At 40.6% G+C, this 121,480-nt stretch overlaps 6 protein-coding genes across 11 annotated transcripts; 1 reads left to right on the top strand and 5 right to left on the bottom strand.

Moving 5' to 3' along the window:
• Nucleotides 1-1,453: 1,453 nt before the first annotated feature.
• Nucleotides 1,454-4,702, bottom strand: guca1c (guanylate cyclase activator 1C). The gene is made up of 4 exons (XM_074640691.1): nt 3,873-4,702; nt 3,191-3,340; nt 2,518-2,605; nt 1,454-2,278 (listed from the first exon to the last, which is right to left on the bottom strand). The coding sequence occupies exons 1-4, from the start codon at nt 4,065-4,067 to the stop codon at nt 2,142-2,144; spliced, it is 570 nt and encodes a 189-aa protein (XP_074496792.1). The 5' UTR covers nt 4,068-4,702; the 3' UTR covers nt 1,454-2,141.
• Nucleotides 4,703-7,565: 2,863 nt separating this feature from the next.
• c15h3orf52 (chromosome 15 C3orf52 homolog) lies at nt 7,566-14,683 on the bottom strand. Of its 2 annotated transcripts, XM_074640396.1 has the most exons (7): nt 14,092-14,678; nt 13,420-13,497; nt 13,066-13,152; nt 12,613-12,745; nt 12,119-12,279; nt 11,307-11,377; nt 7,566-11,182 (listed from the first exon to the last, which is right to left on the bottom strand). In XM_074640396.1, the coding sequence occupies exons 1-7, from the start codon at nt 14,158-14,160 to the stop codon at nt 10,987-10,989; spliced, it is 795 nt and encodes a 264-aa protein (XP_074496497.1). In that variant the 5' UTR covers nt 14,161-14,678; the 3' UTR covers nt 7,566-10,986. The 2 variants fall into 2 exon arrangements, with proteins under 2 accessions (XP_074496497.1, XP_074496498.1); XM_074640397.1 differs by lacking the exon at nt 13,066-13,152 and having other exon boundaries at nt 14,092-14,683.
• A 1,099-nt stretch (nt 14,684-15,782) lies between these two features.
• LOC141770654 (capZ-interacting protein) lies at nt 15,783-31,997 on the bottom strand. 2 transcript variants are annotated; one of them, XM_074640398.1, is made up of 6 exons: nt 31,787-31,997; nt 19,496-19,579; nt 19,261-19,332; nt 18,769-18,837; nt 17,610-17,822; nt 15,783-16,946 (listed from the first exon to the last, which is right to left on the bottom strand). In XM_074640398.1, exons 1-6 carry the CDS (start codon nt 31,790-31,792, stop codon nt 16,614-16,616), a joined length of 777 nt encoding a protein of 258 aa, XP_074496499.1. In that variant the 5' UTR covers nt 31,793-31,997; the 3' UTR covers nt 15,783-16,613. The 2 variants fall into 2 exon arrangements, with proteins under 2 accessions (XP_074496499.1, XP_074496500.1); XM_074640399.1 differs by lacking the exon at nt 31,787-31,997 and adding an exon at nt 30,290-30,791.
• Nucleotides 31,998-35,380: 3,383 nt separating this feature from the next.
• mlnr (motilin receptor) lies at nt 35,381-42,258 on the bottom strand. The gene is made up of 3 exons (XM_074640393.1): nt 41,753-42,258; nt 40,347-41,187; nt 35,381-37,767 (listed from the first exon to the last, which is right to left on the bottom strand). Exons 2-3 carry the CDS (start codon nt 41,128-41,130, stop codon nt 37,460-37,462), a joined length of 1,092 nt encoding a protein of 363 aa, XP_074496494.1. The 5' UTR covers nt 41,131-41,187; nt 41,753-42,258; the 3' UTR covers nt 35,381-37,459.
• A 6,446-nt stretch (nt 42,259-48,704) lies between these two features.
• fndc3a (fibronectin type III domain containing 3A) lies at nt 48,705-106,842 on the bottom strand. 3 transcript variants are annotated; one of them, XM_074640389.1, is made up of 26 exons: nt 106,399-106,842; nt 101,485-101,628; nt 86,836-86,911; nt 71,945-72,021; nt 71,601-71,847; nt 71,004-71,303; nt 69,213-69,271; nt 67,805-67,971; nt 67,636-67,695; nt 67,407-67,545; nt 65,855-65,908; nt 65,633-65,757; nt 65,273-65,447; nt 64,659-64,745; nt 62,636-62,774; nt 61,929-61,997; nt 61,683-61,801; nt 60,453-60,558; nt 60,047-60,222; nt 59,772-59,885; nt 59,456-59,605; nt 57,312-57,658; nt 55,542-55,754; nt 55,077-55,243; nt 52,285-52,409; nt 48,705-51,234 (listed from the first exon to the last, which is right to left on the bottom strand). In XM_074640389.1, the coding sequence occupies exons 2-26, from the start codon at nt 101,593-101,595 to the stop codon at nt 50,911-50,913; spliced, it is 3,726 nt and encodes a 1,241-aa protein (XP_074496490.1). In that variant the 5' UTR covers nt 101,596-101,628; nt 106,399-106,842; the 3' UTR covers nt 48,705-50,910. The 3 variants fall into 3 exon arrangements, with proteins under 3 accessions (XP_074496490.1, XP_074496491.1, XP_074496492.1); XM_074640390.1 differs by lacking the exons at nt 101,485-101,628; nt 106,399-106,842 and adding an exon at nt 89,838-89,986; XM_074640391.1 differs by lacking the exons at nt 86,836-86,911; nt 101,485-101,628; nt 106,399-106,842 and adding an exon at nt 74,359-74,447.
• A 3,218-nt stretch (nt 106,843-110,060) lies between these two features.
• Nucleotides 110,061-121,123, top strand: rcbtb2 (regulator of chromosome condensation (RCC1) and BTB (POZ) domain containing protein 2). 2 transcript variants are annotated; one of them, XM_074640387.1, is made up of 13 exons: nt 110,061-110,259; nt 110,501-110,537; nt 111,697-111,831; nt 112,236-112,386; nt 113,212-113,378; nt 113,460-113,618; nt 114,391-114,498; nt 114,588-114,730; nt 115,035-115,225; nt 115,929-116,055; nt 119,014-119,153; nt 119,257-119,387; nt 119,500-121,123. In XM_074640387.1, the coding sequence occupies exons 3-13, from the start codon at nt 111,706-111,708 to the stop codon at nt 119,638-119,640; spliced, it is 1,584 nt and encodes a 527-aa protein (XP_074496488.1). In that variant the 5' UTR covers nt 110,061-110,259; nt 110,501-110,537; nt 111,697-111,705; the 3' UTR covers nt 119,641-121,123. The 2 variants fall into 2 exon arrangements, with proteins under 2 accessions (XP_074496488.1, XP_074496489.1); XM_074640388.1 differs by lacking the exon at nt 110,501-110,537 and having other exon boundaries at nt 110,121-110,259.
• The last annotated feature ends 357 nt before the right edge of the window (nt 121,124-121,480 follow it).

The following is a 121,480-nucleotide window of genomic DNA, read 5'->3' as shown; positions in this document are numbered from 1 at the left end:
AACCTTAGTGTTAAACCAAGGCTAGCTGTGTTTACATTTGCAGGTTATCTTGGCTTGAACTCCTGTTTCTTCTGTTGTCTGTTTGCACATTCTATAATACTGCAAAGGCAAAGAGAACTTGCATGATCAGCCAGAAGATGAAGCTTTATTATGGTCTTTCATAATCATAAAAATAAAGGAACGGTCCAGGTGGGCCTGGGTGCAAACATTTGTTTCTAGGTCTGGTTGCCCTCAAAATGAAATGATGGCAGATAATAAGGTTCTTTCATGTGTGAGAAGAGCTCTGGTATTTTCTGCACAAATGGAAATGAAAGCTCTGCAGACAGTCTGTCCCTTGGCAGACTAATTCAGAAGAGGAGCCAAGCACCACCCTGAACACAAAATACCAGTTTGCGTCACATAAAAAGGACAAAGATTATTGTTTAGAATATGATAGCTGCTCTTGGCATCAGGTAGGATTTGAAATATATTTACATGCAGTAACAAAGAGTAAGTTTGCATTTTGAAACAGTCTGGTTATTTTGGACACCATGTATGCATTGGCTTCCACTTTACATTTAAAATAAGTTTTTATATTAAAATAGAATTCAGATAATATTTGAGCTGATGGATTTAATAGACTCTATAGACAATAATTACAAAACTTGTATCCTTTCAACAATCAGGTCTGCTTATCAGAACAGAGTTTCTTGAAGCATGCTGTCCCTCTCTTTGGACCATAAATTGATATAGTAATAAAAGGGAACAACCCAGCAATAAAACCTCAATGAAGAAGGTCCTTGAAATATGAGAGTTTATCTCCCATTCCTGTATCTGTGTCCTACACATATATATAATAGAACACCAGGTTGGATCACTTGAGCTCTTGTGCTCACAAGATGACGTCCTTGAGCTCGTTCAGTGCTCAGGTGTCTAGACTGCCTTTATTAGTTATTGATTGACCCACAAATAATAATGCCTCTACATATGTGCATATATGCATACGTACTGTATATGTGATTTTATGGTTTTATGTACTCTTTTACATAACTTATAACGTTTCTCACTCCTAATTAATAATAATAATAATAAATTCAACTTACACAGTATAGCGCTTTTCAAGGACTCAAAGACGCTTTACACTATAATTGTTTAACACAGCCTCCACTATTTGCTACTGTATACAGTACTATGCATAATCATGTACTAAACATAGACAATGTTAAGGCACCCATGCAAGGAAAAATAGTCCAGTTTGTGCAATGTAATACACATTAAGAACATGTTGTATTACTTTTACTCCTGCATCTTAATCTGATGATGGAAGAATGATTTAGTAAACTGCCAGTGTGAAGATTATTTATAAAAAAAAAAGGTTTTTAACAAAAACATTGTATTGATTTTTAAGGCAACAATGTAACCTTAATTATTGCAAAATATAGTAAAGCATTATGTCAAATGTTTTTACATTCAGTCACTACATGGGTATTCAATTACCATCCAGTTTGTATAAAAGCAACAGTGTAGTTTACATGCCGATCTTACATGAGCAACAACACAATACAAAGAACAACATTTTGATTTAGATTTTAACCTATAGTGTTACAATTTTAACGCCCAAATGCTGTAATTATGTCATAGATGGCAACAGGAAGTGCTTTCTGTAATGAAGTTTTGTAAGAAATTCCCAAAGAGTTTGTCAGTTGTCTTCTTTTGCCTGACAGTTCTGTAAACCAAGAGTTCCATAATATTTCCAGCTCAGCTCTTAATAAAGTAAATCAAAGTGATTTCGTCACCTTGATTTGCATCTTAATTTGCACCATCTACTTGAATCATGCTGAATGCAGTTGGGCCTCCCTTCATTGAGACTCTCCAAACACATCTCCTGTTTTTAATACTTAACAAAACTGAAGGGTCACCGTTGAAGAAATGTGAGAGCACAAGCAGAGGGAAGACGACCAGTTCTCTGCCTCCCTCGGTCGACACACAGAGAGATCATATCTGCGTGGGACTTCTCAGTCAGTTCAATCTGTGCAGTTTGAGACGGGACTTGGCTCTTCACCAATCAAGCACATTCACTCTTTCCTCAACACTGCTGCATTCTTAAAATCCTCCAAAAATGATCCCAGTTCTCCACACAATCCAGTTTGTTGATCACCGATTCAGTTGATAGCTTTCTTCTTTTGACCATTAAGAATGATTTCCAGGACGTTGGTAAGATCCATCATCTTGGTGAGCATATCCATGATGTCGGGATGATCCCTGGCTCCACTGATGAACTCCTCTAGTGTCAGCTCACCTGAAGAAGAAAAGATGAAAACGGCATCAACACATTTCAAGCAGGTTTGTCAAAACAGGGATTATTATCTTAAAATTACAAATGACACATTAGGAAATTTCACGATGCTTCATATTCATGCAATATTTCACTGGACATGGTTACATTATTTCTAACCACGGACACTGTTGTTATTTTCAGGGCTAATAAATTATTCTATTATTACATTATTCCTGGATTAAAAATAAAATATCCCTTACCTTCTCCGTGGATATCAATCTTCTCATATATAAGAATTACAATGTCTTCTGGAGGCACGTCGTAATTTCTGGTGATATCTTGAATAGCCTGACGGAAGAGTTTACACAGTTCATTGTTAGTTAAATGGACACTTGCAAACACTGGGCCTTTCTCAAACAGCTGCTGAATGCAATAACTAACTGGGAGACCTAATAAGTGAGTATGTAAAACTAAATATATAAAGAAAAAGAAAAAGTATGAGTAAATGTATATTGTATCTGTTACACCTTTTACCGACACTAAAACAACTACTACTACCATGACATAAACTAGCAACCTGAACTGCATGGCATTCCACAGTGTATAGGCCATGATTTGACATGACTGGTGAAAAGTATTAGTACCTATAGATATTAATAGAAAGGTGATAAGGTCAAAAGTTGTCATGTAATCTGCAGGGTGATTACTGTACATTGTATTGTACGTTAGTGACTGAATTAGGTTATATAGGCATGGCCAAATTTAGACTTGCGTTCGGATAAGAAGCCCTCCAGGATTAGTTGTCACGTCTAGTTCATGGCCCATTTCTACCCTTTGTGAGTGAAGCGTCTGAGCTTTAGGACTCAGGAAACTTTGAGCTGCTCAGCTCCTTAGATCTATGAAACTGGAACATTCAAAGAAATTATACTGTACCTTGAATATAGTCTCAAGTTCCTCCTTGTCAATTTTCCCATTTCCATCTTGATCAAAGAGCTTGAAGTACCACTTTAGTTTCTGGTTGATTTCTCCTTTCAGTAATAAACTTATTGCTGCGATGTATTCCACAAAGTCTATATAGCCATCCTGCAAAAAGACACATAAAAGATACAGTTAGGGGAAAGACTTTGAATCCATTTGCTTGCAGAGCAACACCAAAAGGTATTAGTTCAATTAAGATCTTCAAAATAAAAAGGTGCATAATTTAGCGTTTTATTATTCTATGCAAGGGCTATGGGTGCAATGCAATTCTGAGGACACTAGATATTCACAGATACTGTAAATTGTGTTGTTCACATTCACAAGCTTTCATCCTAAGCTGTGTGAAAGACGTGAGGACTCAGAGTAGAGAAGAGGTTAACCTGAATTGATCCAGAGATATCTGCAATCTCTGAACACTCAAATGTTACACTCTTTGCACAAAAAATACATTTGAAATAATGCAGGGAGCCGCTTATCTTCCACTGCAAAGTTTGGTTCTACAATACTAGGACTGATTGATGTATTCAAAAAGGTGCATCAGGAATTCACCAAACTGTCTTGTCAGTTTGCCAATTGCACAATCCATTCTTTTTTTCCTCAACAGGGAAGAAGAACTCAGTTGCAGGTGTTTTCTTACCCCATCCATGTCAAAGGTGAAGAAGACTTGGTCCACATAGCTGCTGGCCTCCTCTGTCATACCGCTCATTTCAAGCATAGTCTTGAGCTCAAAGAGCGTTATGAGTCCTGAAGGAGATTCCTTCATGAATTTGGTGTACCAGTGGTGCATGTCCTCCTCCATGATATCATCCAGGGTGGCGTTGTTGGCACCCATTATTCCTCCAGAGTTGTGATTTGGGCCAGAATCCTGCGGAGAGCCAGTGGTGAGGTTGATGTTGAGTGGACAGTGTTGGTAGCCTACAGAGCACTGGCCGCACTGAGGTCTGGCTGATATCTCGTGCAACGACCACCTTAATCTTTAAATCTTGGCACAGCCAAAAGGACACATAACCCTTTAATAGGATAACTGCAGAAGTCTTCCTAGAACCTCAGGACACTGTGCAGACTGAAGTGGGCTTCGAGGGAGGGGAGCTAATAGAGACATACAGGGTTTAACTGAGGACTTCCCCCATGGATCTGGCCTTTAGAGAGGTGTTTTCATAACTACCATTATTATTATTATTACCATTATTGTGTATTCTCAGCTGCATAGTCACATGTCTTAATGCATACAGATAAAAAAAAAAATTATCTAAATTTGCCCACACAGCTACGCCCACTCTCTAAGGTTGTCACACAACTCTGGGAACCTCAGGGAATTAACCAAGGGAATTCCTCTTGGAACCAACTCATCCTCTTTACAAACAAGAACAGACACACATTAAGCATTAAGCCTCTTACATTAAATATTACATAAAAGCTATTAAAATGTATTATAAATATGGTCATACACAGTATGGGTTTGTTAAATAGAAGGAGAAACGTGTATACGTGTGCATTTTTTCCAAAAGCTAATTATTTAGAATTTTAAATTGTGTGCTTATGGGTTTCGGAGGCATCAAACAACAACATGAAAATATACAGGAGCGATAATGTTATAATTGCTTAATTTCTAATATTGATAACAGGTCAGGAGTGAAAAAGCTGCTGCTGCTGCTGCTCAGGCCAGACACTTATGGCTAACATCATTGTGGGATGCTGCAGGAGAGTACATAACACTGCACATACTGTACTGTCAGTTTGTGCTGGTTTGCAATAATTTCAACAATATGTCTGGGACACAAGGAAAATACACCAAAAAGTGTTTACTTTTCACTGAAGTGAAAGTCCAGTGAAAGTATAGTGTGGAGTCAGGTAAAATGGGCCTTTTTAATTGCATGAAATGTATTTATGGTTTTGGTACTATGGCACACCAAAGAATACTTAGTGTTAATCTACTGTTAAAATTCAAATGATTTCAGCTGATATTATTGTGTTGCATGCCCTCTTTTTATACTGGCCCATTTTACCTGAAAAGCTGGACCATTTTTCCTTGAACATTGTGTCGTAGCCCAAGAGGGAACTTGCTGATACTCTACAACTATCAAAATTCCAAAACAGTTATTATACTTTTTCAGATTTTTTTTTAACAAATACATATTTAAGAGACACATGCCAATTTATAAAAATATCTTTAGATCTCATGCATAACTTATGTGATGGTCTTACAAATCATTTACGGAACCTTTAGTTTTCCTGGTATGTTAACAAATTAGTTACAGTGTTAGCAAGAGCCAGGTCAGATGTACTGTACCCTGGATATATCTTATTATCTACTGTGAGACAGATGGACTGTGCGTTCAGTCAGACCTCTCAGGTCATCCGGTGGTGGTTTTCTAACTACCTAATAAGATCCAGAGCTGGTGTGTGTGTGTGTGTGTGTGTGTGTGTGTGTCTGTCTGTCTGTCTGTCTGTGGTTTGTGGGATGATTGTGTAGTTTGTCAAAGACTTTTGCAAGGTGGGTGTCAGCTTTGTTATTCTTCTTGTATTTTATTTATTATAATAGCCTATAATGTGTTCCTGTATATGCACTTTGATATAAAGCATTGAGTTTACCTGTTATGAAATGTTATATAAATAAAATTGACTGTCCTTGACTAACATTTTTGCAAAGAATTAAAAAATGTTCAACCCTTTCTGGCCTTAAATCTCACAACCGGGTGAAAATAAGTCAAACATCTTCTGTGTGATATCAACATGCAGGGAGTCGGGGGTTAATACGTTGTCTCTTTATCTCTCAGTGACAAGCAAAAAAAGGTATCATGCTTAAACAACTGTCTTTGTCACTGACTCTAACAACAGGATAAAGGTTATTAAAGAATTTCTTAAGATACAGTACATAATCATCAATCTAATGACATCAACTCGAGCCTTATGATGAAAATCAGTTTTATTTATTTTTATAGCATTTAAGAGTAGATTTGATCTGTTGAGTTTGAGTCAATAGAAATGCATAAAAACCTTGCACACACATCCAGAACGGATAAATACATGTTTAACCAGCACTGGTGACCCATGACTGACCTAGTGGCTCTGCATGACCAACCTCAGAGGATCATGAGTACGATAAAGGATAGAGAGTAGTGGTATTTAAGCCAACCAGGCTATCGAAGGTCAGGGGGCTTATTATAGTAAATCTGGCTTGAGACGATTAACAATTCTCAAAATAGGATTGAGGAGATGGACCACCAGTGGGTAGCTAGTATCTATAAGGTAACCAGGATCCATACTGCTGTACTGTGTCATGACATATGATCTCTCACTGCCGCCAACAGATAAAGAAAAGTGTTTACTTTAACAGAACAGAGATGGACACATGCAGAACTCCCCCCCCCCCCCCTCCAAATAGAAATGTGCAGGTTTGTTCTCGTTTATCAGAACATTTGCAATATTTGAGGGTTTCAAAGAGCAGGTGGTGTGATTTGGTTTTATGTACAGTAATAAGCTTTCGAAATCTCTTAGATCGCACTGCTGTTTAAACTTGATCTTTTGACCAGCATGTGACTGTCATGCAGCAGGGACATTTGAGAACTGCACGTGCAAATATATTTCCCCTTCAGGAAAAGGTGGCCCTGGGGGAAAACATGCTGAGTAATTCCTTCTGAATACAGTACTATTAAGAATTTATGTCATACACAATCATATTTTCAAGTGATTCTAATCGTGTCTTTTCAGAATAGCCAATATTAGGTCCTTTATAAAGCTCAGCTGGTTATGTGTGGGGTTAAACCTTTTTTATGTGCACCGCCATCTGTACTCCCACAGACAAGAACAGAAAAAACAAACAGTCTCTTAGGAGCAGAAACAATCTCACACAAGTCCAGTGCAGAACAAACATGCTGCCTACAGCAGTCAGGTTGTACCATACAGAACAGAAGGGAACAAAAGATGGATAGCTGAAGGTTGTGGGGTTTGTTGTTTGTTTTCTTATTAGTGTGTTAGTTTGGTTTTAATATGTATACATGGTTGTATGTAAGGGTATGTTTGTATTTGTAAATGTGTTTGTATGAGTATGTATGTATGAATAAATGTATAGTTTTTATTTCTTACGACATGCATAGATTTCTATTTTTAAATTCTGCTTCTATTCAGTTCATCTGTGAGCATGAATGCAAATAAACTCAAACTCAAAGATAATGTATTGCTATTAGGGCTGTCAATCGATAAAAATATTTAATCACAATTAATCACACATTTTGTATCTGTTCAAAATGTACCTTAAAGGGAGATTTGTCAAATATTCAATACTCTTATCAACATGGGAGTGGACAAATATGCTTTGAGAACTGCAAATGTATGTATATATTTATTGTTTGAAATTAATTAACAACACCAAACAATGACAAATATTGTCCAGAAACCCTCACAGGTACTGCATTTAGCATAAAAACATATGCTCAAATCATAACATGGCAATCTCAAGCCCAACAGGCAACAACAGCTGTCAGTGTATCAGTGGGCTGACTTGACTATGACTTGCCCCCAAACTGCATGTGATTATCATAAAGTGGGCATGTCTGTAAAGGGGAGACTCGTGGGTACCCATAGAACCCATTTTCATTCACATATCTGGAGGTCAGAGGTCAAGGGACTTCTTTGAAAATGGCCATTCTAGTTTTTCCTCGGCAAAATTTAACGTACGTTTAGTACCTTTCTCAACAAGTATGATATGGTTGGTTCCAATGGATTCCTTAGGTTTTCTAGTTTCATATGATACCAGTATCTTCACCCACTACAACCTAAACATTGCAAGTTGTGTTAATACTTTAAATAAATTAGTGGTGTTAAAACAAATTTGAAGTTAATGTGTTATTATCGCATTAACTTTGACAGCCCTAATTGCTATAAAACCCCAGAACTTATATTCAAGTAAATTCTTTGCCAATTTAATACTTGTTCACACCCAATCTATGTATTTTTATTATTGAGTCCATTGTAAAAAAAGGTAGATCAACTGACTCTGAAGTTATACTGTAACCGAATGAGTGCAGTGCGTATGAGCTTCACATTAACTGCACAATTTCAGCAGTAACAAATACTGAAATACTGTATCTGCAAAAATATTCTTTATTTGAGAAATTACAGGCCTTATACATATCTTACATGATTATTTTAATCAATCCATTACAATCAACTTTAATCAGATGAGTTCTTACCACAAAAATTAAGTGAAAAAAAAATTACATGGAAATTAGTGTCTTAATTGGCTCAAGCTTCATCTCTTTCCATGAAGTCTTGTACGGAGTGCAACCAGCTGAAGGGAGGACTAATTAATAACCATCTGGTGCATGCGAAGACTGTCTGTGACCAGATAACTTGGCACAAACATTAATGACAGCTGTAATCTTATTAGAGGACAGACATGTTGACATGATCACTGCCAGGAAACAGACTGCAATCTCACACACTGACACGGCTCTAGTTGTGTTACATGTGATGTGCCACCGGTGCTACTAAATGCAGCAACCTGCTACTAACGCAACTCGACAGGAAAATATCAGTGCAAATTATCAAGTGTTTGCTCCAAACAGAGACAGAGAAAGCCTTGGAGACAAAAAAAAAAAAAAACAACAACAAAGGGAACAGTTACTTGCATGTTTGACATGCACTCCCTCTACTGTTCAACCACAAAACAACATTAGAAATACAGCAGGTTAATTCTTTGTGTATAGAATAGAGTTTCATGTGGGAAGGCATACCCTTCACTTACAAAATGATCAAAACAGCAGACTCATTTTCATGTACAGTTCTCTACAGCTTATTTTCCTACAGTGTTTGTCGCATCATAGGCAAATGTTTTAAAAGAGCGTTCCACAGTTTTGGTTTGCAAATCATGTCTGGTGACGGAAAATAATGGCACAGATATGCAAATATAAACACTTATTCAGTCCCAGGTTTTGTACAAATGGTTATGAAATCACAGTGATAGTCAGGGAATGAATAGAATTAATTTATACCAGGTTGCTCTTACAATTAAGCTTGGTTAACCAAGGCACAGTAATACACAATATAATCTCAAATACAATGTGGAAAATTGTATTTCATACACTCAGCAAAGCCAGACATTCTTGAGTTAAACAACTCAGTTTGACGGTAGATGTCCATTTTACCTGAGACGTCAGCCCGGTCGCACGAAAAGGCGTGTGAATGACACGGTAATGCGCAAGGATAATGTGTGTAATAAGAACGCCTTTCTCGATTAAGGCGCGTCATTTGTACACCATGTAGCCTGTACTGACTGCAATGTAAATGCATCCGTGTAAATATGCTACGCTCAGAGATAGTGACGTAGAATAAAAAGTGAGAAAGACTGCTTATGACGGACGGGCGGGACTGGAGGTGGATGGGTCCAACAAATAAAGGACTTTCCAGACTGTTCGAGACCGGTGTTTTGTTTCGTAAGCTACATTAGTGACGTGTTTTCAGGGACGTTTGTGACGTGTTTTCCGTATTAATGTTATGTTCTTTCCGTACGTATTGTACTTAGTTTACGTACTTTTTTTAACGTCAACCATGACTTTTTTCCTTAAAGCTGCAGAGGGTAGAAATGGAGCAAATATAATTAAAAAAATATATTTTTATAAAACGGTCACTATATCCTGACAGTAGTGCATGAGACAGGTAATCTGAAAAAAAATCATGTGCTTCTGTGTCCTCCGGTGATCCTAATGGCATCTGCAAGATTTCACAGACCAGAGGAAAACAACCAATCAGAGCTGATCTGAGGTCTGCTGTCCAGCTTCCGTCTATGAGAGCCAGCTGTCAATCACTCGTGAACTCCGACCAAACGGTCAAACTGGGCAGCGCTGATCAAATATGAATCAATATTCTGTCACGTTAATGCCTATTTCTCTCCTCAAATGTTTTCAGAATCATCCTGCAGTGCACTGTTTAGCTGTAAAATGAGAAAGTTTGTGACCCGGTAGCCATGTTGATATCCCTTGAGGAAATACCCAGCCGGAGCACAGCCAATAGGAACGCTCTCTCTCTGAAATGACCTGTGATTGGTCAAAGGGCTCGATTTTTTAAAGCCTGAAAACAGCACCGCCCACCGTCCGGGTCGAACTTTCTCATCCGCTCCCTAGTTTGACCGAAGTTGGCAGGTGATTGACAGCTGCCTCCGTTGAATGAACAGCCAATAGGAACGCTGAGGTGCAGGAGTCTAGTTTTCTCTCAGAACACTTGAATTACAATATACTGAAAGGTTATTATGGAATTTTCGCCCAATGATGCTAAAAAATGTTTGTCTACTGAAGCTTTAACCTAACTCAGTGGTTTTGTTGCTCCCAGCTGGTACTACATTTTCATACACACGTGTAATATTCATGCCTCAGCGAGGCAAAACATGACACTGAGACACCATCCTCCGGTGGACAGGCAGGTCTATTACACGCTTTCGCATGCTATCGGGTTGGAGAGGTCATGCACTGTTGATTGATTTGAATTAAGAATAATCTTAAAAGCCTATTAAACAGAACACACAATGAGATCATCCATATGACCTACAGCCATAATGGGTTTGTGTGACTGTGGTCATGTAGGTTGCTGTGGTAAAGATGCATCATATGCAATATTTCTACAGACTCATGGGAGAATCACACGGAAGTCTGACACAAACAACTACCTTACTGTAGGGGGTTTAGTGTTTGCTGAGTGTCACACTTAAATGACACAGAAAGCAAGATACACCAGTTTTCCTGTCTGGTCTTGTTTTCCTAGTGTCTTAAAACCATGTTTAGGGAAACTCGATCGATGTACATCGGCCCTGACTCATCTTGCTCTTGGTCATATAGAAACTGTCTCAACACGTTGTACACCATCTCCCTGCTCACAGTTATGTTTCTCAGCTGATCCTGCTGCTCTTCTGGCATGAGAAATGTCAGCTGGTAGTCAGCGATGACTGAACCATTCCTGTGGGGAGAGTAAAACAGAAGTTCACACAGTTTCCCCTTCAAAATGTTTAAATGACAAAAGGCTAAATCCAGTTCATGTAGCCGAGGTGTAAACACTGTGTGTAAGTGTAATGTGTGATTACCTGAAAGCATAGATCTCCGCTTGGGAGAAGTATCGTCCAAGAGCAGGGGAGAGTCTGTAGAGGTCTGTGAGCTGGGTGGGGCAGGTTGACACATGCAGAAACAAACAGAGAGTTAGATGTTTTTGGCAGATACTAACCTACTTTCCCTTTAGAGGGCTTTTAGCAACAGCAGCCATGAACAGGTTTTGTTTTGTGAAGCTTGTGGCATTACTGTCTCAGTTTAGAAGGTGTTTTTCACTTGGAAGTGATGGATTTTACATCTATATAATATGCAGTTGTCATTGTTGCTGTATGCTGTAAAGCCCCCTGAGGCAAATTTGCAATTTGCAGGCAAAGTGGCGTTGGACACAAATACACCTTAATACACCGTTACATCTTTTCCAAATATTTTTTGTTGTATTGTCTTACATGTTATTTATCATATTCTTCTGTACGTTACTTGTTAATGTATGTTTTTAATGTAAAGCCCATTGATGTTACTTGTATCCTAATGAAATGTGCTATACACTGTATATACATTTACCTTACCTTGCCTTAATAACATAACTATTCACTTCTACTGTTACCATTAATTCACTGCCTTACAGTGCACAATGCCCCTGCATCTTTTCCCCAGTTATTATATAATAAGCCATTATACAGTATGCATCCTGTCAGTTCTCTATTCATGATGTTTATATAGGTGTGGTTGCTAGGAGACAACTGTTGAATTAGCAAAATAAGGGGGAAAAAACACTGTATACGAAAGCAATTCATACAATTTTTGACAGCATAGATCATTATTTGAAATACAGGTGATAATTGGTATAAACCTTTTCTTGAAGTTCAGCAGCAAGTGCTTGGCTTTCATTGGAGGAGAGGGTGGAAAGTTCCTCTGTGAAGACCAGGTTGGGCAGTTGGAAGCTCCCATTGAAATATTGAGGAACTTTAAACAACGAACGGTCAAAGTTCTCATCCACGTCCTCATGGATCACTGTTCAAAGAGAAAATTGGTCAAAACTGAAAAAGTAACTGCTGTATTGAAACGGTAACATTATGTTATCATTAGCTTTGCATTGTCCTCTGAAATAGTCTACAGGCTCATTGCACGAGTGTTGATGTTATGTTCTTGCATGAGCATTGCATGACAACTTACACTTTGACCTTCAGCTGGCCATGACCTTGTAACACTTGTGCTTTAAAGTATGATAAATTGCCTTGTTACAGATCAAATTGAATTAAATCTGTACCTGACTTTTTACTCTGTTTATGCACGTATTCTTTAATAAATGTAGCATCATCGAACATACTCATCATGAAACCTTACCTGAGCACACGGCCAGCGAAATTAGAGTCACAGCAATGATGAGGAGGAAGATGAAGATGATGATCATCCATAGTCTGACTTTCCAGAAGATGACCTCATTCAGCTCTCTCTTTACCCTGCACACGGCGCTACTCTAAAAGCATAATGAAATTGCTTTGTCAATAGTGCTACAGTCTGGGGGTTCTTGTTTGATACTATAAATAGATATTAGGTGGAGCATCACCTTAATGAGACATCATTTAAAAAAGAATATTAACAGAGCATAAAAACACTATCCAGTTATTTGTAGCTGCACTGACATGTTTGGTGTCCAAGGGATGGATGTGAAATAACTCAGTGAGTTATCACATGAAAACAGAAAAGATACACTTCCTTAATTCGAAGTGAAAAACCCCAGGAACAACAAATTTCTAACATTTTTTTTTGTTTTTTTGTTACTAAAAGTCTCCATACCTCTTGAGGAGTGTATGTATTTCCCCGATTCCTTTGAGCTTCTGCTGCATGGCCGGAGGGCACCGTGTCCCTATTACAACCAGTAGTCTGACAAAAACACAGCAGACATATGTCACGTTCCTCCCCTTACTATAAATGGAATAAGTCATCTAGGGACAGTGTTGAATTATTCACTTCCAGGAGTGCTGAAAATAAGTGACTAAATCGAGTTGTTGCCACAGAAACTAGAGCTCCCTTTTTTGTCTTTTACACAAAAATGGAAAATCCATGCCAAACAGAATATGTGAGTTATTGTAATATCTTGAACAGACTGTAAACCTGAACAAAGCAGCACAAGATTTGATGGAAGCTCACCCGTACAGAAAGCAACCCATCTCTCTCTGTTGCATCAGGGGTCCTGTAGGCCACACCACCTCCATTACCTGCTGTCACCTAGGAGCAGGAACATATTGGGGAATATTACTATGAAATGCTACAATGGTGGCTTGATGATATATTTTACATATAACAGATTCATTTCATCAGTTAGTTACCTAAGAAAAAAGTATATATAAATATACATGTATATATATATATATATATACATGTATATATATATATATATATATACATATATATACATATATATATACATATATATATATATATATATATATATATATATATATATATATATATATTAAAAAATATATATAGTCGGCATACTTTCACTTACTTTCATACTTTCACTTTCGGCACTATATTCACATTTTTATTAGTCTCGTATCTCAGTTATTACCCTGCACTATATTCAGTTTTAACAGTTTCTTCATCTCCCGTTATTTTTATATCTGGTATATATATGTTTTATACTCTGTATTACTTACTTGTGTCTTTTTACTAATATGTTATCATGATATGATATCACTATCATTAATGTTACTATCTATCATTTATACTATCTATCATATTTATATCTATATAGAGAGAGATATATATATATACACTATCTATCATGTATATATATATATAGCATTATGAACTCACCCGATCATTAGACGGATATGCTGCTTCATCGTTCCCATTCCTCTCGATGGGCTGCAGCTCAATGTCCATGCTGGTTTGCTGGTTTCCCAGGGCCAAATGGGAGTTCTGTTTGTAAGCCTGGCTGAAGTCCCAATCCGGAAGTGCCTACTATAACTTTTTAATAATGAAACCGCAGCGATCGCGGGGCCGTAAACGTCTCAGATGTGTTCAAAATACCAACAACTCCTCTAAAACAACAACAGGTCAAGAGTTCACATGGTTAGACAGCTGACAGCTCGTGGGAGATTCCTTTATTCGTTTCTTCTGTCTCTGCTCGTCCTCTCACAGCCAGCCAGGTGAGTAAACCTACGAGTCCTCCAAGTTTCGGTGCAGCTGACGTCTGAAGGCGTTGTCAAGTTACAGTAAATTAAGAAAGCGGGTGGGAGGAAACATTTACTGTCAATGTCATAACGACAGGACGTGACACTACTATTGTATTCCTGGGAATATATGTAATGACTGTTCTGCGATCAACCTGCGTCCTGTTGTGATTAAATATAACGGAGACTGCGTGTAAACACTTGTTCCTACTGCCTACTGAGTTATCTGAAGTATGCACACCACGTGATGCTGTGTTTTCCCAGGTAGCCTAAAGGTCTCCAGGATTTTACAACTGTTTGTTTAACCTAATGTGAGCCAATAGGTGATGATGCTAAATGCCTGCTGGGATGTTTTCTTGCTGTTTGTCAAATTCAAGATATTCTTCAGGCAAGATGCCTTTGATGATGTGAATTAATATTTTAATTATTTTATCATAACTTTACATTGCACCTGCACTCACGTGCTGCTACACTAACACTAACAGTTTTAAAAGGACTTAGAGTAAAAATAAAACATGAGCTTGTGGATAAAGAAATTAAAGTTCATTTTTGACATAAGATACACATTCAAGATAAATTGCACTTTTGGGGTAGAGTATAGCCTTCCAATTAGGCTACAGAGGACACATGTTTACCCATATTGCAATTTCTGCAATTCTAAATAGTCACCATTAGAAGTCGAAAACATTTACAAGGTTTTCATATTATGCTAATAATGCCCTCAGGAACAAGCACATTTTGTCCTAAAAGATCAGATCATATGTAGAAATATTAAAGTAATATAATTATATAAATACTGTGATTCCATTAAATTGAATGTTCTCTGGCTGTCCACAGTTTTCAGTTATTCCGATTAGACCTCTGTTCAGGTGGAAAATGGGCCGCAGCGCTACAGTGGGAAAATGATGTGACTTCATGTACTAATAAGAATTATCAAGGTGTAAGTCGTCCTACCTTAACAGGTGCAATAAAGCTGTTAACCAAGCTCAGTTTCAAACTGTCAGTTTGTTCACACAGACACAGCCCTGAGAAGAGGTCTAACCAGGGAAAGTCATTTAAATCACCTGTGTGGGTGTTCCTATGTGTGCAGGGTTTTTCAAATCTGCATTTCGGCAATGCTATCCCTTATCATCATCATTGGTAACCTCCAACTATAAGCCCAGTAGGCTATATTAAGCTTTGTCCTTGGCAAACGATTGTCTCAGGAGATGATACACAGCATGAAGTATTAACTGACAGGCATACCAGAATGAAGATAATCATCAATGTTGATCATTTTGACTCATGATTCTTTCGACCCTAAAATTTGATGAAATACATGCAATGTCAACATTTTTCTTACAGAAGAAGGAAGCCGTTTATTTTCTTAACATTTCTGTGCATAATTGCTGAGGGCCCGAGCCACTCCACAGTAGCACTGGAATATAGATACTGTGCAGAATACAAAATGAAAGACACGCAGAAAATTCGACTGACATACATCAAAAGAAATCTATATAAGCAAAGTACATGATTTCAACCTAAGGTGATAGGAATTCGGTATGATCATACCCATCAATGTCAGAACTTTTTATATATCTGCTAATATATATATATATGAAGTCTAGTAATATTTTGCCTTTTGTCAACCCAGCATTCAGTATTTCCAAAGTCCTTTACATGACAGATACTTCTGACATGGAAGTGCACTCTTAGCATTTTTTTCTTTGCAAATCAAAGACATTGTTATTTGTCATAAAAAAACAGGAGTCTGGTCGTGCAGACTTGACAGAATATGACACAAATTTCCTCTGGCTGATAATGGACACAGTATCAACTGTGATGCTTATTTCCATGTGCAGAGAACAGCTGCTTCTCGAATCTCTCCAGTGTTTATAGACCTGTTCTGTAGACGGCCAGGAGAGGGCGGCAGAGGGACTTAAAAAGAGCAGGTACCAAGAAATTAAAACGGATTAACTCTTTCTGAGGAGTATTTTAAGAGTTCTCTTAATCAAAGCATTGAATAACTTATTCAAATATATGTATGTTCATAAATATATGTATATATATTTTCTTAAAGTAAACATTCACAGTTCACACCATGTCAGTTCCTCCTTGGTGCTCCTCCCGAGGCATCTCCTCCTTCCCATTTGTCTGAACATTGCCCTCTATCTGCTTGGCAGGTCAAGGCTCTGATGAAGGCTGCTGTTCCCCCTCCAAAGCCTCCAAGTTCTGGGCTTGTTCTGCGTCCTGCTCCTCCTCTAGATCTCCCATGTCATGGGGGTCACTCTTTGCTACCCCGTCCTCTGTTTTTTCACAGTCCCTGTCCTTCTCTTCAGCATCTTTTAGAATTGCCGGCTGTCCATATTCAAAAACCGGGTCCATGTCCCCATTTTCTTTTGGGCTGTACAGTTCACATGGGGACAGAGTACTCCCGAAGGCTCCCGCCTCCTCTCCAGCTGACCTCCTGTGCTGTCTCGTGGGTGGGCGCCTTTTGATTGATAGCCGTGCACGAGTCTGAGTGGAAAAGATGAGTAAGAACCAGAAGAAATCCTGTTTTTAAACAAAATTTTAAAAAAATCAAGGCAACTTAGATCTATAAGACAGCTAAGCTAATCTATATTTAATATCAATTTATTTATATCATCAAATTATTTATGTTAACTGTCCAAGTATCAGCATATGCGTGAGAGCACTGGACAAACTGGTACCTATATGGACTCTAACTAGGCTAAGGGGATTACATCTACAATCCCCCTTGCAGAGCACTACAGGGGCATCTTGCTCCAGCTTATCCAAGGCCTGCTTAAATAGAAGATACAGAACACCCGCTGAGAAACACGTCAACGGGGACGGAGACCATGTGTCCGGTTGTGACGTCACAGCTCAGTCGGCGAATAGCATGAGGATCACTTCAGGGGCCTCAATATGACAGCAGCTCATGTTTGTCATTTAGTGACTGAGAGCTTGTGCAAACAAAAACCCATGCAAATATATCAAACATGAGGGTACTAACTACTCAAAAATGCTTACAAATGATCTCTAATCAGAAAAAAATGTAACTGGAATAAGATGATCTAGGGTGCTCTTCAACATGATACTTACAGTAATACCACAAACTAGTCTAACTGCATTATAAGGAGATGTAACAAATAGCTTAGCACGAGTCCGTATGTTTACCTTGTTGAAGCTCGGCAGCGGGGCGCCTTCAGGAGGGCTGTCGAAGCTGATGGGATCCTCCTCTTCACTGGACTGATGTGAGGGCCGCAGGGTGGGGCTCAGGGGGCTCTGCGGGCAGCAGGGTGTGTCGGGGGACGACGGCGCCGGCTGGAGCTTCACCTCAGGACTCTTGGGTGAAGGCAGCAGAGCAGTGGGTGACAGAGCAAGATTGGCCTACAGGGGAAAGGAAGATCCTGAAGCCTGGATACTATAATCTCCTTGGTACATTCTGTTCTAATGAAACTTAATTGTAAAACAAAGACCTTAATTAGTGGAATTAAATGTACTTAAACAGCACTTTTCAAAATGACCATACGACAAACCTAAAATGAGAGTAAAAGCTGATAATGAGCCATAAATTCAACATAAGAGTCATTCTATTAGGGGATATGATGAAATAAGTGAACGAAAGATTAACCAATGTCATGTTACTTTAAACATGGGTATATTATTAAAATATATATGCATTAAAAAGCAGGGATTATTCCTCCATAAAATGTGCAATTTTGTTTGAAAATGAGTATTATACAGGTGTGCACATAGGATATTGCTCTGCTTGCACTGGTCACGTTCTTACTTTGAAAACTCGCCTGCTAGAAGTATGGTCTGAAATAACCTTTTAAGTGTCACAAACAACACCTGTCATATCCAGTCTGAGAACTACAGTACATCAAATCTCGAGTTAGTCCCCAAACCTCTGTTCACGTATAGAGGAGAGAATCCTACCTGCACTGGGGAGAAGAGGAAGAGGGAGAAGCGGCAGCCCTTTTGTCCCATGGCTGCCCACCGTGTGAACTGCTAACTAATGGAACGTTGGTGGCGAGTTCGAGCCTCGCTGGAGGCTGGGTGTCCCATGATCCCATTAGCTCATTAATCTGAGCCGATTGTGGCATCAGGGACAAGCTCTTCCTCTTTTTCTCAGTGTGCAAACAGATCGTGCACCAGTGTCAACTGAACAGTGGGTGGCAGTACTGCTCCACATATCTCAATCTCCTGATTATACAATCTCCTGACTACTTCTGTCTGTGTACTACATCCTATAATAACACATCATGGGAGAGGCTAGCATTTGTTTGGTTTCCTATTCGCAAAATATTAAAATGTTGTAAGATGCATTTACCTGAAGTTTCTCAATGATGGAGGAGTTCTTCATCTTGATTTTAAAGGGATTCGGTGAGACGATAGTTTTCTGCAAGAGAACACAGTCAGAGCAGAGTGAATGAAAAGACAAATTCACAAAATCATCACAACATACAAGCACATGTCCCAATGAGTATTAAGCCTAAATAATATAGACTAAATAGTATTAAATAAACAAAACAACTTTTTGTTGTACATGCTTGTGATGTATACATGTTTGCACTGATCTGCTTTCATAATGCAAAGACAGGTTGAAAGACAGCAGCACTAACACTTCCCCAATGTTTAGGCAGAAGAAAGAATAGATAAATTGTCGATTTGGCAACAGTACACTGTCTACTGTGTTGAAATTGTGAGGTTGCAATGAAAATTTACAGTAAACAAATCTAAGTCTGTTTTCTTGAGACTTCCTTTGTATATCAAGGAGACAGATTTGAAGCACATGGGTCAGTAAAGGAAGAAAAATACTTACATCTGATTCTTCATTATCATCTTTTTGATTTTGTAACTTCAGGGAACACGGGGGTCTTCTTCGAAACGGCAACTACAAACAAAAAGGAGGAGGGATTCTGTAAGTATTCACCAACGACTGTATTTAAGTATGAAAATAAACAGAATATGGAGTGCTGTTCTTCTAGGGTAACTCAACACAGTTATTTGCACATTTTTGTATGGATAGTATACTATGTAAGATATAAATAAAGTACCTCGTCATTTGAGCTGGGCATTGGTAGAATGTGACCTTTGAACCTTCCAGCCAGCTCAGCCACAGATGGCTTGGATGGAGAATCCTATTGGAAAAGAAAGACATTCAATCAAACAACTGACAAATACTTCATGTTAACAGTCTTGACATTGTTTGTTACATTTTAAAATATTGCCTTGAGACAAAAGAAATGCCAGTTTTACTGAATGTTAAGATCCATGCATGGCATGCCTTTGCCCTGTTAGATGAGGCATTACAAACTGAATGATGTTATTCAAGGCAGTGACTTTCTGAGCAAATCCATCTTAAAAAACAACAATACAGTCTCATTAAGCATGGCATGTGCAGAGAGCCATTTTGCAGCTGAACAAGGAGATGTTCTAAGATAAGGACCGTGTTTCACTTCCCTCTCCTCAACAGGAAAATGTAGATGAGTTGAGAAACACAGCAGAAAGGATGAATATGCAAACAAAAAAAACATCTCCATCAGTGTGTTGAGTTGAATGCTGTCCTTGGAGGTATTCATCTCTTCTGCTAAAGAGTGTATTTTGTGGGTTTGGACACAGGAAGTGAGCCCCTCTCTCTCCACAGCTGTTTAACATCACGCCACAGCCTGTGACAGGAGGGACCTGTCCTTGCAGCCTCACACTCTTATCACTCCTTGGCCCCTTCACTTTCTGTCTCTCCCACTATTCCCAAGCTGATTGCTAAACTTCCCTCCTCCGCACTGCCCTTTCATGACCATTAACTCACTCCACATATCTGTGGCCTAAGTGATAAGTTGGCTGGCGGCTGTGATGTGCACGAACGTGAGCCTTGTAAACAACACTCCAGCATTACTCTGTCTTCCAGGCTCTAGTCGTTTTTGCGTTGGGTGTGAATGGGTCGAGACGTTTGTTTACAACACAGCGGGGCAGCCCGAGTCGTGCCGTGCCAGGACTGTGCAGATTGTCATCCATCACGTCGGCAATTAATGATTTGCATTGTACAGTCACTGCTTGTGGTGCTCCTCCCTTTCTCTTTCTGGCTTTGATGCTACGTGTCATTTCCATCCTACTTTTATTGACCACTAAAAAGCTCACGCCTCTCTTCACACAGCTGCCAATTCTGTCACATTTCCTGGGTGTGTCCACTCTCGGTTCCCTCCCTCTCTGCACAGTTTGAGCCCATGGAAACATGGAGATCCCAAGCTTCACAGATACACACATTCCACATTTTAATCACAAGCTTTATTTTCCTTTTCCCCCCCCTTGTTCTCAACATGACCTCACCACCTTGCTCCCTCCACCCAAAACGTATTACAGCATCAGCTCGCCCTGCAGTGCCTCTGTTAATGCTTCCCTCTGTGTCCTAATCCACGTCCCAACCCTTTTCCTGAGTTCCCTTTTCTCATCCGTGATAAATAGTAATCACCCGGGACCACCCAACCTCCACACCATTATTTTGTAACCTCTAATTGTTTAACTCTTTCCTGTCCTTCAAAAACAAATGCCTCCTTCAGAGCACAAACTCTCAGCACAACAGTGCACGCAAAGGAAGTGAGGCTTTGTCAGATTAAATCGCTGCTCAGGTGTTTTGGGCGTATGAAAAATCAAGGTTTCAGTTCTTCTGTAACTTTATTTAAATGATACACAGGAGGATGTCTACCAGCCCCCTCTACCAAACAATCAATCATTTCTTTGTTCTTTCCACTGAGTTAATTATATTCCTGACATGTGGTTTAGTTGTATTCAAAAAGTAAATTTGGAGAAAAAATATTTAATTTCAACGGTATGTTGAAGGTGACCTCTGCGCTTTTACTGTTAATTTTGGGAAAGGAATATGGTCATGTACAACGAAGATAATATTTTTCAGTTACTTGCATAAGTGACTTAAATAAAAGCTGAGAGCTGTATTAAGATTTAAAAGGCTTCAACCACATTAACTATTAAACAACTTTCTAGTTTTAGAGGAAGTCATTTCAGATCCATTAATATTCTTCCATGCGTCTTTTCAAAGCGAGCCCCTTATCTTTAATGAGCTTCTTCATGCAGAATGAAAATAACGTCAGACTCAATACAAATACCTCCCTGACTTAAAATACACTGACCATGCATACAGTATGTAAGTTGATAGATGTAGTTTTATTCATGTTTAAAGTACAAATGTTGTTGAAGTGTATTACAAGTATCAAAACTTCCAGTTTAGCATGTTGCAAGCTTTTTATCTGCTATCAAACAAGAACCTTTTACAGAGTCATTGTCCGCAGCCTTATGCAAGATATACAATAAATATAGTACACTAATCTGAACTAATTTAAAAGTCCCATATCATGCTCATTTTCAAATTCATATTTGTATTTTATGTTTCTACTAGAACATGTTTACATGCTGTAATGTTCAAAAAACACTTTATTTTCCTTGTACTGTCTGCCTGAATATGCCTGTATTTATCCTCTGTCTGAAACAACCGTTTCAGTGCATTTCAACGGAATTGCATTGCTAAGCAACAGCTTGGGTACCTGTTTACTTCCTGTCAGCTGATGTCATTCACATACACTGCAACTGGAAATAAACTGGGATACATTTAGAATGATTACATTTAAAACTGAGAAATGGTCTAAATATTGTAGATTTTTACAGAAATCCTGACGGCTTGTTTCAAAGGCACAGTTTCTGAATACGGGCCGTGTGTGTTTCCCCATGGATTGAGTGTTTTGATACTTTCACAGTATTTCTATAGCACGTAAACTAGCTTTATAATAAAAAAAAAACAAAACATGAAAATCTCACTTTTTACAATATGGTTCCTTTAATAATTTGTTTGTCTTTGCCTTTTAATTGAATATGTCAAAGCAAACATGTTTTCCTCTCAGTAAAACTGAACTGTTTTCACTAACCATTTCACTGAGATGACAAAAGAGACACATTATTTTAATGAGCCATACAAGGCCTTCGGTTGGTTAGCAGCATTGCGCATGTTTAACTCAGCTGGGACCCCAAGCTCTGTGGAAGACTGGGAAACTTTGGTTCACTGCAGGAGAGAGCAGGGCAAACTCTATTTCTGGGGCTCTAGGCCTGGGAAAAAGCCTCAGAGCTGTGTAGGCAGCCTGGATCACAGCTCTGCTCTGTAACCCCTCAGCTCCTAAGAGAGAGTGTTCCTGGATATGCGAGACCACATCTGAAACATACTGTAATCTAGCATACAGAGTGACTGAGCATGTCTAAACAAGGAAACGTTGAAAAAAAAGCTTCTTAAAGCAGCGCCTTACCCATGTGATTCAAGTTTTCCAAAAACGAGCCTGTGTTGACGCTAAAAAGAAACAAGCTATTTCTGAACTCTTACTTCCATGGAAACCTTTATATGTTCCTTGCTTTACATTTACACATACAGTACAGACTTCATACACTGTTATCCAAAACATTTTACTTTCCCAGCTTTCCCGTTATTTAAAAGCAATTTATGCTTGTTGTAACTGGCATTTAAAGGAACGGTGGTAGCCCAGAGGATAGTAAAGAGGTATAAATGAAATCATTTCATAGTTTGGATCCCCAGGCCCGTTGTGATAAATTCACTGACGATACTTCATTTGCAGTGCAGGACATAGACACTACTGTGTCGATGATATAACAAGTCTTTTCTTGGGTTGTTTTTCCTCCCCAGAAACCAGTTAGTTACCATGGACAGTCTGCAGCCCTGTGAACACTGTTACCCCTTGAGTATACATTAATACTGTTGAGGTACATTGGAGCAATGCAGTGAAGCTGCTAAGTGGCTGACTTTGGCGTCCCTGTAGTGGTGGTATCAAAAAGGACACTGTTGCAGACAGTAATTCATGCTTCCTCCCCACCAGTGTCACAAAAATAATGCTGCTTCATAAGGGTGTAAATCACAAGTTTCATCACAATATGATATTATATTGATTCTTTGGATAATGATACGATATTTGCTGATATCACAAAGTCCACCACGATACGATTTCGATTCGATTCATTTCTGGAGCCTGCGATCAATACTAGATGATATCATATGCCCATTTAACCCAATCAGTTACATTTATATCAACTCACAAAAAGCAACTAAAATATGTGTGCTCTACCAGACATTTAAAAGCCATCTATTCTTTTTATAATAAAAAGAGTAAAAAAAGAACAACCTCTTGTTGTTCACTATAAAGTGCCACATTTCTTATGTTTAATCACTGTTCGAATGTTTAGGAAGGAGGTGCGCTTGGACGGAAATGGTGACACAGACGTGCCCTGGGATATTCAAAATAAAGGCGTATCTTAAAGATGACGATATGCATCACCGTTTCCACTTTGCATCAACGATCAGCTACACCCCTACTGCTTCATATAAGACATTCTACAGAAAGTGTCTAAATACCTGACAAATCAAGGTATCGGTATCGTACCGTTTGTAACTTCTTACACTTACACTCTTATAAGTCATTGCAGGTCGGTGTCCCATGCGCGCTCGCGTGTGGCTATGCTGTTCCAACACAAACTACACGGAAGCACCAAAACCGCAAAGTTACATCTAGTGAAGCCCGTCTTGCAAAGCAGTGTCAACTCTTCCTGCTCCAGCCCCCCGACCGCAGCCAGAAGACACAGGGGAGACCGTAGCTCTGGTGTCCAGGGCCGGAGTCTCTGCTGTACTCTGCTCCTCTGCCTGCCTGCCTGCCTTCACTAACACACCGCGCTTGTTCTCACTCGCTCTCTCGCTCCACCTCTCACGTGCATGCGCGCACACATACACACTGCAGAAGAGTTAGTTTAGCTCTGAGAATATCTAGTGAATGTACAGTGGAAGTTTGTGCAGAAATAAATGCTGCAGCTCCTCCAGACCAACAGAGGTTTCCCGTGTTGTTTCCTGCTGCTGAGTGAAGTGACGGGGCTCCGCAGCGAGTAACGTTATCGTCTCCGACCACAACTCCGGTATCTCCCCTCCAGTTCCTTCTGACCACGGTCGGCATCGATTCAGGAGAGACATTCGTCAGGTCAGCTAACATTACTGTCAAGCAGCTGAAATATAGAGTGATATTGTGGTTTTAGCTGACGTGTGTCGCCTCACTGTTTTGACCGATGCTCGTTCATGTCTATGTAGAGCGAGCACAAGTGCGAGCAACAGGACACTGACTTTCATTGACTTAATGGCCACAAGTGTCGCTGTTAACAAGCAATTTCTGATTCTTACACAGAGTCCCTTTAACAACATTGATGCACTAATTTTGGAAACCAAAATACTAGGTTCTACTTATTAATCAGCAACACTGCCCACAACCTTATGCAACGATAAATATTAAATGAATAGATGCCTTGGAAGGGGAGGACAAATCTCTATCATCTTGTGGTATACTGTATATAACCATTCCACCAGGCCCTACTGAATAGTACAGTTTCAAGATGTAATCAGCTCTTTTGAGCCATCGTTTCTAGAAAAATAAAACCGTTGACCTCCAATATGGCTGCCGGTGCACATGACCACACCTGAAACCCCTCTATAGAAGACAGTGGACTTCAGTGTGAATGTTAAGCAGAGTGTTGCAGGGAAAAAAAGCGTGTGCATCCTCAGTGATCTGTGTTTGGATAAGTAAAGGTTAATCCCAACCAGCATCTTAATTTCCATGCTGTGGATGAAGACACGAGGTTTACTGTATGACCGGCAGATGTGGAAAGAGAACACAGAGACAAACAGATCACACAAAGCCTGCTATTATCTGTTCCCGTTATTCCTATTTCCAGAGGCAGGGGAGAAGAAGCACATGATATTAGTCTCAGCAAATCCTAATATATCTCAGCGGTGGTCAGAGAGCAACAGGCCATGTAATCTACCACGGAGCTGATAAAGACGATGTCGGGCTCAGGATCTTTAACTGTTCTCTAGGAACTCTCAATCCTCATAAGCTCTCGCTGGTGAGCCCCGCACACTGGGAATCTGTGAAAGTGAAGATAAATAAAGCTTGCCAAAGCACAGCTGTTGAGCAAGCGCTTGTTCAATAACATCACCAAGCGGTAGTGGCTTCGGTTTGAGTCTGCAGACTTTGTTTTCACAAGTTAGCGTGTTCTGCTAGGGAGAAAAACCACCATAGTGAGCAGCTCCCTTCTGCCTACACTTGTTAAGTGGTAAGAGAGCAGACAGGCACCTTCTCGCTCGTTGCCTTTCCAGGAAAACATGATGTGTTTTTGGACTGGACCTCATCTGAATATCTCACTTTTCCACTGCCCTCTGTGTTTGTGTGTTTTCCCGTGTGTGTGTGTGTGTGTGTGGAAGTACACTAGAAAGGCCCAGGATCAGAGGGATGAGGTAAACGGACACCCTCATCTACGAGATGTTGCTGGCCCGGCCTCAAAGGAAATGGGAGGTGCCGCAGACACAGACTAGGGTGGGGAAACAAATATGTAATAAAAAAATAAGCATCCAGAGAGAGGGAAAATAAATCCAGACGACCTGGAAACAGAAAGCTGCTGATATAGTTCGAATTCCACAGAAAGACCTCAAACATGTTTTTTTCTTAAATGTGACAAATGCAACAACACATGAGGCAAGACCCCAAGAGGCTTTTTATGCTATTTAACTGCAATTTGACTGGCAAAAGATGAAGATACGAGACCAGATGATAGAGCCAGGCCTGTTTCGTGGAATGCACCGTGATATTTCAATGTGATAACAGCCCGTTTAAGATAATCTGAATTGTGCAATGAGAAGGCAGGGAAATGGAGAGTGAATGATGAGTAAGAAAAGATATCAAAAAATGTAAACAGCTCACAGCAGACAGAACGTCCACCAAATGTTTGAACCTAAGCAAGAAAACATTGATACGAGCATCTGTTGGGGATTCTACATGGTGTTCTGGTATTCTCATCCACTCTGATCCAGCAATCACAAAGACAAAAACCATCTGGACAGTGGATCAGATAGTTGACGTGGAGGCGGAGTATAGCACAGACACGGGATGATTTCATTCAGTGAAGCCCTGCACATAGCTGATCTGGAGCCTGCCGTCTAGCTACCGTCTATGAGTCGGCTGTCAATCACTCGTGAACTCTGATCAAATGGTCAAACTAGGCAGCGCTGATCAAATATGAATCAATATTCTGTTACTGTAATGCCTATTTCTCGCCTCACATGTTTTCAGAATCATCTTGTAGTGTACTATTTAGCTGTAAAATGTAAAACAACATGTGAGTTTATAACATGTTCAAACTTGCAGTGTGCACCTGCCTTCTAAGCCTAGAAACCTAACCTAAAAATCTCAACATTTTGCAAAAAGAAAAATTGGGTTTGTACAAAGTACAAGCAGCTTGCAGCACTTATTGTGTTTGCACTCCTTTCTGCCAAAAAAGGGAATAAAGAGCATGGCTGGATGACAAATTTAGAAGAGGCTGGTTGAGGAGGTGCATGCCGTATGGGTTAACTGTTCTGCAGGGAGACTTGAAAGTAAGTTATAAAGTCATGATGATATTGTTTTTTTGGAGTTTCCACTTCCTCTGTCTGGCTCGCTGTTCTCAAAATCCGTCTGCACGTATCTCACGTTTGCAGTCTGACTAAATTCAACATGTTTGACAATCTGCAGATGTCTGAGACAGCGTAAGGCCTGACTCAGGCTGCCTCAGTCTACATGTATCCATCCATGACATAACTTCCTTAGAAGCCAACAGCATGTGTGTTTTTCTTGTACAGATCACAGTGTCCTCCCCACTATCTTGTCTAGTTCCCACCCAGGCTATCTCTCTGCCCCATGCTCTGCTCTAGACTCATGCCTGATATCATTACTCAGAGAAAAACACACAATTTATGTATAGTGTGAGGGTCTGCAATGGAAACAAATTGTAAACAATGTTTAAGATAATAACAACCACACTGCAATAAAAAGCAGTTAAAGAATTATGAGGCTTTACGAACCATTTGATTGGTCGTAAAGGTGCACGTATCCTCCGACGAGCCAAGCTCCCACACAACTAGAAGTCAACAAGGAGATGTAAAATACAGGCAATAAACCAGAGAGTAAAACTATCCCACATGACGACACAATATGACATTTTAGAACGAGATTTTAGATTAACTTTAGATGATCACACATTTACTGCAAACTATTGAAATGCTTCAGCAAGTCTGTGCACACTACAATCTCCAAAGACAGAGAACTGCTTATTGTTTTAAGCAGATATATCTTCTGAGTTTAAGAGCCAGCTGATAATGTTCCAGCTTGTATCATTATGTCATCAGCTTCAGGGTACACAGCGCGGCAGAAACAGATAAACAGTTTCCTTTACATTCAACATTTGTCCACCAAAACACATCGTGTGTGTCCTTCAGGCCTGACAAACATGTCAAATGCATTTCCTACAATATAAAATTGTTTGCATCGACCACAGGTCTTCTTCTACTTATTACTACTACTAACTGTCGATATGCAATAATGCCCCGCTGTGGTCAACAGAAATTAATATCACCAGAGTCTTTCTTGGTGCGAGTTTAAGTTACTTTTATGATGAGTGTAGCCTGTAACTCCCATGGAAACAAAGAGTTAATTTTGCCCAAAACACTGTAACTGTTATCACCTGGGAAACTAAATATGTTGTGAAACAATGAAAAGCAGTAATACAGCGGAAATATGAATATTCTGCAGAAACTGTGCACTTCCTGCTGTTTGCTTCTCTTTTCCAACTGATTTAGCAAATACAGTATTTTTGGCATTGTAAAGTACTGGTTTCAAAGGACGCTAGAGTTCAAATATGTGGACAGAAGGTAGAAAACAGCTAATGAGACAATATCAGAGAAAGTTGATGATGTGGTTTGCAAGATGTTATAAATAAACAGGAAGCATCAGTGTGATCGGAGCTTTAAATCACATGAGATGCTGCTGGTTTGTCCCATCAACACTATGTGCTCTTCATCCAGCAGAAGCGCTTTAATCACAGGACTTTATTGACTTGTATAAGCTAATAAAATCAGATTATTAATTTTACTCACACTCTGAACACAGGTCCAACCATAACTACACGGTGACTTTGTGAACGGGATAAAGTTTCGTAGGCTTTCCTTGATGCTGATGCTTTACATTCCACTGAGCTTCACGGTCAGTTAGGTGTCTGTTTTATGTTAAGGACAGAGTGGACCATTCATACTGCCCTGAAACACATACAGCCTCAGCAAACACCTCACACTGGATCTGTCACGATAATGTCCAGTTCTGACTGGCTCTGAACATAATACCAGCAGATACTTTTACCCTGTGGCATAATCACACAACGCTTTAAGACGCATCAGTACTCTTATTTATTACTGTGACACTGGACTATATACTGGTTCTAGTGGTACAGACTGTAGTATAAGCAGTAGGGAGAGAAGTATTGGTTCATAATAACAATAATAATAGTGTGACACTATATAAATGACATACTGTTGTAAAGCAACATGGGGAAAAACAGACTCATTAAGTCGTACCGTCTGGCTGGTACAGACTGAGTTCCTCTGTTATTGGTCTCTTAACTTTACTATGCATTACATAATAAATGTGCACACCATATGGTTGGCAAGGCAATTCCAAAATACTCACTCCTCTAGCTGTGGTGTTGTTTTTCCATCAAAGGAAAACCTCCACCCCCCCACCCCACAACCGACACACACATGCAGCACAAATCCTCAGGTGCATGCACACACGCACACACACACACACACAAATGCTACATTTCTAGTTTGTCCACTGGATAGCCTGTCGATGCAAAACAGGAAACAACATTTAAGAATTTCCATGCATCAATCTCTACTCAAGGCTTGCTTGAGGCAGCTATAAATCAATGTTTGCCCACAGCTCTTTCCTAAAGCCAGAAGACACAGACAAATTTAAACTAATAGGCAGTGTCATCAAAGCACAGCTGAAGCAGTTTAAATGACGGTGAGTGTGAGACTGACCTTACAGGCTAGTTTGCTTGTTTACAGGTCCTTTAGGCAAAATGCAGCATGAAACTAGAATTACCGCCTCGCGGGTGATTTGCTCCACCGACCGGTCAATTTGCATTTTACATCCACTTCTGTCCAAAATGTCATCACTTCATCGTTTGATCCTGTTAGACATTTCTGTGAAATTATCATAATTAGCATATGAATTCTTGAGCTAAAGGGACTGTTTGTTACTTCTTACACGTATAAATCGGGTCGGTGTCTTATGCAACGCTCGCGTGTGGCTACGCTGTTCCAACACAAACTACACAGAAGCACCATAACCGCAAAGTTCTATCTAGTGAAGCCCGTCTTGTGAAACAGTGTCAACTCTTCCTGCTCCAGCCCCCCCGACCGTGGCCAGGAGACACAGGGGAGACTGTAGCTTCGGTCAGCAAGCAATTTCTGATTCTTACATAGAGTCCCTTTGAAGTCAAAAGCTTGTTCTGTGAGGTCATAGTGACCTTGACCTTTGACCACCAAATTCGAAAACCCGTTCATCCTTGAGTCCAAGTGGATGTTTGTGCCAAATTTGAAGAAATTCCCTCCAGGCGTTCCTGAGATATCACATTCACAAGAATGGTACGTACATACAGATGGACGATAACACGAAAACATGATGCCTCCGGCCACAGCTTTCACCGGCACAGAGGCATAAAATAAACATCCTCCTATCAAACCTCAAACCGAGGCTGCAGCAGACGAAAAGCATCCCATTCCCAACAGCTAACATCTGGGAGAACTGATCCATTTTGCCCAAATTCTCAGCGAACAGGAATTGACTGAAATCAATTCAGTCACATCAATTTTATCGTCAATAGCAGCAAAATACTGCACAACACCTGAACCTGACTGGACTCAGTAGACTTACCACGGGTTTTACTTCACCGCCGCTGCCATGGAAGTGTCACATTTTACCTAAACCATCAACAGAAATCTGTTTCTGAATAACTTTGAGGTGAGAAATCGCCCATGAAATCACTGAGCAATGCTTCAACTTAAATAACAGCACCTTGGTTCGGTAGTTGTTCACCAAGATCAGATAGATAAGAAGCGGATCGTAAGCATTCAGTTTAAATTTACATTACAGCGCTGCTCATTGTCATCAACCCCAAATTACACCATTAGCTTGTAATGAGAACTGAGCTTGTGAGATTTGGGCTTGGTTCGTGAGGTTTCATCCAGAAAACGCTTGAGTCACCAAATTGAACCTGCTTCCTCTATCTCAGTGTTCAGCCTGCTCGTGCAGGTTCAGGTTTGTTATCTCTCTCAAAACAGCTTTAACTCACAGAAACTGTAACTATATCAGAAAAAAAAATGTTTACCTAAGGTTAGAAAGCCCCCCTCTATGTTTTTTTTTATCATTCTTTCATCTTTTCCAGATTTGGGGGGGAATTCTTTTCTTTCAATATTGGCAACAGGGGAAAGAAGAATAAGGTTTTAAATCCAAGCTGGTCTAGAAGCTGCTAAAGCATATCTGAGTCCTAACGTTGGGTGGTGGAAGTATGTGAGAGTAGTTCTGTGGCAGATTACTAATGTGCTCCCTCACGTGCTGTGGGGGGAACAAATGGGCGTTTCTCTTCCTATTTGCCACATGACATTAAATAGCTGAGAAAGATGTTAAAAGTCAGAGGGAACAGCTTGTTTTGCAGGGAGGAGGCCACAAACCTGTGAGCAACAGGAAAAACAGACATAGACAGGCCTCTTATGCCATGAAGAAGCACACTTTTTAAGCTTAAAACCAAAACGCAGATTTAAGAAACAAAAATAAACTAATAGCATTACAACTTCATTACATTTATCACAGTGCACAAACACTGGCTCATGATGACAGATGTTCTGTCAGCTCCATTTCCCTCCACTCACTCTGTGGTTTCTTGTTATGAAGTTGTTACCACAAGAAGCTCAAACACACTGAGCCAAACAGTTCCCATTTTAATGTTGAGGCATGTGTGTATGTTCATAATAGAACAACTACACCCTCAGGAAAGAAAAGTACAACCATCTTTTCATATCCTAACTTTGTTTGTCATAAGTCAAATCTTGTATTATATCACATATAATAATATAAATACTGTAAAGATCATTAGGAACTTTTATAGTGAATGTGCATAGTACTTCATAGGTGGAAGCTATTGACACAAATGCATTATTATTATTATTATTTGTTAAATGGTTGCACAGAAACGTCACAATAATAACACACACCATTAAAAATACTCTACAGTTAGTCACTATGGTGTCATGTTTTAACTTCAACCACACAAGGCTGCACAAAACCACATTAAATGGTAAAAACATCTGCTCTAATGGCCTAAAAAGTACAGGCTAAAACAGAAAACCACAGTAAGAGTCAGAGAGTTGTTACCTCCATCCTGAATGGGCCACAGATCTTCACCTCCTGCTCTTTTTCTCCTGTTTCTCGGCCTCTTGGATCTGACTGTGTGCTGGTAGTGAGGAGTCTGACGAGCCTGAGGAGCGCAGCGGCCACAGACAGCAGCTCTGTGTTTATATCTGGAGCCAAACGAGCCTCATGGACGAGGAGGAGGAGTGGACAACTTTTACGCGCATTTGGCTCCGTCAGCGCTGTCAAGTCAGTCAGGTTGAAAAAATACGGCTTCTGCTACAGACTTTCAAAATAAAATAAATGGTTGCACTGAATTATTAAAAATCTGGGCCTATATACAAAAATGTTTTTGTATGTAGGTTGGTAGGTTTGGCTGATGCAGACTAGAATTAGAAATTAGATGGCATTTTCAACCACAAACTGTAGGTTCAACCCAACAAGCAACTAATTGACAAATAATGTAAATCATCAATTAGTGTTTCACCATTAGATGGTTACAGTAACAGTACAGACATTTAAAAAGTCTACACAAATATCATTGCTAGTGGCCGTATGGAGCTTTAATGCTCAATACACACCAGGAAACATAATTGCATGAAAATGGGGGCGACAACTTTGCTATTCTCACTAAACTTTTCAATCAATTTACCGATCAATCAAAGCTGCAGGACAGCTTTCTACGAGCCAAAACTTACAAGCATGTGTGTTTTACTCCTGGCCACAACCAAATGAGTTAAACCACCATGTTGCCCGCTGATGGAAAACACCTGCTGCTTGTGACATCATGGATTGAAAAGTGGCCAGATCCACAGAGTGCAGTGTAGCACCAGTCTTCTGCCCAATGTAACTTGTGGATAACAAAGAAACTTTGTTATTTATCCCTTCAAACCTGGAAAGTAGGCTATGTGTATATAGCTAGAATTTCCCTCCATGCTTATAAATATGTATACTTTTATTTTGAAGGCAGTATTTTCTGACTGGCTGTCTCTATCTTGACTCAGCTGTGTGAGGTGAGGTGAGGTGGGGCATCACCAACTACAACAGTGTGTATACTGTCATTTTTCTGTGTATAAGAAATTGAGTTGAGTTTAGCTATTTTTAGCTAGTCCTCCACCCACAGTAAGTTGTCCCCAATATAAGGCATCTTTATTATTCCTATAGGCACTTGTGGCACCTAATGGTTGGTTTATTTTTCATATTCTATCATCATAACCTCCCTACAATTCATACAGAGTCTATAAAACTTAATTTGGCTTAATAGGAAAAATTAGACCATCTTAAAAACATATCATCGGCAACATCTACAAGCAAAAAAGCAGGAGGTCAAAGGTCAGACATCCAGTCTTGATAATAGTTAGATGCAAATTATTCCACTCAAGTATCATTTAATGTAAAAAACAAAAAAAAATGAGGATAAAGGAGTTTTTTTATTCTTTTCAAGTAAAAGTATCTATAGGCTGGATAACGAATTGTACTTCATGCATGGACCATATGGCTGCAGATAGGGTCTGAAATTAAGTTATTTCCTCACCTGCTACTTCTGAAATCGATGTTGAATGCTTTAGAATTGTAAACATGAGTCAGTGGTACCAGACACTAGAAATATGTAATATATTATGTATAATCCCTGACTATTTCAAATTTAGGAATTGCTTTTGAAAATAATCTCTCTTGATATGAGGAAAAACTATCTGCCATGTTGGCAGGTGACCTGCAATTTCTACCTGCCACAGCAAACATTTACCCTGTATTTGGCAGGTGGCAGGTGCTCATTTCATTTCCTGGCTGCAGGACTTTCATTAGGTCCGGGCCTAAATTTGCATGTCAGAAATGTCTGTATTATTATTATTATTATGCCTGTAAATATTACTATTAGCTGCTTTTTAGTTCATTATTCTCATTTTGAGTTTTCATGTAAGGATGAAAGATCTGGGAGTAACTCTGATGTCCTGCTCGGGGCCAGGAGGAAGGAGAGTTACTTAAGTGGTTTGTGGTGTGGAAATGTAGAGAAGCCATCTAATGGATTGGTTTCTAACTCACCAACAACACTGCAAGAGAGGCTGTTCCTCTTCCTGCTGCTGTATTGACCACACAATAGTCTTTACATTATCTTAGTCTATAGTCATGATGGAAATAAACAACACATGCTGTCCTTAAGTTTGGTAAATTAACGGCTGAATCTGTTCGAATGAAAAATGCATTCTGATCGTAAGCCTAAAATGATTATTTGACTCACGTCTTTTTGTTGACTTGTCAAATAAACAAAAGCAGGTTGTGATCTGGTTTCACAGACAAACAGGTTCTGTTGTTTAGAGAGTTTACATTTCTCTCTCAGCGGGCCTAATGTCAAACACTGTTCATGAACAAACACTTCACACATACCAAGTAGATATAAATTAGCCTCCAAATTGCAGGGAACTCTAATTTGGAGGGTGTGGGGGGGGGGGACAGGACATTGACATCAACATGGTTCATTAAACAATGGAAACTGTTTACTAAAAGCTTTAGAAGACGAGGTGATTAGTGCTTTATAAATGAAGCTTATTATCATATTACTGCCATTAAAGGCATTTGAGAACACTGTGGGAGTGCCTGATGGTTTGTAAGAGCCAAAGACACATTTGTGTTTGTTGTCTTACTGTCATCCAGCTGGGACAACAAGAGCACAGAGTGAAAGTGAAGTGGCGCTGGCACACGCCTGGCAGAGAGACACGACTGCCAATGGGTAAACTAGATTAACCATTTCCTTTTTATGTTCGCACAAGATACATTACCTCACAGCCACCAGATTCCCTGGGCTCTCCATTAAAGCAGCATTTGCAGATTGGCCACACAGCTCGGTTCGGTAAAAGCTTTGTGTTTGGGGAGGAGGAGAGAGAAAGAGAGAGATGGCCCCAGAGGCCAGATCAGCATGGCTACAACAGAAGCCAGCAGGAAAGATAGTAAGTGATCCCCTGCAGACTTTGTAGAAGGAGTTGTCACGCAGACCCTTAATTCTCCTGAATAACCTCCATTTTAGTGCAGCTTCCTGTGGCCACATGCATGGACCAGCAGGCACAGGGAGCCAAACAGGAAGCGAATATGCGTTACTGATAATTTGTGGAAATGGGCTGAAAGGGGAAGCTGATAAAGATTTCATACAGGGAGGCGTGAAAACCAGAAGCTTTAAACTACAAGAGCGGCGTTTATGTAGTTTAAACGCAATATTTGACCGATCTAAATCCCAGGAGATGTTTGATATTGCTGTGATTGGTCTTTACCAATGCATAATACATACACAGTTTATCTCTCCTGACAGCAGCAGTCTTTGGCTCCCCCCTCTGGGGGAAAAGAGCATTACACTGAAATGATGCACTGTGCAGATGTGTCAGAAAAGAATCATTTCCCAGAAGAGATAGACTTAAATTGCAACAAGTTTCATTGGGAGATGAATACAAATTTTTAAAAAAAATACTGCAAAACAGTATGGTATGGCATTACAAAGTTCTATATGTGTAAATCCATGTAATTGCCAATTCAACACATTCCATAACTCCCTGTCTTGTTTGTGGTTTAGTATTAAATTAGGTTCTTAATCTCTAAAGGCTGGTATATTTCTTTAATAATACAGAAACAATCATAAAACACGTTCCAACTGTTAAAATGAGGCAGACGCATTCAAAGGCATCCAAACTCTTTGCTTGCAAATCAGTTTAAATATGTTTAATGCGTGAATTAAAAACGTATATATTGTCATCTCAGTAGCTTAATAACAGGCCTCAAGACTGATACACGTTTTGAAAACAGCCTTGAGATGAAGGAAACACTGATTACACCGTAAACAGCAGCAGTAATATAATATATAATATAATATTGTAATAATTGTTTGATTACTTGTCAGTTTTGAAAGAATAATATATTTTGCTCAGGAGTTTATGTCCTCATTAACTTAATAAATCTCTCAGGAAATATTTTATCACATTTTATCTATATTTATGATTATTTTTATTATTCAAATAAATCACTGTCTATATGTTAAAGATCCCATAGATGAGAGGAAGAGGTGTGTTCAGTATGTTCAAGGTTTGAGAAGAAGTCATGACCTGAAAAGTTGAGTGGAAACAAACAAACTGTATATTTCTAATGCTGAATGATTGGAGGTGGTGTGAAGAAGGCCTGAGGGAGGTGTTGACAGCTCTGGACGAGCCGCTCACAGACACTCTCTTCATTATCAGTAAAGAAAATAACCATCAGAGGAGTCGTGCTGCTGCTTGCTGATCTTTCCCCAGGTGATGGCAGGATGCTCTGTGGCATATAAGCTTTTACCCGCTGCCTCAGACAGAGATGAATGGCCCAGTGAAAAAAAGAGTGTCATGAGGATGAGTCAGCCCAGAGCGACTTTGTCTCTTTGTATTTGTGCAAACCAAGGCCCGATGATTCATGGGCAAAAATCACGACAGTTCTTTTTTTAAAGAACAAGATGTATGCTAAATAGAACCTGGAAAACTCTGAGTTTATTTTGGGATTAGACCGTGTTCAGGTTAAAAAATACATAACTTTGACGTTACCTTTCTTGCCAGAGTGCACGAGGTACAAAAGTGTACAATTTCTAATCCAAAATGCAACATCACAGAAGAATTGTACCATGGTGTCAAGATTATGCGAGTGGAAGCAATAAAAGCAATAAGCTTTGCCGCTGCTGACAACCTAATATCTTTATTCCTCTTTGAAATGCACTTAGTGCAGCCATTACTTTGAATATGGTGATGCAGGGACGTCGGTCGCCCGCCTAAATCTAACTCAGAGCCCAGGTAATATAATATAGCTGTGTCAGATTACATGATGGCCGGCACGTACGCAAGCCCCAACACCTCAGGGCTCAGGTGGCCTCGCTATCACACACACAAACATCAACTGTCCCATTTTCATAGTAATCTGCTTTTATGAAGTTTATGTTCCATCTATTCACTGGAGAGATGGTACACAACACACACACACACAACACACACACAACACACACACACACACAAACCAGAATAGCCAATTTCAGATCTTCACAACTAATGGACCACAGCTAATAGGTTTACTTGTGTTGTTTTTCTTGATTTATGAGAACAACAAACAAACCGTATGATAGCAATTGTTCAGCATACATTAAACTAATTCAATCTACAATACAATTAAACATTATAAATGAACAGTCATTTCAAACGTCATCTGTCATTAACAAAGAGGGACCACTTATTAATCAGTGCCATGGATTGATGGTAATAACTGTGAACTGAAACGGTGTGTGTGTGTTCAATAAGCACTGACACCGAGCAAGAAAAAACAAGTAGCAGCACATAATGTAGAGGTATATATACTTTTGCATGAAACAGGAAAATGTAAAACTTTTTTCGCTTGGAATCCACTGAATTTCTATTTTCTTGACAAAGAAAATAGAAATGTGACATGGTTTAAAATCATCACCCAGTCTCTGTGAACAAAATGCCACTGAGTAGTAGTAAATCTGATTTTGCATTGAAGTGCAGTGGAGCTCTCAGCCCCCCCCCCCCCGAGATAAAATGGAACAAACATTCCTCTTCTACACATCTTCATTAAGTTTCCTGTTTAGCTGCAACTCCTGAACTTTAAAGAAGCCTGCAAACTCTCCCTCAGTGATGAAGTCAAACAAGCCTGTCAAAACACCGCTCAAGAGTGTGCTGAGGCTCCTCAGACGCCGGTCAGGCTTTCGTTCATGGTGGAGGTGTGGTCGATGACGCAGAGCTGTCTCTGGCCGCGGAGGGCTTGTCTGGGCCGCTGATGCAGCAGGAAGAGGCGTTTGGCGGCGGCCCTGTACTTCCGGGACATGAGGTTGTAGACGACGGGGTTGATGGAGGCGCTGAGGTAGCAGAGCACCATGGAGGCCATGTTGAAGTTCTGGCTCAGCATGGCCGTGTCGTAGTCGTCCACCTGGGCAAAGAGGTTCCTGCCGATGTGGTAGGGCAGCCAGCAGATGATGAAGGCCAGCACCACCACGACTGAGGGGGAAAAAGGTTAGGAGGGGGAAAGGAGTTTCATTTAAGAATTGGATTTAAAGGCATAGTGTGTTGGATTTAGCGACATCGAGTGTCGGGGTTGCAGATTGCAACCAACTGAGTACCCCTCCGCTCACTCCTCCCGTTCCAAGACTGCAGTAAAGTGAGTCGCCAAGTGCAAAACCGTGGTAACGCCGTTTGCGTGGCTCAGAAGCCATCCTTATTATAATAACACTACTTTAGTCAGACGGCGGTTGGCGGTACCACGGTTTTGCACTCTGCGGCTCACGTTACCGCAGTTTCACAAGTATGTTGGAGAACTACGGTGGCCTTCAGGTAATGTAAAAACATGAAAGGCTCTCTCTAGAGCCAGTGTTTGGTTTGTCCGTTCTGGGCTACTGTAGAAACATGGCGGAGCAACATGGCGGACTCCATGAAGAGGACCCGCTTCCTATGTAGATATGAAGGGCTCATTCTAAGGTAACGAAAACACAACAATTCTTAGTTTCAGGCAATTAAACACTAATGAAAACATAGTTATGAATATTATATTCCATTTCTGCTAATAGGTCCCCCGAAATGTTACACACTGTTCCTTTAAGGAATAGCTTGACATTATGGAAAATATGCTTATTCCCCCTTCTTACTGAGGGTTAGATGAGAAGATTGATACCACTGTCATGTTTGAATATGAAATATGAAGCTACAGAGAGCAGCTGTTAAGGTAAGCTTATAACATAAAGACTGGAAACAGGGGTAAACAGCTAGCCTGGCTCTGTCCAAAGATTTAAAAAAAAAAAAATCCTGAATGCGACTGGATACGCAACTATTAAAGTTATAGTCAGAAAATAATAATAATAAAACAAAAACATTCATAGTTCAAAAATGAATGAAGCAATTTCATAAAGTTTCATAAACACTCAGCTAATCTCGAGTACTTCATTAGGACTGTGTGGGAGTGGTTTGATATGATTTAATTGACAGCTGCATCTTTCTAGCAACAACCAATTATGTTTCTTATATTGTTAAATTCAGATTTTTTTTTCAACAGAGCCTTGTCCGCTTCAAACCAGTGAGAGGATCAATATACACACAAATCCCACATGTGAAATGACCAGTATTACTGAGCTCATTCATCATAAGAGGCTAATCAAGAAAATTGGTTTTCAGGATCTTTAAGTAGGCTAACATATATGACCTATGGTCTATGGTAACCTTTGAGATTTATTAATGACCAGCAGCAATTAACATCAAAAGAGCTTCTCCTCAAACCCACGCACAAACACACACACACTCACACACACACACAAACACACGGACTCACACACACACACACACACACACACGCTCGACCTCCCTTGTTCCCTGAAGTGACGTTGGCCTGTAATTGGACCCAACAATGAAGTCACATTTTCACAATACAGACAAGTAAGCCAGCTGATCATTAGAGCATATATGAACGCCACTGAGGAGAAAATGTGTCTCAAATTAAAAAAAAAAGAACAAATCTTCATTTAGCTTTAGAAAGCCATAAATCTCCGTGCTGGGTGAGGTAATCACTGAGTCACTGATATTGATCAAAAAGCCCCTGCAGATCAAATTACCATCATTTTGTCTGATGGGGGTAGTAATTTCTATAATGACAATAAATGCCAATTCAATAATTAAAAGAGAAGTATATGTGGCCTACATAAGCTTAATTATTTGTCACCCATAAATTGAAGACCTACATGGTGGACTCACTGAGTGAACAGAATTGATCGTGTCTTGTCATATGGGAACAGCGGCAGATTAAAAAAGGAGCCCCGGACTGTGGGAGCATGTAAATTTCCATTATGGTTGATTTATGGAGGCCTCTGATGACAATCCAATTTGTGATTCAACAAATGTGGATACAAATGGCAGCGAGTCTGACAACACGAGCTCTGCGCACTGTGTGCTCAGCTAATGAACAGCATTAATATCCTAATGGATGCCTCTTGATTAAATATTTGGGTAATACAGATTGGCCTGGCCACGGTCCTTTACTGTAAAACAGGGTTTCCTGCACAATATGCCAGAGCTGCGAATTAAGCCAATCAGTATGTGCAGTGGCAGGACATGATTAGCCTCAGACAAAACAGAATAATTACCCAGCTGATATCGACAGCAACACACATGGCACCCGCCCGCTATCCTCAAACTTGCAGGATAAAAGCAACACAATGACCTGAAAGCACTTACAGAGAGCTGGATTTAACAGAATAGGTTAAACTGCTTTAGGTTTTAAATGCAGTGCAAATCAGTTCTTTAAATATGTATGAAAAGAAAAGTTACATTTGTTATAGCAAACACACAGAGCAGAGCCGCTGCAGGAAACAAGAATTTCCACAGTAATCTGTCAGCCTGTTTTTTTGCTTCAGCAACAATAAAAGGCAGATTGATTGCGTGAAACAGATGGATTTCTGGTTTAAGCTTTTTACCTACAAAGAAATTTTACATGCTGTCACTCTTGAATCTGAATTGTCTGCCTTTTTTAGCTCTTGGAAAGCAGAGAAAGGTTTTAGAAAGCATAAAAGAAACATATATCTGTCGGCACTCACCCAGGATCTTGACTGTTTGCCTGTGTGACCTTTCCCGGGCCAAAACACAGGTGCCTTGCAGGTCATTTTTGCTTTTCCACAACTTGCACCCGATGGAGCCGTAGAGGAAGATGAGGCAGAGCATTGGGCAGAAAAAGTAGGTGGTGGACACCCAGAGCATGATGTGCAGCTGCCCGGAGCTGATGGCGTAGTTGGTGTGCTTGCACTGCCCCGTATTGTAGTCTGGGTGCGTGTCATTGTCATACTCCACCCCAACCAGGAAGAGCGTGGGAGCTGCAGAAACCAGAGCGAAACCCCATAGGGCGAAGATGATGTACTGGACCCGGCGTCTGGTCAGCAGCACTTTGCTCCTGAGGGGGAAGCTGATGGCCAGGTAGCGCTCGATGCTCAGGGCCGTGATGTGAAGGATGGTGGCCGAGGTGCAGCCCTCAAAAATGTAGTGATAGAAGCGGCACACCACCTCCCCAAACAGCCAGGGCACGTACTTCCACAGGCGGTAGAGGTCAAAGGGCAGGCAGAGGAAGATGATGAGGTCAGACACCGCCATGCTGGACAGGTAGAGGTTGGTGGTGGTCTTCATGTCCTTAAAGTGCTGGATGATGAGGATGGTCATGGTGTTGCCCGTCACCCCGATGATGAAGATGAGGATGCAGATGACAGTGACGGGGATGAGGGTGGAGGTGGGGAACAGGGAGCCCTCGTAGTGGTGGTCGTCTATGTTGTACTGGTCCATGGCCTCTGCTCCACCAGCATGAAGGTCCACCTGGGGTCTGGTCCAGGGCATGCCAACCTCCACTAAGTGCCGGCACAGCAAAGTGTGAAATCAAGACTCAACAAGTAGCTGAGGAGAGAAAGAATTGATCATTTCAAGTTTTATGTCTTTTAACTACATTATGTAGACTTTACATTTCTGCTGACATGCTGTGGAGATTGTTTTAAGCATTTGTTTTAATTCCAGGCAACTGTTTCTATTCATTTATGTACATTATGCACATCTGTTAGCACTAGCAGGATCTTGAAACGTGTTACTATAGATAGATAATTCATACAGTGAACATAAAGTCTGCATTATTACTTTTTTTCATTATTGTTTCAAGGTAATGTAAGTGATTTTCAATTATTGCACTGCATTTCCTTGTAGCAATAATGTAAACTCTGACAAAGATAAATACACAGTTTATTATTACACAACTCAAGTGTCTCCTTCATTTTCATACCACACAGAAATGAATGGAAATCAGTGGATACCTGGAAAAATATATAAAAAAATGTGCAACATGATTTTTGAAAAATTGTTAGCTTCAATAGAAAGTAAAAGCAGCTTATAATAAAAGGGCTAAAACATGCAAAAATCACTGGTGTGATCCTTTAACTTCAACTCAAAAAGCAAAAACTGTTGACTTTACCTTTAAAACTGAGCTGGATCTCTCAAACCTTTTGACTTTCTTGGTCTCTGTTGTGTTGCTGTGTGTCGATGGAGAAGCAGCAGCGGCAGCAGCAGCAGCAGGAGGATCTCATGAAGTGGCAGAGCCGGTCCCTGATGCTCAATAACCAGTTGAGCTCTGGTGAAAGACGATGAAAGGAGCACCTCCTCCAGAGCACCCTGAGGAGTCACGGAGCAACAGGGAGGTTGTCTGCTATGTGTGTGTGTCTAAGTAATCTCTGTAATCAAATGATGACGGGACGGATGACGGTAAAAGGCATAAAATGGAGGGAATAAGGTTTGAGGGAACCCCTCCACCGCTGCTGCTCCTTTGGGAGAGTAAATGCAGATTGAGGATCATACTAATCTGGACTGAGAATAAATTCATTAACATATATAGAGGGATAGAACTGTATTAATTAATGCATCAATCACTGAAATCCCAGCGTGTTTGCCAAGCTGTCTGGAAGTAGTCACTGAAAAATGAGTTCTGTGTTTGCTTGTCCACCAGCCCCATCTGTCTCTCTGCTTGGCTTCATCACTCCACACACCCACCAGCTCATCGCTTCCTCTTCACCCTCACGTTACCAATCAGGCTTGTTATAATAAACCTAACTTCAACGATGGAATGCCATTCTAAGAATTTACATAAAGTTTAGTCAGTACTTAGGGGTATAACCAGGGCCTAAAAAGGTCAAAAGTTGTGTGTCTGGTCACTGTTTACAGTCTGGTTTCATTAGATTACAGGCTGTGACCTCCAGCGAGGCAGTGCACGGTGTGTTATTGACTTCACATCCCACTAATCCACAAATTCTGAGGTTTTCAGTGTGATAGTTTTGGTGTGAGAGTGTTCTAAGCTCTGCGGATCAATATGACAACTGGATAGTTGTGCCTCTGTGTGTGAATTGAATTTTTTTCAAAGAATGGCATTCCCCAACTAGTGTGTTGAAGAAAAAAGGCCATGAACATGGACAAGTGTGTGTTTTCAGTTCCTGATCTACAGGTTTTGTGTGTGTCCAAAGAAACATTAGTCACCAAAACCTGGATGACCAGCCGTGTGCTCTGTTGGTTCAGAGCCACCACATCCATTAGATCCAAATGAACCGTTGCAACAAGAGTCACACTGACATTGGGGCTGTATTTGTGTGTTTACTGAGCTGATCCACAGCCGGATGCACCATTCGGACCTCGGGAGAGCCAGCAGGAATGTCCTTCCTCTGTCATTGTTTACTCCTGTCAAGGCAACACGACAGGGAAAAGCTTGTTTGTCCTTTTTTTTTAATGGGTTTCCAGTCTGTCTCTCAACAAAAGCCAATGTTAACACAGAATGGTGACCGAGACGAGTAAGCCCACTTTCACCCTCATTAATCATGGCTCTCCTGCTTACACCACTTAGGTGTGCTTGCGCAGCGAACAGGAACTCTTACAGACGTAGGCAAAGTTGTTGGTACCCTTCCGTTAAAGAGAGAAAAACCCACAATGGTCACTGAAATAACTTGAAACTGACAAAAGTAATAATAAATAAAAAATTTACTGAAAATGAACTAATGAAAATCAGACATTGTTTTTGAATTGTGGTTCAACAGAATCATTTTAAAAAACAAACTAATGAAACTGACCTGGACAAAAAATGATGGTACCCCTAGAAAAGATGTAAAATAATGTGACCATAGGGACATGTTAAACTAAGGTGTGTCCTGTAATTAGCATCACAGGTGTCTTCAAACTTTTAATCAGTCAGTCTGCCTATTTAAAGGGTGAAAAGTAGTCACTGTGCTGTTTGGTATCATGGTGTGTACCACACTGAACATGGACCACAGAAAGCTAAGGAGAGAGTTGTCTCAGGAGATCAGAAAGAACATTATAGACCTTCATGTTAAAGGTAAAGGCTATAAGACCATCTCCAAGCAGCTTGATGTTCCTGTGACTACAGCTGCACATATTATTCAGAAGTTTAAGGTCCATGGGACTGTAGCCTACCTCCCTGGACGTGGCCGCAAGAGGAAAATTGATGACATATTGAAGAGACGGATAATACGAATGGTAACCAAAGAGCCCAGAACAACTTCCAAAGAGATTAGAGGTGAACTCCAAGGTCAAGGTACATCAGTGTCAGATCGCACCATCCGTCACTGTTTGAGCCAAAGTGGACTTAATGGAAGACAACCGAGGAGGACACCAAATCATAAAAAAGCAAGACTGGAATTTTCCAAAATGCATATTGACAAGCCACAAAGCTTCTGGGAGAATGTCCTTTGGACAGATGAGACAAAACTGGAGCTTTTTGGCAAGTCACATCAGCTCTATGTTCACAGACGCAAAAATGAAGCATCCAAAGAAAAGAACACTGTACCTAATGTGAAACATGGAGGAGGCTCGGTTATGTTATGGGGCTGCTTTGTTGCATCTGGCACAGGGTGTCTTGAATCTGTGCAGGGTGCAATGAAGTCTGAACACAATCAAAGCATTCTGGAGCGAAATGTGCTGCCCAGTGTCAGAAAGCTTGGTCTCAGTTGCAGGTCATGGGTCCTCAAACAGGATAATGACCCAAAACACAGCTAAAAACACCCAAGAATGGCTAAGAACAAAACATTGGACTATTCTGAAGTGGCCTTCTTTGAGCCCTGATCTAAATCCTATTGAACATCTGTGGAAGGAGCTGAAACATGCAGTCTGGAGAAGGCACCCTTCAAACCTGAGACAGCTGGAGCAGTTTGCTCACGAGGAGTGGGCCAACATACCTGTCAACAGGTGCAGAAGTCTCATTGAGAGTTACAGAAATCACTTGATTGCAGTGATTGCCTCAAAAGGTTGTGCAACAAAATATTAAGTTAAGGGTACCATCATTTTTGTCTAGGCCAGTTTCATTAGTTTGTTTTTTTAAATGATTCTGCTGAACCATAATTCAAAAACAATATCTGATTTTCATTAGTTAATGTTCAGTGAATTTTTATTTATTATTACTTTTGTCAGTTTCAAGTTATTTCAGTGACCATTGTGGGTTTTTCTTTCTTTAACGGAAGGGTACCAACGATGTTGCCTACGTCTGTATATCTTATTCCAGAAGCTTTCATTCAGCACATGCACACACAATACTGTGGGGTGTAGCAGCAGCAGCAGCGCTGAATTCTGACATCACAACAAAAGAAAGAACAGACAGAAGAATTCTCTCTGTACTGACAGTAGGATCAGAATTCTTAATGCTTTGGACACACGTTTTCTTGTCCTGAGAGACCTATTGAAAGAGGAGAAAAGGAGGTAAACAAAAGGGAATAGACCTGAGGACAGAAAAGGATGGAAGCTTTTTCCATTGGTTTAGAGGGATGTTGTTGCATATACCTGTCTTTATCATCTACTGTGAAAAGTAGGGCTGTCAATCGATTAAAATATTTATTCATGATTAATCGCATGATTATCCATAGTTAATTGTAATTAATCGCAAATTAATCCCACGTTTTTATATCAAAATGTACCTTTAATGGAGATTTGTCAAGTATTTAATACTCTTATCAACATGGGAGTGGGCAAATGTGCTGCTTTATGCAAATGTATGTATATATTTATTATTGGAAATCAATTAACAACACAAAACAATGAAATATTGTCCAGAAACCCTCACAGGTACTGCATTTAGCATAAAAAATATGCTCAAATCATAACATGGCAAACTCTGTAAAGGGGAGACTCGTGGGTACCTATAGAACTCATTTTCATTCACATATCTTGAGGTCAGAGGTCAAGGGACCCCTTTGAAAATGGCCATGCCAATTTATCCTCTGAAAAATTTAGCGTTTGGAGTTTGGAGCGTTATTTAACCTCCTTCGTGACAAGCCAGTATTACATGGTTGGTACTGATGGATTCTTTAGGTTTTATAGTGTCTTATAATGAAAAGGTGTTCAGCAATGTAGATTTTCTTAATACGATTAAAGCAGTCGGTCCATAATGTGGAGCTCATCTGATTCCTGTTTATGTCCCTTTGTTAAACTGAAAATAGTTCCCTTACATTTCTTTTCCAACAGCTCTATTTCTTGGTTGGATTTGAGGTTTTTAATGATAAACCATACGACTATTTTAGACCAGGCAGAAGCCAACCATGGTGCGGGGTATCCTTGTTCATACTTATGCCACCTACCACCTAAGATGCTGGGGTCCCTTCTTGTTTTCTTTTCTGAGTTTGTTTCTAGTCAGTTTAGTAGTTTAGCAAGTAGCAGCTGAGGCAAGTACTGTTGCTATCAATTAAGGCTGCAAGTAACCATTATTGTCATTATTAAATAATCTGTCAATTATTTTTTGCTTAATTGAAAGTCTATAATTCATCAGAAAATTCAGAAAAATGTCCCATCACAGTTCCCCAGAGCCCGAGGCATCTTCAAATGTTGTTTTGTTCGACCAACAGTCCAAAATCAAAGAAATATTCTATTTACAATGATGAAAAAGAGAGAAATCTTCACATTTCAAACATATTGACAATTCCTTATTCACCTGAAGTCCTGTTACTTAATGACTGCTCCAACCTGGAGCTCTGTGTTAAGCAGAGACGTCTCTGGTTAGCCGGCCTTACAGCTGCAAAGCGACTAATAGCTTGCAGATGGAAATCTCCACATTCTGTCAATATACAAAGATGGATCTTGACTTCTTAGATATAGCAGGTATGGAACACCGGGCTGCAAACATGAACTTGGCAAAAAGAGAATATACAGACGTAGGCAAAGTTGTTGGTAACGTTCCGTTAAAGAGAGAAAAACCCACAATGGTCACTGAAATAACTTGAAACTGACAAAAGTAATAATAAATAAAAATTCACTGAAAATTAACTAATGAAAATCAGATATTGTTTTTGAATTATGGTTCAGCTGAATCATTTAAAAAAACAAACTAATGAAACTGGCCTAGACAAAAATGATGGTAACATTAACTTAATATTTTGTTGCACAACCTTTTGAGGCAATCACTGCAATCAAGTGATTTCTGTAACTCTCAATGAGACTTCTGCACCTGTTGACAGGTATGTTGGCCCACTCCTTGTGAGCAAACTGCTCCAGCTGTCTCAGGTTTGAAGGGTGCCTTCTCCAGACTGCATGTTTCAGCTCCTTCCACAGATGTTCAATAGGATTTAGATCCGGGCTCATAGAAGGCCACTTCAGAATAGTCCAATGTTTTGTTCTTAGCCATTCTTGGGTGTTTTTAGATGTGTTTTGGGTCATTATCCTGTTTGAGGACCCATGACCTGCAACTGAGACCAAGCTTTCTGACACTGGGCAGCACATTTCGCTCCAGAATGCCTTGATAGTCTTGAGATTTCATTGCACCCTGCACAGATTCAAGACACCCTGTGCCAGATGCAACAAAGCAGCCCCAGAACATAACCGAGCCTCCTCCATGTTTCACATTAGGTACAGTGTTCTTTTCTTTGGATGCTTCATTTTTGCGTCTGTGAACATAGAGCTGATGTGACTTGCCAAAAAGCTCCAGTTTTGTCTCATCTGTCCAAAGGACATTCTCCCAGAAGCTTTGTGGCTTGTCAATATGCATTTTGGAAAATTCCAGTCTCGCTTTTTTTATGATTTGGTGTCCTCCTCGGTTGTCTTCCATTAAGTCCACTTTGGCTCAAACAGTGACGGATGGTGCGATCTGACACTGATGTACCTTGACCTTGGAGTTCACCTCTAATCTCTTTGGAAGTTGTTCTGGGCTCTTTGGTTACCATTCGTATTATCCGTCTCTTCAATATGTCATCAATTTTCCCCTTGCGGCCACGTCCAGGGAGGTTGGCTACAGTTCCATGGACCTTAAACTTCTGAATAATATGTGCAGCTGTAGTCACAGGAACATCAAGCTGCTTGGAGATGGTCTTATAGCCTTTACCTTTAACATGAAGGTCTATAATGTTCTTTCTGATCTCCTGAGACAACTCTCTCCTTAGCTTTCTGTGGTCCATGTTCAGTGTGGTACACACCATGATACCAAACAGCACAGTGACTACTTTTCACCCTTTAAATAGGCAGACTGACTGATTAAAAGTTTGAAGACACCTGTGATGCTAATTACAGGACACACCTTAGTTTAACATGTCCCTATGGTCACATTATTTTACATCTTTTCTAGGGGTACCATCATTTTTGTCTAGGCCAGTTTCATTAGTTTGTTTTTTAAAATGATTCTGTTGAACCACAATTCAAAAACAATATCTGATTTTCATTAGTTCATTTTCAGTAAATTTTTATTTATTATTACTTTTGTCAGTTTCAAGTTATTTCAGTGACCATTGTGGGTTTTTCTCTCTTTAACGGAACGTTACCAACAACTTTGCCTACGTCTGTATATCACATTGGAAACAAGCAATCACTACAATTAAATCCTTCATATAATTGTTCTCCGTGTCCCAAAGGTCTAGGGTGGGTGGGATGGGAGGGAACCATAAGGGAGGGATTTGGGGGTGAGGGGAGGGGGGCGCAGAAGTTTATATTTAAATGACTTTTTGTTATTGTTTGTTATTTTTCTTCTTCCTGTTTGTTTGTTTTTTTTCGTTTTATTTTTTCTGTAGCTGCTTGCCAATTTTGTATTGATTAGTACATGGACATTTGTGATTATATTTTTTTGTACTCTATTGGTGATCTATCAACTGGTAACCCCACCCTATATCATTTTGCTTAAATACCAATAAAAAATTGATAAAAAAAAAAAAAAAAGAAATCTTCCCATTAGAACAGCTGGAACCAGTGAATGTTTAGTGTTTTTGCTTAGTAAATCACTTAAACATAATGGATTATCAGAATAGCTGATAATGAATTATCTATTATTGATATAAATATATAAATGTGATTAAATTGTTGATTGGAGCTACGTTTGCCTGGCAGCCAATCAAAACCAAGTATTTCCATGGTTATGATATAGTTGATGAGTAATCCAAAGACAAACAGAACTTCAAAAATGATTAAGAATTATAAATCTTTTATTGTGCATGGATCCTTTGTAGATATCATGGCTATACAGATACACTTTAGATACATATCTATGATTATACATTTTTCCCATAACGAACATTTTAAAGTGATATGTCTGGTAGTATGTATAGTATAACAAATTTTCATTTTGGAATGTACGGTGTATGAGGTAACTGCAAACATTAAAATTACATAAAAATGGTCTCTATTTTTGTGCATATTTTACTCATTTTTGTAGCATTTTGTTGATCTCCCCAACCAAAGGTAGTAAGCCCAGGGTGAAGAGGTGTTAAAATGGCACACGTTGCAATCGCTATCAAAAATAGGAATTTGAATTCTTTAAATGACAAAGAGGAGACATTTGCAGAATGTCTGAAAGACCAAATCATGTAATTATCCAAGACGTTTTGCAAGGTACCTGTATTTCATTTTTAAGGTTGCAACAGCAGTTATCTGCCCAAAACCAAACAACACTAGACCCTACAGCCAGATTACCACTGAAAACTCAGCGTCAGAAATCTGTTACGAATACTTAACACACAGAGAAAAGGCAAATTTAGATTCACAGGAAGTACATGATATAACACATTTTGTATCTGCCATTTGCGTTCCATGATTCATGAGTACTCAGGATTTATTATTTTCTCTGGAGAGTATTAACTTATATTACTTCAATATTATAAAAAAATATACTTCACACATGTATGACCTGACAAAAGAAAAATCAAAAGAAATCATAAGTAATACATAGAACTACTTTTCATTTCTCTCCCGATTACGTATGTTTTACTAACATCAAATAAATGTTGCAAAAATAAAAGTAAATAAAACACGTTTTAAAGTTTTCTAACACTAAAAGAAAAACATCAAAACTTAAGAGAAATTAAGAAAATTCTCCCGAGATTTTTTTCCTCTCCAATTAAGGCCTCTGAAACAACTGGTACATACTTTTTTTTTAATCCTCTGTTTTTTTTTTTTCCTCTTTTTTTGCTGAGATCAGATCAGCTGTTTCAGTGACACGTTATGTGGTACTACAACTTTTAAAACACCCAAAACACAAGTAGGGTTGCACAATCTCAAAGTGTGTTCTATAAAATGCATCACAAGACCAAGACGCAGTCAGTCGAGGTTTTCTTTCACTAAGGTGCAAAATCAATTACTGGGGGGGGGGGAAACAAAATAAAACAAAACATACAGGTAAGCATACATTTTTTGTGCTGAACAACAATATTTCGGAGTAAAGCAGCAGTATAACTATATGATAGTAAAAATAATTAGAATTCACTGTTAGTTTGGTTTTTGTTTGTTTTCTAACTTTATACTGAGCATTTTTTTCCCTCAAACTTACAGGTCCTTGTGTCTTCACTGTACAAAAATATACTAACATTTCTCCAGTCATTTTTGCATCCTTAAACATTCTGAACATCAAAAAGGTTGGAAAGTGCTAAATGAACGCTCTATAGTGTGAACATGATTCTCATTTCATCTCTCATTAGACCCCCTTAAACTCCAGCAGGGGGTTAAGTCCCTTCATCTGGCCCTGAAGCCCTCCCAGCCGTGTACCTCTGTGGCACCAACTACATACAGTATACACATCTGAACACACACCCCCACTGTGCAAACACTGGCCCACCAGGTCCCAGGATCAAATAGCACATAGGCTAATGACACACCTACATACTATTTTTTGGAACACATCTATCAAAAACAGTTTCATACTGGACACATAAATGGAAATATAAATAATGACTATTTCTATACACATATATATATATATCTATATATACTGTAATCAACAAGTACATGAGTCGAAGCGCCCCTCCCCCCCATTAATAAACCATATCCCTGCTCTTTCGGAGTTCCTTTTGCGCAGGAAGCTGATCATGATGAAACAGAAATCTGAACTGAACAACAGATACCACAGAGTTGGGACGGGGTGACAAAGGCAGGAGAGTCAGGAAGGTATCACAGGTGCCAAATAAGGTGTTATAGCCTCGAGTTTTAACTGCTATTCAGCGGTCACTCACCAGCCCCCCCACCCCCCACCCGCTGCACCCCAATGCGGCTAATGCGATTACTCTGTTGACAGCAGGAAAAGAAAAAAAAACAAGAGGTACAAAACGAAGAAATACAAAACAACAGAAAGAGGGGGGAAAGAATAAAGCTATAACCCCGCAGCTGGGTGGCGCAAACTGCTTATTTAATGACAAAGTACTGGATGACGAAAGCGATGAGGATGGCGATGACGGCAAAAACCATGAGGAGGAGGAAAGCGCACTGCTCGTCCGTCAAGCTCCGTCTGGCTCGGTTGGACTCCGTGCCGGCCCTGGACCCCGAGCCGGCCGCGCCGCCGCCCACCGCCACGTCGTTCCGCTGCGGGGAGAGGGTCACTGTGGGGCTGTAGGGGCCGCTCAGCTCGGGGGCGTCCTGGCACTGCCTGATAGCACACACCCGGAAACGGTAGTCGCTGTTGGGCTGCAGGTTCTGGACGTGGAAGGATGTGGCAGAGCCTTTGTAGGCCTGCAAACAGGACGGGAAGAAAAGAAGAAGAAGTGTGATTAAAAACTGAAAATAAGACAGGAAGAGAGCAAAAAATATATACTTGTTTGTGTATTTTGTAAGTGAGATATTGTGGAGGAATTATTTGTGTCTCTTTCATCATAATGTTTATGATAATATGTCAATGAGGGGAAACTGTTATTCAGCTGCTTTTAGGAATATTGGAGAATTGAAGTTGATTTTTTAACTTGTACTGGACAGTAGAGCTGACATGTTCCTTCCCATCTTACTGCTTCTGCCTAATTGGATGAAATGATGTAATAACTAGACAAAATGACAAAATGTGGGGAAATTCATTACATATTATGTTCAAACAGATTATTACAAAATGAGGATGTCATTACATAATGCCGTGTTATTACATACTGTTATGTATCCCTCTTTCAGCTTTGACTATTGATCAATTTACAGACTATTTCCTGATTATTAAGTTATGTTGTTTGTTGCCTTGGATAAAAGGCAAAGCCATCTAGCTGTTTGCCTCTGTTAGCTGACACACCCACAAGTTTTTAGAGAAGACTGAAGCAAACAGCCTCGATCAAACTGCTATCCTCCTCAGCAAATGAATAATTCCCATTTCTTAAACAATGGCTTTGGAGTCTAGGCCACTGAGACTGACAATGAGGATGGAAACAAAGTCAAGCAGGATGGCAACCACATATTTCAACATCCTGATTCAATTGCCATGTATGATGCGGTGAGATTAGCATAAGCCTGCAGTGGCCATTACTCCACGTTAACATGGCTGGAGGCCACTGAGAGGGATGAATGTGCTGGCAGGGGCTAGACACCTGGGAGACCTCATGGATCAATGACCTTTGCATAATGGGCAATTTAAAGCCAGCGGTGACTAATACAGGACGCCGCAAAGCCATGGTGAAAACATTAAGGCCCTGGATCCGCCTGTGGCCTGATCTGCATAAAAAGACCGTTGTGATGAATGTCAGGTCAGCAGCAGGTAAGGACACAAAGTAGACGGAGTACCGAGCCTTCACACACCGACGTCAGTACCTGTTTAAACTCAGAGTTTCCCATCATGCACTGCAAGGTGTAGATGATCGGGTCCCCCTTCATGGGCGATAGGGCCTCCCATGTGACTTCGCAGGAGTTGTCATCCAGACGCTCCACTTTAGGGACTGGAGGGGTGGAGGAAGAGAGTGCAGATGTAATGGAAAGTACTGCTGAAGGTAGGTGATATCTGCAGTAACTCAATGTCTGTCACTTAAAACTAAAGCCATCAATCGATTTGATCAAGAAAGAATTTCTAATGAGGAGGCAAAAGTTATAGTTTGAAATGTATAAGTGGCACACACATGCCCTCTGTGAAGGGCAGTGCCGCATTACTGGCACTGAGATGTGTGAAAAAATACCCACAACTCTATTTTGGTTTGAGCGTAACCTACAAAACCTCAGGGTTAGAGTTTAGAAAAACACATTTGCAAAAGCCGGTTGTAGCTTTGAATTCAAAAAGGCAAAATAAAAGACACCCAACTTTCTGTTTTGAATCAGAGCTTTGGAGGATTTTTTCAAAGTGGGGCTGCTACAGAAACCATTCGCTTTAATACGAGAGAACGTGCTTTGATATGTGCAGTGAGCTCAGCTGATGAATTAAGAGTGAATTCTAGACAACGGACATGTAGCTTTTACAAATTAACAGAGCGCCATAACTATGAGTCATGCTCCTCTTTAGGTAGGTGGCATTTTAAGCGAAAACAACAGAAATAAGTGGTTGTTTTCAACCAGTAAAGTGGTGGTACCCTGGTGTGGTAATCATGACAACACACAGTGAGAGGGAGGATTTGAATCCTTTTTGGCATTATGAAAATAGGCTTTAAAAGGGCTAGTTTGGGTGTTTTGAAGTGGGGTTGTTTGAAGTACCCATCCGCAGTCTACGGCGAGCCGTCTTAACATTCAATAGCTAGACTGGATATGTATCGCAGATATCTGCAATTCAATTCTTCCTTGTCAAAAAGAACATTTCAAATATCTACAATAAAATTCTTCCTATCCACAATTGTCGTTTCAGATATCCACAACGTCATTCATCCTAGGAAAAATGACATCACCTTTGCCATCCATGTGTATCAGGCTTTCAGTGATCCACAATTGCGTCTTTGATATCTCAAATGAACAGTCTGGATATCTGCAATACAATTCTTTCAGATATCTACAATCTAATTGTTACTCGTCATCATTTTAATTTCAGATATCCAATGAATATCCAAAATACATTGTGACTTGTAAAATATCATTACAGATATCCACAATTATGACTAGTAAACATGCAATTTTAGATTACAATTAGATAACAATTAGATTGTAGATATCAGAAATGGGAGTTCTTCCTAGTGAGAATTCTATTGCAGATATCCAGAATGTTCATTCTAGATATGAAAAACGCAATTGTGGATATCTGAGACTGAAAGCCCAATACACATGAATGGCAAAAGTGATGTTATTTTTCATAGGAAGAATGACATTGTAGATATCTGAAATGTTCTTTTTGAAAGGAGGAAATAAATGACAGATAAATGCAATACATATCCTAGCTAGCTAGTGAATGTCAAAATGGCCACTTGTACTTTTTAAGGATTTAAAGATAACTTAAATTTAGTTTTGACAATCAAAGTTGTAGATATCTTGAAATACAATTTATACTAGTGAGAATGTTATTGTGGATATCTTTGATTACCATTCTGACTAGTGAGAATACAATTTTGACTAGGAGAAATGCCATTATGGATATCTAAAATGTAATTACAGACAGGAGTGTGGTTCGGTTAAATGTTAAAATGGCGTGTCATAATAGTTAGAGCATCACCTATGGTAGACAGCGGTTGACATGCCCCCAGTTTGGAGAAACAGACGGACAGGAGTACCGGCACAGCAGCAAAGCAATGTAATGCTGTGGACGGAGGCAGCAGCAAAATGTATTTTAGCCACCTAAAACAAAGGCCCACCTAAAAGTATACAATGTATTTAGAATATTTTTGCTGGCTTCAGTTCCCCTTCGGAAACTGCTGTCTGACGGCGAGGTAAAGTGGTGATAATATTCTAAATATAGTGTACACTTAAACTGATATTCATTTTTTTTGGTGGGCCTTTCCTTTAGGTGGCTAAAATACGTCTCGTTAACGTCCCCGTCCTCAGCAGTACATTGCTTTGCTTCCGTGCATTCCGTTAACTCCAAGCTGGGGGGTTTGCCGACCGCCGTCTACTGTATATAATACACTGACAACCCCACTTCAAAAGACCCGAACCATCCCTTTAAACTTAATGTCATAACGGTTAGTCTGAATTCAAACAGTTAATGGTGGAGAGTCCACTTCACCGTGTGGGGAGACAAACATTGTTGAGTAACACTGACAAACTGGCACATGACTGCTCGAATCAAAAGAGGTGCCGCGCTGAGAATAAAACCCACGTCCTCATTACTGACTTCAATGTGTAGGATCAAAAGAGGCTTTGCAGAGGCTGGTTGAGACCGGAGCACGGCGCTGAACAACCCGACTCATGATGACAGCCGACAAGTGAATCTCTGGCTGCTGGGTCTTAATCAAATGCGAGTCAAACTTGGGTCAACTGAGGTTAAAAGCTGAGCACACTGGCTGTCTGTATGTCAGCAGTGAGTGTTTGTAAAGATAATCAGAGCTGATCTACATCGGGTAGAGGGGGAGAGAGGGAGAGAGGGAGAGAGGGAGAGAGAGAGAGAGAGAGAGCAAGAAAGAGATAGCAAGATAGACATGGATATATAGAGAGAGAGATATAGAGACAAAGGAAGAAAGAAAGGGCTGCCACTGTACCTTTCACAGGGGCTGGAGGAGAGCGTGGGGTGGTGAATGTGTAAACATTGGAGAAGGGCCCTTCGCCCGCCTCATTAAAGGCCTGGATGCGGAACGTATAAGAGGTAGACTCATTAAGCCTCTGGACTTTGTGTGTGTGGCATGGTCCTTTATACGAGGATATAAATCTGCAATGACAGGAACATGAAAAGGAGAGAGAGAGAGAGAGGGAGAAAGGGTTTAATGAGCAAAAGATGACAAAAAGCAAACGAGACGAGTGACTCCTCTGTCAGGAAATATACAGTGGCATAAAGCACATCATCAGTTCCCGTCTCCTTCTACTGTAAAGACACTCCGTACTTCCTATGTACCCCGCCCTCCTTGATACAGCTATCTGAGGCTTTTTGCTCAAACACCGGTCCTCCTCTACTATCGGTTCATCTCTCGTCAGGTCACTTCCCCTCGTCTGGCTAATGGGCCACTGACCTGCCGCTCTTGTCCCCCATCTGCAGCTGATACTGGAGGGCGTCTGAGGTGGCGGCTTTGGCTGGGCCATCGCCCCACTTGAGCCTGAGGGTCTGGTGGCTGAAGGCAGTGCACTCCAGGCGGGGTGGCTGCGGGGGCAGGGGCTTTGTCTTCAGCTTAAAGGTGTGACTAAAGGGGCCTGCTCCCAGGCTGTTCAGGGCTTGGATTCGGATCCTGAGGAGAAGAAAAGAGATGTCGACATCAGAGAGCTGCGAGGACTGAGCTGACCTGAGCAGAAAACACTGCAGCGGCTGTCACAGTGGCATTAACGGTATTTTATCTGGTCGGCAGATGTTGATGTTCAGCCTCTGTTAGCAGTCAGACTGTGGCACATTTTTATGTTGTCTTGGCTCTTTATCTGGTTCTGAACACACTCACGCTGGCCAAAAGCTGGAAGTCAGCACTTTAATTCAGCCTCAGTCTTTGTTTCATTGCACGTCCAATGTGTAGAGCCAAAACAATGAAAAATATGCCACTCTCCTACAGCTTGCAAAATGCTCTGTAGAACTGCCACAGTTCACTGCATATAATTAAACCAGTATAAAATACATCCCTGTGCGGATGACTTTCTTAAAATATTAATGCATGACGGACATTTTATTTAGTTTTACTCTGCATAACCTGAGTTACCTGAAAATATACATAGGTTTATAATCCTGAATCACAAAGAAATACAGACAGCGTGATACTAGTGGAGCTATAGTAGGTTTGTGAAAAGAATGGTTATGGTGTCAGGTCTGGACACCCAAATGTGTCCCAATGCCTAGTTCACACTACACAACATTAGCCCGGATTTTCCGCTCCCCGACAAAAGCCCCAGATCAGAGGCAAATCGGCGTTGGCTCAACGCTCGCACATCGGGGCTCGAGCGTCATGTGTGAACTGCTCAAAGATGTGAGCCGAGAGGCTCACCAATAACTCACAGACACATTCCAGATATCTAGCAAGCTAAACATCTACAGCTACAGTCAATGAGAGCGCAAGACACGGGTTGAGGGGAAACCTGGGGGAGATACAGAGCAACGATAGGAACTTACTGTATGTGCTGCAAATGCAACACATACAGTAAGTTCCTACTGTTGTTGTTCCAAAGTTGTTTTTGCTCCTAGAGGAATAAATAGTAAAGAAAGGAGTGTGGAAACCGGTGGAAACAGGCTATTTTTGTGAACACGTGCCAACAACAACATCAGCAATGTGTCTTGCGTAAGGTGTCACGTCATTTACTGTGTATTTCGCACGTGTGTTTACGTGACAATAGTTAGTTTGGAGACCTCATCGGGGATTCCTCCTGGTGAAACATCTTGTAGTGTGTGACCTCCTGTCGCCGGTCAGTCATGTAGTGTGAAAACCACAATGACTTAAAGACTCACGATTACAAGACAGCAAGTTGTGTTGTGTGAACAGTACAGTGATCTGACGACTTAGTCGTGTAGTGTCAACTTAGTTTAAGCAGCTGCCAGCTCTTGCCAGAATAACCTGGATTTACAAATGTAACCAATTATATTTTGCTTCAGTTGTCTCCAAAACATCAAAGACCGAGTTAATATACGAGTGTGGTGTGTGTGTGTGTGTGTGTGTGTGTGTATCACATTCTATGACTTGTGAGCACTGAGATCCAACAGTCTCAAAACTGTTCGCTGTTGTTGACATCTGAAAGGTGCAAAGTTGTGTCGTACAAGCGTAATGCAGCATTGTGTAACCACTTTGAGTGTACGATGAGTCAGCACCAACCTGTAGCTGGTGTCGGGCTGCAGATGCTGGATGATGTGTTTGGTGACGGGACCAACGGCAATGGGCTGGCGCTCTCCGAGGTCAATCAGGTAGGACGTGATCTCAGAGCCGTGATCACATGGGGGGTCCCAGCTGACGCCCAGGCAGGTGGACGGAGAGTAGAGTGGCGGCGGCCTGGAACCGCTGTCCTCATCTTCCTCGTCTTCATCTGCGTCCACCGGAGTCTCGTACCTCTGCAGCTCGGACTCCTTCAGCGCGTAGATGTTGCTGACGGCTGCAGGCACGGAGCAGGGCGTCTGGCACAACACTGCCTCGCTGAAAGGCCCCACGCCAGCCACATTCACAGCCTGCACAGCAGCCAGACAAAAGAGCCAGCTAATTAAGTCAACTCTCACTTGTGACGTGAAAGGACACGTGCAATGTCCTTGTTTGACCACAAGGTGGCATTCCAATGTAAACATATCTGCTTAGGGTTTCAACAAGTCCTAACAAGTATATTGTTTTTATATTCTAGCCAAGCCATAATGTGAAAACATAATAAATAAAATGACATATTTGAAATACTAGGCCCATATGGGTTAGGTTTTTAATCAGCTTTTATGATTAAAGTCTGGTTTTATAGCCTGACCAGAGTGTGTGGTATTTAGGAATGGTCTCAGGGTACGAGTACTGCATGTACTGTGACCAATCAAGGCAGGGGGAAAAATAAGCACACTGCAGGTGTTATAACCCATAAACATCGATCCATTCCTCCTCTGTTGGACCACAAACAAGGCTACAAGAGTACAGCACGGCCTGAGATTTCATCCTGAACCAGACCCAAAGGACAAAGCCAATGCTGTAATGCCAGAATCTGTCTCTTCTTTTACACAAATGCTGGCTTAACTGTTCACAGCCTAAAAATGCATTCAGTGCAACAGCATAATAGAGACATGGTCTCCCTCGCTGCTATATCAGCCCATTCATCATGATGAAGTAACTAACTGTAATTACGATTAGAAACAGTGGTAATGTAGCTCTTAGCACGCAGTAGTTAGCCAATTATCACAGGCAAGCACACAAAAATCAAACCTCTGCCCACCAATACAGCAAATCCTAAAAAGCAAGCATCGTGATAAATTAAAACTGACTCATCACTTTGCACTGATGTGAGAAGAACATGACGTCAAAAATCAAGTTCACCAAATGTTCTCCTAATCATCGCCAGCCAACTAAACCCACAAAGAAGGAATCTTCAAAAGCTGACAATCTGGAGACGTACAACTTGTCTCTTACATATTGTATTTCATTTTTTTTACATTCTCCATAATTACCAACCAAAACACAGCTCCTACCTATTGGTATGATGTCATTTACCTTGGTTGCAATGTTTTTGGATGATTCCGATCACAATTATGAGCACTGAGGTGTGACATATGAATTTATGAGTAATGGATTTTCTAGTCCAACTGAGGCAGGACTGCTTCTCCAGATCTAATTTTTCCAGATATTTCCTACTCAGCACAGGACTAGAAACAATCCACATAGTTTAAATGAGGGTTTCTCAAACATCATCATGCCTTAGTGGGGTTGGATCTTTAACCCTGACAGTGTTAAAATCACGCTTTATCAATTGAGCCACAATGGCACAGACAGAGAGCAAAAAGCTGGGAGAGTATTAGATGTGTTGAGCTTTTTCCCCCTTTGTTCCCCCCCAAAAAAAAAGAAAGAAAAGAAAATGAGATCACAAGAGAGTGAATAAATCTATTTCCATCAAATGATGATGAGAAGACAGATTTGTATATTCTTATTACTGACCTTGCTGTAAAAATCCCCCACAAACCTGTAAGGCCAACGAACCCCCTCATGTAATCAGATTTATTCTCATAGACCCTCATGGAAAATTCTTTGTTGTTTCACTGATCGTTGCTGTTCTTACCCAGCAAACTCTAGTCAAGATACCTTGTACTAATCAAATTATTGTGAAATTAAACTATTCTTAATTTTATTGGGAGCCACCTGGATTCTTAAGACAAAAATAATCATACTGAAATAATTAAAATAGGATTTATGAGGTGAGATCTGATTCTGTTTTTAGGGTGTGAGAACAGATGAAAATCAGCCTAGGGCTTCATGAAATAAATAAAGTGTTTCTTAGTGCTCACCTGTACCCGACAGAAATAGTTGGTTGCAGGCAGCAGCCCCTTCATTTCATGGCTGAGCCCTTGTCCACTGTAACACATCTGCATGCTGCCCTCAGCAGCTCCCCACTCCAGACGAAACTCTGTCAACGCAGCTCCGTTGCAGGGTGGAGTCTGGAAGACAAACACCAATTAGAATGCCCACCAACATTTAACCTGATGACACAGTTTAATAATAATAATAATAATACAGCTATATGCAAGTTTTCCAATATATCCTCTGGATGATGCATGTGATATTATACTTTGTCAGTGGGGAATGGAGTGGAGCTAGTCTTACCTCCCAGCTCACAACAACACAGCTGGGGGATTTGCATGTGGTGGAAGGAGTCTTGCACTGCTCAGGTGCCCCGGGGCCGGTTGTAACCTCACAACGCTCCGATAGAGGTCCAAACTGTCCGCACAAAAGAACAAAAACAATTTAATACAACAAGAAATAATCATTTTAAACGTTTTTAAATCAGATTTAGTGAGAGAGGGTTGAACGCATGTAGCAGAAAAAACACAATCCCTTCTCTCTTTTATTGATAGATCTGTTTTGACAGTCTTTCTCACCCCAGCCTTGTTCGCTGCCTTGAGCCGGAAGCTGTAGGTTTTGCCAGGCATTAAGCCTCCCACAGAGCAGTCCAGCTCTGGACCCTGGTAAACCTCCCTGCTCTCCTCAGACTGCGGCCCACTCACTTCTACACTGTAGCAGGACACTGGGCTGCCTCCGTCTACCTGAGGGGGACCTAGGAAATATGTGCAGCCAGTGCTTATAAATCAATATGTGCTTTAAAAAAGGGTTTTCCAAGAAAGAAATGACACAGTATATACACAAAGGCAAATGTACAAACAGCTAAATAATACAAACTGCATCGTGAAAGCTTACTGCTTTGAGGTAGTTTGCGAGACAAATAAAGGCATCAACAGAAGCTAGAATACATCCCACACAGATCTGAGTTGGAGAGGAATGACTCACCCCAGCGCAGTTGCACCTCCCTGGCTTTGGGCTTGCCCACCAGCCGAGGGGGCTGGCAGGGCCCTGGGGGCACTGCGGGAGTCTGGACCTGCAGGGTCTCCGACAGCTTGCAAGGGAAGACAACACACCAATTAAGACCCAGAGAAAATAACAAATTGACAATCTCCCCCTCCCCCTCCTGTTTTTCTCTCGAACACAACGCAAACACAGTGGATACAAATTGTCATTTTCACCAGCTTATCAGACTGATTCAGGCTACAGAAAAGGAGACAAATGGGAAAGCATCATTGAAGGTGCACCGGCGAGCCGTGGATAAAGTCAGACAGACTGTCTGGCGAGTGAAAAAACAGGTTTTTAAATTTTCAGACTCTCAACTTGTGTGACAAAAGGCAAACATGTGAGTGTTATGTCACATTGTGCTTTACCGAAATGCAGGATCTCGCCACCATGACTCATGCTTCTTTACAAGCCCCATCATGAATAAATGCATGCACTAACAGCTGATGAAGAAATTAATGAAGAGTGTCTGTGAACTGAACTAATTAAGAAAAACATCCTCTGACACATGCAGGGAGGGTTAATCGATTAGCGGGCTTTGTCTTGTTCTTACACACCAGGAAGCATAGTCTAATCTCCCAACATAGGACACTGGCTGAATGACAATTTCCTATTAAAACTCCCCATAAATAGAGTGCATATCTAGAATTATTCATGTCAAATTTATCAGATCAACCATGGGACGTGTGGCTACCTGCCTTAGCAATTATAGTACATGTAACAGCCTAGATATGTATCAATAATAATAAGAGAAAAACATTGCACAATAATCAGGTTTTATACTGTATAGCTACATTGTTGTGGATTGCAGTAGTCGATACGCTGAGAGTGTCTGTTTCCATATTGCATGTGTATATGGAGTGATGCTGCTTTGTAATTTTGACTTAAGTTGGACAAAAGATGTTAAATTAATTCAATTTGTGTCATAGATTCTAATTTTGATAATAATATTTGCACTTGTGTATCGATTTCAAAAAGCAGGTGCAATTTTGTGATCTCTTTCTACCTGCGACCAAATAAAAATCGCAACTTGTCAGCAAACTCTTAGAATCCCTGTGGCAAAACACAAGGCTGTGCGCGCGGCTGAGTGTGTGTGTGTGTGTGTGTGTGTGTGTGTGTGTGTGTGTGTGTGTGTGTGTGTGTGTGCACGTGTGCTGATGCTGAATGACTCACCGGGCTCTGCCCCCCCTCGCTCATGCAGTAAACTCGCGTCTGGTAGGAGCAGCCGGGCTTCAAGCCTTCGCACACGTGCTCCATAGCCGGCCCTGAGTACACCAGCTCCCATGACAAACCTGAATACAAACACATTGCAAATACATTCAAACATATTTAATGAAACTAACGTTTTTAATGTCCAAAACATAATTTTCACTTGATCTCAATGCTTAAACATTTCTAATATCACCATTCAAAACTCACCGCTTAAGCCCTCGGACAGCTCCACGACATACTTTGTGACTTCTGCTCCACCATTTTCTTTCGGGGGCTCTAAATTGCAAAACAAAAAAAAATCATTATCAAACTGCACTAACCAAGTTCTACAGCTAGGCAATGCCAGCAAGCTCAGTTTTCACTAATGCTATGTCTGGAAATTTACTTGATTCATTGCAGTAAGACGTGCACTAAAGCAAATTAACAAACTATTGTGGAGATAATAGAGGAAGTTGCTGCCTCTCAAAACTCCCAAAACTCATTAATAAATATTATATCTAAGAAATGTAAATGGAGATGAAGCGTGACTTGCCAACACCGTGGCCTTTTTCACCCCTCAAATTTCTTCAGAAATTCATTTTGGCAGAAACACAGTGTTTTCAGAGCTGCAGACAATTTTTATTTTTTTCATTTTAAAAAACTGGAAGCAGAGACCAAGTACAGCAGTGAGTGATGTGTTTGTCCAGTGAGGTGTGGGAAGGATTCATGCTGATGTCTGAATGAAGGAGTAAACTGTCAGTCATCTACTGTACAGACTACTTGGAATGTCATCTGTCTCTAGCAGATTCATATACGGTCGGGCAGAGCTCAATGAGGAAAGTGAAATTGTAAACTGGCCTTGCCAGGCTGTCAACTACACGCAAGGCCGAGGAGTTTTGATAAGGGAAAGGGCAAACGGTAGGAAAACTACTCACCCCAGGCCATCTTGAAGCTGTTAGGCAGGACTCTTCCTCTGATGACAGGCCTGCAGGGACTGCCGGGTCTGTCAGGGTTCGTGATGAACTCCACCACCTGGCTGGGGTTACTCTTCCCCTCTGTGTTGTATGCTGCCACCTGGAGGAAGTGCATGAATACAGGCAGAGAAGAGTCCTATTATTCCTCCGTTAGAATATTGGCCACTATTTGCATAGATGGTCAATGAGGGCACATGTGTAAAGGTCATTATGTTTCCTGATGACGAGCACACTGACTAGACACAGAGGAGGATAATGGAGGGATAACACTCTCCGCCTGCAACTAAAATGGCCACAGACAAACACCATATTATCCAAAAGATTCAGCTCCTTAACAAAACTGACACCAGACACCCTACGCACTGCGATGAAAAAAAACGAGGCAATGAGCATTAGTGCCATTTGCATTTCAGTGCCGCACATCTGTGAAGACAGCGATAATACTGAAATCTGAGTGAGCCTGCTGAGTACAGCTCATCCACATACAGTACCAAGACAAACCCTGCACAGCAGCCTGCCTCCCCTCACACTGCGCAGCTGTATAATTGGAAAGAAGGGAGGGAGGGAGTCTTGAGAGGGACTAATGAACATTTCTATCATTTGGGCATATGGTGGTGTGTTCAAGTAATACAGTACCTTTATGTCAGTACCATGTATAGGTGTGGTGCCGCTTTTTAGAACAACGGAGATCCATGGCACTGATAATACACATAGGCAATACAAAATATAAAATATTACCGGCCTTATCCTTTAAAGATGATAAAGTTTCATTTTCCTTTTTCATTTATAATAGCCTACATTATATTAAAGGCCCAGGCCCTAGTATGAATACATTTCAAACTCGGTCTGAATATGTCAATGCCCTGCAGGGCTGCCAGTCGCAGGCAGAGCTGCAAATCTCAAGGTACTTTTATCCTAAGTGCCTTAGAATATTATGACTGCATATGTATTTAGTATGAATGGCCTTGGTGGGAACTGAATCGCTAACTCTGGCAGAGTTAGAAACACATTTCTAAGAGTCCTGTATGTATGAATGTAGTTATGGTCAACTGCCCGAAAATTGAACTGATATGTTATTAGATGTTGTGCTTTTCTCCCCTTCGTTCTGACCGAGTCAAACTCTGATTGCACACATTACACAGAGGCGACATTCAAAACCTTTACAGATCTACCTGGAACGGATCCATGACTGATTTAAAAACCAAAGTAAGGAGCAAAGCTGTCAAAACCAGTTGATTTTTGTTTGAATGCTGCTAATCAAAGCTCTGAAACACAACAAAATAGAAAAAAAAGATAAAATGTCTAAGAAAACGAAGAATAAATATATTAAATCAATCTATCTCCAACAAAAAGAGGTGGGAAGAAGGCAAGGGATTTTTAAAATTATTTTTATACTTCGGCCTTCATCTTACTGTAGATAATTTATCTATTAATCTACACCAACTTTTCTTACTGGATTGCCACTATTCAGTGTATTATCAGGAGCATCCTGTGTCCTCCTTGCAATGGGCTCTGTCTATAACAGGTGAAGGATGGTCACCTGTGATTCATCAGAGCCATTTAGTCAATAGTCAAACTGCCAGGAGAGCAACGATTTAGAGGAGAATGTCAGAATGAGAGAGGGGAAAATGAAGGAGAGGCTGAGAGACAACGAGAGAAATACAGCGACGTGGAGAGAAAGACACTTGTCAGTCCATAAACTCGGTCACATTACTGCCGGCCAAAAAGCCACTGTGGCTCAAAAGCTTTGCTTGACTAGCTTCTCACTGGGGCCCCGCATGTGATGAGCCGTGGAGTCCTCCTGTTTATGCGGTCAGTTGTTGCCCACCGCCCTGCTGGCAGAATCCTGCAAATGGATGAGTCATAGGGCCACTGTGGGCCTCAGCTACCCCCCTGCCTGAAGCCTGTCCCCTCCACACATACACACTGCACTGCAGCCTGTGGATCGCCAGCTTTGACCGCAAACATCACAGGGCTCCCTTACCCTAAACTTGTACTTGGTGCTCCTGTGGAGATTCCTGACGGTGCAGGAGAGCTCGTCGCCGTCGTAGCTTGGCTGGAAGCCATATCCCTGGGACAAAGACAAATGGCAAAGGGAGAATGAAAACAACCCAGAGAGCAATGACTTACAAGACATCCATTGTAGCACAGAAAATAAAGTGGTCTGCAGGAGACAAACAGCTGCAGGGGACAGGGGAGCTTTTCTGTGGTTTCCCTGGCAGGCATTATGTCTACAGGTATCTGCTCGAGGCGGAGCGGACGGAGGTGACATTAGGTGAAGTGTTGCAAAAAGATTTTTTTCCTCTTGGCTGGGTTGAAATGAATAATTCCTGAACACACCAAGTAGCTACACAAGGATGTAAGTGTACTGTGTTAATAGTGTACATATTTCATGCTGTCTGAAGATAAACGCAAGTCAAAGAGATGCACTTAAAAATACTGCCCTCTAAGTAGTAATGGCACTGCAACTGCAGCACCTAACATAGAAGGGAAACAATATGTAGAATATTTGACAGAAAACCTTTAGTTGCAGATATTGCTGTATTTCAATTTCAGATGACCAGATTCTTCTATTTAAAAAGAGAGTGAGAGACATACCGAGCCTTCCTCCTCCATCTCCAAAATATAGTAGATGTCATCCTCCTTTGGAGAGCTAGTGGGCCTCTGCCACTTCATACACAGCCAGGTCACCCCTGCCATCTCCAGCTCTGGAGGGAAGGGTGGCAATGGCACACTGCATGAGGTGAACAGGTCCACCACTTCACTGAACTCGCTGGGGAGGGCAGAGAGAGACAGAGGATGGGAGAGAATGGGAGAAAGAGACAGGAGACAGAGTGAGAGACACACACATGCACACACAGATGGAGACAGTGAATGGAAGAAACAGTAACATAAAAATGGACAACAGGGAGGGTGCCATCCAGGAACTAATAATCAAACGTGATCTTGCGTGCCTACCTTGCACCCATGTCATTTTTAGCTGCAAGGCGGAAGGAGTATCTTGAAGCTGGTGAAAGCTTGGTCACTCTGTACTGCTTCTGAGGTCCGTAGTAGCACTGGTCATAAATCCCAGTGCCCTTCCCCTTCAGAGAGCAACATTTGAGATTTAAGAACAAGTAACTTGAAATCTCAGTGGCACATAAAACATCAACGATTCCTTCATGATAAATAAAACAATACCTCATCCCATTGAAGAACGTAGTTTTGGATTTTGGAACCGTTGTCACATGGAGCCTGTAGATAAACCATGCATAGTTTGATTATTATATCTTAATCAGATAAATATATAAAATACTCATATACACACCAATGCTCAGTTATTATTATTTAACTTTAAATTAGGCTGTCAATCGCTTAAAATATTTAATTATTCATAATTTTTTATCTGATCAAAATGTACCTTAAAGGGAGATTTATCAATTATTTAATACCCCTATCAACATGGGAGTGGACAAATATGCTGCTTTATGCAAATGAATATATATATATATATATTTATTATTGGAAATCAACTAACAACAAAAAACAATGACAAATATTGATCCAGAAACCCTCACAGGTACTGCATTTAGCATAAAAAATATGCTCAAATCATAACATGGCAAACTGCAGCCCAACAGGCAACAACAGCTGTCAGTGTGTCAGTGTGCTGACTTAACTATGACTTGCCCCAAACTGCATGTGATTATCATGAAGTGGGCATGTCTGTAAAGGGGAGACTCGTGGGTACCCATAGAACCCATTTACATTCACATATCTTGAGGTCAGAGGTCAAGGGGACCCTTTGAAATTGGCCATGCCAGTTTTTCCTCGCCAAAATTTAGCATAAGTTCGGAGCGTTATTCATCCTCCTTCGCGACATAATAGTATGACATGGTTGGTACCGATGGATTCCTGAGCTTTTTCTAGTTTCATATGATGACAGCTTCTTCACTCTAGCTCTAACACTGAGCCCACAACAACTTCCGAAAGATCCATATCGCAAGTTGCGTTCAAGAAATGGGTGCTGTTAAAACGAATTTGCGCTAACGCGTTATGTGTTAACCTTGACAGCCCTACTTTAAATGCATGCACAGAGTGAAAACGATAGCATTTCATCGCCACACTAACATTTTTTAGATGGCTCGAGCCCCACCGCCCTTCATTCAAGATCTAGTGCTAAACATTTCCTATTCCTGCCGCTAATTACAAAGAAGCAATCTTCAGCCCTACTAATAACAAATAAGGTGCATCCAGGTGTGCACGCTCTTCTATGGTTTAATTAATTCAGTGGTGTTTGCTGAGCATGCATGCTAAACTCTCGCACATTTACACTCACACCTGGCAGGTGATCTGTGTTACCGCTACCTTTTACTGCTAGCAATAAGCAACTTTAATGAAGCCACAGAAGGTAAAGTACCACACTGAATTGGATCTCAGCAACGGTTGTTGGAAGGGGAGATTGTTTCTGAATCATGTTTTTCTCTTTCTCCCAGCCAGTCTGGGTGATCATTAATACATTTTCTCCTACCATATGGTTACTTAAGAGGACAAGTATGTGTGTGGCATGTATGACACACAAAACATGTATTGAAGGTGCTATGGCTACCAAATAAACCCCTAGGTATTATTACTGTACACAAAAGAGACCATGTATCAGTTAATCTGTTGCTTGCTTTCTGTCACTTATTGTTCTCCACCTTTAAAACTGTGCTTTTAAATCCCAACTCCATCAATCATCACTTGTTTTTACCTTCCACTGGAGTACTAGTGTGTTCTTGGTCCCACTGGCCTTCCTGGGAGCATTGGGAGGATCCGGCTCAGCGCTTAAAGTGGTGAAGCTCACAGCCTCCGACGGGCTTCCCTGTAAACAGTTACACATAGCCTGGACCCTGAGGAAAGAAGACCAAAGCGGTTACAACATGTTCCTCAGTGCATTAACACTGTGGTTCAAACAAAAGCAGACAGAAGGTTATGCCAACCTGACATGATAGTCTGTTGCTGGTCGAAGGTCTTCTAAAGTAGCACTTAGTTCTTCTCCGCTGCATCAAACATAAACAGAGAAAACATGAATTGTTGTTTCAAAAAAGTGTTGATTTAAAATCTGGTTATAGAAGTTGGTGTTTGTAGCATCTTGTTGCTAGTGCTCACCAGTACATGGTCGTGTACTTCCCATCTTTGCCGCTAAATGAGATGGAGACCTCGTAGCTGAGGGGCTCCGGGGGGCTGCAGTCATCCTCCACACTGCCGTTCTCGCTCTCTTGCCTGGTGGGCGCACTCCAGCTCGCTACTATTCCCCTGGCCTGGATGTCTGACACCTTATGATATGAAAGTTTCACGGGTCACAATCAAGTCTTCATAAAACCATCAAACCTGGACATGGACCGAAAGCTTATATTCCTCTAACCACAGCACCTGCCTTATTTCAACATTTTACTACACTAAACCAATGTCCAAGGAGGGCCATGTCTGGTAATCAGTCCTGTAGTAAGTTCTCCAGAACATTTCTTATTCTTAAATTTCCGAACACAAACATCTCACTGCTTGGTAGAGGAAAAGAGACGGGGGATCAAAATATTCAAGATGATGCCTCTTTGGGAGAAGGTTTTCAGCACTTGGCAGGGATGTGTTGTGCAACCCTAAGATTTTTCATTCTGTTTTGAGAAGGCTTAAAAATAGCCCAAGCTACACTGCAGGGGGGATTCATATGTGGAAGAACTCAATCAGGTCAAGTCAGAACCTCACCCTCCCCTCTGCCCTGGGGGCCCACCTTACTCCTTCACTTCCCACAGTTCGATTCTCAGTCCTTTAACAAAACAGTGTGGCACCAAAGACGGAAAAAAAATCTTCTGAACCTTCCCTGTTATTAGACATCCTTCCTTAACTTCATCCATCATCTTTCCAATTGACTTGGTTTGGTACTTTTACAAGGAGTTCAGACCTTAGCGACAGTGTATGACAAATCCCATCTTATATGAGGTCAAGGAAATTCTATTTCTAGTTCTACTGATTCCAATCCAGCTGCTGTTAAAACAGCTATTCTCCTCTTTATTCATCCACAGTGCTGCTGTGAGCCCAGCACCATTAAATCAGGGCTTTTCAAGGGTTATTTCAAAGAATAAAACAAACGGGTCTTTTGCATACATATATATTTCTATCTGATTATTTCCCGAAGTCTAATATGTAATCTAAATCGTCGTCTACGAGCCACCAAGCATAGCACCATGAAGATCTGAGAGCTTGGTAATTGCTTGGTTAAAAATCAGTACTTGTTTCAAAGAAAAGCTCAAACCTTTTAGTAACTGCTAGCATAGTTGTTTGGCGGCACATTTGGGAATAGAAATCCCCACATGGATGCTAGTCAGCAGGTCTGACTCCATTAGCAAGATGTCAGCAAGAATTCATCATGGATGTTAATAGAGAGTTTAATGACGCAACACATTTGCATCATTACGGGTTTTCATTAACACAGCACTAATAGAGTCACATAAAATCATGCAAATTGGATTAATAAGATAAAGAAAAACAATAAAATAAGATGGCAGAAGTGAATACTAACCACTGGTGTACTGATGGTACTCAATAGTGCTTGCAGGGCCTGAGCTTCCTCATCCAGCTCTGAGGAGAGAAATACAGGTAAATATGGATAGAAAACACCACCGTCTTTATGAAATAAAGACTAAATTAAAAAGAATTAGGGCTGTCAAAGTTAACACAATAACAACGCGTTAACGCAAATTCATTTTAACACCACTAATTTCTTTTTAGGTTGCAGCAGGCTCAGTTTTAAAGCTAGAGAGAAGATATTTGCATCATATGAAACTAGAAACTCTAAGGAATCCATTGGTCATCATCGTCATACTAGCTTGTCGCAAAGGAGGATAAATAGCACTCCAAACTAAATTTTGGCGAGGAAAAACTGGCATGGCCATTTTCAAAGGGGTCCCTTGACCTCTGACCTCAAGATATGTGAATGAAAATGGGTTCTATGGGTTCTATGGATACCCCTATCTAGTCTACCCTTTACAGACATGCCCACTTTATGATAAGCACATGCAATTTTGGCCAAGACGTAGTCAAGCCAGCACACTGACACACTGACAGCTGTTGTTGCCTGTTGGGCTGCAGTTTAGAATGTTATAATTTGAGCGTATCTTTTATGCTAAATGCAGTACCTGTGAGTGTTTCTGGACAATATTTATCACTGTTTGGTGTTGTTACTTGATTTCCAATAATAAATATATACATACATTTACATAAAGCAGCATATTTGCCCACTCCAATGTTGAGAAAAGAATGAAATACTTGACAAATCTCCCTTTAAGGTACATTATGAACAGATAAAAAATGTGCAATTAATTTGCGATTAATCGTGATTAACTATGGACAATCATGCAATTAATCGCGATTAAATATTTTAATCGATTGACAGCCCTAAAAAGAATAGAATTAAGGAATGTTATAAATGATGTGCCAGTTTCCTTCTTAATATGCAATACTGACTTTTTCTCTGCCTGCATTGTGGGTACTGTAATGTTTTTCTTGCTATTGTCTGAACATCATGTCTGTGTGCTTCTTGGACAGTGTAGTAATGGATGTAATGTTGAACCATCTATCCAACAACAATATCTCAGTGCATCTACAATAATAAAACAGAACATAACTATCAAAAGGAAATGTAATGTTTTAGAAACAGTCGTTCAAATTCAAAGCTGTGAAATGTCTTTGTAAGTTCAACATTGCAGATCAACATTTAGAATCAGCAAGTAAACGGAGGGTTTTACTGTGGAAAAAGTCATGGTAAGAATTTATGTTACTGACAGTAACCTCACCAGACCTGTATCTAATGCATTGCAGCTAAAATTAATGATGCAGTCATGAGAGGGTTTGCTGCCACAGTCATAGTAATTTCCAAGTTCACAAACTAGTTTGCTAATGAGGCATGTCTACATGCCCATCTCCAATATAATGCATTTCTCTAGGAATTATCAAAAGTTAAAAAATAAAAAAAAGGTACATACTTTTTAAACATCCCATTACATTTTAGTGGTCGACTGCTCATGTTCCTAAATTTCAACAACCTTCATGAGGTCATAAGGTGAAATTATTTTCCCTTCCACTTTCAAAAGCAGTGTTAAACTCCATGATTAATGAGCAGTCAGAGTTCATGTAATCAAGAATAATGTTGGCCGTGTTGCTGATCCCTCACTGCCACCAGCTGCAGCAGCTAATGAGGCACTATTCTCAGCGCTTAAACACAACACACTCCCAACATCCGGTAAATGCTCTGAACGCCGTGTGTGAGCCCGGTTGTGAGCCTTGACAAACCTCTACCCTTTAACCTCCTTACCTCCTGACTCTACATTTTTCCCCCTGCCGGTTTGCTTGTCAGGTCCGGCCACTGCGTGGCTGAGCTGCCCCTGCTCCGCCTCCAGCCCTTTCCCTCCGACGCCGTTGTGAATGTCCACTAACGGGGGGCTGCTGCAAGTCTTCTGTGGCGAAGGGGGAGGGCTGTCCTTCACCTGCCCTCCTCCACCGCCTCCCTGACGGTCCTTCAGTTTCTTCTGCAGACGCTCGTAGGTTTTGCTAGTTCTGTCGTCTCTGTGAACGAACGGCGGGCGTCCATGTTGGGAGTGAGAATCTGCAGAGACTGAAGGAACAAAAAGGCAACACTTGTGAGTTTGTACAGACAGGAAAACAAAAGAAGAAGGCAGCCAAAGAGGCAGGTCAATAAATGGCAAACTCACAGCTTACTATGAAATATCATACAAATAAACAGGGCGATACTGAGGTAAACCCCCTGTAAAGAAGACAAAGAAACTGAAAGAATAAAAAGTTTGACTCAGGTCTTGATTTTACAACTCAACCGTGCAAATGAAGTGCTGGGGACAAATAAATAACATCTTAATATAACAATACAGCCCAGACACTGCAGGCTCCAACTCACCCTGCTCTGAGTAGATATGAGCTGGATGGTACTGGGAGATGTACTGAGAGCTCATGTCGCCCACGCCCCCCGCCATGCCCGTGTACAGGTGGGGTGGAGGTTGCATCATGGCAGGGTGTGGGATGAAGGCAGGCAGGTGGGCATGGGGTGGAGGTGGAGGGTGGTGGAGAGGGGAGGGGGCCCCTGGGTGGAACTCTGGTTGCTGAGGTAAAACCAGAACCCGCCGCACTCCGTTCTCTTCTATGATCTGAGAGGAAACACAGAAAGCAGATATCAAAGCTGCTTTAATATCGACCAGATGCCAATCGGAAACATTACACTGGAAGTACTCAGAGAATAAGTACCTGTGAAACGTATCCAGGAGGCACATAGATTGGAGGCACTGAACCATTTGGAGACATCATGGGAACCTGAGCAGGACCTGTGAAGAAGCAAGGAGCAATATCAAACACCTTCCTTCAGGGCGAACAGCTGTTTCATCTGCTGTAAATGTGTTGAAAGTAGTAGTGCACAGGGTTGAAATTTCAGCCCGAGTCTGACCCGATTCATGCAAGCTCGAGCCAGTAGGGCTGTGTATTGGCAAGAATCTGGCGATACGATTACCATTCAATATATTGCGATATATTGGGATACAGCCAGGTGATGTATTGCGATTTTTTAAAATAAAATTTTAGGAAAACTATCATAATATAAAGAACCATATACCACCATTTGCATAAACCATTTCTGCAATCAGAACAGGGGCTGTATTTGCATTTATCACAGTCTCTGTAACATCCAACATCATAGCACCACTTTGAGAGGGCACATCTCTTTGCAAATGCAATAAAGTATTGACCCGAGTTAATCTTTGCATAAACTATTAATTAAAAATCGATGTTGTGTTTTTTGTGAATCGATACAGTATTACAAAATATAATACGTGCTACTCAATATTTTCTTACACCCCTACCCAACAGCTAACAAATGTATTCATAGCAAATAGGGATGCGCGATTTTTGCCAATATGCCGATAATTTCTAACTCATTTTGTCCGACTGTCGATACCGATATATGCACATATTGTTTTCCCACCTACTGCAGAGAACATCAAGTCTCTCCTGTAGTGGAATTCACATATTATTATGCCTACTGTTATCGTGATGACCCACTGGAAGATGCAGAAATAAAATACAATGCTTGTTAAAATGTACACATTCGCTGAGCAAAATTAGAAAACTACTTCAACTTAGGTGATGTAAAACATGCCATATTTATTTTTTTGTAACATATCGGAGGAAATGTTCATTTCTGGCCGATGCTAATATTTCATTTTAAAGCATTTATCTGCCGATACTGATGACGTGCCTATAGCATCGTGCATTCCTAATACCAGACCCAATTCTTAATGCCAAACTAGAATAACGGACTCGCGGTTGTATGCCTCCGCCAACCAGTCAACCTGCAGTTTACATCCATGACATCATCACTTCCTCATTTTATCCTGTTAGACATTTGTATGAAATTGTCATAATTAGCATATGAATTCTTGAGTTATGGACAAAAACGTGTTTTGTGAGGTCACAGTGACCTTTGACAACCAAAATCTAATCAGTTCATCCAGGTGGACAATTGCACCAACTTTGAAGAAATTCCCTCATGGCGTTGAGATATTGTGTTCACGAGAATGGACTGGACGGACAGATAACCCGAAAACTCCGACCACGGCTGTCGCCTGCGCAAAGGCAAAAAAATGTGTCTCGCATGTGTTTATGCATAAACATAAACAGAGCTATATTTAAAGCTCTCACCAACATTTGAACGTTTTGTTTAAATAAAAACCTCAATGTGGCTCATCATAGTATTCATTGCCTGAATAATGTTACTACATGTTTATGTTAGAGCCATGACTTTCAAATATTTCAGAAAAAAATATGATTTTTCCATCAGTTTAGTAGAGCAGTTGACTCTAAATACTACAGTACCCAGGAGTCTTAGTTGTGGTTGCTATGGAGAAGCAACAGACACCAGAAGGACAAACCAGAACACATCAAAACACCACACAGTAGTTGATGAAATGATTCAAAGTTGACCTATAATCCCAAATTTGCAAAAGAATTTTAAACTTAGTGATTAAATGAGGCTTTGTTGACTTATCTCAATGTTTTTATAGACAGAGCCTTTCGACAGTACTTTTGACTTTCTAATTAAAGAGACTTATTTCAGCACAGTTGCTCATCTTTTGTATTGTCCATCCAAGCCTTGAAAGTCCTCTGACCTCCTTAAACCTTCTACAGACATAAGAAATGGACTTTCTGTAACCCTGGACAACCATAATAGCTCCTCCCATCTTGCCACCATGTGACACTTGGCAGGTTTTTATTGGAGCTAACCTCAAACATTACCTCTGTAGGGGGACAATCCCTACAGTCGATTCCCTCTTCTTATCCAGCTGCATTTTCAATGACCATTTCATATTTTAAAAAGGCAGAGAAATGCATTTTTTATAATACTGGCAAATGCAAGAAGACCACTTAAATAAAAGTGCTGAGAAACAACAAAGTTCCCTGCATGGCTCTGTTGTAGGAGCCAGTGCAGCGGCTTAGCTCAGCTCAGAGAAGTGACAGCTCAGCAGAAAGCCTGGGAGAGAGAAAGAGAGAGGGACCTCTGTGCAGAGTTTGCACATTTCTCTTCTTACAAACCTAAGACATAAACACTGGGGGCCCCCCAACGCCAGATGTCATGCAGGAGAGCAAAAAGATCCACAACACACACTGACCTCCCGGCAGCCTGCTCGAGGATGAGTTTTCCTTCATTTTGTCAAAGCTGGAGGAAGCAGAGAGAAGGCACTTCTAAATGAGCAGCCATATTGGGTCCACGACTACAGAGGCTGGCTTTGTATGGATGGAAGTGAAACCTCCCATTTCTAACCTTTAGTACCACCTCCCCAGGTGCTGAAGTCCAGGCTCCACCTCTCAGGGGAGAGTAAGATCAAGTGAGCATTGATATATGGACAGATGCCTGTCTGTTCGATAAAACTAGTTAAAGCTCATACATTGATCATGCAGTAAATCCTACCGTTAGGAAGATTAGAAGGTTTAGCTATTTTTGAAACTCAACTTTATGGTCTTTTTTGGGGGTGGAAGTTTGTGGTGCTGTTGGATTGTATTGTGTTACACTGAGAGGTGTTTCTAATATTTTGTCCAACCCATTTATACCGAGGGTGGACTAAACATTAGAAACACCTCTCAGTATAACGTAGTACCTTTCAGCGGCACCGTAAACTACAACCTCCAAATGATCATACAGCTTATCGTAGGGCTGTTGCATTAGCTTTAGCTAGGTGTATCTAATAAACTGATGACTGAGTGTACACCTCAACACAGAATGACTCAGGTCCGGAGTTCACTGCTGCACTCAACAGCTCAATACTGAGAAAGGCGATATAGCGAGTTGGTTTTGTAGTTAAAGTAGTGATGCACTACACTCACCCTGTTCATATCAATGGATCATAGTTGCTCAGTTCATGGCTCGACACAGATATCGCAACCATACAGACAATGCCATTACTGAACTACAATGACAATCATTTATTTAATATTTACTAGGGCTGTCAATCAGATATCCTATCACCATGGGAGTGGTCAAATATGCTTGCATTATGCAAATGTATGTATATATTTATTATTGGAAATCATTAACAAAACAAAACAATGACACATTTTGTCCAGAAACCCTCACAGGTACTGCATTTAGCATAAAAATATGCTCAAATCTTAACATGGCAAACTCAAGCCCAAACCTCTCTCCCTTTGTTTCTCCTCTGATGGAGAGACTATGTATGCTCGCTCCCTATTAGGAAGGTTTACTCAGCTCATAATGGAGGGCCGGTGTGGGAGCTCAGTCAGACAGGAGTAAGGAGAAGAGCCCCTGCGTGAGGAAACTGTATGATGGCTTGACTATGACTTGCCCAAAGCTGCATGTGATTATCATAAAGTGGGCATGTCTGTAAAGGGGAGACTCGTGGGTACCCATAGAACCCATTTTCATTCACATATCTTGAGGTCAGAGGTCAAGGGACCCCTTTGAAAATGGCCATGACAGTTTTTCCGTTGCAAACAATTTTGCATAAGTTTGGAGTGTCATTTAGCATCCTTCGCAACTAAAATGACATGGTTGGTATCAATGGATTCCTCTGGTTTTAGCCCTAATACTGACTGGATCCATGGTACAGTGGTTGGCATTGGTCAAGTGTGAATTAGGTTGACAGAGCTGACCTGAAGTAAATAGAGATGAAATGTTTGACCTGAAGTCGTGTCCTTTTAATGTAATGTATTTGTAAGCGGCAGTTAAGTTATTAAGTATTTACTGTTTCATTTTTTCATGAAAATAGTAATAACCCAATAAAATGAAAATAATCTCAGAAACTTAAAAATGAATAGGTTCCACGTTGGCGTAGGCCTGGATTAGATATTAAAACTGGTTTTCATTTTAAAATAAATTCACCAAATAGACATTTCCCTAAACTGTCATCAGAGCGCTCCAATCACTGCAGGCTGGAGGATGCACTCTTTTTAAAACTTGTTTTCACCGTTCTCTTGACTCTAAGGCCAGATAGTCTCACAGTTTATCACTTTCATTTGGCACATAAAGCATTGGAAACAAAGTGTACTAGTCTACCTGTTATAAACTAGACTAATTGGAAAAGACAGATAGGAGGTAGGCCTCTTATTCCGGTATCAAAAGAGCTTTGAAGCCCCTCTGAGTACACCGAGCCAGCAGGCTGATCGGTAGGGAAGTGACTCACTGCCTAAGAACACAAGGTGTGCAAGGACAAAAATTCAGCAATTCAGGGAGCATGGGAGAGCTCAGCCTGAATGAAGGCAGCCACACCGGCTCAGTCCTCATTGATTTCAGATTACAATATCATTTGAGTGGGAGTTCAAAGTGTGCACTGTTAACTCCACTCACTTTTAAGACTAATAAATGATGTCGTGCTTATGCCAAGTGCTGCTGTGCACCTGCGTGATGACTGATTAAGGCAATCTCAGTTAGTGCCGCCGATGCTGACTCACAGAAAATCTGATGAATCACATTAGAATTCAATACGCCATTGTTTGTCCGTTTGGAATGAAAGACTTTGTGTGTGCCGACTTGGAGAGCGAAGGGAGAAGAGGACCTGCAGAGGGTGAGGGAGGTAGGATGAGGAAGCCACACACATCTACCAGAGAGAGAAAGAGAGAAGAGAGGTAGGGTGGAGAATGGTGGGGGGGGGGGAAACACCCACTCTTTTACATCAGACTGACGCACGAGTGCTGACAGATATCAGATAGAAAAGGCCACATCCCCATCCCCCCCTCCTCCTCCCCTCCCCCTGAGTCAACTGGGGCATTGGTTGTGCTGACGTGGCCGTGGAGTGCCAGCCTTCCAGAGGAAGCAGCCACGGGAAAAACATCAGTCCTCCTCCACAAAACGGCAGGCTGCCACTGAGCCAAGAATAGCCACAAACGAGCTGCCCGTTCTGGCAGTGTAAACAGAGGCTAGGCAACACTTTGGGAACGCCATCATCTCCCGTCAACATCACATAACCCGGCTTCACCTCCACGCCTCCTGGGGCAAGCCGACAGGATCAACTGGTGCGGCGTGTCTGAGTCGAGAGGGGGCTGTAGATTACCGTGGGGAGATGGGGATGATCGTTGAGGTTGGGTGAAAAAGCCGAGGGACAGACTTATCAAAGGCCAGACACATGTCCACACACATACATACACAGATGCGCAAGGGGTGGTAAGGCCACTTTGAGCACCCACCTGCTTCCCCTCGTCTGAAAATGGATAGAGATCATAACAAACTAACTCAAGTGGGACTTTGCGCAGGCCTTCTGTGGCATACAAACCGAGGAAAGTTGGCAGACGTGCCTCTGAAATAACGGCAACAATCCAAACTGTCGGGTTTAATCGGATGTGCAAATGAACCCTCAATTAGATACGGAGAGTAAAAAAGAAGAAGAGAAGGCGAGCTAGATGGAGGCTGGCTGGGCTGAGAGAAGGAGGTGAAAATCAAGAACGGCACACGGACGGAGAGGACAAGAGTGAGACAGGTAGAAAGACAGAGCAGAGAGACAGGGCGGTTTCATATGGGAGCGCTCAATAAGCTCTCGATGGCAACATGATGAACTGTAAGCCTATAAAGATGGAGCGGGCTTGATTATTAATTAGCGCTAATAAATTGTCTCCATCCACAAATAAAGAGGAGTGAGAGGACAGGCAAGGGAGGGCAAGCAGACTAACTGACAGAGGTTGATAATTACAGCCAAGCAAGGGAAAGAGGCTAAGTACCGAACTGTCAATAAAGCAGAAAAGTACTAATTGCGAGTTAAAACCCTAACCTTGATTCTTAGTGATGACACTGTGGCAAATGGTTCCCTTTTTGCATGGCACAGCACACTTTTCTTGCGGGCAGGAAAGATCTTCCGTCAATTAAGAGGATAGTAATTTGCAATAAGCGTAACATTGTATTAGCAGATTAGGAAGCCACGGATGTGTACGCTCATCCTCGGCCAGGCTATTTCTCCACAACATGCCCTTTAGCATCAAACCCCCACCGATCCAGGCACGTAGAGGAGGGGAGACAGTGGAAAAAGAGGAAAGGGCATTCTGGAAGAAATTAATAAGAATAGCATTCGTTTTTTTCTAGGCGTTAGTAAACTTTGTCTGAATTCCTGATATTTTAAGGCATCCGCATGGTTCTTGCAACCCCACCGGCGGGAATGACGTTTACAGGAGGGGAGGGAATCAGTAACCTTCATGCTTGTGCTTGTTACAGAACATCACGCTGCTGCTGCTCTCAGCCAGACAAACCCAGAACGAGACAAGAGCCATGACCACAGGGGCCGGATTTGTTTAAATAATGAATTATTTGGATCCGTTCAGGATATGAAGATTCCACTCTAAAACCACTGTCTCCTCCTGTAACGAGAAGCTAACCTCACAAACCCAGTGATGTTGATAATTTAACAGATAGAAAAACAGCTGAGTGGACATGGAATCGCCCTGTCCCTCCGGACATTCCACCCTGACTAAACTTAAAAGGAAAAACAAAGGGGTTTTTTGTGTGTGTAAAAAACACCCCTCCCTCTCATCATCTTCTTTCATCCTCTTTACCTTTCCTCCCTCCCTCTTCGTATCAACGCAGCAATGGGAGAATGAGTCACAAGCTCAGTCATTCTTAGAGCTACTCACTGCAAAAGCTGTGAATGAACCTCATCCGTGTGTGTGTCCGCACGCACATGTTTGTGTACATGTACTTGGAGGTGGCGGGTATAAAAATAATGTGCTAATGTGGCTAATGTGTCTGATGTTTGCGGTCCAATTATGTGAACCATATGTGATGAGCTTTGTTTGGGAGAGGGTGCTGGGGGTGAGGAAACATGCAACCGCCCCACAATTGTGCACATGGGCTTTGATCTTAATGGATACGACCATGCAAGCCATGCAGTTTTATACGCAGTTAAAATAATGGACTGACCAGCACAATGCCTGTGCCATCAGCCCCCCAGTGCAAGCCCACTGTTCCATGATGGTTACGGCCTTGAATAAATAGAGGGGTAGTAAATGAGGAAAGGGAGGAGGAGGGACAGCGTGTCAAAGAACATAATGAGAGACAGCATGGCTAAAGGAGGGATTTTGAAAGATGATACTGATATTTGTTCTAGTGAAGATGCGGATAGCTCCTGCTGATATTTTCCGACTTTAAATCTAACCATTTAGTTAGAAATAAGTTGGAAATACAAATTCATGCCTGGATGATTTTTGCTCTTGTGGGAAATAACCTTGTTTTTTCAGGATTTAATCTACAAAAATTACACTTTTAATATATTTTTTTGCTTTATTCATGTGTAATTACCAGTAAATCCTTCTGAAATGTAAGGCTGTGGAAAGGATGACCAGATCTGAGGCATTTACAGATCATATTATTTATCCTAAAGACAATGTGACGGATACTTTCTAGTGCAGAACGTCTCAGGTCGGGGTGATTCTGCATCTTAAATGTATTTGGAATCTTTGTCTTTATTAAGAATTAAGACTCCTTCATCTCCATTGATTGCAAAACACTATCATCTAGATTTTTTCCAGACACTTTACTATGTCTATTGAGAATTGTGAAGAAACGTTTTCCAATACTGATACGGCCACATCTTTTAATTCTATAGGCGCCAGTATAGTCCATTAAAACTGCTTGTTAGACAGTCGAATAGCTTCGTAACCCCACACACCTTTCCGACATTAGGGATGCACCAATACCGATATCGGTCCGTTACTGACTCAAATAGCTGGATCGGGTATCGGTGACAACAGGGCCGATTTATTACATTCAAATATATGTTTATATACCATACACATTATATACCGAATCTCCGATTCCTGTTTCAGTTTTGACCAACTTGTTGCTGCATTAAAAAGGTTTACAGTTCAATTCTAATTCCTGTTAATTTGGATTTTTTTTTAAGTTGCTGTAGTATGATTTAATAATAAATAACATTTAAATACATTTATATCTATCTATTTGTTTGTTACATTCTGTTTAACAACGTTAAGAAAGAAATGTTTAAGTCAAGCCTGATGTTGCCTTACACATAAAAGAATGATCCCAGTCACGTCCACACAGTGAGGCATACAGCTGATTAATTAAACACTGGTATCGGATCGATACTCGGTATCGGCCGATACCCAAAGCCCAGGTATCACTATCGGTATCAAGGCTGAAAAAGTTGGATCGGTGCATCCCTATCCAACGTCGGATTAGGGTGGGCTGCGTCCGACCATTTCTGCACCTTTACGAAACCTACAATCCGACATTCACACCCACTTCACTTTGTGATGTAAGCTGGGTTTGAGCTTCACTCTTGAGATGCCTTTTTTTCCCATTTGTTAAACATCAATTCGTGGCACTTTCCATGTGTGCAACCGAGTGCAATACTGTGAAAGCCTTTCAGGAGAGACTGTCTGAAAATGGGTGTTATACCCATTTTAAACAATATTGCGTCTTTTCGTCTCTCTGTGACAGCTGAGATTTCACATCGCCTTCAAGTGTGGCCGTACGGATCAGGCATAAACATTTTGGGTTGGACAACACGTCATACGAACTGCTTCTTTCCGATCGTAACCAGACCCTCACAGTAGAAATTCAATTTAATAATGCCGCTTGGACTGTTTTCACTCAATCCTAAAAATCTAATTTGTCATGAACAGAATCGTGATGGGAAACATCTATTGTAACAGAGGAGCTTCCTAAAAGTAAAGTCCAGTGGAACTTCCCTCCAAGACAGACTATACTGGTGTATTGACAGTATGAATACCCCCTAACCCCCTCACTGCACAGTGTCAGATGCTCAACAGTGCACATCCTAGCTGCTCAGTTTCAGGCACAGGGGACATGACAGCCTCGAATCCCTCTGATAGAAAATAGACTAGCACCATCAGGAATGAGATGAGGTGTTTCACAGCTATGGCATCAGAGATAAGGGACAAGTAGGCAGATGGGCTGACTGACCAACCGGTATCTAACGGAGAGAAAAGGCAGAGGACACTGGCTGCAAACTGAGCCAGGTGTACACACACACACACACACACACACACACACACACACACTCACAAACACACACTCTCTTTAGCTCCCTGTCGAGATGCCAGAATGGCTGTCTTGGCTTTTGTGGGAAAAGGCACATCTCTATCAGGCTCAATAAGCCCACTGGAACTAGACGGTCCTTTCAGCCATCAACCAGAGACTGAATCATCCAAAGTGATGTGAATCACCGGCAGGCCAAGTCAGATAAAGGAGTGGATCTAATCAACCCAATGGTCCTGATGCTGACTTGCCTCATCAGCCACCAAGCTTATCAGGTGGTCTATTGCCTGGTGCCAGTGATACGCCTTCAGATCTACAGTGGCAGACGCTGAGAAAGGACGACTCCGGGAGCGCTGCGGGTCACGAGGGCGTGTCCGGTCGCGTACAGAACTCCCCTTATGGCAAGGAGGACAGCTAGCAGGAAGACACTAAATGGCCGCTCTAATTAGCGTCTCTCGCTAAAGGCCCCTCCTCTGAGACAGATATCAAAAAAAGGAAAATGCCTTGCATGAACTGCATTTTATAAGAATGTCCGTTCGTATTGAGCAGGCTGTCATGCGCTAACACGCAGCAATTACACACACATACAGCTGCTAAAAATACACAAGTGAATATACAAATTGGTGTGGGACGGAACAAATCCTGAAAGATACGTGTAAACCAGATCATCCTGGCTTTGCGACGGTGTCACGCCGTCCCCGTCGGTACATACTAGGGTAAAAGGTGAAAGCGTGCATATGCACAACTGACACTTAAGTGAACGAGGATAATCTGTTCATCACATGAGAAACCAAAACCAACCAACCACATGCGCATACATGCCCGCACGCACACACTCTTCTTCCTCCCTCCTTGCACCGCAAGCGGTGAGTCATCCCTCTATTCACGTCACCGAGAGATGAGTGCACCCTGTGACAGGCCAGTTAGTAGCAGTCACACTGATCTATGTGGCACCTCTCTCCCTTTGTTTCTCCTCTGATGGAGAGACTATGTATGCTCGCTCCCTATTAGGAGGGTTTACTCAGCTCATAATGGGGGGCCGGTGTGGGAGCTCAGTCAGACGGGAGTAGGGAGAAGAGCCCCTTGCGTGAGGAAACTGTTTGATGGCTTTATATCACTGCTTTTGCTCCTGTGTCATCTAAACCTGGATGCCTGAGGCCTATTGCACAGGCCCATTGTCTCATTGTTACTCATGTACGTCACAAGGCATAGTCAAAGACTACAGACAAGAAATACCGGTGTCTTTCAGCAGTGAGATACTAAGCACCGGTCCATACAAGGGTCATTAAATTTATGCTAAAATGTCGAGCGCCTGCCTGCTGTGGTCACAAAGGGTAGCAATCATTATTCACTCGCAAACCTTTATTATGCTGACATCCTTTATCTTTCTATATTAAATCAAATCGAACATTTAGCAGAAAAAAAAAAGAGTGGCAGTGAGCCCACAGAAATGTCAATACACAGAGGGACGTCCGCGGAGAATAACAAACAAAAGCAAATCATTTTCAGATCTATGTTTTCCTGGGCAACTACGTTTTATCATAATCGTTTACAATTATGGCCCCACAGCTCTACCTCCTACTACTCCAGCTGTCTTCCATTCACAATGTCAGCGACGTGTTGGAGCCAGACTTCATTGTTGCTGTCACAAAGCCAGCGCAATCACCAACAATTGAGGAAAAGGAAATGACTGCCATCAGGACAAATAAGAATGTGTAACACATCTTACTCAAACATCGCCTTTCTGCCCTAACTCCTCTACCAACACACTATAATCATACCATATGCTTATTTTACATTATGATAGTATATTGCTGCACAGTTCATTTTATCATCTGTCACATTAAACAGGAAGAGCAGCATGCCAAATGACATTCGGGTAGCAAAAATGGAAAAAAAATGTTTTTTTGGGGGGGGAAAGAGTATGACAGTTCGTGGACAAAAATACAGGGGTGACACATTCTGTACAACAGGAAGTGTTGTAATAAAAACATTGATAAAAATCAAAGGGGATGTATTTATGTGCACACAACATCACAGTTACTGAACTGAAGAATGAAGATAATGGTCCATTTTCTGGGGTCAGGAAGCATTTGTGTGTCTGTTTTTAATCTATTATCTTCTACATGTATCGCCTATTTTAAAGTTTGACGTTTTTTTTTGTCAGTTACTATGCATATCAAGCAAGTGGAAAGTGAATCAATGTGGTCAAGCTTGATCAGCTCAGTGTCACTTAAAAACATCTAATTGCACTAAAACATATTTATTCACTTACACAACACATTCTTCTTTCAAGCTGTACTATTCTCTACATTGCCTGGAACGGCAAGATGCAATTATATCATTGAGCAGCCTGGGAGCCCGTGAGACATGACTGTCATCCTGTTGTCATTCCTGTAAAAATACGTCAATGCGTGTCCTGGCCAATCCCCTCCCTTTATCACTGCACACAGTGGAAAAAACTGAATGAATCCAGCTGAAGGTGATTGCTGGAAATAAAGATGTTAAGCAAAAATCTAGCTCTGTTCAGATTATACTCACACCTGTTATAATCTTACACTTGTTAAGATGATCAGACTTAAGCACCGATATGAAATGTGCTTGTTAGCTGCGAGAACCTTTAGCAATTTCATGATTAGATGACAATTTTTGGGGATTCAACATTGGATTTAAAAAAGCCTCTTGATTCGTCATAATTATCTACACGTACAGGCAGAGAGATTCTGAGCTCTCATTTTAATTTTACAGGCGAGTACATTTCAGAGGGGAAAAAATATTACATGCAGGGTCTCAAATGTACTTTTTTCACTGCCGGCTACCGTGGGAGGCAAGCATTTATTTTTTGTCTGCCACTCAGGAATTTTATCTGCCACTTTTCGAAACAACTGTATTTATTCAAGTTTCTCACCGAAAACTAAATGTTTCCAAGATTACATTTGTATACGTCATAATGATGTTATAATTTACCTTTGCCCTAATTATTTTTAAGCTCTGAATAGAGCCTGAACACATCAATGTAACTCAATGGAATCTCCATTAACGTTAGTAGCTCTGTTATTTAGCCGAACAGGACTGTGCTGCCCACCGGCTGCTATCAGCTAATGTTATTAGCTCCGCTCTACTAGCTGCCGATTTCAACAGGCATCAAGGAAAAAAATAAATACATTGCATCCCCTCAGGTTTATGAGCGCTACATTGTTAAACTTTTTTTCTTTTTCTTACCGCCAAGGCTCTGGTCCCAAACAAACTGAAACATTATACAGCGTGCGTCTGGCATTACGTCATTGTGCATGTGTAACTGTCTGAAAGCATTGATAAGAGAAATCAATAGTCACAAAGCATGCAAATCCAAAGAAATCGGACATTGACCCCTGCCAACAATTTACCCACATTTGGCGGGTGCTAATGTCAGACCCTGATTACGTGTTCATGTACATTTTATGAATCAGCCAAACACAAATGTACAGTAAAAACCTCTTCTGTGTTGCCTGTGTTAATGCTTTTGAAAAAGTGCAATATCATCAAATGTTTTCTTTCCACAATCTCTTTGTATGGGTTTGCATTTTAACAGACGACAAAATTAAAGATTCCAAGCTAATTTGTGGTTGAGAAATAAAGTTAAGTTTCTGTTTTGCACTTGTCAGAGAGTTGTCAAAGGTTATGCATGCCAGAAGAACACTTTATTGACATTGATTTTCTTCCCATGTGATTTTACATATTGTCGTGATATAACTTAATATTAGGATGCTCTGATTAATACGGAGATATTCACTTTGACTAGGGATGAAACGGTTCAGGTAAAAAATCTGAACTGTTCGGTTTGCTAGTCACGGTTCGGGTCATGAATGAATTGTTTGGTTCATTTATAATAAGTTATGAGGCCGATTGTGTATTTTTTCATGTAGAGTTTGGATCCCATTTATTGTCACACTAGAAATCAAGGCCTATGGAAGGAGGCCGGGACACGGACGGACATGTGTCTTTAGGTATGGGGTATAATACATGCGCAGTGTAACTGAAGCTGCGGTCGTGCGTTGCTATTGGCACAATTTCGGCGAGTGCAAACCAGATTTTACTGCGCGTGTGTTGTACCCCAAAGATATGACGCGTTGATGAAGCGTGACCCAGCCTCCTTCACGGATGAAGTGGCGAGTGCGGCTGTCGGTCAGTTTTGGAAATGGCGAGTAGACACGATAAAGTCCAGTTAGAGGATCCACCAGCATCGTTTCGCTCTGCTGTATGGGAGCACTACGGTTTTAGTGTTACCTATGAAAATGACGGAAAAAGGTGGTGGATACAACGGCGACTGTGTAAGCACTGAGCAACACGTGTGGCTTATGTGGCCGTCGATAGCGCCTTATGCAGTCGTGGACAGCGCGGGATTTCAGCATATGATTAACGTAACGTTACTTGAGCCGCGTTATACGCATCACAGTAATTCCTGAAAAGACACAACTAGGAATCCCTATAATGTGTTTTATATTTATTAATTATTTTTAAATAACACAGGGGCACAGAAATCCAACCGCATTCCAAATACTGCACTTTTTGAGAGGAAAAACAAATCTTTCAATTAAGAGCTGATAATCAAGGAATTGAGACATGTGTTTTTTGTATCGCTCTGATTGAGCTTATGCTTCAATTTATGTTGATGGCCTTAGTCTATAATTACATCATATTTATATGAAAATAACAAATTTATTTTGCCAAATAAATGAAAAGCATGTTGAAATCAGAACATGGCCTCCTCACTGTAACATAAATGTACCGAACCGAACCAAAAACCGTGACCCCAAAACCATGATATGAACAAAACCGTAAATTTTGTGAACGGTTCCACTTTGACTTTATCTCCCAGCCCTAGTTATCTTCCACATTCGCTGTATTAGTTCATTTAGACGAGTCTCTTAGCTTTCCATATGTCAGGATAAAAGCATTTTAAATGATACATACATACATACATTTCCTAGAGATCTTTGGTGGCACTGTGAAGAGTGCAGCCAAGAAAGCATTTAAGTTGCGGTCACAATGCCCTGAAACTCGCACTCAATATGTTGTCTGATCTCACTGGAGCACTCTCTGCTGGAGCAGCAGTGCTTTGCCCATTGAGTGAATATACTGTACCTCTTCCAGCATTTTGCAGCAAAAGCTACTACAATTACTGGTTCTGTTAAGTGCAATAAGCCTGTGCACATGCTGCATGTCTTCATATTTAGGAGGTAATGCTAGAACTTGAATGAAACTTTGATTAAACAATATTATTCATCTTGTTGCTTTTGGGACTGGCATATCTAAGCCATATGTTTAGATCCTGTATAAAAACATACGGTCCAACCATATTAATTTTGTGGAAAGGGTGCGCTCTGAAGATGGACTAATAGATGTCATTATATAAACATGTTTTGTTTTTTCAAGGCTAGAAACACGGGTGTGCCCCAAGGGACATATTTATTTACAATTAATTTGTTCTCCTGGCATAAAGGGGTTAATGAATGGGTCCAAACAGTATATCCATATGTATTATATGTATTGTAAAATCAACATTTTCTATGACTGGATTATTAGACAACAAATATTCAAATCCAGAATAACACTGAAAAGATATAATTGAATAACAGAACAGCTTTCTTACCTGTGATACACTGAAATTGACCATCCTCTCGTCGAATAGTGAAGGCCTCACCTGGGTTTACCTGCACCAGGATTACCTGTGGAGAAACAAAGCAACATTTCATTTGACTATCTAAGTTAACTTCCACACTAGTTAATTAAAACTGAAGATAACTTTGCATGTCAACATGTGTAAACAGAAGCCACAGTCGCTCTGGTGTTGTACAAACTCAGTCTTGTAAGAGTTCTGTGATTTATTTCTCGAGTGTGAATAAAAGCAGCAACATTTGCGTGAAGAGCACGCAACAGTTTTAACACCAACAGTGTTTGGTGTTACACCGACAATATGGTCACCTGAAAATCCTAGTGGGGGGAAATCAAAACCTCTCTCTCCATTGAGAGGATTTCTGTGATGCCAATACATGAGCAACACTGACAGAGGCTGCACAATTAATCGAATATTAATCACAATCACAAATTTCCCACAATTAAATGAACATGATCGACTGTGATATTGACATTTAAAATGTGTTTAAAATGTAGTGCATATCATATCAAGCGCTTCCTAAACTAACAGCCAGCCACCAGGGGGCGATTGAGATGTTTTGGCTTCACTTTGGGGGGAGCTGTACAGCAGCAGCCTGGGAAAAACGTTCCTGTATGTTGCGACTGTAGTCCAGAGTACAACATTATTATACTGTTTATTACTCGTTTTTTGAGAGCAGACTGAAAAACGAAAACGCACTAAATTCAGATGAAGAAAAAAACTTATTTTATGACTTATTTTGATGCAAAGATGATGTCAATTAGCAGGAATGTAGCACGACGTGAAAGTTAAAGCAGTGCTCTGTTGATTTAATTCTGGGTAAAATGATTACAGTTATACAATTTCATTTTGCCGTTTATATAAATTTGAAAGTGCAATAAAGATATTTTGTCCCTAAAGTCAATGAATAATCCTGATAAATAATTGTGATATTGATCAAAAATGTCATTATCATTTTGGCCATAATCGTGCAGCCCTACGTTCAAGCAATAGAATTAACACTGCATCAATAAGAACCAAAAGACACAAAGCTGTCTGCTATGGGACAAGTGCTCCAGCCTGCTTAAAATATGTGCAGTAGAAAATAAACTTTAGACAGGTCACCTTTAACTTTCAATCAAACCAATTGTTTTCAGTACAAAACAGGTATTAGTTACAAAATCGGTTGTGGAAGTGTTGACTGTGGTCCTCAATTTAGCTGTGGGGATAAACAATCATTAAACTGCAAAATAGTATTTTTTTAACCAATAATCACTGCCATACTTGAACAATTGATTCCATCAATAGTACACTTTATGTGTGTGAAAGGGGGTGTTGAATGTACACACACATAATCAATAGACCAGCTCATGTTGTACACCAACTTTGACTGTCAATATCTTCCATAGAAACTGGGACTGTTTCTAAGAAGCAATACAAAATAATAAATACAACTTCGATTTCACATCAAATGGGTTGTACAAACCATATGGGAGTTGATAAGAGTTGGTGGATGACTTTAATGAACCATTAACTGGAACAAGGCGACAAAGGAAGAAGGAAAAATATCCGTTTGGTATGCAACCCGGCTAATCCTCGTTCATGATTAAAAAAAACAACTTAAAATCCTGAAATTATGGTTGGGGTGTTTATCACAACAAAATATATTTAAACAGCTGCTCGTTTTGTAAATCGATGACATGAAATCGTTGATTTTTTTAACTAGATACTTGATAACTTTCAAAGTATGTGTTGATGCAACACAATTACTTTCATCATTTGACTGTGATTATTAGAAGACTGTCATTTTCCCCACTGTATGTATGATATAAAAGTAACCACCTGTTTCAGGAACATTCAACAGATGTTGCAGATGAAAAACTAGGAAGCACAGGTCATATTGCAACCCACTTTTAACATAGTTAAAAATAACAATTAGCCTCTATGTCGAAAAAATATTGATTTTGTCCATATTTTAAATAAAAAAAATCAAAATCAAAGGATTGATGATTTGTAACTGAAGTGCTTCTCCCCATATCTAGTTTTAATGTGTAGAACAACAACTTTAATCTTCTTGAGGTATCAGGCTTTATATGCATTTCTAAAGCTTTAACCGTAAACCTAACAAACTCGAAACTGTTAGAATCTCCATTTCCCATTCATGGAGTTCATCATGACGTGGTTGGAAACATCAGGTACACACTGTTACCCTACACTGAGTCATTCTGCTTCTGTCATTACAAAAGACTTTAGCATCAGAACTGAACATTCAAAGCCTCATATAAAAATGTGCATTTTGTCCAAGGAACAAACTTTTCAAACCATTCAACATTCCTGACAACGTCACCTTCTTTTCACAGCAAAACTAAAATTATGAACAGAACTGAAGAAAAACAATCTTTTTTTTTTTTCATTCACCAACACTTCAGATTTTCTTAACGTATTATTCTTAACTCCAAAAGAACACACATAATTAGGTTTTTGTTGCCTGGCGCTGTGTGTGGGCGCTAGTTACCTCACTCTTGCGGAAGTCGCTGTTATAGAATCTACACTCCCCTGGCAAAGAGCTTTGGCTATGGTTCTCTTCAAGCACAGGAATCATCAGCACCTCCATCTCTGACACTGCTCCCATTCATGTGCTCAGCAGGGAGCGGAAAGAGCTCTTTGACTGTCACACACACAAACTCATATGTTCATACACACCCACACAGGCAGCGTCAGCAGCAAGTGTAGATGAGGGGGGGTGGGGTTTGGGAGGGGGATGCGGGGCAATGGAGGTTTAATTGAATCAAAGTCTAGGCACTTCACAGTCGGGTGCGTGTGTATGTTTGTTGTCCACCCCCCTCTGTGTGAAGCAAACACCCCTCCTAAGATGATGTCTCCCTTTTCCAATCTAATCTTAGCACGGTAAGTTACATTGAAATCAATACTGAGACATTCATGTTCAGGAAATCAAACGGAAGGTAATTTAGCTTGCAAAAGATCTGACTGCTACTTACTGTTGCCCGCATTGCTTTTTCTCATTCAGGCGTCGCTATTCACGCAGTCACAGAGAAAAAAAGAAGAAGAAAAAAAAAGAAGAAGATGCTCCAGGGTCTACCAGACCCTCCACCACTTCACCCAACCCTCATGAGAAATCACATGACCTGCGATGCTAACACATCTGGCTGGGCTGATCCTTCACACCCTCCACTTCCATCAACTCCCGCACAAAATCCAGGAGGAAACCGGCGAGAGGCGAGGAGTGCAGCAGGAGCTATGTAGGCGGACGGGGCTTAGTCTCTTGCGCTGGATGTAGCCTTCACAGAAAGTGTGGCGTAAATCTCATGTTTGCTTAGCATGGTTCAGCCTCATCTGCTCCATAGCGGCACTCTCTGCAGCAGGCAGGTTGTTCAATCTTGCCTCTGGCTCCAGTGCAGCCTTCCCTACCGTCAGTATCCACAGCAACCCCTCCAACAAAAAAAGCCACAGCGATGTCCGCGCCAAACCTTCAGAGAAGGGATTGAAACCTTATCAGCAGTGGCCACTCTCTGGAAAAGGAGGCGGATGAACCCGAGAGAACAGTACCAAATATTAGAAGGATGATGCCTATTCAGTTCCCTTCTCGCCTCTGTCACTTACTGTGTGCCAGCTCAGTTAACGCCGGCTGTGCTCCTTAATATGGATAATTTCAATAGCATTCCATCAGGGCGTGATCATAACACAGCTAAGCCGGCAAAGGTAGGGTTCCACAGCGTGGGGAGTCCTTTGTTCTGCCTTTTTTCACAACAACAACAATGGCGTGAGGGAGCTGAGCGACCCACGCAGCTTCTGAGGCTGACATATACGACTACGCTACAGTCCCTCTCCCTCCCCCCGCTTCTCTCCCTCCCCCTCATACTCGCTCTGGCGCTCTCTCCCATTCACAGAGCGACATGCCATACACCCTCTCTTAATACTCCGATCGATGCGAGAGGAGATGAGGTGGTGGGAGTTCAATTTCAGAGCTCCAGCCTTCAGCGACAATTGCACCCTCGACTTCTCTACTGTCTTCAAAGATCACAAAGCAGCCCACTGACAGTCAAAACAGAGACACTATTTGTACGGCGACACAATAAACAAGAGCTCGCGAGTATTCACTGCTTCTGTAACATCTGTCCTCATTCATTCGAAATGGATCGTTCCTTAAAGAGACAGTGCTCATCACTGGATCAGCATGTGCCAAGTTAACAGATAGTCTGCGTCACTGATACTGCTGCGCAAGGGGTACACCTATGGCACATCCTCCACAAAATGAAATCCTACGCTTCTTTTTACTCCGTGTAAAATGGATAGAAAAAGACGGATTTAAGGAATTAGATAAATATAGCCACTAGCGGCAATGATCAGGGATTAAGTATTTAAGTATTAAGTAAGATGTCTTTAGGGAAATATTAAGTAAGAATTAATTTGAAGAAAGAAAGAATAAAAAGAAACAAAGCACAGCACACACTGTAATAAGAGGAGAACATTTTATATTGATCAAATGATCTGTTATGGTCATGATGCTGAGAATGTGTTGAAATAAGTATATATAATAATATTATTTTGAAACTACAATCAAGGAGTTATGGACCAAATCACAATGAAACAAGGATAGCGCCCCCTTCAGACTGATCATTTAATTTATAGACGGATTGATTTTATGCCTTTTTTGCAAGGAAAAACTTATTATGTGTCCACATAAAAATTATTCCCACAGCAAAGCCTTGGAAAATCAACTACTGAGATTCTATTTATTGAATTGTAGACAGGTAAGATCGCGGTCAGCAGCCTCAGAAACTAAATACACAAAATAAAATCACCTTTAACCCTGCAACACCATAACAAGCAACCCGATGCAGCAAGCACATTTTTTTTTTTATTCCTTGGTGCCTCTCCACATATTTACTGCAAAACTTGAGGCTGATGTTACAGAACAATTTCTATAAACAGCCTAGAACTGGAATGAGGTCTTGGCCAGAATGGTGTTATGATTTTTTTTCCTTTCAAAGTCAACAACTGCATAATATTGTTTTGTACTGCGTGATGTGAATAGTGTTTTGGGCGTTTAGAATATAAAGACGGGTTACTAAGATATTTTCATAATTTTATGCTTAGACTGCTTATATTCTCTTGAATATTTTGCTTTGGATTTGAAAGGCTCGCCTCATAATGTTACATCAATGTCAGACATTCAACGGAGGCAAAACCTCTAGTTTTTGAGTACGATTGTCTACAACATATTTCGTACAAATATATACAGTAGAAAGGAAGAGATTAATACAGTCAAGTTCCTCTTCTGATAACTCCACTTGCTTGAGGCAACTGCCAATCATAGTTACCCTTAAACCAAGCTCTTACATCCCCCTGAAGCTCAGCTCTAATAAACCTAGGAATGCTGAATTAACAGTGCTAATGTCAAATACATTCAAGCTCTGCCCAAGCCAAGCCATGCCCATGCTATAGAATGAATGTGTAGCTGCCATCACAAACCAACTGTATGCCGACTTCATTTGGAAGTAGACAGACTCAGAAACAGCGATAGGATACTGCAAAGGTTACTTTCCGCGCAGATGACTAAGCACTGTAATGTGAAATGGTTTCCTGGTCACATTCACAACAGGGATGATCTTTTTAACAGAGCTCTGGGTGGAAGAAACCAATGCATTAAGAGGAGGAAGCACAATGAACACAAACACATAGAACAGTATGTCCAGGCAATAAATCTTGTCCCACCATTGTAAAGATTTGTGTCCATGTATGAACCCTATGCAAAGAGAGCGTGGATCAATTAGCACACACTGTCACACAGGTGGCCACTGCTGTGTTTTATTACCCAGGAGAATAGGCCTGCTCTGTGCGTTGATGGCTGTTAGCTCTGACGTTACTCTGCCGCCGGTGACTCAGAGTTCGGGTTTCTCACTATTTGTTCCTCTTAATTGTTTACTGTGCGATGATGTGAACTAGCAGCTGGGTGGACAGGAAACAGGAGCCAAATGACACAGGGAAAATCCTGCCAGTGGCGGAACTAGCCAGGAACTAATGCAGTCTCCCTGCAGCTGATGGCATACGCTTACATGTGCAATGATAATTCAAGGCAATTTGATGATCCCGCACCCTCCTGAATCCCCTGGAAACGCTGGATGACGGGTAAAGTAGGATAGAAACAGACGGAGGAAAAAATCTTTCCAAGAGGTGTTCATGCGGCAGCAAGTCCTTTTAAATATTAGTAGTATCTTTTTAGCAATGTTAAATCACAGAGGAGATAATCTGTTAAATGCATTTATCAAAGCACATAGTCAACCTGTACAGTAGAATCTGAAACCTGAGCCACACAGTGTTTTCCACCAGCTTTCTGTTTACTTACATGTCTCCACTCAATGTCTATATTCATTTCTATGAAATCAACAGTCACCAACCACTATTGACTGATGATGAGTTAGGGCTTTAATAATAATAATAAGTGAATATTATAGTGTATAGTATATTATGTTGACAAGGGGCAATGTTACATTGATGGTACATGGTGATGTCCGTTTCAGGTACATAAATTAATGATACTAAGAATAAAATAAGAAAAACTAAAAATTCCTGACAAAATGTTATTTGATTTTTTTCCAGTAACTATTTAACCACAGAGACAAAAGTCTTTATAAGCACCTATGTTGTCTGCATCAGTTTGGTCCACCTGGACTTTGTCATGTCTCCACTTCATTTCTAAATGTGGTGACACTTCATTCAACTCATTTTAAATAGGATTTATTATAGAATCAATCAAGAAATGAAGCCACTCCAGTATTGATCTGGGTGCATGGTTAGGATTATTGTCCTACTAAATGTCAAATCAGCACCCAAATAAATAAGGATGCCACTGTGGAGAGGGTTTTACTCCTGACTTTGCCTGTATTTGGCTCCCTTTAACATCTCCAAGGCTAGGCGATAGGCTATCATAGTCCTGATACTGAGATCTCCACTACAGCTCAACTATTCATTTTTGTTAAATCAGACCACATTATTTTTTGGCTTGTGCCCCGCTGAAAATTTCACATGAATTTCTGCAAACTCCAGGCATGCTGTTATGTGCTTTTTTCTCCACAGGAGTGCCTTCCATCTGGCGCCTCTACCACATAGCCCAGACTTGTGAAGTGCTGTACTGAGTGTAGTCCTTCCAGAGGAATCTCTCATCATAGCTACTTTAAACTACAGTAATGTTAGAGTTGTCATCGTGTTCTGGGTCAGCTTCCTGGCTAAGGTCCTTCTAGCTTGGACCATGGATGTATTAAGATAACTGAATACAGTGTTGTAGGCGGGACCCCGTTCATTCCTATGAAAGTTGCTCAGTGGCACATGATGCCAAAATGGCTCGACTTTCGCCTGGAAAAGTACCCGGATCTTCCGGCGATCTTCTGCATCCATTGGACCCATGGAACATGCGCAGTAGCGTCCGCTCGGTCACATGGCTTGGTCACGGGGTCCAACGTCACGCTGTCGTCGCGGCTTGCGCTGTTGTCGCAGCTTGCGCTGTCGTCGCGACTTGCGCTTTCGCCGCGGCTTGCGCTTTCGCCGCGGCTTGCGCTGTCGCCGCGGCTTGCGCTGTCGCCGCGGCTTGCGCTGTCGCCACGGTATGGGTTTCATTCACATGAACGGAGGAAGGGAAATAACTCTGGATTCGGCTTTTAGTGCGTTTTACAACTTTTAGGAGCTAATGATTTGAATAAGGGCTATTAGAGTGCTTGTACTGGGGAATTCATTTACCTCAAAAAAGTATCTGCTAAGTTACAGACGTCTCTTTCCCAATGTAAGTCTATGGGGCCCAATGGCATCACATGACGGACACGGAAGTTGTAGTACCACTGTTTGGCCACTACGAAAATTGGGATCAACACCCGGCGCTCTTCCTGGGGGCTTGGCTTGGAAAATATCGATACACATGAGTATTGCAATATTATGTTTTGTGATACTGTATCCATTCTCAAAAGAACTGTATCGATTTTTATTTAATAGTTTACATGCAAAGATTCGTGGCAGACAGTGGCTCAGATTACACAAAAAGTAGTGCAATGATGTTGGATGTTACAGGGACAAGGATAAATGCAAATGCAGATCCCACTGTTGTGATTGCATAAAAAAAATTACTTTTTTTTACTCCGAATTTATGCATATGGTAGCGTGTTCTTTATACTGACAGTTTTCATAAAATTGGATTTTTTTTAAAAAAACGGCATATATCGATTTGCTTACAGTATTGCAATATCTTGAATCGTAACCCCTGTATCATGATATGTATCGTATCACCGGATTCTTGTCGATACACAACCCTAATTTTTAATGATGAAGCCTTATGTGCTCCTCCACATATGTAAGTTTTACTCTTTTCCACAGACAGTTTTCTCACAGATTTCTGTCCCTCCATTTAGCTAGAGTGTTAGCTGTAAAATACCGATGAGGAAATTCTGGTTTCAAATTTTAGAATTTGAAATGAACAATACAATTACAACTACATTTATCATTGTAGTGCAAAAAAAAGGAATTAAGTGATTGTGTTACAACCATGATGTGAACACATTTCCTACGCTAAAATGTATGATAAAAATCACCTAACAATCTCTGCTTATTCATCCAGCCGCTTTGTATTATAATTTTTCCTATTATGACATAAAATGCTATTTTAAGCTAATGAAACATTCTGCTAAATATCCGTTTATCTAATGTTAGGACTGTTTACTTAATATGTAAGGGACCAACAATATTAAACATAAATGTTGATGTATTATACCAGAGTTAGCTTAAAGCTTTCAGTGCATATCTTGATCAATGCAGTACTTGGACTTGAACGGTTATTGAGTGGAGCTCAGATCAGTATTTGTATCAACTGATTTACTCTTGGGTCTGTTCTGAATATTGGTGCAGTAATAATGGTATGGTTTGTCTCACTGGCTTCGTAGAGAGTGTCCTAAACACTGCTGAGTCACGCACTGTCCACCTCCTCACAACAGTTGACAAATAGTGGGCTCACCCCCTTCTCCACATGATGATTCAGTGGCTGACCAGGAGACAGGCAGAGTGGGTTGCGTTTTTGTCACATCTCGAGCCCTCCGGCTACTTGTGAGGGGCACATGTCCAAGGCCCCGTCTCCTGTGTCTGGCTACAGCGTACAGGGCCAGCAGCGCTATCGACGGCCGAGTCGGGAGTGAGGTCTCACTATCCCACAGTAACATTAGCCCACACATGGCGCGGAGCCACAAGCAGACCACACACTCATGGCTGTGTGCTCCCTATTCAATTTGTTTAGTTACTATTTAACGCTGTGTGTTCTCTCACAGAGTAAACAGTGTTTTTTCTTTATTTTTAAATCTCAGCTCATGTTTTAGAAGACTTAAAAACAACATGATTACGTTTGTATAATGTTAAAATAGAAAAGAAATTCAAAACAACTGAAAAACATAACACTTACTCCTCCGTTCACTGTTCTTTCCAAGCTATCCCTCAAAAGTCCTGCATTATCTTGAAAGATCTTGTAATTACTAGGGCCGTCAAAGTTAACGAGATAATAACGCAAATTTGTTTCAATGCCACTAATTGCTTTAACGCATTTACTTGCGATTTTTAGGTTGTAGCGGGCTCAGTTTTAAAGCTAGATCCAGTGGCATTATATGAAAACCTAAGGAATCCATTCGTACTAACCATGTCATACTAGCTTGTCGCAAAGAAGGCTAAATAACTTACTTAGCGTACGCTAAATTTCGGCAAGGAAACCTGTCATGGCCATTTTCAAAGGGGTCCCTTGACCTCTGACCTCCAGATATGTGAATGTAAATGGGTTCTATGGGTACCCACGAGTCTCCCCTTTACAGACATGCCCACTTTATGATAATCACATGCAGTTTGGGGCAAGTCATAGTCAAGTCAGCACACTGACACACTGACAGCTGTTGTTACCTGTTGAGCTGCAGTTTGCCATGTTATGATTTTAGCATATTTTTTATGCTACCTGTGAGGGTTTTTGGACAATATTTGTCATTGCTTTGTGTTGTTAATTGATTTCCAATAATAAATATATATATACATTTGCATAAAGCAGCATATTTGCCCACTCCCATGTAGGTAAGAGTATTAAATACTTGAAAAGGTACATTTTGAACAGATAAAAAATGTATGACGATGTCACGATTAACTATGGACAATCATGCGATTAAATATTTTAATTGACTGACAGCCGTAGTATATATATTGTATATACAGTATATATATATATATATCCCAAAATGTTGGATGATTCCTGGGTTTTTGACAGTAACGGCAAGCACAGATATACCAAGGAGTGATACTCTGAGAATATTTTGGAAAATAACTGCCAATGAACCATTTCTAGCAGTTGAAATGTTTCTAAAAAGGTGTTTTTATCACTTTCAGTCTGTCAGGTTACAAACACAGACGTGAAAAAAACCCAGAGGAATATAAAAACACAAGCACAAAGTCCATGAAAACATTAAATGGTAGGTCTAATGAAAAAGGGTAATGAACAAAATGGAAGAAAATATACATACCCATCAGCACAGACAACAGCTAAGTACATACGCCATTAGCTGGGCTTAAACATTGACAGAAACAGACTGATTCATCCGTTACCAATATAGCTACAAACCAAACGGCAGGAGCAGGACAAACTTGGGAGGGGGGGGGGGCTTAAATGGATGGAAGCAGTGAATCATACTGTAGCCAAAGTCATCTCTAAAAAGGAATCATCTCAGGTAATAACCCCAAGACAACAGCTTCCTCCATGACTCAGAATAATTGGTCCAACAGAGCGTTAATACCAAGCCCAGACTGGGATAAAGAAACCAAGAACAAAGAATGAGGTGTCCTTGCAGCTTCTCCGACTAAAGGTCAGAAACGGAGGGGTCAGCCATCGCTGTGAATCCTCTTCACTGTCACCACAGTCCTGCCTCGCTCTGTCAGGGCCCAGACCCCTCCAGTGGTTCCTGCTCCTCACTCTGCAGCTGTCATGATATTTACACACCTCCTCAGACACACAACACACACAAGCAAAGTCTTATTCACAGCGACGCTCAAACAACAGTCCTTAAAAAGCCCTACATCGAATAATGCAAAATGGATGTCTTTTTTTGCATCGAGATCAGTAGTCAGACGCCATGAAATCAGTCACATCAAACCGCCTTATGTGCCATATGTGCTTTCACAAGTTACTAAAAACTCCCATAATAACACTGTGTTTAGTGCCAATTTCCAATAAGTAAACTAACATAGGTAGGTACAAGGTTTCAACGTTCTTCTGATTCTGCAAACAGTGAGGCAAATCCCCCAAAAACTGTAGAACCATGCAAAATGTGAAACAACCATACAATACTTTAAAAATATATTGGTAAACCCACTCACACAGTAGAGGCTAGATTCTAATGTTATCTGCAGGGGAAGTCAATCTGAGGAAAGCTAAGCATGCTAGCATTAGCAGCTGCACACTCGCACCCAGCTCCACACGGTCAAAGGTAATAACTGAAGTAATAAGCCATTATATTTGCAAGGACATGCACCTATATAGCGTCGTTGAAAATGATGGCTGATGGATGATACTGACCCTGAAGCCGCAGCGCATAATATCCAGGTCTGGCAGCATTTCAGTGAAAAATACATACATAATGGGGGCTGCCCAAAAGGTTTGGCCTTGTGTATCACTGCCCATTGTTTGCTATTGTTGATGCAGCAGTAGGCATCATTTCTTTTGACAATGGGACCTCTTAATACTTGAAATAAATTATTCTATACTGATTTTTGCTATTTTGTCCATAATAAGTTTTTTTAGCTACCGCCATTTATTTAACGTAAAGTTTAAAATACCAAATAATATCAAATCTTAACTCAATAGCAATAGATTGTCTCTGTATCATGCATCTGGGTATTGTCTTAGAGGGATACACTAAAGCTTGCCGCATCCACGAGGGTCGCGAGTGTCCGTACGGCCAAAGCGGCATCATACCATCAGACACGGCCCTTCGCGGGGGTTCCGTGCGGCAGGTTTTCGCTTGTCCGTGCACATCCAACATTTTCTAACCGCGCGGAAGCAGATGTGCGGAGAAAATGGAGAACTCTGAGGAGCTCTGAGAATGTCGGTTTGCCGTGAGGAGAAACCTGCAAGGAGTTCAAGATCCAAACGTTTCCTCATCAGGGATGCACTAATTCATCAGCTAAACATCGGTATCGGTCGATATTCGCCTTGTTGACTGCCTACCGGCAAATAAGATGACATTCACTGATGGCAGTGGTCGATGTTTATCTGTTGTTTTGTATCAATTTTGCGCCAATTCGCTCCCTGAATGTTCTACTAGTCCGGTAGTTAATCGCACGCGGATGGCATCCTTCTCTAGGATAGATAAAAAAATTAAAATGCTGAAATGGGTCGCCAAATATAACTGTGCGGGCGTTAATATATGGGTGGCCTGCCCAAGTAAAGTCTATGTCTGAAAAACACTGCTTATGTTTCTAATTACTTTAAAATTCAGGCCTACATTTACAGTTATTTATGTTTTACAAAACATATTTTTGTTTGGCTATATAAGTACTGAAACATTCTTCTCATTGAGTAGGCAGCTAAAAAGGCTTTTGAAGCAGTTATTTAAAAAAAAGAATATTTTTCATGTGAAAGAAGGTTAAAGGTTGTTTCATAAATTTGTATGATTTAATTTGTACTCATTCAAAGACAGTGTAATGAAATGCTGAATGACTTTAAAACAGCTCAGTTATTTTTTTAATAATGAAGAGGTCTTTGTTTCCCTGGCGCAAAAGGGAAATAAATAACAGCAAAAACAATATAAACAAAAACATCTGTATTGGTATCGGCCAAATTGTTATTTTAAACATCGGTATCGCCCCAGAATTTCCCAATCAGTGCATCCCTAGATTCCACATCAGCTCATGTCCGTACGACCATCCTTGCGGAAAGCATAACTGAGGCTTGATACCTCTAGTGCATAAACAATGTCATCATGCTATAGTTCGAAAAACACAGCAACTGCTCTGTGTTATCTGATACTTGTTATTCCTCCTCATAGCACATTTCAGCGATCATGAACATGCAGTGTCTCAAATTGGTGTGAGCAGCAGGGTGGTAATGATGTAAGCCAGGAAGGATCTGCAGCAGCATTTTACTCCTCTAGCTCTCATAAAACACTGTAAACACTGACAGGGGACGAGTACAGGTAATCAGGTAACCTTTGTGGGAGGTGGTAAGGTAAGTAACTGAATTCCATGAGAACAACACCCTCACAGCCCAACTCAACCAGCAAAATTTGATCTCTGTATGAACAAAGCCCGATTCAGGCGAGGGATTTTCCACTGTGGAAAATGACAAGATGGCTGGAAAGGCATGTTTATAGGGCAGCGCTAATATTAGCAAGTCTTATCTAGACAAACTGCATAAGACTGAGGAAATGACGGATATCACTGTGGGTTCTACGCTCTCCCCCAGGAAGTCACGGAAACTTAAGCAAATCGAACAGATGACCATCAAAATGACAGGGAAATCACCCGGGCCTGTCACGGCCACTCAATCTCACTCTGATACTGACAGGAGATGATGGGGAATATCACCCCATATCCTGTACCCATACAGCGAATCAAAACTGCTATCAAAACTGAGAGAGATGTGGTTCCTAACAAACAAGCACCTGTTGCCTATGAAATATCTTATATGCTGAGTGAGGACAGCAGATCCGTTTGGGTTGTTTCAGTACTTATCTGAGTAGCAGCCATATGTGCATATTTGTTTAAGCATCTGAAACAAGCTACTTAACGCATCAGGTTTCACAAAAGACACGTACTGTACGCGGTTATCAATGTAAATGTATCAGAAAACAGTTACGACGATTACAACAATGAGATTGAGTTTATAGCAACGGAGTGAAAGGCTTTTCTCTTTCAAATACAGCTGGTTTGAGATATTAAATCTTGATTATTTCACTGCTGCAGTAAGTTATGGCAGAAGTTAAATATAAAATAAATTATTAATATAAAATTAAACCAATTCATACAGTGGCATCTCATTTTTCTACAGTCATATCAACCAAATCTACATGCAGGGTTTCAGACACCTTCTGATTTATTATTGCCTGACACAACCCTGGCTCCAGCCTCTGCTGGACTACATGTCAGGCCAAATACCACATTAGTGTTTCCCTGCTGTGCTGGTCAAACCATACACTATGCCACTGCCTCTAGTGTTACTCACTACCTAAGTAAGTGCTCAAGTGCTTTAAGTGCACCTGCCAAAATTTCTCAAACTCACTGATTACGTCTGTGATTGTAATGCATTTTAAGGCATCAATATTCATGGCTTTGCAAAGCAGCCAAGTGTTATGCATGAAATTGTACAAATAATTCTGACAAACACAAAAAAGCTAGCACAAGCTATTAAGGCTTTGTTTTCCATATCGTAGGCTCAGCTACATGGACTCAAAACAGTTCAACAAAGGCCAACAACAGAGAAAATAAGCCAGAGCCACCACTTCTAACAAATCCCTTCAACTGTAATTACAAGGCAGATTGCTAAAAGTCTATTTGGGAATAACAGACTTGATTAAGCGACTGTGACTAATAGCAGAGACACATGAGGGCGGAGGGGTCTGAGCGTACCTGCTGGGGGCCCTCTCCATTGACCATGGCTGGGGGCGGTGGTGAGGCCAGAATTGGGAGATCAGGGCTGAGAAGCTGGCCGGACTCCAGAGGTGGGGTGTGGTCTGCCATGTCTCCCTCATTCACACCACTGAAGAGGTACTCCTGCAACAAAGAAACTGCGGTCAATGGAAATGCACAATTTGTGGTGTCATCGTCTTGAGTCTTTCAGCCAGCCATTAGACCTGTGATGAGAACTACATTTACCCAGTGTCCACAGGATGCGGCTTCTCTCTCCCATCCCCTACTATACAGTATGAGTGAATACCATGATGGGTTTATATTTTGCAGGTATATTCATTGAATAAAATAGAAAATAACAGCGAGCACGTCTCCAGATCTTGAACAGTATCGGGTGCATGGTAGTCGTAAGAACAGAAGAAACAAATAACCGGCCCTCACAGATAGTGTCTTTTTTCATTTATTCTGGGCAAACAAACGAATGCATTTCAGCTATAAGGCGTCATCGGCGTGGCGCGACGCTGATGATGGCTTATAGTTGAAACAGGTTTCTTTCAAACGTATTGTTTTTGGCTTTAAGACTTAAGCAGGTTATGAAAATCAAGGATGGATGGATGAAAAGATGGCTAGATGAAGGGACGGGTGGATGGATGAATGTGCATATTCGTACTGATTACTACAAATTGATAGGATAATATTTATCACTACAAAATATCGATCAATTTCTAGAGATGTTGAAATCACTTTTCATTTAAACATTACAAACAATATGACAGTGACAATTACTGTATATAAAGACACTGTATTTAACTGCCATAATTCTGTATGTCATTATTTGACATGTTATGTTTGTTTACATTATATTATTTATGCAATTTATTTTCATGAACATCAATTTGTTTGTTTTTTACACATAGGAACTATGTTTACGTCTTGTGTTCTGCGGGGACACATTTAGTTGTGGCAATTTCCTTCTAGACATACATGTGAAGCATTCATTTTAATTTTAAGATGATTGCATTGCCCGTTCTTGAAGATTTAACGGTGTTCAGGACTCATTCCCTCTCGGTTGTGTGCAGCCGGCAAGGTATGTCTATTTCATGTTTTGTTTCAGAGCGCACATTTACATGACATTTACATGTCTACAGTTTGTGTGCCATGCAAACGTAATTATTCGGTTCATTGTATTGTATTTTGAACCGTTCGATGGTGGATTTGATGATGGTTATGTTGACTGAGGTGCAATTAAGAGATGATTAAATCCATCAGTAACAGAAGAACCACTGTGTTGTGTATTTCCTGGAGGGAGTGATACTGTAGCCTAAATTTTATTTGGATATGATTGTTGGGCAATAGGACACGCATCTGCTATCCTCCACTGCTGGTGGATTTTCCCCCCAGTTTTATGATGATATTAAAGTCTATATTTAGTGATTTAAAAGTGGGAATTTGGCACACATCATAATTAATTTCAAAACACATCCGCTGTTTTCCACTGCCAGTCACGCACTGGCAGCATTTTCTGGCACAGCAACCCAATTGCTGAGTCTGAAAGATATTTTCTGATGCCATCAATGAGCAGCCAGGTTAGACCAGTTGTTCCATCCAAACTAAACAGGCCTGATCAACAACCACAGACAGGGTTGATCGGATTCATTTCCTTTTATAGGATATAAACATGGCCTGTAGGTGAAAGTTTGTGCCATTGTGGAAGTCGATGTTGTCTACACTTCTGTTTTGGTAATTGGTACTTGGTCTTTGCCAAATGTTGCTTGCTCCACTTACATGGAATTTGTGTTGTTGAGGTGATGCAAGCTAAGTTACTTAGTTAGTATTATCAACAATAAATCACAGCAAGATTGAAAAGTGGTTATTGGTATGCCACAGTTCAGAAAGTTTTTCCTTCCTTCAAAAGTTAGATACACTAAATAGTTTTGTTTTTTTAAAGACATGCCATTATACAAGCACACCTGCCTTAGGTAAAACAAAATGTGAAAAAGCCAAATGGATAGGAAAAATAGAGAAGATAAAAATCTTTTTCAAAACCACTGCACCCAATTATCCTATCAGAGGATTAAAAAAAAATGTTTCCCTCATGTCACAATGTTAGAGGAAAAGACAAAGCAGCCATCAGGTGGCATAATGTCTTGTGCATGATGTCTGTCAGGTGACAGGTATGGACAACTTACCTAGCACAATAGTATAGTGTTAGAGTTTAAATAACGGGATAATTTAAAGGGAGGGGGCATATGAGAAGAGAGAAGGAAATTGTTGCATGTGGTAAAATGCTAACCCCTTCAATTGAAAAATAAGGCTGCAATGCTGTTTGCTCACATCTTCACATTACAAACAAACACTAATATCCAAAAGCTGACTGTGGTTGGAAGCATATGTCTTGTCTACTAAATTCAAGCAATCAACAAATGCAAATCAACCAAGAGGGATTATAAATAAGCTCATGTCAAGTCAAACCCTATGAGAGTATCCAGGGAAGATACGGTTCCTTTTAAAACACTGCAATGAAATAAGACTATAAAGAGCCACATTGAGGTCTGACCACTTGTGGAGAAAAAAAAATAAAAAATGAAACAATTACATGGCTTACAAAAATGCAGACACAAAACAACAGAACACCATGAGAGAAATGTAACATGTGTCCTTGAACCTAATTACAATCGTGCGCATGCGCCCCTAAACCTCACAGTGATCTGGCTTATCTGTCAGCTTTAGCCCCTCCCATCCTTAAGCTTAAACAACAAAGTCAGTTTACAGTGTGATGGTCAATGAACTGGGTTTGAGGGAACCGTTGCTACAGTGCAGGACCGGCATGTGATTAGCCTAGTATTACTAGCAGGCATTAGATGATGGCAGGCCCCTTCTGTGGTCACCAGGCCTCCAAGTCAATCACTGCAATCACCTTGTTATATTACTCTATAACACAAGACAATTTCAAGTAAATGAATGTTCAAGTCTAAAATGATTTGCCAAGAACACTCATCAGCTAGCTAAGGGTCAGTGAAAGGAGAAGTAACAAAGGGAAATCCCTGACCACCCACATTTCACACACATAATGAAGCTCCAAATAGCATTCTATACTCACACTGGAAATTAAGATTTGACAGTTGATTATTCATTTTCCCAAATATGACATCATTGTGTGGGTGATATTAAATATTTTGTATACTTTAGTCAGTACCTGTGGAGGCTGCATGAGTGACACAATACCTGAGCTAAAAAAAAAAATAAAAAAAATGAACACAGTGCAGGTACTTTCCCCCCTTTGCTTCTTTGCCTTCTCTAGGAAAAAAATGTGTCTATAAAAGTTACTAATAAATAATCAAAAAATCACTACAAACTCTTGTTAAACCCAGTTGAAAAACACCAGCTGACACTGGTGTTAAACTCCTGTTGTGGCTGTATTACACTAAAGCCTGAGCACAGCCTTTTTTTGTCGCAACACAATAAACATTAGGGCTACTTCTAAATCGAAATTGTGGTAACATCTGTTGTTGACTGTAGATCATATTTGACTGTGCATTCAATAAGGAAACAACAGCTGTCTTTCAGTTACAGTTTTGGTGAGATGGGGGAAAACACCCTGAATGGGTAGAATAATAGCTTAACACTAATAATTAATAATAATAGCCAACATTAATAATAGCCAACACTTCTGTTTATTCCTCATGGATAGATAGATAGATAGATAGATAGATAGATAGATAGATAGATAGATAGATAGATAGATAGAAAGAAAGGTAGATAGATAGATAGATAGATAGATAGATAGAAAGAAAGGTAGATAGATAGATAGATAGATAGATAGATAGATAGATAGATAGATAGATAGATAGAAAGAAAGGTAGATAGATAGATAGATAGATAGATAGATAGATAGATAAATAAGATAGAAAGGTAGATAGATAAATAGATATAGATAGAAAGGTAGAAAGGTAGATATATAGATAGATAGATAGATAGATAGATAGATAGATAGATAGATAGATAGATAGATAGATAGATAGATAGAAAGGTAGATAGATAAGATAGAAAGGTAGATAGATAGAAAGAAAGGTAGATAGATAAGATAGAAAGGTAGATAGATAAATAGATAGAAAGGTAGATAGATAGATAGAAAGGTAGATAAATAGATAGATAGATAGATAGATAGATAGATCCCAAATTGGGAAATTATTGAAGTTAAGTATTAAGTAAGTAAGTATTGTTAAGTATTAGACAAAGGCATAGACAAAATCATGATAATGATAAATAAAAAACATAAGGCTTCACGTGTATAATGATTTGGAAAAGGTCAGTTTGTAATAAGGACTATAATGGACCCAGGTTTGAACCCTGATGCGGTAGTTTAGCTGGAACACCTGGAGACATGTCTTCCTATTGCCAGACAGCTTCACACGGTGTACAGTAACAGCTGCTTCTCCATTTAGTGCATGTATGTATTGGACTTAGCCTCACCGTTAGCCACTTAGCTAACCCATCTCTGCTTTCTTACAAGCTCTATCAACTACAAACATGTCTAACATGTCGCATTAGTAATACTAAAGTCAATGTTTAGAGGTAATGCTCTTTATTTGCCAGAGCTAGGTCCATAACTAGGTTAGCTACCTTGCAGCCAGGACAAGTGTTGACTCTAGCTACAGGTGTGTGTGTGTGTAAGTGTGTGTGTGTGTGTGTGTGTGTGTGTGTGTGTGTGTGTGTGTGTGTGTGTGTGTGTGTGTGTGTGTGTGCTTAGCGTTATGTCATCATAGCTGCTCGTTATCTAACGTTAGCTGCAGCAGTCAGCTAATTCACAACGATCACCTACAGTTTACATCGAGTTCCCTCAACAGACACAGTTAATGAAGCACAGACTGTATAAGACAACAGACTAGGTTCTTAGCAGCTATCGTTACTCACTCAGTCAGTGTGGACGGACACAGTGATGATGCTCAGCGGTGGTTCCTCTGCAGCTCTTCACCAAATGTTCAGCGAGCTCCGATGACTTTCCTGACACACCTGAGCCGGATACCTGGCTAGCTACCGTTACCTAGATCAACACAAGACCAGGCTAACTGTGACATGCTAGTGTTAGCTGCCTAATGCTACTGAGCTAATAGTTAGCAGGATGAAGATGGTGCTGTTCTCGTAATGTGAACGACGACTGCTCGTATTGACTACACCTGAAACAGACCGAAGTGACTACCGAGCGGTAGCGGTGATGCTATGTATCGATAGTGTCAGCCTGGTGCTGGTTTTATCGAGCTAACTTTCCATCCAGCTCTGCTGCTCCGCGCACTGAAGTCAGGAATGTAGCCATCGCTCCAGAGCTCAGAGTGCGCATGCGCTGTGTGTTCATTACCAATAACACATTCACAGATAGCAGATAGAAGAGACACATTTATAATATGGTCATATTGTTTTACTATTCAGCTTGTGTTGTGGTTGTGGACAGTAATCCGTACAGTTATAATAAACTTCATATGTCAACCTACATGTTCATGATTTTAAGGAAAGACGTTAAGGTTGACGTGTCTGTGATCGGTTTGCTGGATCAATTCAGTCGCAGAGAAACATGAAACACATGTGATTGACGTGGATGTGATCTTTTTCAGTTTCAGTGTTGCCGTGCTGAGTTATTACAGAGGTCTTCAGACAATACTGAACCGAGGCCAGCGTCTGTTTGGTAATTTCCGATCTACCTTAACTGCATCATGTTGCCTTTAAAAGACACTGTTCATTCATCTTTACTGTTTCCTGTACGGGAAATAGAATTGTTATCTATCTATCTATCTATCTATGTTATATTCAATTATAATGTCTTTCATGTGTGACATTTTATATTGAAAGGTTGAAATAGTGGTTGCACATGGGTGTTTTATTTCTAAGGCTCTACCTCCTGATCATTAGACTACAAAGTGTCAGGAACTTGATACTGAGGTTTGACATCACAGACAATCCATGAGTCACAATCCAGTATCACAACACCTCATTTTAAGCAAATTCACTCAAGAATGTCTTGGTTTCAGAAGCCCTTTTCATTTCATGGCATGCTGCAGTGCCAAACTCGAACTTAGACTTACAAACCAATTGTTAAACCACAACCTTTGGTACAGCCAGACAGCAGGTTAAGGGACTGTATTAAAATTAGTAGTATTAAAATGGCATATTTAAATATCATGCTTTTATTTTACCCCAAAAACAAACACACGCACATTACACAATTGTAGACTGTGAGCTACTGTCCATCCATCAAAAAGTGCACATGGAATTGGGAATGGATGTATTCGAAATATACAATATATACAATAATGCACAATATATTACCTCACAGTTTACTTATTTACTTTTGGAGACACAAATTATACTTACCAACACATGTGAATTTGTTTTCAAATAAAATATGAGCATGTCAAATTAGGGTCTGTAAAGCTTTGGCACAAACAAGTGCAATGTGTCATACACTGACATGCACTAAGGCTAGGCTATCCATGGCTCCACCTGCTGGTTGCCATGTATTACATACAGTTTCACTGATATTAGTATGTTAGTTAAACATTTCAGTTCTAACTAGTAAAGCAGGTTTGTTCTCCTTGTGTTATATTGTTTTGTACTGTTTGTACATTACTGCATAATTGTTGGCCTAGCTTCATGTGTAATTTGCACTTACTAATCATTTTCTCTCTATGACACCAACAAACATAAATATCTCTCTACTTTTTTCCTGTGAATAACAGTGGATCCTGGTTGATATATTCTAGCATGTACAACAATTGACTCTGATCTGAACATTTCAATATCATAGTACTCAGTCACATTACAAAAACCTGTGTATTTATTAAACCCTTATATTCATGTTGTTAAATGCCTTCTTGCATAAATTGTGATTATAAATCCCCACAAAGAGCATTCTAGGGTTTTTTCAACACAGTTTTCAAGACAGGATGATGATGACGGTGCAAGTCAGTACACAGAGAGAAAGTGCTTCTCAAGTGCCAGGTTTGTTCACTAAGTCCTTTGCAGCCCACAACAAATCTATATTTCTAAAGGAAGAGGTGGGTTTTGTAGATGTGAAAATGCTACAAGAACTATGTAATTATTTTATGAACAATAATGAATCTCTCATGTAACAATTGGCTTGGATCATTGGTTTGGTTTGGTGTTGAAAGAATACAAGGCAGGGAAAATAATCTATAGTCTAATAGAATAATAAGTATTTAGATCCGATTTGTAATCTGAAACATCAACACAACAGCAGAGTTTGTGGTTAATCCTTCACAATGAAAAGGCCAACCACTTCTTTGCATTTTGCACAGACATTCTGCAGTCAAACAGAGAGAGTTATGATTTTTGTTCCTATGCAACTATTCTGCAATATCCATCTACATTTTGGACAATGTTTGCCAGAACATTTAGTGCCAGTGGTGTGACAAACATTTATCACAGAGAAATGGAAGTGAGATCAGGGTGGTGGAAGTGGATTGTGTAATACAAGCTAACATTAAAATGTTACATACGAAATATAAATGTATTCATGTTGGCCTGCAGCTCACATCCAATAGTTAACATGCTAACTGTATGCACATTAACATGCAAATGAACATTAGCAATAAATTCTGAGCACAGCTTGGCCGAAGTACAGCTCAGACTGATGAAGGCCGAACCAATTCTAACAAAACAGATGAGACCAAGATGTACCCAAAAGGCCACCATACAGAGAAGAAACCCTTTTGATTTACAACATGACCTTTCCTCTGGCACCACCATCAGGTTAAACTTTACACTTGTGTCCCCATTTTTAATCCATCCAACAATTGTTTTTTAGTGTGTAATGAGCATTAGAGCAGCATGGAGCTGTGTCACATTTGGTCATGTTTGTTTTTCACTCAGCTGACTTCAAGGCAATCACATTTTGAGCTGTCATCAATCTGTGCAAAACAAAATGAAAGCAAAGTGACTTCAGTAAGCAAATAGGTTGGATATGGTTGAAGATACACAGATAGACCTATGGAAATATAGAAAAACTTTCATGCAAGTAGCACCTGCATCAGTTGCATCTGAGGACATGTAAACAGAACATGTGTAAATATTGTAATTATACTCATTATACAAATTATTCAAATTAAATACAGAATATAATATTAAATGTTGTACTATTAAAATCAATGTAAGTGCATCCAAATTAAACAAGCTGCACAATATACTTATCACCCTAAATGTTTCAAATCTTGATTTAATTGGGGTTAGATATCAGTACAAATGGAGATATCACTATCAATAACTTTATTGATTTAATTGATTTTTGTTTTATGGATTGTATAGCCCTTTTTACTCATTTTTAATATTCAAAACAAATTGATAAAGTATTAGAGTTTTATTTTTTTTAAATGATATATGTATTTGTTTAGCACTTTTCAAAAGCAGATAGCTGCGTCACAAAACACAATTTAAATGTTACAAAGTCTATTACTAAGAGATAGTAATTATTTTGCCCATAACAAACATTAGAAGCTCCCAGCTCCGACTGTCTGTGAACGCACCATCTCACTACAGGAAGTACCGTGGTGTGTTTGTGTGTTTTCAGTCGGTAGTGATCATAGCTAACGATAACAAGATGCACCCACAGCTGCTGATGTGAAGCTAGCTCCATACCAGGCTGTCGACATGATCCCATTAGCAACTTGAAACGCAAATATGTTGTCTGACAACCTGTCATTGTTTCAGTGTTCAGTGAATAGAAAACGACACCGCGGAGGAACCAGTAGCTAGAACAACAGCCAGGTACCGTCAACAGATTGACCCGCAGCGGCTCCAGCAGCACAATACTCATCATACTCCTTAATGCTAATTAGATGAAGTTAGTAGGTTTGTTTTGGATCGTTTAGTTTGATAGTCAGGCTTAGTTAATGGTAGCCTAGATGCTACATTAGCCACTGTTATGTTGCTACTTTGTAAACCAGGCTGTAAGTCTCACAACGCTGCTGTGTACTGCCTTGTTTAACGTCATGTGGATCCTCTTTAGCATCTGTTGATTGGAAGTATTGGACATCTCCTAAGCGGTGAGTAGGTGTACTGAAGTGTACAGTAGGTAGGGAGGAGTGGTGTTGATGAGGTCTGGGTTCATGCTAAGTGCAACTCTGTTATTGCTCATTGAGAGACAATCACTGTAGTTTTGCCAGATATGACAGTGGGGTATTGGTGCTCATATTTCAGCTGAGAATTGCTACTAAATGTCAATCATATTAAATGATATTCCCTTTCTATGTATTTGACCTAATTGTAATGAGTTTTGGGAAAGGCAGCTTTACTCAAGGAGACAAGGAGGCTTTATGGACATATACTGATTTTGAAAAAAAGTCAAGATGATAAATAAGCTCCATTAAATACAGAGGCCCAAGTAACCTATTTCAAATCTATTAATGTGAGCTGGTTATGCCACCTGAGAACATCATGATGTAAATTAAAAAGAAGAGGACATCCTTCACATATGGTTTAGTTTCCATTGCACTGAAAATATCTCATCAGGCTTTAGATATGGTAGAGCAAAAGCAAAATGTGTAGGGGTATAACCTGGGCTTCACCCTCTCTGTCAGTAAACACATGGTTAAAGGGTTTACCTCAGGCAACACCCATACATGTTTTAATCTGTCTACAAAACTGGGCTCAGTGCCCACTTTCTGTCTGGCCTGGGAAAACCTTGGTAGACCATTTATTCTCTCAGCTTTTATTGTGTGCAATGGTTGCTACAGACTGGACAATACTTCATCTCCAGTTTACAGTAATTTCCTTTTTTTGGCATAGGCTATCACTGAAACAGTGTAGTTTGACCTTCTTTTGGTCAGATTTTTGCCATTTGCCATCTTTTGATAACTGTATGATAAAAAACAACAACAACAACAACAACAATAGTAATTTGTATGCAATCATTTATTTACTGGAGCAGGAATGGCTTTAACTTGACAACTTCACCGCATTCCTGCTTGATTGTGATGCCACATTTTACTTTACCCTATGAATATATTCTTTCTGTCAAAGATACCCAAAGTAAAATGCTTAGGGAAAGGAACATGCACATGTTGAAACAGCATACTTTTAAAAAATCTTTCCATGAAGGCCTTTTCCAACATTTCCTGCTTTTGTACACTGTATTTGTTAATCAAAAATTGTGGATGACTCTCATTCACATCTGTTTAACTGTGTCTTCTCCTCATTTCACAGCTGAGTAGTATGCTGGACGTGGGGAAGTGGCCAGTGTTTGCGCTCCTTCCTCCTGAGGAACTACGGCTTATTCGTCAGGCTTGTGTCTTTGGCAGTGCTGCAAACGAAGCCCTCTATGTCACAGTTAATGACGAGGTAACACTTTGGCTTTAAGCAACGGTGCTCTAATCCTTTTGTTTACATGAAGATGTGTTGCAAGATCTGACCGACTTAATCTCCTTTCATAATATTGGTTTGATTATTGTCTATTTCGAAGTGGATAATGTTGCAGGCCTCTCACGTTGTGGTTGATGCAGGTTGCAGTTCCAGGCACAGAGATAAGCAGATAGAATGAGTCTATCTTTAGACGTACAGGCCTAATACCCGAGCAAGCTCCATCTTTATCCTGGTAAAGGTGTAGGACGTGCCTGGTCTTGCCTCCCTCGCTCATTTGTTTGTCCCTGTGGCCCAAACAGGTTATTTTTTAGAGAAGTCAATTGTGATTAAATAAAAATACATAATGTATTAATATTCATCAGTGATGTTTGGTCTTTTTGCAGGTCTTTGCTCTGGGCACCAACTGCAGCGGCTGTTTAGGGCTCGGAGACCTTCAAAGCACTATTGAGCCGCGCCGGATTGATGTCCTGTGTGGAAAGAAGATTGTGTCCCTAAGCTATGGAACAGGACCGCATGTGGTTATCGCTACTGCAGGTAATCCAGTCCAGAAAACTTTTGTTTGTCCCTGAGGGGATGATGCAAAGTTCTGACATCACAAACAACAAGATGATGCATGCAAATGTCTAGAATCTGGTTTTATGACGATGCTGTGTCATTGCTGCCTGTACACTATCAAATATCACCTATCAAATATCACCTATCAAATATCACCTAATTAGAACAAAACAGTGCAAACAAATAAGGTAGTTATTAGAGTCTAATAACTTGTATTCATACGAGTATGATCTGAATATACTAAATGTTCTATGAATTATGGTAATAAGGCTTTCAGCTAAAGGCAATTTTCCGGCTTGTATGCTGACATTTAACAGTTCACTGTGTTTTGGTACAAAAGTGGCCTTCTTGTTATTTGTGGGTAAACTAGTCACACAATGTTGCATCAAACAATAGACAATTATTGTAACCCTTACTGGTCCAATCAGTGCTTAGCCATAGAAATTAGACTTCTATTTATATAGATAATGTGATTGTAACATCGATGAAAAACGTGCTTCTTGTTTCCCAACCAATCAGATTTCAGATTCTAGTGTGTTTTACTCCAGTCAGTGGTATAAACACAACTTTTACAGCATCAAGAAACAAACATTGATTTACTAGTTGTCATGTGTCAGTTCTTGTAGTACAACAGACCTGCCAGTTAATTTCAGAGTGGTGGCAACTTTTTGTTCACATATGGATCACAGATTTTGCCTTTTATCCAGATGTCTTTAAGGCATGTGAAGTCGACTGCTTCTTATCTATTAATAAAATATTAACCACTGAGACAACATGAATGAAAGTTTGCCCGCTGCTCCGTAGATGGAGAGGTGTTTGCTTGGGGCCACAATGGCTACAGCCAGCTGGGCAATGGCACCACCAACCACGGACTGACCCCGGCCCTGGTTTCCACCAACCTCCTTGGCAAGAGAGTGACAGAGGTGGCCTGTGGCTCCCACCACACGATCGCCCTCACAACTGATGGAGAGGTAACCTATCATCCGTTGTGTCTTTCATTCTGCTTTATCTCTGCGTTGCTTTGGACAGCGAACATTTATCTCTGTGTTCAGGTGTTCGCGTGGGGTTACAACAACTCAGGCCAAGTAGGTTCAGGGTCGACTGCCAACCAGCCGACACCACGCCGGGTCAGCAGCTGTCTGCAGAACAAAGTGGTGGTTAACATAGCCTGTGGTCAGCTCTGCTCTATGGCTGTACTGGACAATGGAGAGGTAATGTGTCTCATCCATCTGCAGACGTTTAGCATGAACAAGTGAATCAGTGCTCTCGGTAGGTCAACTTTTTTGGCAGTGGGCAGTCCTCTATTTTGAAGGGGGTTGGCTAATGCAAATGTGTATCACACCTAAACATAAGGTGACATGGCTAATCATTTTATGTTCTTATGTATTTTTTTTTTAGAAATATACAGGGGCCGATCATTTTAAACACATTTTTACCCTGATTTAATGTCCCAGTGTATTCAAAAGTTGTTGTGTTGTCTCCACCAAGAAGACAGTGTTAGAATATACATAGTATATGCACTAACGATTATGATTATTAATATTTTCTCTATTAATCGATTAGTTGTTTGGTCTATAAGATGTCAGAAAATGGTGATAAATGTCGATCAGTGTTTCCCAAAGCCCAAGATGACGTCCTCAAATGTCTTGTTTTGTCCACAGCTCAAAGATTATTCAGTTAACTGTCATAGAGGAGTAAAGAAACCAGAAAATATTCACATTTAAGAAGCTTTTTTTCTTGAAAAATGACTCAAACTGATTAATCAATTATTGAAATAGTTGTCGATTAATCGATTATTTGTTGCAGCTCTAAAAGAATGTGAAGAGAAAAATTGAGAGAAAACGCAAATCAACTGCAGATATTTTCTTTACAGTATTTGATATAGGTGAAAGATAATAGAAGCTCAAAACAATTACAGAAAATCCTCCCCACCAATGTCTTGATAGAGTGTGTGCGTAGTCTGAATCTGTCCCCTGTGTGTAGATCTATGGTTGGGGCTACAATTGCAATGGACAGCTTGGTTTGGGCAACAATGGAAATCAGCAGACCCCGTGCAGGATCGCTGCTCTCCAAGGTGTCAATATCGTCCAGGTAAGAGCCCAGGGAGAGATAAATCTCATAAAGCTCTGTTTTGATCATTTATTTCAGTTAACATTGAGCTTAATTCCTTCCATATACAGGTCGCCTGTGGATATGCACATACGTTAGCACTTACAGATGAGGGGATGGTTTACGCCTGGGGAGCCAACTCGTACGGGCAGCTGGGAACAGGCAATAAGAGTAACCAAGCTCTCCCCACCCTAATAAACACAGACAAGGAGAGGTTAGTACTTGTTTTCTACTTTGGCCTCAATTAGCAGCGACACCTCATCGCCATCACAACAGGTCACTGAGGGCCGCATGACGGGATCCTGACAGATTTAATCGCTAAATGCCTCAAAGGCATAACTTGTTAAACATCGTAGAGTAACAAAAGACTGCTTGCTGACTAGAAATATATTTGTCTATGATAGACTGCCCTTTTTGCCTCTTTATTAGACGTATTTGACGTATTTCAGCATACAGTCTGCTTAAGAAGGCTGTACATTAGCAGGACGTTAAGGTTTGAATAGTGCTTTTGCCACTAGGATGGTGGAAGTGGCTGCGTGTCACACCAGCCACACGTCAGCTGCCAAGACCCAGAGCGGCCAGGTTCTGATGTGGGGTCAGTGTCGAGGTCAGGCTGTGGCCAGCCCCCACCTCACCCATTTCAGCGGCACAGACGACGTGTTTGCGTGCTTCGCCACACCAGCAGTCACGTGGCACCTCCTCTCAGTAGGTAAGAGTTTTATAGGAACATAAATATTTTAAAAACTGACGAGGAGCCCAAGAATTCCTATAGCATCCTCAATAATTATTTTTTGTTAACCATGTGACATTGTCCCATTTACCCTGTTACTGGTCAGAGGTAAACATACCTCAAATTCCTGGAAGTGGTCTAAGAAATAAACAGGAAACTGTGTTTCCCGTCCACGTCAAACAATCCTATCATATTACCGACTGACCTCATTTGAACTCAGCTCAGATGGATCAGAATTTATTTTTTTGTTTACACTCCATTTTGTAAAGTTAATGACATCGCTCTGAAAAATGTGTTTAACTAACAAGCCAGTGAAATCATCAGCGCTCTCATGAGTGCAATATGTTTCTGTCTGTTACCTGTTAACTGAAGTGCTGCAGGACTAAATAGTGACTCCAATTAAATTTGTGATTCCCTAGAATGTCCTTTTTTACTAAGTGTACCAGAGAGAGTCATATCTGTAGGGTCTAAATGCATCATTTTAAATTGCATTTATGGGATTTTAATAAAAGAATGTATTCCTGTACATAATGTCTTTACAGAGAAATATGGAGGTTGTTACAAGACTGTAAAATAGACATAACACTTACCCAGTTTCAAAGACAGGCCTCATTTAATAGAAAACATTTAGTTATTTACTAGTTCCTTAAAAACAAACGTACTTTTCTTTATTTTTTGCCAGATGGCGATGACTACCTGACCGTTGCCCAGTCTTTGAAGAAGGAGTTTGACAGCCCGGAGATTTCAGACCTGAAGTTCTTGGTTGATGGGAAGTGTATCCATGTTCACAAAGCCCTGCTGAAAATCAGGTACGAGGACCCTCAAAGTCCAAAGGCAAAATATGAACTGGTGCTACTTGGTTCTTGGGATTATTTAGTGATGTGATGATTTTTTCACCTTTTAGTTTTTTCAAATTAATATTTACTTTTTTTTCAGTGCAACATAAACTCCTTAAAAATTAAATGGAAGTCTAGAAAGACTAACCAAAAAAACACATTTCCCATCCAGTCACATGACATTTTGAGTAGCTGGTATGTGTCTGGTGAGCTGTGCAAACCTTTTGAGCTGTACTTGCTCACATGCAATATTTATTTTTGTTTAGACTATCTTTTTATTGAGTTTCTTATACACAAACCAAATTAAGAATGACCTTTGGATGCACATGATGGTCCTTTATGTAGGAACTGAAACATTGTCTCCAGGTTTTCCTCTCTGAAGTCGAGCCACTGCACTCTTTTCTTCTTTGCTCGACTGTTTTTAAGCAATGGTTTTCTTTTCTTCCTCACCGGAACAGCCTGCTTCTCCATCCTGACTTTCATTTTGGTCACATGAATCTATTTTTCACATTTAGAGGTTGTGCTCGGTCATGAGTAAAGAGAGCGTTTGGTATACCATTGTGGGGTTTTCAGGGGAACAGAAACACACTTTGATGTTGCAGCATTGTGGGATTGTTAATTATAGCAACATAAAAAATCAAGACAGACAAACCATTTTGTTAATTGTGCAGCCATCATGATAGCAAACACACTGATCTTTCTATGATAATGAATTTAACATGCTGACTGCTGTGTTGCCTGCATTTGAATCTGTTAGACAGCGTTTCCTCTTCTTTCCTGTTAATGTCACGGGGAAGCCAAGACAGACCTATTGTTTCCTGCTTTTCTTTTTATAACCACACTTGGACACAAAGTATCTGCGTTCCGGCTCCTTGCTCTTTTGCACTGTCAGGAGGAAGGAGCCAGACTGTCTGCGATGTCAACCCTAGTGCACGCGCTCACGCGAATATATGCAACAGAGCAAAATGTGCGCTCTGGCAAGATCACATGCAAATGACACGTTTGAGATGCACATTGAAGAGTGAAGACTCGGTTGGTTGTTTAAGCGTGTCCTGAGAAGAAATGATAGGGAGGCAGTGTTTTTGAGTCAGCAGAGATTAGCAGCCAGTTAAAATGGTAATCAGTATTTATAATGCAGGAGGGCCAGAAGGTACAAATTAAGGAAAATACTGTGGGCTATAGTTGTTGGCAAAGTGCCTCTGCTACGCCTCAGGAAGTGTATTATGGCATTAAGAGTGAATTTTAAGTTAGATCACAAGAATATATGAATATATTTCATTTTCACTCTGACACCGTGTTACAGTAAGAATTCCGGTATATTACCCACAGATGTATATACTTATTCAGTTATAAATTATGTAGTCCTGGGATTCAGATAAAATTGTATAGGAGAGAAAACATGATTTACATCCAAATCAGACAAATAGAGAACACAAATTATTACAAACATGTATAGAAATTATGGCTGTCAAAGTTAACACGATAATAACGCGTTAACGCAATTTCGTTTTAAGTGCTTTAACACTTTAATGCAACTTGTGATTTTTAGGTTGTAGCAGGCTCAGTTTTAAAGGTAGGGTGAAGATACTGATATCATATGAAATTAGAAAACCAACCATGTCGTACTAGCGAAGGAGCCTAAATAACACTCCAAACTTGCGCTAAATTTAATTTAATTTTTATTTTATATATAGTACACTATATACACATAAGTATATTTATATTTACCGTACTTGTGTCTATAAGTCCACATAATGTTATTTACATAAATCCTTGAATGGATTGACCATCATGTACAGAAAAATTACAATATTAATCCCCATGAAGGAAATTAAGCCTTACAAGAAACAGACGAGAGGGACACAGGACCAGTACCCAAATAACGCTAATTTGTTTTAATGGCACTAATTAAAATATTGAACGCAACTTGCGATTTTTTAGGTTGTAGCGGGCTCAGCTTTTAAAGCTAGAGTGAAGTTATTGCATCATCTCTTGACCTTTGACCTCAAGATATGTAAATGAAAATGGGTTCTATGGGTACCCACGAGTCTCCCCTTTACAGACATGCCCACTTTATGATAATCACATGCAGTTTGGGGTCAAGTCATAGTCAAGTCAGCACACTGACACACTGACAGCTGTTGTTGCCTGTTGGGCTTCTTGAGTTTGCCATGTTATGATTTAAGCATATTTGTTATGCTAAATGCAATACCTGTGAGGGTTTCTGGACAATATTTGTCATTGTTTTGTGTTGTTAATTGATTTCCAATAGTAAATATATACATAGATTTACATACAGGAAGCATATTTGCCCACTCCCATGTTTATAATAGTATTAAATACTTGACAAATCTCCCTTTAAGGTACATTTTGAACAGATAAAAAATGTATGATTAATTTGCGATCAATCACGATTAAATATTTTAATCGTCTGACAGCCCTAATAGAAACAAAGAAATATGAACTATTAACTACTAACCACGTATACTTCATATTACTTCTGAGTGGTTTTAAAATGATACTGTGGTGTTTCAGATTTTTGCAGATACATTGTTCATTTTAACAGACAACCACTATTTCCATACAATATGGAATTAATTAGCAGTTTCTTGCTTGAGTTGTGTGATCGATCACAGCGGACCTCAAGTCTTTTTTTTTCTGCAAATTTCATTTTCATTGGTTGGTAATGCAGTTTGCTGTAAGTGCAGGCTGCACTGCGTTAACCTCACAATGATAATATAACTTTGACAACAAACCTTGGCTTGAGTTCTCTGAAAGTAGGATGTTGTTTTTGAATCACTTACAGCACGATTTGCAAAACAGCAGTAGTGTTAAGTACACTTTAAGGACAGGCTAACACATGCTAAATCACCGGTGTGGTATCTTTTACCCTGTCACTGGAGCAGTCGGCTTATTTTCTTCCCTCTCCAGATGTGAGCATTTCCGTGCACTGCTCAATGAAACGGATGAGGATACCATAGAAATCCACCAGTTCCCACACCTGGTGTACCGAGCCTTTCTGGAGTACCTCTACACAGACTCTATTAACCTGCCACCAGAGGATGCTGTTGGTAAGCCCACACATGGACCACAGTCCTCTTACACACTGAAAAAGTCAGGGCAGAAGTCCTAAACACACTCACCTGTGTGTTGTCCTTGTGTGTGTGTGTACAGGGCTGCTAGACCTGGCCACGTTCTACCGGGAGACAAGGCTGAAGAGGCTGTGCCAGGAAACAATCAAGAGAGGCATTTCCGAGGACAACGCCATCACTCTGCTCTCTGCCGCTGTCAAGTATGAGGCGCGGGTAAGCTCATAGCCCCTGACACACAGTCAGGCACCGTGGTGGCGGGGGGCCTTCTCAGTAGCTAGTCAGTTATACTCTTCAGCACTGACCAGACAGACCTCTTCATTTTTAGGACCTGGAGGAGTTCTGCTTCAAGTTTTGCGTCAACCACCTAACGGCTGTCACGCAGACCCAGGCCTTTGCAGACATGGACCACGACCTGCTCAAGAACTTCATTAGCAAAGCCAGCCGCTACGGGGCCTTCAAAAACTGACTAGAGTGCCCACCGTAGTGACGGATTCAACACGACGAGGTCTCAGTTCACTGAGAGTCGACCCTAGACCAAAGTAAACACCAGGCTGATCAGCACTTCAAAGCCTTGTCGCCGGGGATGTTAACACCGGAGAGGCAAACGGTTTCAGGTTTCACCATCTGACCGCTGCTTCTGTGTTGCTGCCCTAAACCTAGCCCACACACACACACACACACACACACTAGTTTCTCGGGGCGTAAATATTGGGTTACCTCACTCGGGGTCAGTCACAAGCAGACAGTGCAGAGGATGAATAGAAAGATGTTCCACAGTGATCGTCTTTGTGTTGCTGACAATAAGCTTCAGGTATCTGGTTTGTTTGATTAAGCTAGTCATCAGACAGATGGGGTGCCTCACAGTGACAAGCAGCTCAGACAGGATGCCTGGAAATGCAGTATGCTAAACTTAATTCATTGCAGTATAAGTGTTGAGGTGTAAGTACTTTTTTTTTTTTTTTATAACACTGCCCTTTTATCAGTTAGTAAAACAAAATATCAATGTGTATATCGTACTATAGCCATGAACTGACACTTCACATTGTGCTGCTTTTTATGAAGCCTTGATTCTCAAACTTCCTGGATTGAGAAGTCATATTTAATGAGGAAAACACAAGCCGTTCTTCTGTTTTTAGAAAACGGCAACATATGTTTGACCCCCTTTTTTTCTGAACAACTATAGTTTGTATCTGATCAGTGATAATATCTGTTCTCTTGCATATAACAATGTTAAATTTTGCCACTTTGTTTTATATCATAGTTATTCACCTTTGCCATCCAAACTGACTAACATTTGCACTGTTTAGCTGTAGGCAGTTACGTTGGCCGCTGACATAAAAAGGTGCAGTCAGTTCTGAGAGATCAGGACATCCTGCTGCATGTTTACTTGTGTTCAGATTAACCCTCCGTGTGCAGCCGGAAACGCTGTCTGACTTACACAAAGCATATCGGTTCCTGTGTAGCCCGTCAGTGATGTTACACTGTAGGTGCAGCTCATGTTACAGTTTTGTTTCATTGCAATTTGCTATGTTTACAAAAAGTTTTATTTTTTTTTATTATTTGTATGTCGGCAGCAAACTTCTGGATGTTTTTACAAGTCTTTCTTTATATCTCGCCCCCCCTCCTGGTAGCACCTTGTGGTAATGAAATAGTGCTGGCTTCGTGTAGTTGCCAACTGACTGTGTTGAAATTAGCCTCACATATAGGACCACAAGGTCTTAAAATGTAGTTACCAGATAATTCCACATTAAATGTCTAGATCCGAGCAAAAATACTTTTACTTTTACTTTTACAAGCCAATTATTGTACTTTTTTGGAACATTTTGATAATTACTAAAAAAAATGCCTGTGTGTTTTCATTTTGTACGGGAAATGCTGTAAACTGCTGACACCAGAAATAATGATAACATTTGATAATCTAAAATGTATTAAAAGAAGTAACTACATGATTTGATGTATGTTTTATTTCTGTGATTGATGGAATAATTTACAGCTTTGATATGTATACACAATTTAAAATACTGAAGTCAATATTTAGCACATACAACATGTTTGGGTAAATGTACAGTTAGCTACATACTACTAATACTTAAACTGTGGTATACAGTCTGTGTGTTTTACCAATAGCAGCTCTAAGCCATTGGGGGGCAGTGTGTTGTACTTGAATATCTTTTTATATTACTGCATTTGTGTGCTGAAAACCTGCTGAGTACCCAAAGTACATGTTGAGGTTTTCACACCTGCTTCACTCTGCTTCACCAAAATATCACACTTATCTGCATATTGCAGTTGCACCGTCCGGTGAG

The sequence above is a fragment of the Sebastes fasciatus genome, chromosome 7, assembly GCF_043250625.1.
Source record: "Sebastes fasciatus isolate fSebFas1 chromosome 7, fSebFas1.pri, whole genome shotgun sequence".
In the NCBI taxonomy this organism is placed as follows: domain Eukaryota; kingdom Metazoa; phylum Chordata; class Actinopteri; order Perciformes; family Sebastidae; genus Sebastes; species Sebastes fasciatus.
Note: the sequence above shows the minus strand (reverse complement) of the source record. Positions and strands in the feature narration are given on the sequence as shown.

Coding starts and splice junctions, on each gene's coding strand:
- guca1c (XM_074640691.1), bottom strand. CDS start 4,067: ATGGGTGCCAACAACGCCACCCTGGATGATATCATGGAGGAGGACATG. Junction 3,341..3,872: donor TCACCTTTGACATGGATGGG/GTAAGAAAACAC, acceptor GTCTTTTTGCAG/GATGGCTATATAGACTTTGT. Junction 2,606..3,190: donor AACTTGAGACTATATTCAAG/GTACAGTATAAT, acceptor CTCTTCCGTCAG/GCTATTCAAGATATCACCAG.
- c15h3orf52 (XM_074640396.1), bottom strand. CDS start 14,160: ATGGACATTGAGCTGCAGCCCATCGAGAGGAATGGGAACGATGAAGCA. Junction 13,153..13,419: donor ATGGGTTGCTTTCTGTACGG/GTGAGCTTCCAT, acceptor TGTTTTTGTCAG/ACTACTGGTTGTAATAGGGA. Junction 11,183..11,306: donor GCGGAGATCTATGCTTTCAG/GTAATCACACAT, acceptor CTCTCCCCACAG/GAATGGTTCAGTCATCGCTG.
- LOC141770654 (XM_074640398.1), bottom strand. Junction 18,838..19,260: donor ATGATAATGAAGAATCAGAT/GTAAGTATTTTT, acceptor GTTCTCTTGCAG/AAAACTATCGTCTCACCGAA. Junction 17,823..18,768: donor CCATCATTGAGAAACTTCAG/GTAAATGCATCT, acceptor TTTCCCCTGTAG/GCCAATCTTGCTCTGTCACC.
- mlnr (XM_074640393.1), bottom strand. CDS start 41,130: ATGCCCTGGACCAGACCCCAGGTGGACCTTCATGCTGGTGGAGCAGAG. Junction 37,768..40,346: donor GCAAACAGTCAAGATCCTGG/GTGAGTGCCGAC, acceptor TTTCCCCCTCAG/TCGTGGTGGTGCTGGCCTTC.
- fndc3a (XM_074640389.1), bottom strand. CDS start 101,595: ATGGCAGACCACACCCCACCTCTGGAGTCCGGCCAGCTTCTCAGCCCT. Junction 59,606..59,771: donor GTGTTGTTGTGAGCTGGGAG/GTAAGACTAGCT, acceptor TTTGTCTTCCAG/ACTCCACCCTGCAACGGAGC. Junction 57,659..59,455: donor ACTATTTCTGTCGGGTACAG/GTGAGCACTAAG, acceptor GCTGCTGTGCAG/GCTGTGAATGTGGCTGGCGT.
- rcbtb2 (XM_074640387.1), top strand. CDS start 111,706: ATGCTGGACGTGGGGAAGTGGCCAGTGTTTGCGCTCCTTCCTCCTGAG. Junction 111,832..112,235: donor ATGTCACAGTTAATGACGAG/GTAACACTTTGG, acceptor GTCTTTTTGCAG/GTCTTTGCTCTGGGCACCAA. Junction 112,387..113,211: donor TGTGGTTATCGCTACTGCAG/GTAATCCAGTCC, acceptor GCTGCTCCGTAG/ATGGAGAGGTGTTTGCTTGG.